The sequence below is a fragment of the Acromyrmex echinatior genome, chromosome 16 (genome assembly GCF_024713525.1).
Source record: "Acromyrmex echinatior isolate Ae372 chromosome 16, ASM2471352v2, whole genome shotgun sequence".
In the NCBI taxonomy this organism is placed as follows: Eukaryota; Metazoa; Arthropoda; class Insecta; order Hymenoptera; family Formicidae; genus Acromyrmex; species Acromyrmex echinatior.
Window position 1 is genome coordinate 1,055,575 of NC_141867.1, and position 144,179 is coordinate 1,199,753.

Below are 144,179 nucleotides of genomic sequence, written 5' to 3' on the forward strand. Positions count from 1 at the left end.
GAGAGGCATTAACAGAGATAGAAAAACAATATGAAAACGATAATATTATAAGCAACAAGAAGTGCTTTTATGAAATACAATATTATTTATACCATCCTGATGACGTATATATATATATGCATATATATATATATAAATATATATCTATATCTATATACACATTATATCTATATATGATAAGTGATAATGTAAGAAAAAGGAATGTGTATTATATAACAACAAGGTATAGATAAGTATATTAATTATATTACAAATACACATATAAGTATACATATAAATATACACATATATATTAAAAATTATGACCTATTATGACTATGATAATATTATTAATATTGTAATAATTCGTAGTATTATATTGTGACTAATAAGCATTAAGTAATAAAGGTTGTCCTGTATGTGAACATGAGTATATTATCAAACATGTATTGACTTAGAAACATTGATACTTTTTGCTAAATTTCCTTTCCAGTTTCACTTCCTTATTATTTTTATATTTTAAAATTTTTGTTTAGTTTACATTACATATTCCTTTTATTTTTATTAGCTGTTACAAAGGATCTATTATAAAACAAATATGAGAGAGAGAGAGAGAGAGAGAGAGAGAGAGAGAGAAGCTGTAAAGGTAAGTGAGATGTTAAAAGTTTGATATAATTAACAATTTATATTAAAAATTAATTTTTACTTGACTAGTCACAGCTTGTATAATTCGATTTAGCATTACTGATAATTAAACAATATAAATTATTTATTTATAAATGATTGTTGATTGCTATAAAAGCAGATTTGTCATGATGTTAATTATCATTTTAGCATTGGTCTCGCATTAGCAACATTTCTAATAAGATTTTAAGACGTAAAGTTTAAGTTTTAAACATTAAGCTGATTAAGTCGTAAGAACCTTGCAAAAAATTGTTTTGCGTGATTATAAATATGTATAAACATACATATAAATATTCATACATGTATAAATATTCATAAATATATACATATACCTGATTATATAAGAAAGATGTCTTTACATTCTCTTTTTTTTTTGTAAAATTATTTTTTAGTGTAATAAAAGTAATAATAATAACGAAAAAACATCAAAAGTAATTAAAAGCATAATTTTCACGTTGTGTTAAAAAAAAAATTAAATTTTTTTGGAGAAATGTTAAAATATAATTATATATATATATATATATACACATAAAATTATATTGGGTGGATCCATTCGTTCGGTTTTTGAAGGTAAAATGAAACAAGTTTTTTTCATACAAAGAATGAATTTCAATGATACCAGCTTGATCAAAAAGTTTCCGGAAAAGACCACCAGGTGATGCTCTGGTCAGCTGATTTGAGTTCTTTTTTTTGGCTAGGTTGCCACATCTATCATATGTATGAACAATTTTTTTTCACCAAACTTGATTTTTTAAACATATATAATGCAAAAATTATCTTTCTAATTTTTTACGTTTATTATTATTTTTTTTTATTACACCAAAAAATAATTTTACAAAAAAAAAAGAAGGATGTATAAACATGTATAGATATATTTTATATATATTTAAGTACATACGTTTATTTTAAATTAATACATGTTTATGTATATTTATAAATATTTAGACGTATATATTTATGAAAATTTTTTTACCAGGACTATAATAGACTAAGTATGTACAACAATATGTTATAATTAGAATCTATGCAGATTTTTGTAGGCGGTGAGATTTTTGCGACATAATTCATAATTAATAACTTATAATTAAAACTACAATTATTAAGCCCGCAGCAAACGGTGTTATTTTTCTTCCTGAACTATATTTGGAAACACCCAAGTATTCTCTCGTATCTTTTTCTCTTGTTTAACACAAGGTTAATAACAAAGATAAAAAATAGTATATAGGGAGTACTAGAGTAACATTTTCGAACGTAGCACTGGATTGTTTATAATCTGAAAAATGAAAATTACTATACTTGCATCTCATTCATATCACACAGAATTTTCAATATTTTACAAGATCGCATGACGTTGCGATTTAGCATGAAAAATTTAATTATAATACATTATGATTAAATTATAAAATCATTATCACAAGTTTTCACAAAACATACAATTATCTTCAATAACGTTCCAATTTTTGCATTTTCTTTCCACTGTATACACTTTTATAGTTATAGATTGAAACGGTAAAATTGAAATCATGTGTGATTTGTAACATTCTATTTGTATGTAAAACAGAATTATTTTATAAACTACAATAAAATAACATATAATTGCTATTGTTAACATCTAAAACTTTTAGACCTGATTTTATTGGAACTATGTTAAACAAAATTAATTTAAATTCGATTCATGCACACTTTAAGAAGTAATTTATCTTTAATAATTATTTTTTTCTCAAAACTTTGACTATTTTTTCAACATATACATCATTATATAGATCAGATTTCACGTCATGTATATTCGATAGAATTAAATAATTTCAACAGATAACGTTTTTAAATTTGATGTATACATTCAATGTACATCTGAAAGGGTTAATTATTCTTTTTTTTTTATTCCAAAAAAATTAAAATAATTTAAAAATTAACACATATAAAAAATAAGAGCATAAAAAACCACAGCACAAGTTATAGTTTGTGATATTTAATTATTATTACATTAATTAAAACATTAAACGTTTCGGCCACAATCTGGCCATCTTCAGTAATTCAATAATATTCTTAAAACGCAGAGTTACATCTAGTTGACATTAAATTCAACAGTCGAGAGTTGTAATTAAATAAACATGTTCTTTTATATGTGAAGATGCTTCATACAGTAATGTTACACCGTCAATTGTCATATCAAGAAAAGTGTAGAACAAGAATTTCCAGATTCTAAATAAAATTGTATATATTAAAATCTTCTAGTCGGAATATAAAGAAATAGAATCATTACCTGTTTTACAGCAAAAAAACCAAATGATGAATCTCGAGTATTTCTTTTACACAGTTAGAATTTTGTCGTGACACTATGTGTTGTTATTTGTCCTATCATATATTTTACCACTATTTATATATCTGAGTCAAAATTTTTAGAAAGTTCTAGAATTGTTTATTAATAGAAAGAGACATCCTTCTTTAGAAGAGGAAAATAAACCTCAGGCAAACCTTCCGTGTCACTTTGCTTATTGATACCACTTGTTTGTCTTTTTATATGTATCATTTCCGAAATTCTTCTTTTCGCTAAAGATTGTTCTATATCTAAAATTCTTATGTTATCCCAATCTAATTCATGCATCTCATTCATACGGTGACGTGAAACCACAGAAATTTCGGAAGAAGGTTTTCTTATATCGGCCTTATGTTCTTTAATCCGAGTTTTTAATTTCCTTTTGGTTTGGCCAACATAAGACGATTCACAGTTTAAGCAATTAATTTTATAAACTATTCCGCATTGGTTATCCTTAGGCAAAGAATCCTTTCCTGTCTTAATAAATGTATTCAATTTATTCATAGGTTTATAAGCTATATTAAAACCGTACACATGTGAAAGTTTTTTAAATTTTTCCGAAACTTTGCCCAAATATGGTATCGTGAAAAATTTTTTTGAAGTAACATTAGAGTCACATTCATTATTAATTTCTTTACGATTTTGATCTAAATTAGTTCTGTTTTCCAACGTTTTAATTCTATTATTTATTGTAGAAAATATAAACTTTAAAGGATAACCATTACTTAGAAACGTGTGAATTAATTCAGAGATGTTTTTTTCATGAAATTTAGGATGGGATAAGAATAGAATTCTATCAATTTGCCCAATAATAACAAACTTAAATATAATTTTATTTTTAAATACTTAAGGGTAGAATTACAAGACGCCTATAAACATCTTGGGCAAACAAAATCGGAATTATTTAGCATTTGTAGAAAAATAGAAAAAATTCTACCGAATAATATAGCTTATTCTTTCTTTCGAAGACAGGAATTTAACTTTGACATTATGTGGCAAAAGGAACAAGATAGAATCGGTAAAAAAATCTCTAATCTGCGGGCCAAACACATTCGCCAAGAAATTGTGAATATAAATTGTATTAACTATAATATTACGAAAATTGTGAACTCTGAGATGAATTGTGATACTTCCTTTAAAATTGAATACAGTTTCAACTAAAATCACGAATCTTGACACAATTCATTCATCATACAATATTAATATCACTCCTGAAAGATTTAATGGCAATTTTGATATAAGTAATATTAATGAACAATGGCTGATAAATCTGAGTAATACTAAAGTTTCAGATAAAGCCTTAGTCTTACTACAATTAGGTCAACAGTTTAATTTGCCTAACAACATGGTTAGTAAGGATGGTATTACACGTGAGATCATCAAACACGTGGAATATAATCTTTTTAGGGCGGATGATGAAACGCGTAAAAATGTCAGGAATGAAACTGGCCAAATTCTTAAAGCGATTAAGAATTGTAATAGCAAATCTTCTGAAAATACAATTTTATACGAAGGTGTAAGAGAGGTTAAGCGATTCATCTCAGAGAATCCTGATATTTTAATTACTTTAATTTTAGATATAGAACAATCTTTAGCGAAAAGAAGAATTTCGGAAATGATACATATAAAAAGACAAACAAGTGGTATCAATAAGCAAAGTGACACGGAAGGTTTGCCTGAGGTTTATTTTCCTCTTCTAAAGAAGGATGTCTCTTTCTGTTAATAAACAATTCTAGAACTTTCTAAAAATTTTGACTCAGATATATAAATAGTGGTAAAATATATGATAGGACAAATAACAACACATAGTGTCACGACAAAATTCTAACTGTGTAAAAGAAATACTCGAGATTCATCATTTGGTTTTTTTGCTGTAAAACAGGTAATGATTCTATTTCTTTATATTCCGACTAGAAGATTTTAATATATACAATTTTATTTAGAATCTGGAAATTCTTGCTCTACACTTTTCTTGATATGACAATTGACGGTGTAACATTACTGTATGAAGCATCTTCACATATAAAAGAACATGTTTATTTAATTACAACTCTCGACTGTTGAATTTAATGTCAACTAGATGTAACTCTGCGTTTTAAGAATATTATTGAATTACTGAAGATGGCCAGATTGTGGCCGAAACGGTTTCAGCTGAATCTATATCGAAAAAACTCTCCATAATATGGTCCAATAAAATTAAAGTATTCGATGCGAATCTGTGTTGAAATACAGTAATGATAAAAATTTAATAAAGTAATAAAATAAGTGACATTTAATGTTATAATTACATTATTCGATAATTATACGACTATTATTTTAACAGCTGTTATGGGTTTTAATATATGATCAATATAAGAATCTTCCTGGCAAAGAAAGTCCTACAAAATTCTACAAAAAAAAAAATGTTATACTACAGAAAACTTAACTGGCAAAGTCTATGAAACTCTACATGAATTCGAGAAATGCTACAAAAATTTATATAAAAATGCTTGGAAAATAAAACCTTAACATTCACCTTAGCATTCACCGTATCTGGATAAATGGTATTGCAAAAACTCCCTATTATTGATTCTATTACAGTTCTATTACAATTAATTTTATATTCTTTAATACGTTTATTAATTTGTATATCTGGAGTATACTTACATGTGATTTCTTTGTAAGTGATTTTTTTAAATGAATTGTAACACTATATCTAATTATTACTTTACAATGTTTGTTTCTCTATCGGTTTTTGCGTAAAGTCATCCCAAATTCAATTTAACTTCTTTCTTCTCTTCTTCTATTAATTCATTTGGGATGCCGCTATCAAATGTTCATGAAAATTCGCTAGGCGTCTATTGGTTTATGATAAATTTTCTGTTATAATAATTGCATGTTGCTAAATTAATTTTTGTCAATTTCGTATAATATTCACATATCCAGTGACGAGCTGGGATTAGATTGTCTTCTGCTTTTCGCTTTGCCATTATAATCTGTACAGAATATTAGTGATCAGAGTATTAGTAATTAGAGATGGTATAAAAGCGATGTAAAAAATTGTTTGTATTGTTTATTAAAGGTCAATACGTATGTATGATTCTCTTACGGAATATGTACATAAATATTGATGTTTGTATAGTTTGAATCTATTTATGAGATTTAACGAACTCATTTATACAATTTTAATCAAATATTATTACCAAAAATTTGAATAAAAATCCCCTTCTTGTTTCTCTTCATATAGCACAATTTTAGTCTGGCATATGACTGTTTTTATTAATAACGTAATATGCTTTGTAATCTATTATAAACATGTGTTTGTATTAGGTGTTGGAATTAATTCGTAGCGTTTTACAAGTGATGGGAAGTACTTTCATTAATGTATTTTTTAATGCTCATGTGAAATAAATAACATTCTTTCATTAAAAAACGCTACGAATTAATTCCAACACCTAATATAATACTACATCTGTATATATATTTCTTCTTACTAATTTTAATATCTTTTTTATGAACTTTCTCTCTAATTATTTAATACATAATTATTTAATAATCTTATGTAGCTAGAGTAATGAGTTGCCACATCATGAATAAATATTTTTGAATAGTTATTGATATAATAGATATGATATCTGAGAATATTTGTGTTAAAACGCTGGCTTATCAAAATTATGTAAACATGTAATATTAATGATATCACATTAAAATAATTTTTGAATTTGTTTCATCAGAAAGGTTAATATTTATAATGTCTATATAATTAATCACTATATCTTTCAGCTGAATTACATAAATTAGCAATCATTACTTTTTTAAATTTGGCTTGCTTTGACGCATGACATCTTTTTCTTTGTCGATTTTTAATTTAGTTTATCCTGCTATCAAATAATCTTGGAGATAACGTCATTTAGCAAAAACAAAAAATGACTTCGGAAAGACAAGATCGCTATATTAAACATAAGGCATTAAATATCAAGTTCGTTCGCACTGTTACGTTACTGTTGGAGTAAGTTGCACAATCGTTCGTAAGCAAGGTTACACAATATTACGTCATTTTCATAACGTTCCAAGAAATACGACACGAGGTGTCTCGTGCTTCGGAACAATTCGTTCCTCTGTGATGACCGATGTCGCGCGAGCACAAGTTGGTGAGCCGTATATAACGAAGGGCCTTTACTATTGCGATCAGTGAAGTAATACACTTCAAGTGTGTGATGATGGAGAATAAAACGTTCACCGTTGTCCGATCTCCTGAAGGTGTGTGAAATTTTCGAATAATATCTCCATAGCATTAAAGTCTTTTGCAGTTTTACCGTTGAGAAAAATAATAAAATTACTTTTTTAATTAGTATAACTTATTCTTCCACTTTGCTTTAATTTCAAATAAATAATTTCCGCTATCGTACATATTATCCATTTCTTTTTGAAATTGATTTGCTTTTGATTAAAACACAATACAAAATTAGAGCTCTGAAATAAAAAATTTATTTTATAATTTTATTCTTTACTATTTAATTTTATTTAATAATAATTAAATTATTATCTTTTAATTATATTTTATATCGGCGATGGAATAAATATAGTTAAAATAAGATGAAAGTGATAACAATGATTTATAATAATTCATGATAAAAATTTGTTATAAAATTATGAAAATTATTTCAATCCTTATATAATAATTAAAAATTATTCCATTAAATTTAATAAATTTAATAAAATAGTTATATTAATATTATTGAATTTATAAATTGTAATCGTTTTAGTAAACTAATAACATATTAATCTTCTTAATTAATGTTAAAAAATATTTATAACATTATAAATTGTAACTTATAACTTTTCCTCAGTCTCACGAATAGATTATTTTTGCATTGAATATTAATTATTAACAATAAAATTTAACTTTTTCACTAAAAAGCTAAAAGCATTGATGAAAAGTTTACTCCAACGACGTTTGCAAAAATCTTTATAGCTCAGCGATATTTGAATATATTTCAAGTGATTACTGTTACTATGCTACCTTAACAGGAGCATTTTATTGATTAATAATATAATAGATAATAAAATAGATACATCAGATCAAGTATACTTAGGGATTTATAAAGCTTCAAAATATCAAAAAGAATTATTGTGTATAATCTTAAATCTAATATCATGGTCTTGTCAAAATGATCTTATCTCTTTCATATAAATATAATCGAAATTAGTATTTTTGTTCAATGTTTATTTTTTCCTGCGTTGAAACAAATTAATTTATATATATATATATATATATATATATATATATATATATATATGTATATATATATTACAGAATATATTTTAGTATATCATAAATTAGTTTAATACAACATAAATCAGTAATAGAAATTTGATGTGAAAAAAGTTAAGATCATACGGAGAATTTTAGTGCTAAATATAAATCTATAAAAAATTTATAATAAGATTTTCAATGAAATTGATTTCCTTGCATAAATTATGCCACAATTTTTATTGAATTATGACGGGCTTGTTTTAAATTATTTATGATTTATTATGATAAACTAATTAATCATCATATTATATACATTATTTAGAAAGTGTAATTTATAGCTTACCTCGTGATCTTTGAGATCTGATAATTATTAGGTTTAAAATTGTTCCACATCTGTAGCGAAAATCAATATTTGCATTTCTGCTTCTCGCAAACATTGCATCGAGAATCCTTGAGTGTGTGATCAATTATATTAAATATTTTGATAAAAGCTGAATTAAATTACCATTGAAAAAAATATTATTTATATGGAATTAATTAATAATATTATTTATATGAAAAATTGTAATATATAGTGAAATTTAATAATATAATTATAAAAGCATTAAAATTGAATAATACAAATCTTACATAATCTTTCTAGGATCAATTTTGATCCGTCTCACTATTAATAGACATGTTATAATCAATTTATAGTTCATTTTGTTTATTTTACAAGGAAATGGTCAATTTAATTTGTGACTATGAAGCAATATCTGCGAGATTAATTAAATTATTGAACAAACATTTATATACGTGTTAGTTTAGTGAAAATCATTTTAACATTTTATTTTATCTCTACTAAATATATAGTAATCTTTGAACATAGAAATCTTAGAAATATTTGTAATATTATCTGCAAGTTTCTAGCTTGAGCATTTTTTCACGGTTAATATTATTTTGACATACTTAATTTTCAGACACGTCAAAACAGTATCAAGCTTATCTGAGAAAGTATGAAAACGATGACAAGTTGGTGATTCTACAGGCCGTGGACAGGCCAGGGTCAAATCCTGGCGATAATTATATGTCGATGTTGATCAGAACGAAACTTGTTGGTACTCGCGGAGACGGAAGTCGTTAGTTGTTTTTATTTTTAATTTTATGTTATTACCAAGAAGAAACAAAAATTATTGGTAGACTCAATAATGTTTCATCTAATAGAATGATATAATTTTCCGTTATATAACATTTAACAATAGTGTCTTGATAAAGAAGAAAAGAGATAAAACAATGTTGTTTATTTGTTTGCCATTAATTAGAGTAACGTGTAATATTTGGAGAGAAAAGAGCATCTTTTATTTTTTTCTTTTTTTATTAAAAAGTTATTTTACAGACAAATTTTAATGATTTAGTTTGTATTTAAAAAATACTATAGATAAAAATGAATTTTATTAATTCATTTTAATCGTATTATTATAAACTAAATTTTTGACAGTGGCTTAATGTACTTATTAATAATTATTAGAATTATTAGAATTTTACAAAATTAATAATTTTTTGAAATTCTATAATATATTGTTTGAGTTGAAAATATCGTATTTATTTATTATAGTATATAAAATAAACTTTTGTAATAAACAGATATAATTAATTGTAAGTAGTGCAGCGAATAATCTGTAACTATTGAAAGAACTTTATTAAAATTGATCGTATTACTGTCAACTGATTTAATTCATACTTTGCATTAGTGGCCCTAAGATCTTTGAGTACTTACTTAATGCAAAAAATAGAAAATTTGAAAAAGTTAAAAATAGATTTTTCTACAAAATTTTGTAGACAGACGGACAAACAGACAGATGGACGACCAACACTGTGAAATCGTAAAATAATTTGCTACGTTGCATCACTTAACAAATAAAAAAAGTACAGCATGCATACATAGATACGTTTCTTCTCTTTCCATGTTTGTGTGTAGCATATGCCAAGACTTTTATGACGAAGATGATTATTAGAGAGAAGAAAATCTTCACATTACTGGATATTTCCGATTTATTTTGTACTGAGGCAGATGCGTATACAAAAATATTGCCCATGCTTGGATCTTTTGGTCCTTCATGTATATATGCTGATCAGAATATTATAATAATGGAAGATTTGGCAGAAAAAGGATATGGCACCTGCGAAAGGCGCAACTTTCTGGACTTAGATCATTCTGTCTTCGCTTTAAAGGTACGTTAAATTAGATTCCGGAATATGTACAACTTATCTCAGATAGATAAAATGTAATAGATTAGAAATAATTAGACATAATTATACAAGATGTTCTAAATTTTTTGACATACTGCTTGTGGGAAACTAAACTGAATGGACTAAATTGATCGTGAGTCGAAAAGTCTACAATTTTACACATTTTATAATTTTTGCAATAGTCAACGAGATATTAATTTTTAAAGATTGCCGAATAAGCCGGTAAAATCAACGTATAAACAATTTTAAGATATTTTTTAGAGTTCTTTATGAAATATATCTTAAAGATATTTTTGTTTAAAGATTCTTAAAGATATCTAATTTAAAATTGTTCTGCTCATTAGGTAGAACTCATTAGGTAAAAAAATGTGAAAATTGCAAAATGGTAGAAGACTTTTCAACTCAGTTTAATCTATTTAGTTTTAGTCTACTTTACTTGCCTATAAATGATGTATCAAAAAGTTTAAGACATGCTGTATAACATCAAATTATTTGATTTTTTTCCTTTAGAATGTAATTAAATTTCTAAAGAAAAAATATCAAGTACTTAGATAATCAATATTTAGATAATTTATTATCAGGAGATAATGAGAAATTTTTCCTCAAGAGAAAATGAAATAAATAAAAATATTGCTTTAACTGACTGTTTAGAGAGTAAATTTTAAAGGTTATAAAGTTTTGTTGTAAATGATGTGCGACAAGTAAAAGTGTTGCTAGACATATTGATACAGTAATAATAATAATAATAGCAGCAGCATATGATAATCAGACCTTAGCTTCATTTATCTTATCGCGATAGTTGTTAATAATCAATATTAATATTATCTGTAAATCCAGCCAGAAATAAATTTCAAATCGATTGATGTCACAGATTAACATGATTAATGACACGACATATTGATACAGTAGTAATAATAATTATAGTAGCAGCAGCATATGATAATCAGACTTTAGCTTCATTTATCTTATCGCGATAGTTGTTAATAATTATTAATGAATATTATCTGTAAATCCAGCCAGAAATTTTAAATATCGATTGATGTCACAGATTAACATGATTAATGATACGATATTTATATATAATATATATATATATATATATATATATATATATATTTGTGCATAAAAATAATATCAACAAGAATTTCAAAAGCTGTCCTTTATATCCACGCAATTACAAATAACACTGATACTGATACATCTCGAATTTTATTAAACTAAATTGAATCTTTTTAAGAAAAATTTTATCAGATAACACTTTCTTTTCTCATATCTTATAAGTTCTTATAAGTTCATATCTTATAAGTTTTATTGTATGTTGAGAAGATAAGTCTTATCAGAGATAAATCTTAAAGTTTAGAAATTAATAGTGAAGTGATATTTTATTAATATTATCTGTATTTTTATTGTTTGTTAAGATTGTTGTTAAAAGATATTTAATTTTTAATTTTTCAATCAAAATTTTTAATTTTTTAAATAAAAAATTGTCTTTATTTTTTGAAAAATTTGTCAATATGTAATATGTAATTCTTTTGGCTTATATCAGTTTTTAGAAATATTTATCCAAATACATGTTTCTTGCTCGTCTAAATTTCACCCAAATATTTCATCTAAATTGATAGCACATATTTTTTATATTCTCGCAGAGACTTGCCAAGCTACACGCGTCGGGTCTGTCTATAAAAATCAATAATCCGCAGCAGTTTGACAAGTTCAGTGAGCATCTGAAAGAATTAATATACAAGGACAATTCCGATACATCGGTAATGAGGTCGTGTACCGAAATGTGTGTGAGATCGATAATACAATATTTAGATATGATAAAGCCACAAACGCAAGAATTACAGACTATTAGAGATTATTTTGCCTGCCTCAATAAAACTTATGACGTGTTGCGTCAACTGTTTATGTCATCGAAACAAAAATACGATACGATCTGCCACGGTGATCCGTGGATCAATAATTTGCTTTTCCTGCATGACAATGACGGCAAAATAATCGATCTAAAAATGGTAGATTATCAGATACTCAGGTACACCTCGTTATCCACGGACGTCCTTTACTTCATATATAGCAGCGTGCAATCGTCACTAATTGAGAAGAGTTTCGAGAGTCTCATCAAGATCTATCATAATGAGTTCATCAATGAACTCTGTCGATTGCATGTAGATGAGAAGATTCTAGCGGAGCTCGGAATCGAGTGGCTGGAGACGGAGTTGCGAACTTACGCGCTTTACGGAGTACTCGTTGGATGCTTTTTGACAAATCCGATTTTGGCGGAGGAAAAGGACGTTCAGCAATTTGAAACGATTGATTTCGGCCCGATGAATCCTATGTATCAAGGCGATATCAATTCAGAGATGAGTCAGAAGAAGATCGATCGTATCAAACGTATCACGTTTCATTATCACAGAAGATTTAATTTGGGTATTATTAATGATATCGAACCAATTTCTGTTACAGGATAGTATTAAGAGTGCTTGGAATGCATAAAAATATTTATTATTACCACTTAATGAATAACTTTGTAAAACTTGTGTTTAAGAGATATAAAAAAAGCAATTAATTTAAGCCCATTTCATATAAATAATGTAGTATGTATATTGTATATCATACAATATATTTATATTGCATCCAACAAAAATTATTGAAAATATCTAGCGTGGTATACGAGCGAGATACAATACAATCATATATATACATACAATCGTGCGGAATTAGAATTAAAGTTTCGATTGTTTGCATGGTATTATGAAAATTGTGAAAGTGATTAGATTTTAGTCTAAAAATAAATTTAGATTGATAAGGCCTGCATTAATAAAAATAAATAGTAAACTTTATTTATTTTCAGTGTAACATTTAGATTTAATTCATTGTTATATTGAAATTGTTGTTAAATTATTATTTTTATTACTATTTCTTATTAATTACTTTCATCAATTATGCAGTTAAAATTTTTAAACTTTTCTTTATTTTTCTCACTCGATCTAGTAGTGTCAGTGTATTTTTTTATATAAAAAAATTTTCTATTTAAATATGGATTGGAATAGGAAAATTTTACATGCAATAGGAATACAAAGATATATAATTAGGTTACATCATATAAAAATTAAAGGTTGTATTAATTAGATTATTTAATTTGATGTGGGATTGGCGCCAATTATTAACGTCAAATTTTTTACACGAATAATGCATACTATTTAGATTAAAAAAATGAAATTACTTTGACATTATAGTTGTTGATATCAAATCTTTTATACAAATGATTAAGTAAATTTTCTGTCCCTACCTAACATACCGTTTGTGGGCAGATAGAGCGGATTGAACTGAGTCAAAAAGTCTTTTACCATTATAGTAATTTTTTTAAATTAATGAGTAGACTGTTAAAAATTGATGATAAAGTAATTTTAAGATATTTTTAAGAAACATCTTTAAGATATTTCATAAAGAACTCTGAAAGCTATTTAGATTTAGTTGTAAAGATAATCTTATACATTGATTTTATTCGCTTATCTTTAGAAATTAATATTTCGTTATTATTGCGAAAATTGCAAAATGATAGAAGACTTTTCGATTCAGTTTAGTCCGATCTATCTGTTCAACGAGCGGTGTGTCAAAAAGTTTTAGGATACTTTGCATATTATACAATAAATGAAGATTATTTTTAAAATCATAGAATTTTAATGCGTAGGACATGAAGATAAGTGGTATAATTTACATTGACTCTAAGTTGCGTAAATCGTTTCCTAACAAAGCCGTTGAGTAACGATGTTCTAAACGGTGATTTGTGCAAACGGCGTTTTTCTCACAACACAATTTCGTCGAACTCGTGCCGAAATCTATCCGCGACGCCCGTCTGTTTCATCGCTGCGGTATTATTCCATTATTTCAAAGCGATATTCTACTGTGATTATTGTTACCGACGAGACCGCATTACGGACATTTCAGAGTGAAGTAATCCCTGATGTTTATTAGCCTCATTATTTTATATTACGCGAATGAAGCGTAAGTTAATAATACTCATTTCAATATTACTAACTCAAGCTACTTGAAAGGTCATAAAAATATCATCGTGGCCAAGCGATATCTGGCATCTTTATCAAAATGATTTTTATTTACACGTAAATTGCATTAGTATTATATATAGAAATATTTATATCAACTAATAATGATATCAGCTTTAATCACGCGCATCCTGCATGATTAATAAATATATCCATAAGTTTAATCAATTTTTTAATTTTAGAATCAATTGAAAAGAGAAGAACGGAGGGAGGTATAGAAATATATATATATATATATATATAATTTCAATCAAATTTCGTGTGCAACTACATGTTGCACATAACAGAAAGGTGAAAGATCAATGGAGAAAGCCGCAGTAATATCGAAGGTTAAATCATTCAACATCGCGCTGTATCTACGATTTCGTGTAATAGTGGAATTAATCACGGAACGATGCAGAGTTATGTCGTTTGACTAGGACGGATGCGTACGATAAGTTAAAGTGTCAGTTTCGCAGCTTGTGCAGCGAGCCAATGTCCCAGGGCGTGGGAGCGCGTGTCGCTTAATTACCACACACCTCTCATCTTATCCCACCGTACGTCGGCAGTGTGTTGCATTGTTCCGCGCACAAGCACGCGGAAACACGCGTGTAACACTGAGAGGCATATTAAAATGCCGGAAGGACGCGTTCTCTCGCGCCTCTCGACGTTACGTGGCTCCTGCCTTGCCTATTGTTCGACGACGCCGCGTCGGTGTCCTGGGCCGCCGCAGTAGAAAGACATTGATAAGAATCCACGATCTCGCTGGCGGATTAAAGCTCCGGCGACGTAACGTTACGTCGTCCCACACCGAGAGGAGTAAGGAACATTTTTAGAAAGTAACGAACATCGACGTTGGACGATCATTATCTTCGTTCTCAATTCTCGCCTGCAAGTTTATTTCTCGCCACGTTTGCCGATCCCGTATTCATTATCGCGTGGGGCGATAATAATTATATATGACTCGTGTTGCACGGCCGTAGAAATTATGAATCGCAATATATTGCCGATCGATTTGCTCGCCGCGTTTGGTAGTGCGAATTTCATGATTTATGTGTTTTCATTTCACCCTATCGGATCGTGTTGGTGTAAGCCAACACAAGCTTTAGCTATCTGTCAAGCGCATCGGATACCACCTCCGAAAGCCTTGCGAAATACACCGCTATGGTTGAATTATTCTTTTCAATTATTGGAAAACGTAATTGATAACTTCATTAACAACTTTTTCGGTCACTGGGATTGTATAAAGCTTAATAAACTTTGTTATAATAAACTAATAATCAATAGTCGACATCACTTAATTAATTGTTATTTATCAATACGTCCAATCTTTCGTAAGAATTATCTTCGAAGAAACGTAATGGCTTACGTATAGAAAAAAATAATAATGTTAATAATTAACTTGCGGTCTATTCGCGATTTCCTTGCTTTAGTTGGAAAAATTTTTATGTTAAGTTATATCTAATTTGTAATTAAGTAAAAATTCGGACTGTTTCACAAAGAATTCCAGAGAATTCCTGCTGAGTTTTCAAAAGAATTTAGATGATTAACGTTTGAAGCAATATAAAAATAAATATGAGAAATTTTGGAAAAAATTAACATTAAATTGGAAGCATAAAATATAAGTACACAAATTGTAAAAGAGAACGAACAAATTAAGCATAATACACTGATTTATTATTTATTAATTTAATTTTATATTAATTATGTTTTTGTAAATTACAAGATTTATTATATTTTGGTTTCTGCTGCACGTAATATTAAATTTCAATTGCAGATTTTAGTTGACCAATAGTATATTTGTTAAACATTAATTTGAATGCATCTCATGATACAAGATTGATGTTGTGGTGTGTTGAACAGCTTCGGGATGAACAGCTTTACGATCTGTTTAATTGATAAGCAAAATTCATATGAATCTAATTGAATTATTTCTCACTACAATATTTTATCACATCATATAAATTCGGGGCTTGATTTTCGAATTACGAGTATTTTGATTTTTAATGTTAATGAAAAGTCAAATTTTGTAACAAAATATCATTATTTTGACTTTTATGCAGCCAAATAAAGTTATTTTTATTTTTTTAAGACTTTTGTGTGTTCCTTGGAATTCTTGCACTGAACAATAGTGCTTTTAATATTCAAAAATAAATAATTTTTGATATTAAATTTGTCAATATTAAATTACTCAACAAAACAAGAAAACAAGAAAAATATTAAAATATTAAAATAATGTCATATTGACAGAATCATGAAAAAAAAATTAACATAAATTCGGTCAATAATTGATTAAAATGACATATATTATTTTGACTTTTTTGTTCTCCTTAGATCGATTTCTGTAAATCGTTTATATTTTCACTATATTATAATTACATATTTGTCTATAATTGTGACTCGTACATTTAGCTTACGACATAACATAAGATAATAATCGTCATTCGAGAGACAAGCGTATATTATTTATTGTTCAAAATTTGAGAAATGCATGAAGTGAAGTTGCAAGCAACAGGTGTAGCTGGGTGCAGTACCGTCGCGTCACTCTTAGCGCGTGAAGTTGGCTGCATGTGCACGCGCGCTTGCCGCTTGTATGTACGCTCCCCTCCAACCCTCCGCCATCTTAGATGGGTTGACGTTTTATTCGCGTCGTCGTGAGTTTCGAATGTCCGGTAGTTTCGTGTGATCTTATTTTTTTCACGCTGTCATTACGTGATTAAGTGCGCGATCACGATGAACATCGGTATATATCGTACAAAGTGCGATCGTTGCATTTGTGATTAATGCGCTTAATTGTAACTAACATGTTTTCGCAAACGGATTTGTCAGTGCCATTGGAGAAGCGATTTGTATGAAACGAGGTAGGAAGAAGGAGGACAGGAATGAAGAAGATATTGAAAGGAGATGGAATAATTGTGAGGTGAGCATTTTATAATCCATTTCGTTATTCATTATTAATAGAAGTAATCATCGTTCACGAAGTATAATTTCAGATTTATAATATATACATACCTATACAGGGTGGCCTTAAATTACGGCATCACCCATCCTGAGCAGGTAGAGTGGACTAAATTCAAATACTATCAGCTTTACAGAAAAATAGTAAAAGATAAAAATTATTTATTTTCTTCTCATAAAGTTCTGAGAATTTTTTTAAAATTTTTTCAAAATTTTTTAATATCGTATTTTCTCATGTTGCTAAAAATAACAAATTGTAATACTAAAAAGTTGATAAAAAATTTTGAAAAATTTCTTAGAGTTCTATGAGAAAAAATAAATGATTTTTATCTCTTGCAGTTTTTTTGTAAAGTTGATAGTATTTGAGTAAAAAATTATGAAGACCAATATTTTTTAGCGATTTTTAGTAATTAATATCTCGTTAATCATTGAAAAATTGCAAAATAGTAGAAGATTTTTCGACTCTGTTTAGTTCGTTCTATCTGCTCAGGATGGGTGATGTCATAATTTAAGGATACTCTGTATAAAGCATACATATATAAAGGCGTATAATGCATTGTGTAACATTAAAATATTTTAGATTATATTTTAAGATTTTTTAAATATTTTACAGTATAGTTAATATTATCGGTAATTATTCAGTTTAATTCCCACATTACTAAATATATATAAAATATTTCACAAAATTTCTAAAAAATTTTATAATTATTATTTTATAATTAATTTAAATTATGTCTATTAAAATAATTATATAGGATTCTTATATAGGAAGATCTTTTTAAAATTAATCTTCTATTAAATATTTATTTAAATTAGAAAATGGTGTAGAAAATCTTGCGCACAATATTTTTCAACATATTTATTTTAGGTATTATTTTTGGATTTTTTGTACGTGTTACAGATCAATATTGGATAGGATTTCACAATTCCTGCAACTATCGTACCAAATGGTAATTAATTATTTTTTATTTTATTTTTAAAAAAATGTATTTATGAAAAATAATTTTATATATATTGTGTGTGTGTGTGTGTGTGTGTGTGTGTGTGTATATAAGATTTTTCCTAATATTCATTACAATATAAATATTCAAATTTTTAATAAACGCTGTAAAATTTTATTTGTATTTTTTATTTATACTTAAATGAACATTGACATTTGAATTTATTATTTAGTTTTATGTGTGGTTATACACATATTATCATATCTAAAAGATTAAACATTTATTTACATTAATTATATTTACCTTATATTAAAATTTATATAAGAATATTATTATATTATAATTATTAATATTATATTACAGATTGTAATATCTTGGAACTATTATTTTATAATAGATAAGTTAAGGAATAAAATAAGATTTTATATATATATTATCATTATTATATATATATTTAATCCTATATTTTCTATAATTTTTTCTCATTAATTATTTTGAACTTATTGGATTAAGATATATATTTATAATATATAAATACAAAATTTAATAATTTAAATATATTAGGTGTTGGAATTAATTCGTAGCGTTTTTTAATGAAAGAATGTTATTTATTTCACATGAGCATTAAAAAATACATTAATGAAAGTACTTCCCATCACTTGTAAAACGCTACGAATTAATTCCAACACCTAATAATTTTTAATTTACGAGACAATGATTGATTTTAAGATAAAATCAATTTTATTTTTGATGATATCGCATTAATTATTCAACTGAATTAAGCGAGCTTACATTTATTGACACATTAAAATCTTATCTTTCAAACAAAAACATTAGCTTGCTAAAATTTTTTGCATGAAAATATTGGCGATTATATCGATCAGTAATCTCGATAAAAATTAAGAATAAGGATAAATATCCCGGAATTCATTTTATTTTTGCAATTAATTAATGATATCTTGCAAATTAGTTATCTGAGATAAGCACTTTGCACTTATAGAAATCAAGAAGCTCTTGAGCTTTGAAGCAAGCTCAAGATCATTTCGCTGCAATTTTTTACACAAAGATACAGCTATATCGATCACGATCACGATCTAAGCCGTGCAGTTGACCAGTTTGCACTAGGGCGTTTGCCTTCGACAGTGACGTATCTTGTTTCAAAGCATTTGTAGTACACGTGTTTTCGTACTTATTTTTTTTAGCAACGTAACTGTTAAGTTATATGTAAAAAAAAATGCACGGGTTCTTTCAAGTATATTGTGTGCAAATCGAATTTTTCAAAACGCTATAATTTAACGAAAAATTAATGTATAGCATTAAATTGATATTGTATCAAATTTAATTATTGTTTTTGTATAAAATAACGATGTATTTAGTAGGAGTAACGGCGACTTAAATTAGGTTAAATTTAACACTATAAGTTTAATAATGTAGAATCTGTCGTATTTGCTTCTTTCCAAGAAAATAAGTTTTATAATTTGAAAAAAGCAGTTCCTTGTTAACTATATTCTTATAATACGAAAACAAGATCAGATTAAATAAAAAATTTATTTACGTAATACAATATTAAAAAAATATTAATAAAAGCAACAAAATTTGTGCAAAATACAAAAAAATTTTTTTTTAATAAGATTTTAAAATGCTTTAAATGTAAATAAAAAAAACTTTTTTGCGATTTTCTCTAAAACGAAGCAAAAGCGAACATATCTCTGACTTTTCTTTTAGTTTATCGATTCTCTATACGCTCTTGAAATTTGGTCGTTTAAGTTCTGTACATCCTATGTATACTGTATATATATATATAAAATTATATATAGTATATGACTATTCTATTCTATATATATGTATAAATACAAATATATGTATTATATAACATTATATTATAAAATATTTGTTATCTGTTTTAACTAAATCGTTTATTCAAATGTTTCAGAAAATAACTCAGAATGTATCATATCAAAGAAGCCCTACAAAGCCGACAACCTGGACAAGAAGAAGAAGGAAGTCTAGGAAAAGCATCAGGCACCGGTGGAGCAACTTTGTGGTGAATATTGTTTCTTATTTGTACAAAATTATTTTTTTCCTATTAATACGAATTGTTTTATTCCATCGAAAAATAATAATTAGAGAAAAAAAATTTATAAAAGTTTAAAAATTTTATTCTCGTGAAAATTCTTTTCCAAAAAATTTTATAATTATTTTTATAATTTTTAGATATATATTGCAAAATTCAATACACATAATATCACTTTTATGAATATTTTTTTTTAAAGAAGCTGCGCAATTTGCAAATTATTGTGTTTTGATGCATTAAACTCGCAAAATAATCAGTTTTAAAACATTGGTTATTAAGAGCGCTACTTTAATATGTTAAATTTGTGTGTTACAGAATCACCGTAGTCAACATTCCAGATAACTCCACTGTTGCGCATCGATCGGTGAGTGAAAAATTTTTTGAGATAACAAATCTCTGTGACAATGTTCTATGAACGTATTTCTATAAACGTATCTCAAATTTTTTATCTTAAAATAATTTTTTATCTTGATATAAATATTGCTTGACATAACTTTAAAAGCCTATCGCGTTATTATAACATCGATATATTATATTGGATTTTTATGATTTTTGCGTCGAGAAATTTGTTTATATTATAAATTTTATTTAGTAATTGTTGTGTTTTTTTAATGAAAACAAGATTAATATATACATGTGATACAATAAGTAAACTCTTTTTTCTAAAAATTTTTTTAAAATTCTGAACCAAAATAATATGGGTTATGAAAAATGTTTATCAATATTTTCGTACGAAAAGAATCTCTGCAAATAATATTTTTGATCAGCCTTATGCAATTTTTGATGAATTAATGTCTCCTTTAGATAACCTCTGTTATCATGCGTTTTTTGCGTTTATTTATAATCGATATTCGTGTACGAATTTAGCATATAATAATGTTAGCCGGCCATAATGAGCCAGTATTAAAAAAGGAGTTTTTCTCTTTCCGATTGATCGAAATATGATCACATTAAGCGACAATAAGATTTTAAGACTTAAAGAAGTAAAACTTAAGCTTTAAACTCTTAGCCGTAAGAAATTGACCAATCGAATGTGAGGAGAATACTCGACTATGATAGATCCATTTCTTAGTGCTTAAAGTTTTACGCCTTAAAATTTTATTGTAGATGCCGCTTTAAACATAGCCAAAAGCAATAAAAGGTTGATCCATCTGATCTGAAAAATATGGATATGGAAACTATATGCAAATTAAATGACCAATATTAATTACTGAGCATCTATTGTATTAAAATATTGTAATATATATTTTGTGTATATCAATTTTATATTATATTGTATAATTATTCTAGCGATAGATACTTTTAGGCAATAATTATTTTCCTATAATGCTCAGATTTAAATATCTCACATTGTTCTTTGAGCTTTTTACCTATTTGAACGTAATTTTCGAGCTATTTTCGAATGGAGAGTGCAGAATGATGTATTGTCAGCTTGATTTATGTAAAGCCTTTGATTCATGCGTCCGGAAAGCCTTGACGTATATCGATTGCTCATTAATGATATTTCGCGTAAATTTATGCGTTTTCGGGATTTATGCGTTCAAGATGCATTTAGTATAATATTAAATTTTGATTATATTATATATTTTCGTAGTTCGTCATACTTTAATTGATCACCGATTTGATTTTATTAATTATACCGTACCGTACGGTATTAACTTAAAATCTTTAGCTTATATTTTCGTACGAGATTGGCAACTCCGAAGTATTCGAGCTATCCGGATTATATCTTCAATCTTGAGGGGGGGGGGGGAGGGAGATTCTTTTGGGCTTAGAAAGTAAGTAAAAGAAGAGAGAGCGTTATATTATGTATTATACTTCTTTCGCGTTATTCTCTCGCTACAATATGTAATCAAATGCACGTCTTATAATTAAGAAATAATCGTGCAATTAACGTCGCAAGTGTCGTTTAAAGTGCCGCGCGATTATTGTCTTCTTGTGATTAGTGCGCTCACGATTATAATTAACCGCGTTTTCGCGAGTGAATATTGTGTAAATAACACGAAAGAATAAGAAAGGAAGAGTAGGAGGCCTGGGAGAGTCATCAAGCGACAACGAAATATCCATGAAGTAATCTATTATTTAAAATATATATTATATATATATTTATATATTAAAATATATAATATATACAGAGTGTCCTAAAATTCGAGGGTAATATTATTGCAGTGTGAAACTTCGTGGAACATCAAGTAACAATAGCGCAATTCTTTTTTTCCATGAAGTAGTTTTTTGTATATAAACATTTAAAGTTTGCCTAATCATAATCATCGAAAAGATCGTCTTTCCGTGTAATAGTGTGCGTACAGTGGTAATGTTTTGTTCAGTATTTAATGCCATTGCACGCACGTCACATGTACAGGATCTCTGTTTTTGAAAAGAAATATGTATACGAAATTCTAGGAAAATACTGTAGTAACGTAGATTTTCGTATATATATTTTTTTCAAGAATAGAGGCCCTAATAACTTTTTAACCAATGTTTACGATTATAGTTAAACTTTAAACATTTGTTAAAACTATTTACACTTAAACTACTTACACTTGAAAAAAATGACTTACATTTTTATTACTTAATTTTTCACGAAGTTTCACGTTGGAATATATTATCCTCGAATTTTGGAATATTCTAACTATATGCGCATTAATTTTCTACCAAAAAATCTATTCATGCGTACACATAAATCTCCATGAGCCTAAATCTACCTGTAACTTTATTAGTAGTATATCAGTATAATTTTTCACTAAAATATTTAATATAGAACAAAAAAACTTGCATGTTTTTAAATATATTAAATGCGCAGAATGTGTGAAGTTATAAAGAGGATATTCCCAAAAAATTGTAATTTCCTTTGTTTTGAAACTAAACATTTTTAAATTAATTCGCATTTGTGGATTATCTGAAAGTAAATTATCATGGACAAAAACACTTGCGACACTTCCTTTCAATCAATTTTGGTGCGTGTCAAAATGACGAGGATGATCTCACGATTTTTCGGCAGCTTCTCATTGTCAATCAAATTGAAATTTGTTGAAAGAAAATGTTGCAATCTTTTTGTCCACGGCAGTACATTTGTGTCAGTTGGTTCAGTTCGTGCACAATGAATTAAAAAACTAAACACTGAATTTATTGTTGGTCGGCAATCATGTACATTGGCCATCTCATAAGGTTCGTTATTTCCGTCTCCGTTTGCTCGATCAAGATCCCTAATTCCCTTTCAACGAATCGCCGTAAGATCGATGTGACGGTGATGAACTTTCGTTAGTGATCGGTTGCACTGGCTCTTGTCGGTAATATCACGAAAGGGCGTCCTCTTTTCCGTGACTTGAGGAACGTTAGTAAGTAATATGCTTTTTTTTCTTCTTTCAACAGATGTTATCCAATCCCGCGCTGTCCTTCGAGAATCCTCTCGGGCATAATGGATGTCCTTCCATCCATCGGTGACATTTCGCCTCTGAGGATTTGAGATTGGCTAACAAGTCGTAATAAGTTTCACGCGGAGATCATTATTCTCTTATTAGACCCCGTCTGATTGTTCCTTGTATTAGGAAAGCGGACGCAAATGCATATAATAATATCGCCTTATGCCATCATCTTATCATCTTAACTCGTACCGTAAAGTTGTTAGAAAATCAATTGATTTTTATTGAAAATCAATTACAAGATAAATAAACTTTATTAATACAAATAATTCTCAAGTGATAATACGAGCAATTTACTCCGTCGAAATATCAATTTTAATATACGTCAAAGACGAATAAGACATGTTCATTGTTTACAATGTTTAATAAAATAATCTGAAAACCTTTGTGATGCCTGTGTCATTGCATTTATTAATAGAAAATTAAATTTCGGAAAAACAAAATAAAAAATTTCTTTATAGAGAAAGTTTTAAATCCTTTTATTCTTTAAAAAGATAACACTTTTAAAAGATAATACAGAATTGTAATAACGAAACTGTTTTATACAATTGCAAGAAACGCTCTCTCTTAAAGTAATTAATAAAACAATATAATTTTATTTTAAAAGGGAAAGAAATTTATACAATAAAATCATCATGCTGAAAGAACCGTCCATGTATAGTAATTATTACTTTTTATTTTCATCGCTTTTGTGCTTACCAAAGGTTTTCCTGTTACTCGAAAAGCTTTTGATCTTTTAATTTTCAGTTTTTTCTTTATGCTTATGCTTCCTAAAACGTGTGTGAATAGCATACCGGCCGGTAGTGTATTGTAAATGAAAAATTGAATATTCAACCATAACGTTTTATCGATGTACTGTCAAAGTGTTTGCGACGATAGGTTTTCCGTGTATTTTTTTGGAGCTATTTCTCATGTTGATAGGAATATTTAAAAGATTTTTAGAGGTATCCGAGCGTTTCTCAGTGACTGTTTTGCCAATATGTATAACGTGTTCGATAAAATATGTTTCGTTAAAATCGCATGTAGCTAAGCTATTATACGATACTTAATCTCCACTTAAGGCTGTGTACTGGTCACTATAGTTGTTACAATTTACGACATCGTAAGTGAGAAATCGTAAATAATTTCCGTTTGTAATGTGCGAAATAAATAACTGTGTTATTGTCGCTTTCTACCGATTAACTCGTAAAACGAGCTGCAAATTTCTTTCATCTCTTTCTTATATTGATAAATGACTGTATAATTTATTTTAAATTTCCCTTGTGGCGTTGAAATTTTCGACGGTTGGCTAAATTTTTTAATTATTCTATCATAAAACAAAGAAACACAAACGGTGCAAGGAAGACGTTTTATAACTATATGTTCTACCACAAGAAGAAATTATATACGGTTTCTCGCTACTGGCATCATAGATTCAATATGATTAGTCTGGAGCCTTCACTCTGACAGCAGAATAATAGCTTCAGTTGAGTTGATAATTCCACGTTTCACTATAGTATGCTATTGGACCTGTGAAATTACAGTTTGCTGATTTGTTTCCCACATCTGACATCGTTACGGAGTACTATACATTCTCATACACTCGTGAAAATACTTTTTACGCATCTTAGTGGAATGAAATGCTGCTGTTGTGTGTAGTATTTAAGAAACTAATCAACAAGTTTGAGTCCCAACGATCCCGAGATTCTCGTTGCTCGTTGATTGCTTCCTCAGGTAACTGAAATGCTCTTACAACCATTTTTACAACGCCTAAATCGATCCTACTGAATTGCACCTTTCTTTATGATCTTTTAAAAAATTGCCAATTATATCAAATATCTCATGGTCTATTTTTCACGATAAATAGATTAAAAATATTAAAAACAATTTTTTTTCATATATTTATATACTATATACACACAGAGTAGATATATTAAACGTTACTAAATTACTTTTATTTATCTATTGGAAAGGAAATTTTTAGATCATTTTTCTGTTTAATATGAAAATAAGGTATTTCATCAACTTTTTTTCTACAAATTAATATTGATTTCGAATTTTTCTGGACATATAATTTTTTAATTTTTTTTTTAAATTTTGTTTACATTGATAACGTTTTGTCTTAAATGAATGTGAAAGAGATTTAAACATGATTTCTTCAGTAGTCGACACTTAGTCATATGACATTAGTGTTTCTTTCTGCGATTAATTAAACAAATTAACAAACTGCTTATTAAAATACCAGGTGGTGAACTAGGCGTAACGAAACACGAAGAAGCGGGAGGACAACGACCGAACAATTAGTTTGCATCATGACAGGGAAGAAAGTAAGTCCTTAGACTTGCTGACGCGACGTCAACAAACTGTCGACTGTAATTTATAGCGCGTGATGAATAATTCTTGATTCTATAGTCGCAAAGTTGAGACACGCCGCTAACTTTCCAAAATGGAATTGAATGTTCAGGCAAGTAACGTAACATAACGCAACGCAACGCGTGAGGAATCTATTGCGAATAATCAAGCCGTTTATAAATTTTATAAAATTATTATATTTCATAAAATTAACAGCGTATTTAATAAACTCCAATACTGATAGTACCAATTAATATTATTAACAAAATTACATCTTTTGTATAATACTGCTGATAGCAAACGCTTCATTATTGATTTTATATTAAATTTTTAAGTTTATATGACAACTTTATTAAATACTGATAAATTTAAATAATATCAAAGATAGAAAGACGATATATTTAATAATGACATCCTTTTAATTATCTGTAGGAATATTTAACAAAATGCTCTGTTCCATACATGTTTAAATAATATTAGGATATAAAATAGTGATATGAAGTATAATCATATAATGACACATTTATAATAAATTTTATAATGATATAAAATATAATATAATAAAATAATATTAATATGGAACTCTACGCTGCGAGTTTTATATGCATCAGTCAAAAAGAAATTTTAATTCTTAAATTTTCTTATTTAGTTATCAAATACAGCAGTTACGTCGGTTTAAGGGATTTATTTTACATCGCGTTTCGTAATTTTTGTTAAAAAACAATATGTTCATTAATTCGGTTTTTAATTCAAATGTTTTATGGTTTTCCTGGTTTCCCTGGGGTGCAAAAATGCACATTTAAAAATATCCTTTCTCAACGTCTACTTCAACGCCTCTTAAGTACCACCTAGCTTCGTCGTTACGTCGCAGCGTAACCACGTCCGCATACGTTATTCAAGAAAAGTGCTTGTCGTGAGCTGCGCTGGTACCACCACTGTAATTTGACTTTTTCGCGAAGGGTGTATTTTTCCCCTTTTTTCAACACGTGCTGCTATTATTACTGGCATGAAGAAGTGCATCGGGAGACAATGGTGTACAGCAGTGTCGTTTCATTTGCGTGTACAATATAGTACGGAAAAAGAGGACAATACAGGATTAAAGCAAACACTGGCTTTCATATCCTTGTCACTGTCACGTTCGTAGATTATAATCACGTTAAATAGTTCGTGTTAAAAATAGGAAAAAAAAACGTAGCTTTAATACCATTAAATGTAGAATTGAACTGTTAAATTACTTATAGCTAATAGTAATTTCGAATGAATTCACTTCACGTGCGAAGCTTTATGTTGTTCAACTAACGTATTTCTTTTTTCAATTTCGTAAATTAACACAATTCCCGGCGTAACGCACAGCACAGAAAAATACATGACATAAAATAGAAAATTTGTTGCAAAGGAAGCAAGACTCCTGTAATTATTTATTATTAGATAAATCCTCTTTATAAAAAGTAAGATAAATGTCTGTACACTTACACAAAATTTATTATTATTAATCTTAAATGCTTTTTTGTTATACTATTATAATTTAACTGTATTTAACCCTCAAGTACATGTCTCGTTTTAGAGTTTTAATTTATATATCTGGGTTCATACAAGTCACCTACAGTGTTTCTGACTAGCTCTGTAATTATCACAAATCTCAATGAAAAATATTTTTTTTAATTAAATATCAGAATATATAGAATTAAAATGTTAAAATATAAAAAGGTTTTGATACTAATTGAAAAAGTTGTGCCAAAAAAATGTTAAAAAACAATTAAAAAGGTGCAAAAATTAGATTTTTTTTTCAAAAAAATGTCTTTATGATAAAAAAAAATGTAGATAAAAATAAGTAGTGTTTTAAAAAGAGGAAAACGTGAATTTTAAGAAAAAAAAAACGTTATATGATTCATTCAAAAAAAGTACAATTATTTGCAATTGAAGTGGGGCATTTTTCTGGTTTGCATTTTTTTTTTAAATGCAATAAAATATTTTTTATCAAATATATACTGATATCGACATTATTTATGATTTTATAACTACTAGAAAATAAAACGATCGTTTCGCCAAGACGCCTCTCTCATAAAAATGTTTTTTTTTTGATGATATATTTCTAACTATATGTTTTAATTATAAGAAAACAGCACATATACTTGAATATAGCACTAACAGACTTACTTACTAAAAACGAATTTTCACTTTTGATAAAAATCCATCGAATTTACATTTGACAGGTCCAAGTCGCCCAAATCAAACTTTTATTGCATCGTAGTCAGCGTCAAGCCAACAATAAAACAATTGAGGAGCAGACTTTCAAAATGCGTTTTGTTTAAAATTTATAATTTTCAGAAAACGAGAAAGAAAGCCGCAAGAAAATTACATGCCTTAAGAAAATAATATAATAATTTGCCAATCAGAAATAATAATTTGCCAATCACACACACATACAGAAATAATAATTTGCTAATCACAGATATGATGTGAAATGTTAAATAAAATTGCTAAATAATTATTAAAAATGATAAACAAATGCATTTTGTTTGTCTCTAGTAAAAGGACATAATGCACTTCGAATGTCTAGACTTTTTTCAGCATACAAATTGATGGCGGAAAAATGGTTTCAGACCATCATAGAGTAGCTTAAAATATGAGTAGTTTAACACTGAAATTATGCCATATTTAATTTAAAAAAATGAAATTTTCGACAAAATGCATTTTGAAAGTTTGCTTCTTAATTGCATCACAGCTATTGACAAAGGTTTCAAATTTTTGTACTCTCTCCCTCCCTCCCCCATTTTTTCAATTCTATAATATTAATCGTACAAAAATAACGCTCGACTGAAATTTTCATCCGAATTCAAGTAACCCTCTCATGTAGTTGAGGGTTAAGATTACAATTAAAATATAATATTATATTTAAAAAGTATTTGATTATGATTAATAATAATATATTGTAAATAAATAAAATGTTTTATAAATGTCCGGACATGAAACATTTAACTTATCTCATCTCATCTTTCACTTTTCTTATCTCTATAATCTATATTATTTTAAATTAATTTGATCTTGCATTACTAATATACGGAAAGTCTCAATAACGTTTGACAGTTGGCATTCTAGCTTAAGTAATAATGTAACGCTTGGAAGATAGCATTCTTATTTCTTTCCTACTGACTGCATCGGTGTCAAACACCCTCACGGGTTAATCGTCCGTACGAGGACGTTTATAGATGCTTACAGGACCCGATCGTGTCTCGCAAATCGAAAGGCGAATCGCCTTGCGCATTCGTTCGCCTTGGCTCGGCTAATATCACAGATGAAAGTGAGTTTACTGGCGCGACACGTTCATCAGTAAAAGGATGAGCCCGCAAGTTGCCTCTCTCTTCGCTGCGAGAAGAGACTTCCTCTCCGCCTTCCTCGCGCGCAGTCAAGAAGACGAATAGAGAGGCGTGGGAGATCGTGTCATTCACTAGGTAGTTCTTACTACGCTATCGGTACGTCGCATCACGAGAAACGATCGAAAGTTGCACTCCGTGCGGCTGTGGTTTCTTTTATGGTTTCTGGCCACGGTATGGCACATGTCGTGACCCTCACGGCAATTCGTAAAACGTTCCGCAGAATCTAGCCGTATGATACATTGCATCGCCTCGAGGTTTTGTCGAGCTTCCGCTATTATTCTTTGGTGTATCTGAAAACGATCTTTTCTCGGCGAAAAAAAGATCCGACTTGCTGCTTTTTTCTTTTACACTCTTAAGAGTTTTAATCTCGGGAGCGAAATGATGAAGTAACATTTAAATTAGGACTGTACATAGGAAAAATAACGAAATACGAGGGAAAAATAAGGAAAAATAAAGAAAAAAGTAGAAACGCGTTTATCAAATTTAATTTTAATCCACTTTTTAGTTGAGTACGATTCTCGCTCAACGCATTTCTGGTAAAGCTATCCACGCCTTGACATTGAAACCAATACTAGTCTTTTTATATCGGCCTACATTATTTACTGGGTCGAGAGAAAGTGCCTGAGATCGTATAGCAACTGTTTCGTAAGATTTGCATCAATCTTTAGGAGCTGCGTATGTGATATCTGATGAATTTGGAGGTGATGAAATTTTATGCGACTTTTTCTCAGAATTTTATTTTCATTATGTATTATAATGTCAGACGATGATATAAGAGGAAAAGGATTCCTCTAGCAGATTAAAGAAATTGAATATATCTGTGACTAATAATAAGACAAGGAGAAAGCAAAGACTAATTTTGTAAGATTAGTCTTTAGATTACGAAGATGAAGATTGAAAAGAATAAAATTCCTTTTGTTTTTTGCCTCTCCTCGCTTCAAACATTTCATTCTCTATGATTTTGTTCGATATTGCAAATCAAATACTTGATGTATTTGTCATTTCACATTTTGCATTTCTTATTTTGAGAAATTTTATAGAAAACATTATTAATTATAAATCTTCTTATTTTTCTAGTTTTATAAATTAGCTCAATTTATTACACAATTTATGTTCTCTAGTATTTTTACTTACAAAACTGCGTAATCATCATTTCTATTACTGTAATCAATAAGATGATTGGAAGTTAGCAAGCTGAGTTTGAGCCTTCTTGTATATGTAATAATGAAGATACGTAATAAACAGCGCAATCCTGGAGAAGACTCAGATAAGAATCAGAGAGTCGTGACATCGAAAGTTCATAGCAATAGAACGCGCGCGTCCTGAATTGAATGGCTAGATGTTGCCGCAGAAACGTACTATCGTAAGGACAGATATAACTAAGAACAACTATTACGACAGTTTTATCGGTAAATAAACATTTACTCTGCACGTTTAAATATTTGGCATTATCTTCATTGCGCGCACGACCGCTAAATTTCCAAAAGCCGGAGGGTAGTTTCAAATAAGATGAGTATGTAGTTTCAAATGAACGCGATTTGTGAAATTATAGAATTCCATGATGCAGTGCGTGCATGACCGCGCTTATCATTATTACTTTGATAAATTAATGTTTATCTACGATCAAGATAGCGATTTAGATAGCCGATTTAACTTTAAGACTTCAATATTGCTGGAGGAAGATTTTGATAATCATTTTAAAAGGATCGTTTTTAAAGGAATTAATGTTCCTTGAAAAATTCCATAAATTTAGAGTAACAAGAACAAATGTTATGTATTTTGACAATTACAATTACGATTTTTTTCATGCAATAAGTATTACATTAAAAATAATGTATAAAAAATAATATATTAAAAATAATTTTTGTTGTCTAGAGAGAATATATTAAGAATAGAATAGAAGAATATTGTTAATTCGGGTCACAATTTCTTCGATGATCTGAGATTAACTTCTAATTTGTTACTAAAAAAAAAGTGCAATAACTTGATGACACTAATTACACTTGATACAGACATCCATATAATCAATACCCATTCATTAAATTCCATTTATTTTCATACCTTGCAATTTTAATATTGCTTAAATAATTATACAGTTACTTAAACTATCTTTGCAGCTTATATAATTAACGTAGATTAAGCGATTAGTTTCATTCGCATCAATGTAAAATCAGTTATCTTAGCTTATTTAAAAATTAAAATTATTTACATAATAAAATCTGTATTTTTTTGAGCGATCACTTACAGCTTTCTCTACTAGTTCAGTCCCAAAGATTACCTGACTTTTTTCGCCACACTATCACGCAACTTTTAATTCTCCTAATCTTGAGTCATCTATTTAGGCCTATTTTGCTTGTGTTGGTTCACATTACTGTCTAAACGATTGAAAGGCACAAAGAAAATCTAAGAAATATGATGTAATAAGATTGTTTCATAAAAAAGAATTTGAAATCTGAAACGTGTTTTATAGAAGAACTTATCATTTTAACGTGATATGTAATTATATTTAATACTTTCGGATATTGGACACTTACCAAAGAATTATAGTTATACGTTACTCAAAGCGTCAAAAAACTTAGACATTCTGTGAAATTTTTCAGGTACGTTCCATTTGCGATAATCTAATTATATAGCTTAGGATCGCACATAAAGGCAGCACAGACTTTTGCACAATATAATGCATAAGAGAACCAACCAATCAAAGTTCTTTATTTTCATTCACGGAATTCTTTTATGCGTTATTATATGTTATACAAAAATCTGTATTATGGCCTTAAACATGATTTCAATCCCACGTGCATATAGGATGTTGAATACACGGATAGCTGCACGGAAAGAACGACTTTGCTGAAGTATCCAAAAATTTAATTACATAGATACAGATTTGAAAAGAATTTTATTGCATTATCAAAATAGTGATGTAGAAAGCCTATGTCTCCAGCACATAATAAGCAAGAAATTTTGACATTCTAGCAGTTTAAGCGTCTTTCATTTTGTTGATATGTAACAAAATTATTTTTGGATCTACATCCATAACTAGATTTTCTAATTCTTTAGCAAAATCATTCTTTCCATGTAACCAGTCGTGTAATCCTACGTGGGAGATGCTCGGGGGATCGTTCCAGTCGTTTCAGGATCGCGGCAATTCACTGTGTTGATCAACCGGCCCTGAATATCGGCGCCGCGCCGCGCCGGGTCGGTGGGGATGGAAATCCTGGCATGAGATCCGTGCGCCCCACGGACGACTCGTCAGTATCGTGCCGCGACTCCCTCGCGACGAGAGAGAGCTCGCTCCAAGTTCCTTCGGCCTCGGCTGTACGCTGTTGACTCTTCCCTTTTCTTCCTCTTCCTTTTCTCTTTTTTTCCTTCTCTATCTTTCTCTGTCTTATCCCTTTTCCTCCTGCCGATCGTTCACGCGAACGAGATCGCATCCGCGTTCGCGCGCGTGCGACGCTTCGCTCCGGTATCGGCCGGAGTTTTCCGGAGCCGGCCGCGTGTGTGCTACGACTTTGGAAATTTAGAGGATCAGCAAACGAGAACCCCAGGATAGTATTTTCGCCATCGCCGTCGGCGATTGTTGTCAGATGGGATTTAACAGGTACGAGGTGGTCGTGCACGTTATTTTACAGAGATTAACTCGCATAAATCTGAATGGATATACTGTTGCTTCTATCACTGGTAGTTTGGTACTTTTCTATTTTAAAAAGCTTCAATAAGTATTTAGTTTCATCTGCCGTCTATTTTATTTTTTCATCTTTTTGCATTTTGGACTGCGCCTTTTCGAAATATGAAAGTCAAACTAATAGGAATAAATGAGCAAAAAATAAGGGCGAGTAGAATAATTAATTGTATGTGCCATGTATGTCTTTCTTTATTCTAGATTTAGTAATTTTTTAATAAAAATATAATTTTTAATAATCAGTATATAGATGTTACATTTATATATGGAGCACAAAAACAAGGATATTCAGATAATTCTGATAAAATCTGATAAAATATCATTTTGTTTAATGGATTTAAAATGCAAAACAATGCTGCAAAACAGTTCTTGAATTTCAGAGTTAAAATTTGGTCCAGGACAGTTTTATACAGAACGCTTGGTAATTTTGTTTAAAGTTTAAGATTTGATTTAGTTTATATATTCTAGATTACGAAGTTATTATCGCAAAATTCTATATTATGTGTATATTTTTAAATCAAATTACAATTCCTCGCTTAAACATCCTATCGAATTGCCTGCCAGTTTGCTCGTCGATGTTATTTAAAAAGTGCTTCTCTCTTTAAAGTGATACATCACTTACCTATATTGGAGAGAGGATTCTTCGCGTCTGAAACAGCTGATTACAAAGTATACGTTTGCACGTAAAGACCGCACTCGCGCAAAAATTCTACAGTAAATTGAACCGAAATTTATAAGTGCATTAGGTATGAGAATTTTCCAACGCGTCTAACTGAAGGGTCATCGTCGGGCTGGGCATTTTCGTAGCCGGAGATGTAACACGAGCTGACGCGGATCGATGGAGCATTACTTTACAAGAAGGAGATATTTAATGTAATCCTCTTAACTAAAGCAAATCGCATTTTTAGCATTTTGCTGTCAGATTTATTCCCAGTAAAATCTGCGTAAAGTATTTACGGTTTATTTAACTATTGGCTTATTTAATTATTAATTAAGTGGTAAGATAATAATTGGGCACTGTATTATTTCTATGCCATAAAAATATATAATAGACTGTATGTATATATTATTTTCATTTACAAATAAAATGATGGATCGTGCATATAAAACTGAAAATATGAATGCAAACAGAAAATACGTAAATGGATATAATAAAAAAATCTTTATTATATGTATAGTTACATTTTGGCAATTGGCTACTATGCCGTATGAATCAGATTTTTAATGAAAATTTTAAATAATTTCATCGAATATTTCTCAACATTTTACCGTTGAATTTCGTTTACATTTTACCGGACGCTTCTATCGTTCCCAAGGGTTATAGGCGCTTCAAGGGGTTGCCATTGAATCGAACAAACTTTGGCGCGTTTCCACGCGTCGCGTTGCCCCGCGCTCGTACAATCATTTTTATTATTCTCATCGACACCAGGAAAGGCGCAGTTTTTCAAACGTTATACATTTGAATAGCGACCATTGGAGTCCGACATCATGAAAACATTTGTTATAAAATAATTTCTCGTTTATTTTTGGCAGATTATTTCCTGAAGTCTTCAATATTGTTAAACGTAATAAAAAGGACATTCAAATGAATTGAATTTTACATTTTTACATGTTTTAATTCAGCGCAGTTTTTGACATAATTAGAATAAACAATTCAAAATTCAACTTCTTATATAGATTTTTAAAAAATGCCCTAAAGAATGTCGAAGGAACATTCCTGTGTCTTCTGAATGTCCTAAGAACATTCCAGGATGTTTTCGGATAAAATATATTGTATGGGTCGATAGTGAGTCATTAAAAAACAATACAGAATACATACACACACACACACACACACACACACACATACTCTCTCTTTTATATACAGGATATTATGTTATATAAGTTCCATAATGTATCGAGGGATTAACTCAGGAACAACTCTAATATGTCTGGCATTTGTATTATTTGTAACATTCAACATCTGCTGTTGCACAATATACAGGAGAGTATCGAACACCCCTAGTCTTCCTCCCGGTTATTATGCGAAACTGGATATGGAATATTTGTGGTATCGCAAACTAAGATTGAAGATCCGCGAAGCATTCGCAATGTGAAATGTCACGATATCAATGATATTAGGTTCCTGGAGCATCATTATTATCCGTTTTGCATCCGTTTTGCGTCGTCGACAGTCGACTCAGTGGAATTATTTACTGAAAGGTAGCTGTGCGATATATATTTTGCTACTCCATTATCGCGCAAGCAGACTGACAGATCCTTCCGAGTCTTTAGCTTTTGCTTCGTCATCAAACATCGTGCTTAAATTAGATACCGATGTTTCTATATAGTTGACATAACAATCCTTGCGCTTGTTATTTATTAATGTGCTCACGAATATTCGATTTACGTTAATGTAAAATTCATAAATCTGCTTCTCATAATCCTTTCTATTAATTATTTCGATTAAAATTGATGTAATTATAATTAAAATCAATGTAATATAATATAAAAAACTGTTGCTATATAATTATGTTATATATTATTAATTGTTATTCTGTGTTTAAATGATAAAGATTAATTCTTCTATACTTCAACAGATAGAAATAGTGTTCGATAGAATAACTTGAAAGATATAATAGTTGTGCGATGTCAAGCAAATTTTATTCCCTTAGGAGGTTCTCTTATATGCGAATGGGGCAGACCCAATTTGTGCTATCGTGTCGACAGATCCTTCTAAAAGTCCTTAACTTTAGCCTCTCTCGGCAAGAGAAGAAACGAGCTACATTCAGTATTGCTGAGATCAAATTCAAAAACATACTTATCTGTGAAATGTCTTTATTTTCATTTTTCCGACATTTATTATATCACACTGTTTGCTGTGCTGAATACATTTTCGTATTTTATAATTGTGTTATTCAAGAAGTTATTAATTGCGTTTTACAAGTAAATACTGAAGCAGTTAATGGAATAATGAATTATATTGTTGTTTGCTTTCCTCGGTTTATGTTTAATAAGTTTACATTTAATAAATGCAATAAAATTCTATTACGTTCGTTAGTTAACATACGTAATCTAATTAGAGTTAAGTCTTTAGTCATGAGAACCAACTTCTTGCTCGACTCGATGTCGAACACGATGATAGTAAAGCGGGACGTCCTTAAGTCGATCTCGTCGAGGTCGCCATAATTAATTAATCTTGTCTCTAGCTAATTAATTAATCTGCGCTCTACAGTGAATGAGGCACGCAGAATGTGATGTTGGACAAAGCGGTGGATCGTTAAGCAATATGTCATAACGAAATGTGTGTATGACCCATTTTTGCACGCGAACTTCCAGGCACGCAAAGTGGAAATCTCGTCCCGTCGTTCCTCTCTCTCTCTCTCTCTCTCTCCTCCCCTTCATTCTCCCTCTTTCTCTTCTCGTTTTGTCTCTGTCTGACAAAAACGTGGCGCAAAAGAGTCTCACGCTGTGTGGCCAACATCAGTGTAATTATACTCGGGTGTAACACGTTGTGCAGCACACTCGAGCTTGTAGGCGCGCGAGCTTCTTTCGCGAGAGAGAAAATGTACGTCGAAACATTCTTTCTGTTAATAAAGCAATAAAATTTCTTCATCCTGTTAATTCTTACGCGAGTTATTCGGTCGTTTCTATTTCTGTCTGAGCGAAAGAAGAGCTATTGAATTCCGCTTCGTTCGTACAATTCGCTTGAAGTTTATTCGATGGAGAATTTTATTAAATAGCCGAACTCTCTGTGCACAGAAATGAATTATTTCAAGCTTATCACGTTATGTCTAAGCTAGGTTTGTTAAATATTTAATGGATTTCATGAAATGTAAGACAATTATATCCATCATTTCCGTTAAATCTACTTTTGATTAATTCTTCCTTTCTATTAAAACAAGTATCAAGATAGATAATGACGTACACAGAATATACTCGTGTACCTTAAGATGCAATTTATCTCATTTCGTTAGATAATGTGTAAAACGTCCTACTTTCGAAATTGTGTAGTTTTACTTATCGTTCTGACAGATCTCGCACCTGCTTAATACTATTAGAGAGACTTATTATTTACATAGTTGCAGAATTAGAAGATTAAGAGAATAATTTATTCTATTATTCTAACAAGAACTAGACTTATGCATATTTTGTAGTAAATTAAAAACTTAATTTGCATCTACACATTCACACACGCAAAAGTGTCTAAATATATTTATAGATATTATTTATCTGTATCATCGTTGCCTTCATTGTCTTTATGATTGTGATTTGGTCAAGTCGAATTTCCAATTATTATCCCTGATTGATCTTGGCGGGAGCTTCACGTGCTATCGACACGGCGCCAGATTAGATCCGGATTACAGTGATTAGTTCCAGATTCAATTGTACCGTCTAGTTCCGAAATGCGTGTGTGTGATATCTACAAATACCACAAGCTCTAAAAGGAAGTCATAAAGTAAAGCTATTCAATGTCAAATCGATCATTTAATTAGAATATTGAGGAGAAGCAATTATTCAGAGTTACGATTAATACGATCAATGAGTGAAAATAAATCTGTCGAATGTTCAACGTCAATGAGAAAATCCGTGCGTTGTACGATATAAATGATACGCGATACGTATATGTGAGGTGAATTGGTAATTTATTATTTTATTGGATTTTATTTCGACATGAAATTGTATGGCACGAAATTCGAGTTTTGGAAGTGATAAATCTGACAATAAACGCAATCTGCATATTATGACAGCAGAAAGTTTTTCAATGACAACAAAATATCGTATGACAAAACAGGGATTTTTTCGCAATTTAATAATTTCCCTTTGCGTTGGATGTATCGGTTTTTACTCCCACGAGCGTCCTTTCAATTTCGGAAATAACGATATCAACGTGTACTGCGACATTATGACCGCGATATGACGGCGCAATCACAAACGCGATAATCACAAGCGCGCGTTTGATGTAATTTAATATGTAATAGATGGATACTAATTCGGGGTACGACGTAATGACGAGCTCTCGGGTCATATCGAGGTTCAATGCATTTCGGAGGACGTGCTTTTACGCAGCGCGTATAATTCGCCTCACCGAGGTGACGTTAATCGCGCGCAATGTAAATGCTCTTGTTCAGCATTACATGCTGCATTAAACCTGTTTTGCGACAGAATGTAACGAGATATGTACGTAGACGCGGGGAAGATTTATTTAATAGCTCTTTTTTGCTAGACTGATGATTATGGCATTTGTAATTAAACAGAATGTTACAGTTGGTGTATAACAAAAAAGAATCATGTCTCTTGTACAACTACAGGAGTACATGTGCATAATGTAACGACTTATTTCTTGTCTCGTTCAAATTCTATATCGTCACAATGAACAGAAATATATAGCCAAACGTACGAGAATCCTGACGAATTATATTTTATGTTAATTTATATGTTGAACTGAATTAAATTACGCAAACAAATATTTACACACATTTTCTCAGATTTATTCGATCGATGGTAATATCGCGATGATTTGATTTTATGTTATCTTGACGATTGCACATAAGGTTGTGTTCGTCCTTAAACTGAACCGAGAAATGACTTCGAGATGGGATCAGTAGGGCTACATCAAAGTTTCGATATTGCCGTAATTCCCAATTTGCTGAAAGTACCACACGCGGAACCATGGGCCGTTCACTAATACGATAAACGATCTGCCGGACGCTTGGTTTCTGGCTATACTACTAGCAGCGTCTGACCGGTTTCCACATCAAAGCAGTCCCTGCTGCCACTCTCGCGGATAAGTCGCATGGCCAACGCGGATCCTATTATCGATAAAATGTAATCGCTTTGACGTGAACATTGAATATAATGCTGTACGACAAGGTCCTTTCCTTTTATTTCTAACGATCGCAGTATTTAAGGATACGTATTAAAAATATTGAAACGTTATTTGTTATGTTTCTGATAATGAATTAGACGTCTAAGTCATCGAAGTAGATTCATTAATTATTTTTTCTATTTTTACCTCAGAATGGCTTCTTAACTTTGTCAAATAAATGCTTAACGATAAAACTTTTAATTAAAATATTGTTAAATATGTACCTTTTGCATGATTCAAAATCAAACTTTTTTTATTTATTTACAGCTCTACAGTTTACAAAACATTTTTAGTTTTTAATTGCATAATCTTCTAACTTTAAAGACTAATCGATATAATATATACTTAATACAATATGTAAGAAAGAAATTTACTGAAACTTTTGTGCACACACACACACACACGTACATATAAAGTACGGAACAATTCATAAATCTTACTTGTATTAAGTATACCACTTTTGCGAAAGCGATTGCCACCTTAAGGACCTTTCCTACATTACAAGGAGATTAACGTCTCCCTATTAGGCAGGACGTGAATGAACTGCAGTACTAAATTTATGCTTCAGCTGGTACACTATGTATTCTTGTTTAAAAGTTTATAGTATAGAAATGGTGTGTGGGACTTAGCACATATTAATGAGAAATTATTATTGTAAATCTCAAAAATTGTGTGTGAATATAAATGCATCTTAACAATAAAAATACAGGATGAGGCATATAACTTGCACATCTCGAAAAACTTGGTAAACTCTAAGTTGTATGAAAAATTGTTATATACAAAAGTTGCTTGATTTCAAGGGGGTCATTATATAATGCATAAATTTTTTTATAAGTGGAGGCGTTAAAAAAGATTTCAGGATCAGCTTCATTTTTTCAAATGATGATTGATCTTGAAATTTTTAATTTACAATACTTATAATTTACAAATTTCCGAAGTGTACAAATTGTATGCCTCATCCTGTATTTTTATTATATATACATTTGTAGATGCAAGATTTATTATTCTCTAAAATTTGAAAAATATACGCGGCTCGATATGTGACGCGTTCCGAGATATCAATTAAAAAGGAAAAATGACGCCGTTATCACAAACATACGAATCGACTCCGATTTCAATCAAGATACTTGATATTTCGTGTAACTCAAAGGTTTTCCCGAGTATCGAATTTGTGAAATGCCCATTGCTATTCGAAATATGTAAGATGATCGAAAATGATTATCCGCCAATGCAATTTAATAAGTATTTCGCTATTGGATTCTGCAAAGTTTCGAATGGTGTTTTTAACTTTGCGTAAATACATATGTATAGTATCTGTAGTAGAAAATTTTACTAAAAGGAATAACATCGTATTTTATCGAATAAATATCGAAGAACACATCGTTAACGAATGTATCTCATTTTTAAAACAAATTAAATTGAACTTTTTATATTTAAAACAGATATTAACATTGTTTCTTTACTGAGTGCAAATAAATTTTAATCAAAATTCTTTTTGGAATTTAATTACTGTAATATTTCGCTTATAATTACTGAAATACGTTTTAAATTTGAAAAATACCGTGTAATCTTTAATTAAAATTGTAGTCGCAATATTGGGACAGTTTGCATATTTTTCAGCTCATAAAATAAAAAAATAAAAAAATCTGTATTTATTAAAAAGTATTGAAAAATTATTGGAAAAATATTATTGGAAACGTAAACAAAAGTTCACCATTATTACTTTTTCGAGGTCTTTGAATCTCACGTATTCGATGTCGGTGCAATGACGAAAGTCGAAATCGATCGACAGGTACCGGTGGGAGTATATCGGTGAATGTTCAAAGTTATTGATCTAATGGCAGCAGAGTGCTGCATAGATCCCGTGCACGCTCCGCCGCGATTTGATGTCGCGCGTGCGACCATATCGATATCGATATTATGCCCCGCGGCATGTTGCACAGCACTTACTTTGTACTTTGCTGACAAACAAACTTTATGTGCCATTTTTTATTTCGAATTTGGAAAGTTTCAACGATAAATACCCTCGCAAAAATGCACCGCAATTCCAAGTTGCGGAATTTCGAGGTTTGCTACGGCTATGGTAAACAGAATGCTCTGTGGATTACAAAGAGACCATATATGGATTACAAGAAAGTATATATTTCATCTCTCTGCGTGGCTTATTTATTAAACCGGAAATTTGTGGTGCTTGAAAACAGATTTACTGTATTAATTCTATTAAACATTTCTGTTTTCCGCTTACGTAAATTAAATCGATTACAATAGTATTGATATATCTCTTGTTATATTTTCGTAAAATTCATTATTTTAGAACTTAGCTGAGTACCATTAACGGCGCTTTAATTAATTTCAATTGGCCTATAGTAGGTTTTTGACAGAATTTTAATGTTTAAGAGTAATTTGACGTCGAAATTTTCGATCGAGGCTTTGTGGGCGAAAAACGATTTTGTATAAAGCGAATTATTAAAATATTTATATAATATAGTGGAGTTATGGAGTGCACTTTGAGTATAGATTGACGTGCGTCAATTTGCAGAACGTAAAATGAGATTTTATTCGACAAAATTAATAAATATCCAATGTTTGCGTGGAATCTCTGATTGAATCGTCTGTTTGAAGATCATTTACTTACTGTAGACAAACCGATTTTTTCATGCATACACTGAGAAAAAATACTGTTGATTCAATTAAAGTCTATATTACGGGCTGTCACTAACATAAGTAATTAATTCATGTATATTTTTATTGACATAAAGGGATAAAGGCCTTGATTATTGAAATAATAATTTATGCCTTTATGTCAATAAAAATATATTGTACATGAATTAGTCACTTACGTTAGTGACAGCCCGTAATATAGATTTTAATTGAATCAACAGGATTTTTTTCTCAGTGTACGTTTCTTTCCTCATACTTACTGTATTTCTCCGCTCTTTCTCAGCTAATCCTGCTGAAATAATTATCGAATTAGCATTACAAAGGAGGAAGAAGGTACATACGTATACGTTCTAAGACAAGATGCCTAGCTTCGTTATCTAGTTGCCTTTGTTCCGACATCGGACTTCCCTCCTGAGCGACTATCAGAAACGTGAAACTCATTCTCGTTGTGCCCAGAGAGTCCTCTAAACCGTTGTCACGTTAATTAAACGCACGATGTCGTATAATTCGCGTAAGACATCATTCGACCTGAACCATCTCAAAATGTCCTAGAAACATCGAAGAACACGAACAATTTCAAACTTAGGAACAAATATCGTACTATAGAATTAATTAACTTTGTAGGAATTAGGGAGATTCTGAGGAATCACACAAGATTTAAGGATTCGTTACAGAGATTTCAAAGAGAACAAAAACGTAAAACTAAATTTTAACCTTTATTAACAATAAATGAAAGAGCTAAGTGCAAAGAGGTAACTTAAGAGATAACTAATAGGACGTGAATAAATTAAGACTCGAATTAGATTTCGTCCAGGATATTAGAATGCAAATTAGTTGCGGAATATTTTCTCTCCGTTATACGGGATGTCCCTGATCCATGGTGCGTCCTTTTCCATATACGTCAACAGCCCTTTAACGAATTCAAAATTGATTCTCCAAGAGAACGCTCCTATTTCTCTCGCAAGTACGAATTTTAATCTACGATACGAAATTACGCGAAAATGCAGTAAAATGGAAGTTTAAAATTAAATGATAATTAGCTCATGAAGCTTTTGGCAATTGTAATTTCAGAAAAACCTTTCAGAAAATTCTATTCCAAGGTAGAGAACCTTTTTTCCTCGAACTGCTCTTATTTGCGCAGTTTTATAATGTTTAATTTATTGTTAAACTTTAAAAGAGGTATGAAAAAAAGCTCCCTCCCTGGAGTCATACAGCGAGAATAGCTGAGCATGCTAAAAGGAAATCGTTGTTGGTTCGATCTCGAGATTTCCCTGAGCTCTCCATCGTATTACTATTATGGATTTTTATGTTTAAATATCGTGAAGAGGAGATGAAAAATTTCAGTCTTATTAGCCTAGCTGTTCAATATTATGTCGATAATATGATAATCCATTCAATATTTATAGTTTATTCGATATCCAATATGATATACGCGTGCATGCAAAGTTGGCATATACATTAGCTATATCGTCTAGAAGTGCCTTAAGATTTAATAAAGTGTCGAAAATTTGGGATGCCTCACCAGGGTCCAGCTAAAATCATAAATATCTGTATAATTTGGATAAAATGTTAAGACTATGTGTATATCTTAATGAAGTAGTATTCATAGTTTGTTTTTATTTTAGGACTGTCTTAAGTAATGACTTAAGATACTAATACGGCTTTTTGATTGGTCATGACATTTTATGATTGTTTTTAAGAAAGCATTAAATATAAAATCTCTGATTATGAATATTATATCGGCCTAGCTGTAGTGACTTAATATAACTTCAAAAATGTTTAAGCAAACGGCATTAAAAATCACAATATTAGTGATAATCGTCACGTCAGACAGTAAACTGATGTCGATTTTATCGTGAGAAATACGTTATCGATAGACAGCACGTCATGAGTTAACACGGAGAGAATTGCAATCAGTGGTTTCTAAAAGGAATAAATCTCCGTTACGGAACAAGAGATTCCGCGAAGTTATGTATATGCAAACAGAACAAAATCCTCGGGCGATATCTTTACCGCGGTATGCTGGAACTCACGGCAGATGATTAGAGTGCATTGGAGAATTTTTGAGGTGAGCGCGTGGGAAAGAAAGTTTTTTTATTTCATCGAGAAAGCGGGAAGGCCGTATCATTGTATGCGATTATGCCATGTATTTACCGTACGTTGACGTTTCGCGTTACCGTTTCCTCTTTGTTTGCGTTGGATCAACGGAAGAGACGTGCGCTTCGTTAAATGTACGAGAGTGCAAAGCTAAACGCCACGCGATTTATCCAAGAAGCAATATTAAGTAGATATCTAAGAAGATTATATATTTTACAATCGTGCTCATTTTTCCCGTATGAGATTTGGTCATTTAATCGCGCGATTCAATCAGCTGTCGGGTAAATTTAATTAGACATTGAGGGAATCGATTGAACATTATTGCACGCCATGATTGCAGAACGATGCAACTCTTTTTGCAGACGGTCGACCAATTAGTCATTAATTTCGTTATCTCATGTGGAAAGCGACCGACGTTGCAAAACGTGCGGCGGCAAATTAGGTCACAAGACTAAACTTTGGCCCTCCTATCCTCGCCGCATGCTAAATGCGGCTGTCTCCCATCTCGTACTGTCATTAAGCGTTTGTCTCTCGTGGGCTAGACAAATAACACTTGAAATCAGGGAGCATGTAGCGCTAAATGCAACGCTAGATAGAGCTGGGAATATACAGTGTCAATGAATCTTTGGTTTACTGCTCTTGAAATGTAAAATTTAGCAAATGTCACGATTTTGTCCCGTGTCAATTTGTTGACATGACATATGCGCACAGATTAAACTCGAAATTGGACAGTTACGCTGATTGCTAAACGGAGTATAAAACAGAAGCGAGAATAAAATTATCTGTACCGAATCAGAGTTGAAGCCTCCTAATCCTTTAAAGTTATTTCGATGACTTGCAGTTTTTCACTAATCTATCATTTAAATTTAATACACTGATGAAAACGCAAGAAATACATATATCTTTAAAAAGATGTTAAAATCTTTAACTTGTATCTTTAGAATTTTACTTCAAAATGCTGAAACGCGAGAAAAAAGTGGTGTAAGAAGTCTGAAATATTTTTATTACTGAATTAAAAATGTGTGACTGTTACGTGTAATCCTGACAATTGTTCTCGTCACATTTTTATATGATACCTCTAGTACATTGAAAAAAATATTACTAAACCTTAATACATATTTTTTTGAATAGTACTAAGTAAACGTTTGCTTACAGTAAATAAATATTTACTCAATAAAAAAATGATAGTTAAATTAAATTAATGATTTTTATTAAATAAATATATGTTTACATTAACTAAATATTTGCTTGGAACTATTCAAACAAATATTTACTAAAATTTAGTATTTTTTTAAATGTATATATTTTTATTTCTTCAACGTGTTAAATTACTGTTCGCCTTGTGCTTATTTTTGGTACCGTAATTGTAATTATAAGATTATCCAAAAGACTTATCTCTCGTTGGCGTGATCCAGCGATCGCGTCTTTCATTGAGGAAGGAAAGAACTGGGATCTCACCGACCACCGAATAATAGCTTCTGACATTATCTGTCTTTCTGATCCACTGATGCGAATTTTTCTTCGAAGGCGAAACTTTCATAATTTCTTGGTAAGACTTGGTATTTCGAAAAATTTTGTGGCGCGGCCTTCCACCTTCCTTGCTGCGATTGCGTCATTTCCCTTAATTCAAAACATGAGATGATTACACGAGTCCTCCGCAGCTTACGACACAGTGACTCAATATGAGAAAATGTAATACCCCCTGAGAGCGAAAATTGGCAGTTCGAAAAACAACGACCTTAGATTTTACATGAATGGTACTCGTCAAAAACCGTAACATGACAACGCGCAGTCGAAAAATTTACAAAAACATGGTACAGATGAAATATTCCCGTTTATATTCACGGATGCAATAGCTATATTTTTTTGTCGATGTAACTTGTTAGAAAAAAAAAATCCAATGAAAAGTAAAACACTTTTAGTTTATCACCCATTTAAATGTTGATAAATTTAGATTGCGTATAGACGCGCTCAATAACGGAGCCGGATAAACGGCACTCACGAAACGGGTTGAAGTGACTCTGAATATTTTATTTCTGCATTTGCAGTTGGCAAAGTGACCCACAAAAACGAACGCAACGCTGGAAGAGACGGAAAATGAGAGAGATTTTCTCATAACTATGATATTTTTTCACGCGAGAAAATTGCAGTTGTATATATTTTATAATTTTGAGAGTTGATTACGGAAATAGTCCTTTGATTAAATCGCAGTATTGAAATTTATATTACCAGACAATGATACATCGCGCAAAACTGCGAAAAAAATACGAACGAATACGAACATTTATCTTTGCGTCGCAATTTTGTATTTTTTAAAAACATGAATAATGCAACGCGTCGTTCTTTAAATATGTAATTTAAAGTTTCTGCATTACAAAAATTTTTGAAAAAAATCGTGGACACGGAAAAGTTTTATCTTTGAAAAGAGCGGATGAAAAATTGAATATTTTGACGCGATCATAAAACCGATTGCCCATAATTATCGTGCTCAACGGCTGTTCCGAATGAACATAACTATCCTATCCTCCTGTTGAGGAGGACGTAGAAACGTGGCGAGGTGGGACGAAGTGCAGTCGTCGGAGCAGGGAGAGTGCTGGGATTTGCATAATATGGGAATCGCTCCTGAGGCCAAGCTATTGTTCCGAACGCGTCTATGCGCGTGGTGTAGTATGTGAGAAGATTCGACGAGCGGAAGAACATCCGAATACGTAACTCGGCGATAATAATTACGTTCCTGTTCCACGTAGCGCGCGGTGTGCTGCTTGGGCAACGCTCTCTTCCTTTCTCCTACATCGAATTGGCTGTACGGGGGAATTCGCCTGGTACTCTACTTGTTTGAAGACCTCATTTCGCCACCGATTGATCCGGTGATCTGAGAAAGAGTGCCGGAGAGAAAAGATGGGAGAGTTGAGGGAGGGGCAGAATCACTTCTCGCGATGAAGAACGGAAAAGCAGTTCGTTGACAAGAATCCTGGCCATCCGGAGATAAGAGGTTAATGAAACATTCCGGAATGCTTCGTTAACTCTTCGATTATCCTTCGTAAATGTCAATTGCATCGCGCGCGCCGTTTTAAAACTTGATATCAAATATGAAATCTATGATAATTAATACTCTGACTTACTGTATTCTAATAATATCTTCAATCAATAAATTAAAAGAATCGATTATTGCAAACTGAAATTTGATTCAAAGTTATTATTTATTGCTTTGTAATTTTTAATATTAATTCTTGTTCTTGTATATTTAAATCTTTATATAAATTTCTCGTTTCCATTTTGGAATTGGAATACTCAAAATCACATAACGACGACTATTGACGTAGATGTTTACATAATGTATCTTTTCAGGCATGCAAATAGTTTCCATTTGCTAGTATTTTACATTTAAATGCATACAGGCGTTAGAAACAAGCATCTTTGATGGCAATCTGTATATACATGCATACCTAGTCGCAAGTGTTTAGATATGCGAATCAAGATGCAACATGGTCGGTATATTGATTCTAACAAGGTGCTCGACACAGTTTACATCGGTATTATTTCAACGTTCTGCGTTTCGCCGATTGTTGTATGGTGTTTGATCATCTCATGTCATCTATCACTAACTCTTAGAGTTCTTCAGCGCGATGCAATTTGGTAGTTTATACACCGCGCGTGGCAACGTTACTTCAATACAATTGATTTACGAAAGACTCTTACATGTGTTTTGTTCTTGCATGTCTGTTTAGAGAACATTATTTTGCTAACATCATTCTGAAGCAACGTTATTCTTAAAAATGTTAATTAAAATTCTATCTTCATTGTCTTGTTGCTCGAGTAAATAAAATTGCCCCGCAATAACATACATGATATAAAAGCAACTCTAGGAATTTATTTTTGATAACCCGCAGCTATTTATATAAATTGTTGTTAATATTTTAGATAGATAATATTTATTTTGATGAGTAGATCAAAATATCTCAGCGGATGTATATTAAACGAATGTCAAAAACTTACTTCCAACAATTAGATTCTGAAAAAAATCAACTGTAAACATTTCTACGTTGTTTTTACTGTGTATTAATTCTTTTCGTGTTCTCCAATATAAAATAAAAAATAGTATAATTTAGAGAAAAATATATTTTAAATTTTACATCCTATTATGATTCTATAGAAAACACGTATACATTATTAAACAGTAATGCGAGACGAAACACTTGAACTTTGATCTTTGCTATCTCATTCAGCTATAGAATTAGCTCTAATTAATATTAATTCAGCTGCTCGCATGACATGTCAGATTCTGCCCACACATGCACCGGCATATAGATGCATGGTAAGCTCACGACATCTGGGCTAATAACATAGGGTAATAGAATGGTTGCCAGCGATATACGTCTCCGTCAGTAATGCTATCTACCAATTACAATGCATTAGCGAAACGGCATCAGGTTGAGATAGAGATGAAGAGAGAGAGAGAGAGAGAGAGAGAGAGAGAGAGCCGATGGAAATGATATGATGGAGATTAAAATACTGTTACGATTACAGTGTTAAGCGGCTCGCGTAAGCGATCCAGAAGGCAGAAGATCCATGGACTCCAATTACGATGACCGGTAGCGCTGTAACATAACGGCAACGATTACGAAAGCGAGTCGGTGATTACGGAACTGGAGGTGCAAGGATCTTTGGATCCTATCGTGACTCGTGGTTGTTGTTGTTGGTTCAGGTGATTTCGGCTCGGTCGATCGCTGACCTTTCGCCATGTCATAATCACACGAGTCGCGGCTTTTTACGTCTAATCGACACGAGAGCTGATTTCGTGACGGATACGGGTATCGATCCGTAAAATCGGCGTCCTCTCCACGAGATCCGCGACACGCGAATTATACGGTATGCTTGTAAAATTCGGCGCTACGCCGCGCGATAGTGCCTTATTGCCTTGAACGGAGATCGCTTAAGGCTCGCGCGTGCGATTATCTTCTTTCGAACGACGAAATGCCATGCCGATCCCAGTGAAGAAAACGCGGCAGTACGGCTTCTTCTTCGGTTGTTTTGTGCCGGTCCTCCGTGAGGAGGCATAAAGGAAGTAATCACCCGCGCTGATTGCGAAAAACTGCCGACCTGACGCGAGCCTCGTCCTTTTCACGGTTGCTTGCACGCTGCCATCCTCGTCTTTGATTGCTTCTTTTTTTTGCTATGCATCATGCAGGAAGGTAATCGATCACTTACATTGTATCGATTAATTTCTGTGGGATCGAGTCTTTCCCTCCATAAAAAGAGGCTGTATTTATTAGAAACGAAGACTGATGTATCTTTGCCTCACATTTCTCTTAGACTCTTACATTTTAAATAATCTATTACAATTTACAATCTTTAAAATTATTATAAAGATAAAATTATATTTGTTTATGAGATAAATTAAAATTATTTTGCATGAATTCCAATTTCAAAAAAAAATTTAAGAAGTTATGTTGGACGAATACAGTATATATTAAAACAAAATATTTTTCTTGAACAAAAAGCAATCTTTTAGTACTTTTAGTTTTTTAAATCTAATATTAAACAGTTTTAGAATTATTTGTGAATAAATGGTCGAATATGAATAAATTAAATTATTTTTATATAATAATTTTTATCACTTTAATTTGTTTGCATATCTATTTTTCTCTTTATATATTTATATAAAGAGAATATTAATTTGACAATAAAAGTAAAGTGAGCAATAATACATCAAGTTCAATCGTCGCAGTAATCGCGAGCTCTGCAATTATTTTTAATAAAGGAGCAATATTATCATTCTTTGCTTTAATTAAATTACGAAATTCATTGATATTGCTCTCATTAGTATTGTTAACCATCATGCAATCGAAACTTCTTATTAAGTTATTATTTCTATTACTTATTTCCTTCTGTTTAGTTTTTTTATAAACTTTGATTTACCTTTTCCTGTATAAATATCAGCTTCCGCAAGTAAATACGAAAAGGTAAACATGAAAATATACAACTTATTCATTTATTTATAATTATCATGATTTTCTCTTGCTATTTATTTTGTAAGATTCTTTTTAATTAATTTTTTTTTTTTAGTTATAAAATATAATTATGTATTTCAATGAAGATTTCGTGAATTATCACGAGAAAAGTGGTGTAAAAACAAAAGTGCAGGAGGCTGACCTACCGGTATTCTTTCTCAATCGTTATTCAGCGCGGAAGACCAGATCTTGACGATAAGCGAGCGAGTGCATCGCGTTGGAGAAACGCATGGACGAACTGAAGTGTAACCTCGTAAACACGGGAGAAATGTGCCGCGACAAAGAAAAGGAAGACGTTTGAAAGTAACGCCATGCGGAAACCTGGCGACGTAACAATTATCTCATCCGCGTCATTACTTTCTAAGTTTCTAATTAACTGCAGTGGCTACACGCAGTATCACTTATTAGAGAGGTGTTAAATACGAGAACGGATCGCTGCTTCAAAACCGTGAAATGTAATTTCTTATCCAAGATTATAGTTTTCGCATCTTAGATTGCAAGAATTTAAAAAAATTTGCGTATTTATTATATCAAAAATTTTTCCTCGATTTTTGCTCAACGCTATTTATTTTCACAATGAATACGTAGTATTTTCTATGCGGAAAAATTCTTGATGTTTTTATATTTTTAATAGATACTAATTTAGAAAATTTTTTATCAAAAGCCAAAACCGTATTGTAGGTATATTTATTGTGAACTGCCAATTAATGTTTCGCAAACTTTAGATATTAGAGGCAAAGTAATATTTGAGCACGAAATTGGTGCGTGAAATCGGTTTAACCAATTGTTAGACCGAAACAATCGGTTTAGAAATCAGTGGCATTATTTATCGAAAAAATCCATATTAAAATCATTGCGTTCCGTTTGCGTATTGACTACATTGAAACATCAGTATTGTATTTCATGTATTAGCTGAATTGAAATCACTTGTTTCGATATTACAAATCAACGTTCTATTTTTAAAACAAATTAAGATATTCAAGAAAAAATATATTTCCTTAATTTTTTATGATGTTGAAGTTGAAGCAGTAACGATAAATGCAAGTTTTCTCAATTTCATGAAGTTTAAAACTTTTTTAGAGATTTTTTTTCTTGGATAAGATAAGTTGTACATGACTCTAATTACATAAATTTTATTTGTACGTCTGTTTTCTTTTCTATACATCTCAATTAGCATTAATTTAAACTGAATTTATTACATAATCGTTTTATTACATTAATGTTATTTTTAACTAAATAATTGAAATAATTAATTTTATACTTAATCGGATGAAAATTTTGTTGATTAAATGTTAGGATTAACCAAAGGAAAAGGATAGGATTTTATTTATTCATCTAAGCTTCATTCATCTATTATAATTAAAAAATCTTTTCATTTTTCATTAAATATATTCTGAAGAAAATTCACGTCGAAACGTGACTTCGACGTTGAAACAAGTGCTATTGTTTTTTCAATATTTTCAAGGAGATTCCCAAGAGAAAGTATATGATTTCTGAGACATTTGTATTCACATGCAACTACAGCATCTACGTATTGTGTGCGCAACATTAAGCGCTCCATTAATGAGCAACGGAGCTGCAGCTCGTAAGCTGAGACAGAGCAGCGAGCGTCGCACTTTCCCGTCTATTCGTGAATGTTCATTTGAATGTTCTCCGATAACCGGAGATCGAATCGTTCGCCAAAGTTACGAATCTCGTTTTCTCTCTCTCTCTCTCTCTCTCTCTCTCTCTCTCTCTCTCTCTTTCTCTCTCGCGGGGAAGTGAACGCAATCTTTGCAGCTCCTCCGCGTTCGAACGGAGATAAAAACCGGTGTAACTTTCGACGTGTTTAATTTTCGATATCTGAGAAATGTGCTCTACGCCAATTGTGCGACGGTTCCATTATTACGATTAGACGCGGAGATAATTCCCTGTGGCTATAGTCTGAAACTTTGAATTCGCAGAGATTACTCCTCCGGTTCCAAACGTCGTCGACAATAAGTAACGCAATTAGAGCGCTTATAGGAGCGTTGGAAACACGACGACGATTTGCCAGGAGCGATTGTGAGCCGCAGGCGAATTAAAATAATAATCGGCCGCCTGCGGAGTCACGGATAATCCGAAATTCCAGGACCGCCTCTGTAATGATGGCCCGCTCATAGTCGTGACTGCGACAAATGGATCTCTCCGCCTTGGCGAAAATCCTCGCCGTCGTCTGCCCGGTTAATCAAGACATCACAACGCGAGATTACCGGAGATTACGTGCGGTCGTCGATAGTCTTTAATATTTCGAATTAAGTGGTTACTCAACGGCGCAGGGGTGTCTCTCCGATTTCACTCGATGCTTCGTCGATTTTGCATGGGTTCTGAAAAAACGCGAATAGTGCGTTTATACACTGAGAAAAGAAAGTTTTTGATTAAAAAAAATATTAGTCGATTCAATTATTATAAATGCGGCAGTTATGAGTTGTCATGCAAATATTTGTTAATTTACATAAATAACATGGTTTAAATTATAAGATTTTGTTGATATGATTCACTATATTTAATCTAAATATTTAAATACTTGAAGTAAATAATATCGCTACAAACTAAACGCATTCCATCAAGTTAATAACTTTTTTTCTCAGCGATGTCTACGCGATGTATCATAGCAACACAAGTAATTTTACATAAATATCAAATATTAAAAATTTGAATTCCAGATACAAAATATATATATATAATTGTATTTTGTATTAAAATTATACAAGAATAATATTATACAATAGAGAATAATTTACATGAAGATATCAATTCTCTTTCTTAGTAACTGTGTTGACCTATTTTCTGAAGCGATAAAGCAAATACATTATAAATCAATATCCGAGTGGATTCCTCGTTTTCAATGATCTAACCTTTTCGAGCTGCATAAAGTAAGATAATATTTATAATGTGTCACTTGAAACAGTTTGGTACGAGTAACTAAACGCACGCATTGTTATTGAAGTATATTAATTTGTATTTCATCCGGAGTACGCGTGTTTGATTATTCCATCGCGTATTTAGTTTATATCAAAATGTTTTTTTTTCTTTTATAAATGTCACAGCATGTAATTTCAAAGTTTGTTTCATCTGTCCGTATCTATATTCGAGGGTGTGAGAAGCAAAAGCATGACAACGCGTAATGCTCCGCATATATTGCTGGGATAATCTAGCGTGTATTATCTCGACATTCTTTATTTTCGCTTGCTTTTCATTAATAATTAGTTAATTAATTTTCATCAATAATTTAGCGATCCAAAATGATGGAATCGACCGCATGACCCGATCATTATCTCTTTCCGCTAATTGCGTTATTATTTAATTATTGAATATTTTAATTAATATACGTTATACGTGTTACATTGTCCCAGAGAGAAATATGATTAGACGGAAATATTTCCTTTTTTTATTATATTATATTTTATCCCCTGTTACGTCATAACTTTGTTTCATTCACGACAGAACGCTAACTGATGCACAGACGTGTCAGTCATTTCTTTTTATTATACAATTGGTACAAATGAACCGCCCACTTGCTTTCTACGAAAGCGACTTTTATTTTGCTGTTATTTTATCGATTCGTTAGTGAATGAACGCACGGATGTCAAACGCAGCCATTCGCGTGAATCCGTATATACGTTTCGTAGTCCTGCAAAATGGTTACGATCCCTATGTTGATATTTCAGTTATTCGGGCAAATACTGGGCCGTGAGCACGACTTGTGCTGGAAAATACGAAGCGTTCTCGCTTACGGCAAGGATCGTTCTCAAGGATGATCTCCGCGCTCGCGCGCACGAGCTAGCTCGTCTCCGTTTAAACATGAAAAGGTGAAAGTTGAGCGAAGCATCGTACTAGAGGCTTTTCATATTTAAAGGTCAACAACTAGTGGTCGACAATAACTGCGATGTTTCTTCCGCTTACGTGGTAATTTTATGCCAATTTCATCGGTACGTGACGGTATCGAGGCGCGGATATTGGAGGAGCCTTATAATTTTTTAATAAAGCGGCGACGAATTCGCCACGGTACTGAATAATGTAACGATCCGAACAAAACAGCAACGTTAGAAATAGTCTAACGAATTTTTAATCCGAGATATAATCGTGAAAAGTCATCGTTGAAGTTTTCGTTGCATTAATATTCGAAAGTTTAAAATCTTTTCAAATCAATAATTCAAACTTGTATTATTAATTATAGCTTTGAAGTATCGATCATATCGGCAGTTAATTTAAATGGAAAATTCATATTGCAGATATTCATTTATTATTTCAGCAAATTATTCTTCATTATTTTAATTAATTATTACTCAATTTATTTTTTGTTATTTTAATACTTTATTATCTAGAAATTCAATAATCATACAAGATTAATTAACTTACTTTAATCCCTTAAAATTAAATACTCAATTTTAATAATTTTCATCCGACGTTATTTTAATTTTTAATTTAATTCTTATTTTATCATTTTATCTACAATTTTAGTAACGTCACGAAATTAATTATTGATGAACAAGAATACGCGAACTAAGGAAAATCTCAGAAAGCGATGTGAAGACAATGCGAAGACAACATGATGAACGATGTTGAGTCGCTCGTGCGTAAATGCCGACGGCTTTAAAGTTGGCTTCAGCGACTGCGTCGGCGATTGTGCATTTCTCACTTTCTTTCTCGCAAGCAATCCATTAATCGCCCCATATCCATTCGTTGAAAGGGAAGTCTTAAAAGCGTCGCGCGTGCGAAAGAAATATATATATATATATATATATATGTATATATAGCATTAGAGCGTCTGCTTTTCCTGCTATCTAGTACTAACTTCTTTCGCTGGAGAACGGATTTTATAATGGCGCATCCCGCTACGTTCGACTTCGCGTATCTCGCACGATGCTCTCGCGGATTCGTTAATATCGTCAAACGAAAGTAAAAACTTTCATTCCCGCTGCTACTGGCTGATGTCGTGCTTCCTAGGAAGAAGATCTCCGGCGGCGTTACGTATTCGTATATGTGCAGCTCGTGTACCAACCAGATCTCGCGACTTTACTTGATGCTTGGATAACGTACGTTCGATGTACTTTCGATATGTTGCCAGTACGATATGTTATTCCAAACTCTGTTTAGAATACATTCTCTGACATTTATAGGTGTCTTAAATTATTAGGAAATATTGTTTGCTACAGTTAAGGTGATAGACTGATGCGACCTCGTGTATTTTTGTATGGAGTAATTTGAAGGTGTAATATCCTCGATATTACTATTCTACAACCTAAAGAACATTCCAAGTCAAGAGAAAATCAAAATGACTTTATTTTATGACGTTATGAAAGTCAAAATGAAGATTTTTTGTTAGAAAATTTGGTTATTTATTTATCTTAACAATAAAAATAAAGTTACTTTGATTTTTTGTTGACTTTTGTGTTTCTTGTAAGAAACTTCCAAAGTGTAGAAACTTTGTATAATAATTTTTGTAAAAACGAAGATATCGGAGAACGATGAAAAATACGTGTTTCAATATTCAAAAGTTACTTTTTGGCATAGCTGTTTATTATTTATCATCCCCAGATACGCGAGGATAAGAGAAATGGATAATGACAAATGAAATTTCCACTTTTGTAGTCGTGAAGTTATTCATATAGTTTAACTTAAAATTATCAGCCTTTTGATTGCCATAAAAAAACTTTTCAAATAAGCCTTCGCTTTACTTCCATGCTATTTAGAATTTTCATCACCTCTTCCGCTCTCGCGCAGCTGAGAGTTGTGATCGATCAGCATCCATGCTAAAAAGCTGTTTTGAAATATCGGAATACATTATGTTTCTCCGTTTTCCGATATCTTCGTTTTTACAAAAATTAGTATTGGATATTCCACGTTTTTGGGAAATCCTGAATATCTCTTACAGTACATTTTATCCAAGGAACGTCTTTATAAGATATCCCTTGGAGGTTTGTGCTGTATGGGATTGTATTTGGATGATGTTTTCTTTAAATAAATAAGATATCGATAGCATTAACATAGCGTATTATGCTGTATATTTTCTGCTTTTGATATTTTATACATTGCTTTCTTCTCAGGATCTAAAAGCGTTCTATTATGGTAACAAGATTTCTGAATTACCTTCGAGAACATGATGTATTAATATATACTTACATTTTCATATGTATATCAATTGATACGATGATAGTGAACGTAAATCCCATTATAAGTAAATTGTGAATGTGCGCATCTTTGACATAAAAATTATCATTCTAAAAACCTATACGATCTTGTTTCCATAAAGGTTTATGAGGTCACTTCCTTATAATCTCTTAGACTTTCATGGTAAGTTGAAGTAGAGGCTGACTAGTTGTTGCCTTACATCGCTTCAATTTTCTTTTGTTCCCTAATGTAGCTCATTGAGTCTCCCTTGCGGTTTCCTACCCGGGGAATTTGATTGATTTGCTACGATTTCCACAGAATTCCAACCGGAGCCTGTTGATGCTCGGAAATACCTCCCCGAATAAGTATAAATGTTCAAGCACCAAAAGAGAGAAGATTAGTTTTTAGCGGTGAAAGTGCGTTATTACGATGATCGTTGTGATTGTGTCGTATTTTGCTTAAATTGCATTGGAAATGAGATACCTATCCGACGATTTCCATGATAATTACGAAGTCTCACGGTAACGAAAATCATAGGCAAAACTATTGTGGCAATTGTGGTGGCAAAAAGAAAGCAAAATTATGGAGAATAATTTCACATTTTCTATAATTCCGCGTTAATCGGAAGCTATTCCTTGAGCATTAATAGACTATAAATTGACTTCGGTTCGCGCAACTTTGCAAAATAAATAAAAAAGATTCTGCTTCTTGAGTATTATCCGCACATCAAAATTTTATGATATTATTAAGATATTATTAACGCATATTTATATTACTTTTTAACATTAGCTTTACGGGATTCCGTTAATTTGACAAGTTTTGAATTTCACGATCAAAATTATAGAAATTACCATTACTACTATTTCCTAGCAGCAATTTTTTCTGACTTTTATGAATGAAATGATATGAATATATATTTAAATTAATTTTCCCTCCTCAGTTTTTTAATTTTGAAATTCTGTATGCATAGCATTTACTTATTTCTTTACATATCCGTCAAATTAACGAGTGACGGCTCCCGTAAATTTAGAGTTAATAAAAAATTGTTGTTAAGATTAGTAAGTTTGTGCTAACATTATTAACATTACATTTTATCGTATATAGCTAGTTAATTAATATTTGGAATGCTTTAAAATTTATTTTTTAATAAACCAAATAAAAATTGATAATTAATATTAATAGATTATTGATAAAAATAGAAATTAGAAATAGAAAGAACAATAAAATTATTGTTCTTTCATACGTTAAGAGTAATAATTAAAAAATGGACTATCAAAACAAATGAAAAATTAATAAAAAGTATTTTTAATGCTTATGTATTATTTTAAATAGATTGGCTAATTTTATTGATTAAATCTCTTATATATTTTTTTTCTTTAAATTTTTTTCAATCTAACAGCTTAATTAACTAATTACTATCTATTTTTTATTTTTCTAAATATATTAATAAATGGAATATAAAGTTTTTTATTTTAGACTCAAAATAATTATTTTTTTTATTCTTTACATTAACTTTTTATATGTTACACAACGGTTGCTAACGCGAAATTACTGATTAAACATAATCATTTCTGATAACACAATTTCACACTATATGAGAAGGTAGTTATCGAAAGCCGAAATAGCTCAGTTGGGAGAGCGTTAGACTGAAGATCTAAATGTCCCTGGTTCGATCCCGGGTTTCGGCATCCTTTTTTCTTTTGTTAGATAAACCCATAAGGAATACAAAGAGAACCTGCTTTATCATCATTTCTTACGCGGTAGTTCGAAACGAGCCGAAATAGCTCAGTTGGGAGAGCGTTAGACTGAAGATCTAAATGTCCCTGGTTCGATCCCGGGTTTCGGCAAGTATATTTTTTTTTTAGATATAATTTACGTACAAAAGATGCACTCACAGACACTTTATTTTTATTGTGAAAAAAAATTGTCAGTAAAAAATATTTTATTTTATTCTATTTTTTAACATATATTTTTTTTTACTTATACTGAAAGCAACGAATGTTTCAATTAAATTACATTTTTTTTTAAACTCTGTAATTATGTTGTCTAAATATGGCGTTGGATTATCGAAGATGTCCGTGAAAGATTAGAAATCATATTATCAAGAAATAATTATAAATTTTTTTCCTACTTTTAATTAATTTATTTAACCTTTTAATAAAATATATCCTTAATATGCACTTAAATAACGGTTATTATTAAATTATTGCGTAAACGGATCAAAATCCTCTTGATTGTACATGTAGTTGTCGACCTAGCCGCAGGCTGCGATTGTATCATTCGCGTGAGTAAGAACGCGATTATATCGATAATAATAATTCTCGATGTAAAAGTTAGCGAGTGTAATTCATGATTCAACGACCTGTTCATTGAGTATAAACCGAGTTCGCGTATGTTTCGAGTAACTACATTACACGCACAAATTGCAATTATACACGTTCGTCGCACGCTTGTTCGTCGCGAGGCAAGATATTTGACACGGCTGACACATTATACATCGCAATCCATTGTACGTCAGAAGTATTAGCGTTAAACCTTTGGCGTTTAACGGATTATTTATTACAGAGTATTTCAAAATCGACGTCGCGCCTTTTTCAATCACGAATCTTTTGCTGACAACTTTTTCCTAATGAGAACGTTGAAATTATAGGTACTTCTTGATAGTCCTTCCTCTTTCGACATACGCAAATCACAAATAAATTGCAGTCTATTAAATATAAAATTTGAGATAATCTCTGAGATAATCTTAACGTTAAAGTAAATGTCTATTGCAAAATGTCGATGGGTGTGTCTATCAATCATTTTCGCGTTGAACCAGAACTCATATTATTTAATGCTATTGCATATTTATCGCGATTAATTATGTTTGCCCTAATTAATTCTAATTCGGCTCTCCGATTTGTCATCTATAAACCAACTTCCTACGCGCACGCGTTTTTCTTTTGAAATTTCAACGATGTGATTGCCTTCTCTTATCTACGTTTATTACCTCACCGACCGATATTGCCTGCGGAATTCCGAAATGTGCTGTGCTTCTGAAACAATTATCTCTTAATTAGATTTCTGCTCCGACAGCATGTATGTTTCATGGTGCTCTCCTACGCATCGATGCGCTATCTTCGTTTCCGTTCTGCTTAACATTTCTGTGCTCCATGGGGAAATACAGTAACCAATTCTTCTACATTAATAATTTATACATTTATGAGATTTTATTTCTTTTTATTGTACTTTTATTGTGCTTTTCAAAAATTTTTTTAAATAGCAACAGTTATATCATTTAACAGGCAATAGTCATATCTCACTCAATAACAGTTTGATGACTTCAGAGAGAAGGGTGAAAGTTGCGTTTGCGTTAAGAATGAGTATGTGAGATGAGATGAGATCCTTGAATAATCCAATCTTAGATAGTTTATAATTATATCATATATTAAATGTAAATTTATCAAGATTTAATTTTTGTTAGAATTTCGAGTGTTGATTTGGGGCGCCCAAAATGATTATGACAAATATGGTATCGCCTTCGACCATTATAGGCCTTCAATTCCTATTTCCTATTGGTTGTGTTCTTACATGTACAGTCTAAGATCCTTATTGTTTAATTTTTGTGTTGCTGAAGAAGGTCCTAACGTCCTGTACACAGTAGAAGAATAATAATCAATTTATTAGTTGCTATTATCTCATTTTGATTAGTTGTCCTTTTATTTGATTTGTTATTGTTCACTTAATAAATTATGCTCTGTTTACAGAGTCGTGATTGACGATCTATCAAACATGTTACGCCTCGTGAGCCTTCTATTTCTATGTAAGTATAATTCAAATTTTATTTTTATTTAACATCATAGAATAATTTTAAAAAAGTCAATTTAAATAAGTCACTTTTTAAAAAATTACTTTTTTTAAAAATGATTCTGAGGATAGAAATAATAGAAGTAATTATACAATAAAATAATAATAATAAAATAATGTAAAATAGAATTTTATTTATATATATATATATATATATATATAAAATATAATAATAATAAAATAAAGAAATTTCTACATCCATCGTGTATTACTAGAGTTTTAATAGGTTCAATTGAAAAATTATTATAGATTACACAAGAAAACATGATAAAAACATAATAGAATTCTCGTAGTCTATTGTAATTTTTAATGTATTTACAAATATCTGGATTATTTATTTAACAGAAAGGCGACGTGCGTATTGACATTAGTGAAAGCAGTAATGAAAAAAATTTGATCGATAAAAAAAGTATATTTCATAGTCATGTCCCTCGTGATTCGCGGACTTCGTTCTTCAACGAATCAATTCACCGGCGATGAATCGGCGGAATAAAAATTCCTCCTTTTGAGCTTGGACGCGTTGACGTCGTTCTCTTTTTGTCGTTCTTTGTCTTCCACGGTCTGGCATTTAAAGGATCGATGGGAATACGGGAATACAATCGGCGAAACGGCATTTACTGGCGCACCATTCTGATGGTCACCAGCCATCAGCAGTGGACAAACGATTAATCTTCACTGCGCCACCGCTGCGTGGGATTATTCAATATTTTTATTTATTATTTTCCCTTATCGCCGGTGTTCATCCGTGCTGCTAGCCGATAATTACGGACCAATCGCGTATCTATATCTCTGGCAGCGTGGGAGAGCCGTGGCATCCTGTCGTGCGCGGATAAAGTCAAGGATTCGCTTCCGCGGCGAAGGTGAATCCGACGTAGAATCGCTTGGTCCAGGATTTATGGCCGTTTACTCCACGCTTCTCTTCTGCATCGAGGAGCACGGCACAATCTGCGGTACAAGAAGATCGATGTTGTTGACTCACCGGTCATTCACGCAGCATTTGTCACGCGCTTGTCGTTGCCTCTCATCGCGGAAATATGGAAATTTTATTTTCCTTCACACGGAATTTGCGTAAAGAGGCTTTAGAGAAACAGCATGTTCAAGCCACTACTATTTACGTGTTCAGGGAAAATCATAAATAGTAATTGACTTATATATTTATTAATAAGTAATGTATCGATTTCTCGATTAGATTTTTATATAGTCTTGTTAGGAATACAATACATTTAATTATATTAATTATATTAATAATATATTTCTTAATAAAAAGCATTTGCATATTGATTGTTTATCAATTTTTCAAGGATTTGATATAAATCTGATTTTAATATAAATCTTAACTTAATTTATATGATACAGGCAGGAAATTTAATTTTATTGTTGATAATTAATAATTCTCTCAAATAATACTTAGTGATGCAAATATTCGTAAATAAACAGATTTTATGTAAAGAAGAAATAATTTATACTATTTATAATGATGGAGGACTGAATTCAGAAAAGTACAGGAAAATGTATAAATATGTTAATTAATGATTTTTGATGCTGATTAGAACTTTTTGAAAAATGTATCACGTTATTGTGTCGCAAATTCGTATTTATGTAGTAATAATTTATAGCATAATGAAGAGATATATTAGATTAACTGGAGGAGCTGAATAACGTTTGAGAAACCTCTCAACGTAGCGAAGTAGAAAAGTTCACGACTACTTCTTTGGAAACGCGCGATTCGATATCCGGGACTTAGTGCAAGTATGCGCGGAAAATTTTTCATCGCCATGAAAGTTCGTCGCTTACCTTCGCGAAACTTTGCACGTTTTCCACGATCTCGTAAAGAATTTCGTGGAGCAAGTTACGACTTTGTCCGTATCACTTTTTATCTATCTTTGTTACTCTGTCGCATCTATCTTTCTCTTTCTGCATTTTCCAATAATGTTCCGTATGACTTTGTATTCATCACTATTGAGTTTCTTCTTTGAGATTTCAGAATATTTGAAACCTATTGCCAGGATTGATCATAGTCAGATTATTAATTCTTTTTCCAAAAAAATTATTTTTTATTCACAATTAATATAGTTATTTCTTTGAGGCATTCACAAATAGTTTATTTCCAATATTATAGTTTGGAGCGATTCCTATGTAAAATTCATAGAATCGCCTTTAGTTACCTTCTATTATATTAAATCACCGTGCAAACTTCTAATATTGCTACGTCGAACAACGAAACGATGATGGTCCATTGACTTATGACTCGAGTTTTTACGCTTATGTAATGTGTCATAGGTATCACGCGCTTTCTCTCTCAACTATAAATTCTTTGATAAATTTTCTTGCAGCTCTTTGCGATCGAAAGTTATAACTCTTTGATGTGATTCCTGACAATTTTCAGAAGCATGTATTTATAATCAAAATTAATTTAAAATTTCTTAAAAGGTAATTTATATAATAAGAACTAATTCAATGATGGAAAACATGACTAAAATTGAATATTCTGTTCGGAGTTTCTTTCAGACCAAATAGTTTACTAAACTCAACTATTTTACATTTTTAATATAATAGCAACAAATATTTTTTAAACTTTCAAGTGTTATCTGAAACATTTAAGTTATAAAATATTCAATATTATTTATTATTATGTATAAAAAGAGTTATATTAATAGTTACATAAACTTTTTATTTTTCTTTTAATTATCAAAATTATGTTTTATATTTTTAAAAGTAATAATGTATATTTAAGTTTATATTTTTAATATGTTATTATGTATGTTTCCGTGTATAATGTCCTTGATATCCAACACGTATTCAATTATAATATAATAATTGTAAAATTATAATATAATGTGATAACTTTATTGTTGTTTTTCTTTTGATTGTCAAATTATGTTTTATATTTTTAATTTTATGTATATTCCGTGCAGAGAGAGAGAGAGAGAGAGAGAGAGAGAAAGAATTGAACTACTTATGAGCTAAAAGAAATTTGACGAGGTCAGTGTAATGTGTTTTCGATATTGATTTAGTTGCTTGTTTTACCGCGAATAGTATGCTGAATCGCAGCGGGAAAAAAAATTTCGACATGTACAATTCTACCATAAAACTCATGGGATTATACGGGCGCATCGACCGTGCGATTCTGCTAGCACGCTTGTCGTTGATAAAGCTTCTTTATTCAACAGCGAAAACAGCCTGAACGGTTACCGCCGCTGGCATATTTTCACAACATCGCGTTGTAACGAAAGCAGCTATACAAATATCCCAAATGGTTGCCCCATAGGACGACTATAGAACATCCGGATTAGGCGACCGCGCTTTGCTGACCTAATTTCCTGTAGAGCAAGACGCGTGATTATTTAATCCCAACTCTAATCCCCGTTTCCGACTTTCAGGTATCGCTGCTACGTACACACCTGGACAATGCGAGACAGAGGTGAGCGGTTTCAAGATTAAGAATAGCCTACTTCTAGTCTTAAGATGTACTATCTCACCGTTAAAGATTGAAATTGAAATTAATCTTCAATTAAATCTAGAATTAATTTTGTAACTAATTTTGATTCTCTCTACGTAACTTTCAATGCCACTGTTTAATTTTATAAAAATGTCATTTAATTTATCACTCAATGATAATTTCGGTACAATATCTCCGCGCGATTCTCTAAGTTTAATATTAAGTTCCTGACTTTCCCATAAAGTTGCCATGGATGATGAAGTTTTTATATCCATGAATTATCCTTCTCTCGGTGCTTTCGTGAATTCTCCAGGCGGCAAGCTGAGTCGGATAATTTAGAAACATCCTAGAATATTTATTACGGATTTTCTTAATTCTATAGAAGTATAAGTGAACGAACAATGCTATCGTAAATATTCAAGTGGCGCTAATCTGAGGACCGAGCGGCTCCAATCAGGCGACATTTTGAACGCCGAAGTTAATTAGCGGCTAAGTAATTAAAGTCCCCGCGGCCCTTATTTCAAGCAATGTAATTTAACTTTCGTAGAATTCCGCACGGACGTTGTACGCGCGACGGTTTATTGCGACGATTTACGGTTTGCTAGCAATCGATTCGAAAGAGGTAAAGCGCGCTTCGGGGCGCGACGCGAAATTTTCAACCGCGAGCGTGGAAACATGCGTTACGGACGCTCTTTTCTCATCCCTGCAGATGTAACGTGGATTTTAATTTACGGGAGCGCGAGATCTAATTACAGAGTTACCGAGTTACGCGCTCGCGCGTGAACGGATTCCCGTGAAAAATCGCTCGAGAAACGCTCTGAAATTACGATACACTCTCGCATTAGAGAGCGTCGCTTTAAAGTTGCCGTTAACATTGCTAATAAATGTCGACAATGGTCAATACTGTGATGCACCGTTTACTGGTTAACCGTGATTTACGCGACGCGTAAGTGTAGGTAACGACGACAAGCGCTCTTCTGCCCGCACTCTCTGCAGCGAAATTTAATCAAACTTTCGTTTCCCGGTGGGATGCGAGTTGCAGTATCGAATTTCATGTGCGGGATAACGCAGCGGCGAACGTTTGTTCGTATTTTGTGCGTCGTATCGTCTCGCGCACGCAAAATCAATAGCGTTTAATGCACTCGTCGCGCTCGTTCGAGCGTTCAAATGCATAAATTGATTTCCCTAATTATCAACACTTCACGTATGACGCATATAAAGAAAGAAATAAAATTTTATTTAATTGTGGCTGTTTTTTATTAGGATAATATCATCTAGATGTAACAGCTTACGGCTAAATCCTCAAATTCGCTTAATTTATTTTTTGCAAATTGCGGTTACGTCATTTGGAAAAAATATCGCAAATATTGAATTGAAGTGATAACTGGCCTCTCGGCTTTGTACATTTTCAATTAACTTTAAATTTAAAATAGTGTCTCTTTTCAACGATTTCACATTAACATTATCACGTGCAATCTTATCATGATGATTGGATTACGAGCGTCTAAAGATGCAAGTATACTGGAAGAAAAGAGCAAGCTGTAAGACGAGTTGAAAGTAGTGTATCTTCCAAGAGACCTGCGGAAACTCGTCACTGCGAGCGCTTTTCTGGAAGTAGTTCTACATTCTGAGAGCGTATTACGTTGCAGGCATCGCGAGATGTCGAGCATGCGAGACTGCCAGAGTTCCTCACGGAATTGGACCTGTCGAGTCTTGAGGCATCCGAAGAAGACGTCGAAGCACTGAAGAAAATCGTGAAAAGGCTGGCGCCCGAAAAGAACGGCGAGTACCAAGTTTACCAAGGTTCTCTCACAGAACTGTCCTACTAACCTCGAGACTACATCGCTAATCTCTTTTTCTTTTCTGACCTGACTAAAGCGACTCACTTTTTCTTCCATTGCCAGTCTTCTTCGGTAACGAGGACCTTCTCAAGGAGTGGCTCAAAGGAGCGGGTATTATTACTAAAACGTTTTTCTCCGTGTGCATGTCGTCTCTTTGATGTAACAACCGTTCTTATTCGTGTACTCTTTTATTATTGTTTGTAAAATAAACTGTTTAACATGGCGTTTAAATCCTTTGATAAAAACTGATTATCTAAAATTATCCTTTAAGGAATTGCGAAGTTCTTAAAAACTCTTATTTATGATTTCATTCCATGCTTATTAATTGCTTATTAATCCTAATGTTTTGAAATGAAATTGTTGATGGCCAAGAAAGCATAAATACGTATAAAAAAGTTTATGAATAAATATTTTTTGCTCGTATTTTTTGTCCCGGAATAAAAATAATATTTGCTTATTCCAACGTTGCACTCTCCAGCGCTTCACGTATTATCTTTTCCCATATATATATTTACATTGTGCACGTGTATATTTGTCTTTCGCATGTAGACATAACGTACAGTCATACGAATTCACTTCTACAAGTTGTGCATCTATGCACATATTTACCAGGAGCTTCTTCGGTAAATTTGGAACACTCCATACATAGTGATATCGTATTCGAGCAGAAGCGAAAATGAGAGCATCCGATGTCTGTAGATGTCTTTTCTCCAGCTGTCTTAGCGGTCAGATATTATGTAAGACTGTGTAAGCGAAAGTCATTGAGTGCGTGCGACTATCTCGAAGCGATCAGACTGCGTTTCTGCTTTCCCACGAGGTGCAATTTTTCGTTTTACGATGATTGTGCGCCGGCGCTTTGTGACTTTCCACTGAAGTGACAGACTTTCTACGGCACTTCTATTCTAGCCGACCTGTTATTCCCCTAAACGTGATGTAATTGCATTGTTACGTTTGGTAATTAAATTTTTGAAACGCGACGCGTTAATGCATACTGGCAGATAATCTATCGCTCGTTTATCATCTTGCGCACGAAGCGATATGATGGGGGATCTAAACGATCTTTGTCACTAATCTCGATAGTTATCGGTTCGCGGAATTCTTTATACGAAACGTTAATGGCACAGTTCGCATGACATTAATGGCATGATTCGCGAAAGCTCCAAGCGATTATGTTGGGATATTTATATTTTAGAAGCACGGTTGTGAAAAACGCGGGATGAACATCGATAATGCCGCGTTGATATAACAAGAATTATAAAATTTAATAACAGTCCACTTTGTACTTAGGCGTGACGGGACAGCCCGGAGTGGATTATCCAGCCCTCACGTCGATTCCAACCACTTCATTCAGCTGTCGCGGTCTGAGAGGGGGATATTACGCGGATTTAGAGACAAATTGCCAAGTAGGTGACATCGATATTACGTACGACACGACGGCTCGATTCGAGCAAAAGTTGGACCAAACACGGATTGATGCTCAATCCGGCGATTGTTAAATAGTTACGGATTATAGAAATTCGAACATTTTTAGAATGTCTATAAAAAATATGAATATACATGCCGAATAAAAAAGTTTAGAAAATAAGAGAAAATGAAGAACGAAATGAATGATCTTTTTGAAAATATTTTTTCATTTTACCTTGAATTTTTATATAATTTATGTGCACAAAATTACCTTTGAAAAAATAATCATATTCATAATAACGGTATTTGTATCGTTATACCAGTAATATTTCTGCAGAGACTTTCCGTTAATGAAGCATTTGTCATCGAAGTTGAATATATTTTCAGGTATTCCACATCTGCGACAATGGACGTAAGATCTCGTTTCTGTGTCCCAACGGCACGATCTTCCAACAATCGCAACTTATATGCGACTGGTGGTTCAAAGTGGACTGCAGCAAGTCCACAGAGTTGTACGAGCAGAGTGTCGAGCAACTGGCCGAGGAAGAGAAGAAACGTGCGGAAGCGAGAAAGATGAAATCCGAGTTTCATCGCGAAGCGGAGGAACAAAATAATGCGGATTATTACGATAACGTCGACTACGATGGCAGACAAAATGGTAGAATGAATCCGTACGGATCCACCGACAAGCAGAATCAGATTTCGGAGACAAGACAGAATGAACCAAAGTCTAATCAACACTTCGGACCGAACAACGTTTTCGAGAATACCCGTAGTTCTGGTCGATTCCAAGAGAACAATGCGAACGCATTACGAACTAACGAGAAAACGAGTCAGATGCCCGATAATTACGACCAGCCGTCGAAACAGCGACAATATCATGATAGCGGATCGAATTATCAGGCGGTCAATAGACAGAGAAATCAATTGGATACTCAGAATAGCAAATTCAATTACGAGCACAACAATAAGTTCCAGGATAGTCGGCAGAATTATCAGTCAAATCAGAATACGCCGCGCAGCAACGACAAGCCAGCGTTCAATCCGAAATCGCGAACTTCGACGCGAAACAATCTGTTCGGTTCCAACCAATCACAAAAAGCTACACCGACGTACATGGAGACGACAACCTTCAGAACTACAACTGCGGCGCCTCCGAAGGAATACCAGCAGTTTGCGGAAAGCGCCGCATTTGTGTCCAACCGGGGACATCGCTTCAACTCGGGCAAATCCGAGAACACTCGACAGTATTATTACCATTCATACGATTACCGAGATCATACCACTACTGCTAGCTACAGCGATCACGAGACGACCACCTTAACGCCACAGAGGAACAGAGAGAGTGAGACGGTATCCTTCACACCCAAGACGGGTGCTCCGCCATACCCCGGTCCCACATACACTCCTATCTATAAGCCTAGGACAACGACGTTGCCACCTTATGAAACAACATTACAGTACACGCCGACCACCGAAACGTCGCACTATAGCACTCCTTACTATAGGCAAGATGATGTTCCAGAAACTACTTACACTAATGCTGACACCACGACGGTGACATCGTTTCCCTCCGCAGAGGAATTCCCAACTATGTCTAGCTCGCGAACTTCTCCTGCTGTAGGAAGAATACCACCAGCCTCCGGGAATTATCAAAATCAACAGTATATTGATAACAGGGTAACTGAACAGAGAGACACTGATACTTCTTTCGCGACTACGCGTCCATACGTGAATACAGAAAGCTATCGGCACAACTCTGCTAACGTCACTTCAATCGTCAGTCAAGATGCATTTCCCACGACCAATGTGCCATGTTACGATGAGTGTCATGGGCAAACCTACCGCGCCAATTATCAAAACGAGAATAGTATCACGAATATCGAAAACAAAGGTACGACGGGAGATCCTTGGCGTGCGACTTTGCAAAGCTTCCATCAGAATTCAATCAGCTCGACCGAGAAGCCGTGGAGAAGCACCAATGGTTATCAGCAGAGCGGATCTACTAGTAAGACTTTAAGTCCTTATGACACCAGTTTTACCTACAAACAAGGGAAAGTGTTGTCCACTTTAGGCCCATACGTACCTTTCACTAAAAACTACGTTTACTCTACGATGACTACTACACCGACGCCGAAACCACCGACCACTATGCCGACATACAGTTCCACTCTGACAAATTATCGCATCACGGCCAGCAATCTGATACCCAAGGTGAAATCGTCGCCTCCGGCAACGAGCAAGCCCAAAGACAGAGCGACTTATTTACCTGAGGTTGGCAGCAAACCACCACCGACTTTAGAAGATAGACCTTACGCTGAACGGGAACACGCGCTCAGCATGTTGCACTCTCTTCAAGGTTTAGAAAATAATGGGGAAAATCTAAGTGAAATCGCGAAGGATGGAAATAGTCGAAATGGACCCTCTGCTCCCGGTCCATCCACTTTGCATTCGTTAGCTCTATACTTTGCCACAGCTGGCGACAATCTCGACTCCAATGAGACTATCGAATCTACCGCAAGTGCCGAGGAAGCCGAGAGTAGAGAAGGCAATTACTCGCATAATGTGTCTGTCGAATTACCGACCAGCATTCTCACACAACACACCATCTCGTCGTACGTTGAGTTGTTCAATCTAAATAATGCGCTCGAAGGAAACGCCACAATGACTGAATTTACGTCGGAAGCCGAGGATCTTGATGGCGAGATAAATGACGATCTAGAGATCGAACAGAGCGAGGGTCCAGTGAACGGCGCGAAGAGATCGAATAACACGAAGCTGCGCGAACTGGCTCAGGTCTTTACTCATGCTCTATCGGCATATCTACAGGATCCGGAAACCTTTAAGAAGGTGCTCACAGAGATCAGGCCCACGCAACCCCCGACGACGACCACCGATGATGATCAGTTTGAAATGACGACAATGTATTCAACTACTGCGGAAGAGTATGCATCAGTGACTAAGGAGAAGGATGAAGTCCTGGATTTTTCGGACGATACCGACGTTACCAGAAGGCGTAAACCAACCACCATATTCCCCACTACCTTACAACCACCTATCACCACCGATAGATCGTATTCGACTTACTACACGACGCCGTATGATGAATATACAACTTTAGAGAGCCAGACGCGAAGGCCAATTTACTATCCAAGTTCGACGTTGTTACCGCCCAGTGCTTCATCACACGATTCGAGAGATTATGTCGAATCATCAACACAGGGTGGTAATACGTTTGCCTTCGAAGTGAATCGCGTTTTTACTACTACTATGAATGATATTCAAAATTACGATAGCGATACGAGGGATACGACAGATTTGTCATCGGTCTACGACAATTATTTCCCATTGGACGAGTACGAAAATAGAAATAAGATCGGTGGCTTTCAAAATAACACGGCAAGGACCTTCCAACCTTATGGTAAAAATGTCAAACCGATTGGCGCTACACCTATAAGCAATTACGTGGCGTCGTCGACGATGGCATCTTTTGTGAATTCTGGGAAAGGAACGACTTCATCTAGCAGGGGTAGAGGCTCGGCCGGTGATAAACCCATTCAAAATCTCACACCGCCTCCTTATCATCACCATTTCGGTAATGTGAAGAGTTTCACCGCGTCAAATAGCATTCTGCCGAATCAGGTGGTGCGCTCAACGACGCCTCTATCGAGAAGCAAACCCTCCTATCAGACCGTCAGCACCACCGTTCAACCATTCAGGATACGTTACTACGAATCAACGACAGCGCCGTCCGAATCTCTTGCCACAGCTCGCAGTTCGTACGCGAAGTTCAGAAACAATTACAAGTTGGAAAGTAATCACAGAGAAGGTACTCGCAAGCCTTTAGCGACAACGACGGCAACGACAATTCGGAACAACATGGAGACACTAGATCCCATTACTGCGACCATCAACGACGCTACTCCATATACTGCTACTGTTATTCGCGCTACTAATAATCCGACGGATGCCTCGACCACGAGACATTCCAACCTACTGAATGATGATCATTGGACTTCTTCGCCTATGGTCACTCAGCTCTGGGAAACAACGGTGTTCGTAGATCCTCAACATATTAATCACGGTCTACAATCGAACGTTGGCACTACTCAGTTGCCTGACACAACTGATAATGCTATTAGTGAAGAATCAGAATCCACTGCGAGTACTGCAAGATCGTCGAAATTGTCCTCTGTAGATCCCGACGTAACAACGGAATCACGAACAACCAGCACACCGAGTCCTTGGCAATGGGCGACGAGCGACAACGATCCACCCGTAACGTTTACTCTGTTACCGACAACCTTTACCGCAGAAAACACGGCGACGCCAACTCCAATTATCACGACGCGATCGAGCATAACGACCACGATTACTTCCTCGGTGACATCAACCAATGCCGTCTCCCGGGACAATTTGGCATCCACTTTGCTGCCACTTGCGCACGGCAATGCGTTGAATGCCACCGAAAGCGAAGTGATCAAGGCGCACGAGATGTTCGGTAACTTGAACGAGACGAGCTCGAACACACTGATGCGAGTGATGAAACAGGCTGATAACAATGCAACGGTAAGACAATTAGTTTTATTGCTGATAAGCCATTGCAATGGTCCCAGAAATAAGACGATGGAACAGGAAAAGGAACAATTGTTGGATGCACTTCTGAGAATGCCCGTTAATGAATTCAGTTCGGAAGAATCGCGAGAAATCATCGCTGGCATCAACAGACTTAATTTTTCGATTCGTACGTATTACACTATTTAATAATTATAATATCTATTTATAGAATGTTTTATGAAAATATTTTATCTTCGAATATCGCATTAAAAGAATGCTTTATTTGAATAAATAGCTAATAAATAAGAATAACGAATATATTTATTATCGTCGACAATTAATTTTAATTGTGTAACAATTGTAAACAAATATTGTGTAATAATTGTAAACAAATATTATACACAAATATAATATTTATAACATACATATCTATATTGAATGTAGGCTAATATATTTAGCGAATGTGTGCAAGCGAATGTTGGCATATATCATTTAGCTATATCGTTTGGAGGAGCTTTAATAAAATTAATCTTATTATTAATCGCTTTAACGCAGAAAAGACATAAAAATACAATCTTCTAAAAAGATAAAAAAAGGCAAAGTTTCTTGTTTGTGATACGATTTAAAAAATAGTGTGTGAATTAAAAAAGCAAGATCAACAGCAAATTTTTTAAGCTATTGGTCTTGCTTTCTTAATTCACATATTATTTTTTTAAATGCTTTGCTTAAAATACATGATTTTATTACAAAAGACATTATTTATTTTTCCAGTAAAATTCTGTTTCTTTAATATGATATTTCTTATTTTTAATATTGCTTATTTTAAAAATACAACATTGCCCATTTTACACAAAAAATGGTATATGTTTCTTTAGCTAATAGTTTATTAGAGACACAAAACAGATTAATTTTTTATTTATTGCTTTACAGCTAAACCACGATCGGTTGTTTTATTGAATTCCACGACGATAAGGACTCCTCGAGCATCGTCTACGAGACCCACGCCATCTTCACCATCTGTCACAACATTCCGCAGTAGGACGGGACGAAAATTCCGTACGACCACTGAGAGTGCCAAAGCTTTTGCTAGAAGATCAGATGACGCTGTCTTGGAGACGAATAATTCTTTGTCGGAGGCTACCGCTTCTGACAGCCGAGCTCTCGAACTTCTCAGGTCGCTTTACACGGTAGCCGCTAAATGGGGCTGAGAAGCCGCACAATCGACGACCGATCGGAACTACGCGCGCGTCGGAAGACTCGCGAGATGAAGATCTCGCTGGAGTATCAGAAGACGTCCACCTGTCAATACATCGGAGTAGATCGTTGCTGTCATCCATCATTGTGTCACTCCGTCTAGCCTAAATTCGAGGATTCAAGCTCCGAACGGTGAATCGGTTTTGATCTTGGCCCATGAATCGATGTCCATGAATAAACAGAATAAACCTGCTCTGCGTTTCTTCAGGAGAGATACGGAACTTCTTATCAAATATTCTCATTAGAAGTCAACAACATTAAATTATTATTAATTCTAGAATTCCTATTGAATTTGGCTGCTATATTAATACATTTGCATGCAATAATCGGAAAATTAGATTTCGAGTCGAAGATTGGCTTCTTCGAACTTAGATCGATAACGCTGCTGCAAAGTTTGATTTAACTTAGGGCCGAGATTGACACCTGCGCTTGCGGATATTAAACAGATTGTGTAACGATCGATTTCGGACATGTAAATCTGAGCTGCGGCTGCTTGATATCCGCGACCGAGCATAACTCGTATCGGTTAATATGCGGAGTCCCGATCGATCATCGATCGATAAGATCGCAATATAATAATTAACCGGCTGTAGTCCGACGTTAAGATTATGTATTGCTCGCCGTCCTTTTTATTAAGAATAAAACATCGATCGCCTCGTAACATCGGCAACTATTACTTGAAGAAAAAAAAAACGCCTGCCATACTTCGTCCCTCCTGTTCATTGACTTGCGTGAACGCTACACTCAACTTAACTCTCTCCTATCTATAATCAAAGAAGTTCGCACATATTAACAAGGTAATTTTATATGCGTTTCACTTGTGTTTATCATGCAATGATATAATAACAAAGTTTCTCTAAATGCTTCTTCTTTATGTAATTTTATGAATTATTAACTGACTATAATCGTGTTACATAGCATAATCTTGTGCTATGCTAGATGCTGTCCATATGTAGTATCTGTGTTTAGAAAAATTCATTTTATTATTGGAAAATAATTTGATAAACAATTTTTAATGTTTTGATTTTGAAATCTTCTGAATGTAGTTAGAATATAGATACGACTACGTATTTGAAATGAGAAGCGAATTTTAATTATTGATATATAGAATATGAGGGATCTTCTTTATTACATTAATTTTTTGTATTCCTATAATAGTATATGTACTTGTGTAAAACAATGATTGTCTTGCATGCCGATGTAAAAAGGGGGTAAACATTTTGATACGTTCGCGCTCATCTTGTGTTGCCAGGTACATCGTTAAATTGCAACTCGTTTTCGTTAAATTGCATGCGAAATTGACAGAATGTGATGGCACATGGTGAATTGCACCGTGTATACTTATGGTTATCCATTCTGGTTGGACTCTACGTGACACAATTTTAATCCTTTCTTTACGTATCTTCCCCCAACGAGATCACTATTATCCTTTTTTGAAATAATTTCCGAGCGATATTAATTTTTACCGGCAGCATTTAATTAATACTCGGCGGAAACGTACGTATTTCCGTTCCAGCCGAAAACTATTCAGTATTAAAAAAAGACTCCCTAGAAGGGATCCGCTCAGCTTTCCGGCGGATCATGCGAAATTATTTATTTGTTTTCGCTATGTTGCGATTCCTACGTACCTACGGCTAACAGTAAGTTACTTATATCTTGAAATTACGGTGTTGGTAACATTCTCTTTCATTTGGGCAGTTTCGAGGTCGGCGATGCGCTTCCGTTGCGATCCCGAAACGTCCAAATGGGGTTTCTAGGTCATTATTTAAGTACGCGAGTTAGCGTGTAGTTGTGTATCTACTTTATGTAATATATCTTTGTACAGTATGTGAATAAATATATACAGGGTTTTGTTTAGCTACGTTCTTCCTGTTACGTATACGTTCCTTATAATACTTTGATGGATGCTTCAATTTTTTAATAATACTTTTCATGCTAAAATACTATTCGGACGCATATTTAGTATTTTATTACCAGTGTTGTTTAAAAAAAGACACATATGTTGCATTTGTTGCATTTATGTATTCTAAATTATTAAATATTAAATAACTTACGTTTGTATCTTAGTTTAATGATACTTGGAAAAAATGTAGATATATATTATAAGATTTAATTTTGAGATTACAATATGATTGAATATTTTAATGTTACATAGATAATGTATCATAGATTATTTGTACAAAATAATATCATATTATTAAATTAATAACAGGTATAATTAGTAAATTTATAATATTTTCTATTTTTAAGAATTTCAATAATTTTACTGGATAATTCGTCATGTATATGAATATTTACTTTTGCTGAAAAAGGAATGTTTCATCGTTATTATCATCGAAAGTAGGACGCGAACTATTAATTTTTAAAGAAATCATTTACGCTTGATATATATATAGATTGCTACAAATTTTTGCGACAACATGTCAATAACTTACGCAGAGTAATGAGCATCATTAATGTTTTGGAGGGGGGGGGTCCCTCCGAAAAACGAACATGGGTAAATGGCTACGGTCGTCAATGATTGCACAAACACCTAGAAAATAGAAGGGTTTCCCTTTTTGTCTCCCTTGTTCCGAATATACTTCAATATCCGGCGATCCGTACGCATACACATAGATTATTTCTACAAAATAATATCATATTATTAAATTAATAACAGGTATAATTAGTAAATTTACAATATTTTCTATTTTTAGCATTTTTACGTTTTCGTGAATGTACATATTCTGGAATCCCCCTCCCCCCCCCTCCTCGCAGTTCGCGAGTATACGAATGCCACGATTTAAAAATAAAATTAATGCGCATTTTGTAATCGACAGATACAGTAATACATACAGGACTTAACGGTGTCATAAAAGAATAGCGACGAGATTTCGCATCATAAAACGCCCGAGAGAATACGCATACAATTTCAATTGACCTAATGAAGAAACATGAGAGAAGATCGCTCTCATCAGGTCGGAGCCATTGCACAAATGGTTGATTAATATTTCTAAGGACGCTTATCGTAGCCAGATCGTAAGCGTCATAATCAGAATGCTGGATCTTCTATTTACATGGAACATTACAAAACTATTCTACAAGGACGACACTTTTTCGCGTCGTGTTTGATCGCTCGATCGTCCCATTTGCTATTGCCAGAAGCGCAAAACTTTTAGGAAAAAATATAATGGAAGTGTAGATAACTGAATAAAAATATTTCTGGAAATATTTTCTTCGCATGACTGAACGTTAAACTTTATTTTTCCTGGTTTATTTTCGCAGCGTAGCTACGAAGTTTTTTTAGTAATCTACAAATGATATATCGACAGCAAATATTTTTTTCCAAAATATTTGCAATTTTAGTTTTTAAATTAAAATGCAAACGTAAATCAATATGAAGGAACTATATCTAAGTTGGCCAACTTTTCAGGCATGGAATCTTTCGGATTCAGATACCCCGTGGCGCAACACTTTTACCTTCGCTACAATGCGAATGGACATCCGCCTTCAGCAAGACCGAGATCGATTCGCCGCCTCGACGCAACATATTCAAATTAATGTCCGGAGATCGGTATCCGAATAAAGAGTTACAAGAGGCAGGAAGAAGATCGTTACTCCTTCATCTTGCTTTTTCCGCAAATGTAAATGAACCTATCTGATAATTATACTTAAACAGACATCATATTCACTCACGTAAGTGTTTAACACGATGTAAAGCTGTACAGCTTTGGATATCGTAGATACTATTTACTTTATTATTTATCTCACATTTATTGTGTTTTGTTTTACTTTTCCAAAAATCTTTTTTTTTTTCATTTTTTTTAAAGATAATACATTATGATATGTTACATTACCAAGAGATTTATTTACTTAACTACAGCTTGTCTCAAGATTATCTTTAAAAATCTTAGTTAGGGCTAGACAGTTGCAAATGCACTTAAAATAATGCTGCAAGGGACGTGCGTTTAGATATTATCGCGCAAGATCCAAGTATTAAGTAATATTACTCATTATCAGTATAGTAATTTAACATACTGGACGATAATATCGCAAATCTCAACGTCTAACTGCAGTAAATCGTAAGTTGATTCTCTGTGACACTGCGAGAAAAAACTCCATATAAAATGAATAAAACTGGATCGATATATAATCTCTGAGTTTGTCATGCGACAGATTTGGAAATCCATCTGGGTAGAGAAGGCCAAGATTATTTATTTCTCTTGGAATAATATTGACTCGTGTCTACATTATACGCTGACTTAGTCCTTTTCTGAACAAAGTTAAAACTTGCGTAAACATTTCGCTGAGTGACAAATATGCAATATGCTTTTGTTAAACTTAAATATTGTTTAATTTTTTTTTTCATAGAAATTACTATTAATTTTTAGAAATATCATTTTATTATTTGATATTTTTTTTTTTGAGACCTAAATTTTTCGATGGAATTCTTTTGTATTCTTGTTTAGCATTGTTATGCGTTAATTGGTATCAAAACCAGAAAGCTATTGAAAGAGAAAATATTTAAAAAATCCTACATTGTTTATAAAAATGTAAATCATACGTTTTGGATATCGGACAAAGATGATATAAAAAAGTTTATCCATTCCTCAAAGCTGTTCTTTAAGCCTCTTTGCTGACAAAGATTTAAATAAATCTCGGCAGTTTTTTTTTTTCGACATTTGAACGAGTTATAGATGATTTCCATTGTACAGCTCGGGACATCTAGAATCGAGGCCGGTCCGATTCCGAACGTGGATCCCCTGTCTGTACAATTATCTTCGCGCTCTACTGGTGAGGCGGTAAAAGGTCGCGGTTGATGCAATCGGCCACGATATACTCTGCAGAGTACGTAGTTAGATTACGGCGTGTTGGCCAATTGCCAGAGCTCAATTAAGGCTTTTTAGTTTTACGAGCGCTTATCGCCCCCTCATAACGTCAAGTAGCGTGTGGATTATTGTTTAAATATGGACCGTTGACTCGATCGCGCGCGCACGTGCATTAAATGCTCTATCAATGTACTCATGTAAACGCACATATTTACATGACTAAACGTATGAGAAACGTCGACAATTACGATGATTTACCGTACGTTCCACAGAGAATAAGGAAAAGATACTAACAAGGTTTACCTCAGGGAAACATCAGACATCGATTTTTTTCAAATTATTTACAGTTGTTTCTTATGTCATACAATGAAGAAATCTGTCATTAATTTTAGCTTAAACTGAGTTTTGCAAAAAATTATAAAAACATTTTTTTTTATTTGTGTACAAGTACCTGATTTTATACATATTTAAAACAATATTTCTTAAGAATAAATCTACACTTTTTTTGAAGCTCGATATATGGAACGCTAAAATAATAGTTAAGTCAATAATAGTTAAGAAATAGTTCTATTTACAAAAAACTTTAAACACCTTTAAATTTGTGTAAAACCGGATATTTACATAAAATAAAATTTTTTTAATTGAAAGATTCAATTTGAGCAAATTAGTGATTATTAAATTTTTTCATATTTTGACATAAGAAATAATTGTAAAACTTGAGAAAATCGGCAATTAATATTCCCTAATGTTTACTTTGTGAGCAGTAAGAAATCTTCCTATGGAGAAAATGAACGCAAAATATTTGAACTGTTTTATTTTTTTAATTTAAATCATTTCGTTTGTTTTTCAAAGATCTCTCAAATTGGATCATTATGCCGCAAACAATACCTACATGCATATATTGCCTTAAAGATACTAAAGCTCAACTAATTTTTCATTTAACATTCTCGTGCTCAACGCATTTATCGCATATTAAGTGAACCAAAAGGTTAGGGCTTGCTAACCGGCTATTATAGTTAAGGATAAAATAATTTTTAGATAGAAAGATTATGATTTACATTCCTAGCGAAGGAATTATCGGTTTTAACCGGTATTTTACTACGTATTTATTTTTAAAGTTGAAGAATTGCTATGACAAGTAACATTAATCACATTAACATTTATATCGAGAACATCAATGCATATTTATTTTCTTCTCAGAAAAATATTTAACCGAGGAAACTATCTGGTATATTATTGCCATTACTTGCCATTACATTATTATTTAGATGATATACGGTAATATACTTTATAATACAGGATTACCAAATTACGGATTAATTCAATTCTGTGTATTTACGTAATTGAACCAAGAAACGGAATATTAATAATGATAATCCGACAGCTAAATCATACGTCTAAATGATATACTTTGCAATAGACCACGTGCCATTTCTCCGGCGAATGAATTACCGACCAAACGCTTTCACCGCGCCAGTACTTGTTGCATACCGATTCGGATCGCTGCTTCTTTTTAGCACTGATGACACGGTGTGTTACCGAATCTCGAGCAATCTCATTGCAGAGAAAAAAAAAAGAGATGCTAGAGGTCACGCGCGGATGAGGTAACAGCGCAAGGCAGCAATTAACCCCCATGATCATAGAATTGCTCTTTCTCGACCACTTTCGTTCAATACGGATACCAGACGATTCGTTTACTTTGCGTATCGAGAGGCGAAATAAGCCTGGTCCGCGCGTTAGCGCATTCCTTTTTGATTATACCTCGTGAATCTGAACGAGGTATATTTCACATACACACGAAGGTTCACGCCGCAGAGTTTAGTGCCGAATACGCCTATCTTATTCTCGGTCCATGGTAATCCAAGGCTGGGCATTCACGTCTTCTAACACATGAGAAACGTTTCGAGTGCTCGGTTTGCTCAATATATAAGCTAAATAGAGAAAGTTAGAGTAATAATAACATCGCTATATAACGAGTGAAGTTTTATTTATAATTGCAAAAATACAAAATAATTAGAAACGCATGGATTCTTACGGGCACGATCTTTTGTTTATAAAATCAATAATTGACTGCAACTAATTGTACCAATGATGTTTTCAATTTAATAGAAGATAAACATCTAAAGTAAGTTTGACAGAAAGATAAATGCCATCGAGAGCGTTTTTCTCGCCTTAATAACCACATTAAAAATCCCGCTATCTGTACGCATCGGGAAATAAATTAAGTCGCAGCTGGCTCCATTTCAGTAATGAAATTAGAGGCTTCCGACAGATCTGCGCGCACGGCAGAATAAACATCATCTGACATCCCTTTCTCTTGAACGTGATTAAAAAAAGAGGAACCTTCCATTCGCATCCTCCGACATTATCCTGGTCGCGTCATAATTTATGTGAACAACGGCGCTCGGCGATCCTGGCGTTGCCCCCATCGATCATCCTGATGTCTGCTGAAGACGTTAGGAGAGGAGGTGGCATCTCGAGGCTGCAGCGTCGAGGTTGCATCCGGCTCGACAAACGAGCCGCATCGCGCGCACACCTCCTCTGGAGGCTTATTACAGCTGGTGAACCATCGCGCGCGCGACTTTCTCCCCAATTCCTCTGCATTCCATCGTAGATCGCGCTCGTTAGCTACGGTCTCGTCGTCCCGCGCGGATACACCTCTGCTGAATCCTCCGTTTTACCACCGAGGCGAAGTAAAGTACCTTGGGTTCCGCGACCGCACATCGGGCGCGTACCACTTTAATGGAAAGTATGTCAACCGCTCGCGCTCGCGAGAGGAGAGGATGAGTCCGTGATCAGATTATCCGATAATAATATTCGTCTTGTTGATGGCAGCGTCCAGGCGAGAGCAATCATGCGTGTCACGTCTAGGCACGAGCCGTCATCAAGCGTGTCGGAGGATGACGGCGAGAATGCTCGATCGAAGATTCTCTGATTAGCGTGTAATTATTTATCCTCGCGCGGTAGCTCGAAGATGTAGATAACAGCTTCGTGATGAATTTGTAACACTTACTAAATACGTATTTTTTATTTAACAAATTGAATTTACGCGAAAAATGCAAATAGAATACCAACGTTTCATTCTTTTTCTATTTTAGACTTCAAAGAAATTCGAGATACTAAAGTATTTAATTTATAATATTGTATATGATAAGGCTTGTTTTTTATTAATAAATATTTAAAATTTAATTTTAGTTGGAACGGTAGATTGAAGTATTTTTTAAGAAATCTTCAGAGGCAAAAAGATTTTAGACTTTAATAAAAATTTGAGATTTGAATGTTAAAGTATTTAATCTATATTACATGATAAGTCTTGTATTTAATTTTAATTATATATATATATATATATATATATCTAAAATTTATTTTAAATTATTTAAAATTTTATTTTGATTGAAACTACAGATTGCAAATATTCCTTAGGAAATCTAGTGAGACAATGCACTTTCTAACTCTTGCTCTTTAAGGTACATCTAAGAATCAGATTTACGGAATGATAACTGTAATACCACATTCAACGAACCCATAGCACACGCAATCATGATTTAAGATCATCGATTAACTTTATGGTGACGTTATACACAACGCGACGTTCACAATTTACGTTGCTACTGTATCATTTGTTCCGGAATACGTTTGTGGAGGCGGTACGTCTATTAATCAAGCTTAGCGATTATTCATTACTGTATCTAGAAGAAGTGACGTGAACTTCTAGAGATGCATTCTTGTCATAGCACATATCAAGAAATCGTAACTGACCGTACCGTGATACATAAAGTCGCGTATGATTATATATAGTAATGAGAAATAATCGGCTAACGTCTGAAGTAAAGTTATATCATCGTTGTGTGCAATCATGACTTGGAATTTCTCTCATTAAATCACATTTCTGTATTATGGATTCCGAATGTCGTATTTGCAGCGCTATGGTAATCGATAATTCTCGTTGTCGTAACTCGGGGAAAAGTGAAATCATATATGTTTGCACTGTACGAAGAGAAGCGATATTACACAGGTGCATTATTACTGTATCTGCGAGCATGCCGTTATACGATTGATCACTGCTGAATCTTCGTGTTGTTGTAGGTATATATTCATTCGTAAGACAAGTTTACTATTAAGAACGATTCGTGCGACACAGGAATTTATTTATATGCCACCAGGATCGAGGTCTTTTACGTCTTTTACGTTCCTTTTGTTTCCTAATGATTAGTGATACGATTCGTGGTTATACAATCAGGAGACTTACGCAATATTTTATGTCTGTTGGAAATGAAAAGTTTTCGTTCCTGAAGAAATTGATCGAGATTGCTTTGCAATTTTTTTTTTGTTCCATCTTTGTTCTATTTACAAATGCTTACAATGTATGACGTCTAGTAATCGATATCCAATTATCCGTGAGAATTGAGTTTATAATTGATAAGATTTGTAGAAGGGATATAAGTATACTTATATCCCTTCTTATATCTTAAATTATGTTTTATATCTTATATAATATTTATTTTAAATATCTAATATATTTTGTTTAAGAACATCTCGCAATATTAAAAATGGATTTTAATAATAAAAATAATTACAAAATAACTTTAAAATTTGCAGTCATAAAATAAGGAATTATTCAAAAAAGATTGTAAAGATATACAAATCAATTATTGATTTTTAAAAATTTATTTGCTCGCAAAAAATCTATATTGTCCTTTTAGAGAAGATAAAATTCCAAATTTATTAAATTTAATAAATTTAAATAAATATCTAAAATTAATAAATTTTTTGAAGCCAAAATATAAGCCTATATATTGGCACCTCTTTTATTCAGAACGATGGTTTTGGATGTGCACGATCGGTTTTTAAAAATTAAACACTCCTCAATCACAAATATTCAAAGATATTAATGAAAGTAGTTTTTCTAGCCACAACAAAACCCGCAGGACTAATCGATACAAACGCTCCCTCTTATTCTTAATAATAGTGATTTATCGACAAGTAATTTGCGACGATAGTTCTCCCTCGATTAATACTTTAGAACCTTGCATTTCATTGGTTGTAATTATACAGTAATTTATAAACACATCAGTAGATTTAGAAAATGCAGAAACAACGAAAAGGTTCTTATTCATACATTCATTTATTTATCTTCAACAAGTCACGTAATGTTTAACGAGACATTCTTAAAATACGTATTCCACAACTGATCAACTTATCTCCTCATTTTATAATAACGAAGCAAATCCGATTTCACGCTATCTCATTTTAATCATACTCTATTGGAAAGCGTAATTTTTAATCGAATAATACTGAACATACATCATTGCTGAGTTCGCTCTGATTGCGTTTCTCTAAGCAATCTAGTGATAACCGTTAATTCGCAGCTCTAATGTTTCAAACACCGAAAGCTCATTGCGCGATATGATGCAATCTGTTCATTTACTGTCTCGATGAGTACACGCTGAGCGCAAATTTGATGAAAACGAACCACGGATCGATAGTCGCATTTAACTATCAGCGGTACGATTTGTTCGCGCGCCGCTGAATTTTTCGCGTTTGATCGCGTATGAATGGTCTGTGTAATAGATCAGATAATAAGCAATTGTGCAAGCACGGTACGATAGTCATTAAAAGACCATTAGCCCGCACTCCTCATACGTGCCGATGAGATATCTTCCATGTTCGAGTATCATTGATGATCGATGTCGCCAGCATTTACATGTAGGGTACATTAAGAAAGTTCTGAGATTTTTTTTTTTTAATTTACTGCACAGCTCTTGACGCATCGCGGCTCCTTTAAAATTATTTTTAACGAGAACGTAGTCTTAAAGTTAATAGCTAGCGGCTAGTATGAAAAGTAATGGTTTTATTTCAAACATTCATCCTTTCCAAGTTGGATGAAATTTACTGCATTTCTCGAGATTCTTTACTTGGCAGGAAATAGGTCGTTAGTTTTTCTTTGAAGAATTGTTGTTTACCAGAGATAAAAAATTTCTTAAGAGAATAGATATCTTTTTTAAATTTAACGAAAATATTTTTAGACAAAATATAAGAATAAGATTATATTTTAATAGAAAGTAATATAAAAATTATTTTAATTTTTTAAATTATTGGCGAAAAGGCAAAATTAAAAGAATAAATATTTTCTTATTTTAAGTCTATAGAATTAAATTTTTGTTAGACTTGATCAGAATCCAATGATTTCAAGCAAATGTAAATTTGCTAAGAGGCTTTGATTTCAATGTTACTTAACTGTATAATTAAACATTCTATCGAGTATTTGCTGAGAAAAAAATCGACTACGCATTCGTCGACGTGTCTAATAAATTACTATTATTAAGAGTAAGAACGAGCGTTTGCATCGATTAGTCTTGCGCATTTCGTCACGACTGAGGAAGCATCTATCATTAACCTTTAAATATCCGTCTTAAGATTGCAAACTTCGAACAGTGGCCCAAGCGTGAATAAGTCTTTTAATAAAAGAATCAGTAGATGAGAAAAAAAAGGAGACTTTTAAAAAAGTATTAAGAGTATGATTAAGGACAGTTTACATATCCGTTTCTTCGTGTTGGTTCTACTTGAAGATTGGGAGACTGGCGCATTTAAAATCGCTGAATCTGTAATCTACGTTAAAATGTCCCGTTTTCTAGGTTGCATAAAACCAAGATCAATAATGGCCTGTCTTGATAAGAAGGACTACACGAGCGTTTCACAGAGAAACGGAAAGCGAACACTGCACAAGTGTGTGCTTTCGTTTCTTCCTTTGTTAAGTTCTGAGTTACGCGGACGTTGTCGCCGTCTGCGCCGCCGATATTGATTCTTGCAACATCATATTCACATTCCCTCATACGTTAGATGTTAACAGCCAAACAATATCCTTTCAGTCTCGCTGATTTTGCGACTATCTCGCGGGAGTCATCGACTCTCGCAAATTTTCTCGGTGTCCGTATGTTAAGTATCTGTCGGTGCTTTTTTTCCCTCTCTCGCCGCCAGCATGAACGATGACTTCTACAGCTCGAGAGTCTCACGTAAGACGTTAGTCACGCTCGCAAAGCTGATACATCGATCGAACGGTTCGTCCTAGTTTCGCAAAGATCGGATCATGTGACGGTGTTTCTATGTATGCACATCCGCCAGGGTTCTGCTTGCGCTTTCTTCTGTCATCGCTCTCATCTAATGTAATGGAGAAAGCGCTCTGTCGTAATATCACCGACTAATCGCATGGATGCCTCCTTTTAGGTTCCTGGTTTGGTAGGTGGCAGGCGCCCAGATTGCCCGGCATTTATTATCGCGAGCACAGCTCGTTACCGTGGAACCGCAAAGATTACGCCGAATGCTCCGCAATCAGTAAAGCCGCGTTGGAACAACAATGCTACAGTCGAGGAAGAGTCTCGGTTGGATGATATACAGGGTCATAGTTCGATCATGGCAATAAGTAATTTACATGAACAAGCAAGCTTAAGTCAAGTTTCAGCCAGATTCATCGCGAAATCCGTAGTTCGAGTTAGGTCATCGAAATGGAACGCTTTTTAAGAGAAGGCGAAAGTTATTTTTTTCCAGATGTTCCATTGAGTAAAAATACATTTTAAAAAATATTTGTTATTGTAATTTACAACATATTTATGTAATGTATCTTTAAATTTTCTTATGAGTAATTAGAATAAATAAGACGATATTTTATTAATCAAATAGATATATCGCGATTTATACTAAGAAAAATTTCTGGTTGAAAATGAATCGGAAGATTCTGATCACATCAGAATTCTCAACTAGAATTACAGTAGATTCAACTATAAAATTCTGATTTGTTCATTTTCAATCAAAATTTCAATTAACCAGATTTTTTCTAATGCTGGAAGATATTCTTTCTCTCGTCTAATTAACTATTGCTTATACTTTAACGAGCTCATAAATGTTAGTTTCTTATTTCTGCATTAAATTTCTTCGAGGTCGTGATCTCTTGGGAAACGCTATTAAAGTGTGAATCAAACTGATTCGGACCGCGCACGACGAGTGGCTGACCGACGCCGAAAGGCATAAGTTTGCTCAATCCGTTATTATTCATTCGACAAACGGAATCGTCTTCCGACTTCTCTTCACGAATCGACCAGTTCTTCATGCGGATCAAATCCATTGGCCGTTCAATCGTGATAAACGTCGTGTCACACGGTGCATAGTGCATCGTATTATTCGCGGAAGTCAAATTACGTGCCTCGACAATGCGTCTATTGCGAACAGCATGCCGGGATAGACCCTGACAATGACAGTTACTGACCCGGCGAACCGGTTGCGCGTCGTGCCTTGCATTGCGCGACGTTTCGAGTTGTACGCACCGATTGAAACCCGTTTGCCTTTCCGATTATGCTTCATTATAATGTTACCACCCGTCATTGTAAATGCATCCTGGCTAACGATACCTGCAAGATTGCTCTATTGTGATCGTACATGTCAATTTCAGTACTTATCCTTGGATTAATGCTGCAACTATTGTATTTGCACACCCTGTTAAATCTATACTGCCAAATTTAATCTAATTTAACTCAATATATTATATTATTATATTATACTAAAACAATAGATAAATTTGACATTATATAGTGTCAAATTTATACATTGTTTTAGTTAAATACTCAATATATTGAGTAGGAGCAGTGGCGACTTAAATTAGATGAAATTTGACTGTAGATTTAACAGTGTAGAAATGAAATTCTGTTAATAGCAAACGGTTGCTTTTTCTATAAAAATTAAGTATAATAATAACTATGTTTTTATAATCCTCAAAATTTCGTAAACAATCTGTAAAGCTATCATTATGCACGATGACTAGACAGCTTGTATGATATTTTGCAACGGTGGTATATTTTGCAGCGCTCATTTTTATTTATTGCATAAATCGTAAAGCTCGAAGGGAGGGAGTATCGATTCTTGTAGCGACGCCATAAGGCGAACGTTGTTCGGTCTGCGATTCGTAAAATTTACAAAGGCAAACATGTTGCCTTAACCGAGGATCCCGCAACACGCGCGGTCATTTGCAATTTACAATCTACAGAAATTGCACAAATCGCCTTGCGATATTGGCTACACCATCTGCTGCCCGCCGTTTTTCGTCCTATTTTCCGTGACAGCGAGTTTCATCGTCCGTATCGTATCATGGGGAGATGCAATAATGTAGTCGGTAGTTGAAGAGCTGACAAATTTCGTCATCGTTGCACCTTCGTCGTGCCCATCGAATGATACCCCTGCTAAGATATATGCGCGCGTCTCGAGCTAACAAATTGCAAAAAAAAAAAAAAAAAAACATTACGTTTCGAGTGTGTACATGGCCATCAGATATGCAACAGGTATCGATTGTCAAGAGTTGAAATTGTCATTAATGAGCATTTTACACGGAGCATACATTTTTCATCTTGAATTTAAAGACATTTGCGGCAATCTTGCGTTATAAATCTTTTTAATAAAAAAATAAGAAATTGACTTCCGTTTTATAATTTATATACGTTTATCTCTAAGCAAAGAGAATTCCATTTCAAATCATTATTTTCTACGAGATTCTGCTTTTCTCTGTGAAAATGTTTCATTTACCTTGTTCAGTTTCAGTTAATTAACTTATTTTATATTACAGAACGTTTTTACAAAGTAACAGATTATACTAACGTTGTAAAAACATCACGTAAATTGCGTGTAAAATTTCACTGTACCCTACATGATATAATCATCTTTGAATAGGATTTTCTTCGCTTGACTGATTCGTTAGTTATCCCCATTATGCATAGGTAAAGCTCAATTACGCACGCCAATTAACTACACATACGGTAATGCTGGCCGGGAGAGAAATAAAGGTAGAGACAGAAGTGTGTATGTCTATTTCTACTTTCCCGCAACAAATAGTCGACGTTGCGTGTCTATGGTGGAATCGGTACCAGCTGCAAAAGGTCAGGTTGCAAGTCAGATCTGTTAACAGGTAATCCGTCACTATCATCACTCCGATGGTCTACTTTTCGAGCAAGATGGTCCGCGTGCCATTCAAGGTTGCCTTGCGTAACGGCTCGGTAATTTCTAAGCTGCGCGCGGCGCCTTCCCATTAATTTCTACATTTTTCACACGATCATCGCCTTGCTGTTGCACCAAATATGTAAGTGCAAGCGAGACCGTTTTCGCGAATACATGTATTCCACAGGACCTTCGTGCCCCGCGCTGACGAAACGGAATTCGCGTAGACTCATCCATTATGTATTCATGAAAATGACTCATAATATATTACGTTATACATTTTCAATTTGCATCGCGCTTTTATTTTGTGCAGCCCTTTGATTATTTCTTAATACCCCAGAAAGAAAGAGATTCATCTTCGGCTTACACCGTCACGTTCCGTTATTCAAACCTCCTGATACTTTAACCTAATACCTGGAAAAATAGCGAATATTTTACGAAAAAAGAGTAGACGTGCAATAAGATATTTATTATACTATTAATAATTTGTAAAATTCTTGCCAGTAATAAAATATATAATAAATATTAAAAATTACATTTTTAATCATAATTAAAATTGAATCTCGGATAATCTTCCGTAAAATTTTCGTTCCAAATTCTTTTAAAACATTTTTTTAGAGTGGCGATAAAACAGCTCGTGTAATTTGTTGTTTTAATTGAGATAAAAATCTGTACGCATTTGTAATGCAGCTGTGACGCGAGAGACTTTTCGTATCTAGTTTTCGTTATCAAGTCATTTGCACAAAACAATACTATATACAATATGCAATGCGTTTACGATATTTAGCAACGCACACAAATTACGTTCCTAATTTGCATGCGTTGTTAATTAGCCATTGACCTTTGTTATCTTGCCCGAAGCTAGCCGTTTTCCAGACCAAAGTTTAATTGGCTTTGCGTATAACTCCTTTCATTACAAACTACAACAGCGGGCGTCTGATTATTCGCGCGATACTACTAACCGGCTGGAATTGCCTGTGTTACTCTGTTACTGCAGGTATATACCGATTCTAACGCATATCTCGCGATTTACGCGCGTCTATCTCTATCGGGGTATATTCTGATACCCCACGCGCTATGATTAAGTATCGTTTTTCCTCGTTTTTCTCTCTTTTAATGGAATGACGTCGCGTCGTTAGAACAATCTGACGAGAGTGATGTGAATAAACAGGATGAGGTATTTCGTACGACCCAGTTAGCTATGTCAGACAATTTAAGACGCGTGAACGAACCGCAGCAGGCCTCTCACAACTCGTTTATCTAATGTAACGTCACTGCCATGGGAATCCGCAAAATCATTTGCCCGTCGAATGATTTGCCTCGACTTGACTCGACTTAACTTGACTCATCTCACTGTCTCGCAGAAGACAACGCAGAAGAGACGGCGCGTTGCGAAATACACGCAACTATAAATCGCGAAACGATGATCGCACGTAGCCCGCGTACGTACGAATTTATGTAACCCCCGGCACGAACAATTTGAAATGACTAATTATAGTAATGAGAGGAAAGGGAAAGGCAATATGTAGTAACGCACGTGTGTGTTACCGTCTCGCGTGGATTTCAGTAACCCGCGGGACCTATAGTGAATAGAGACAACATAATTCTTGCAAAGGTGTTTCCTTTATTTCGCGCATAAAATATACATAATGGCATCCCACGTAGGAGTCTCTAACCATTGTTATAAAAAAATATATATATATATTTAATTATGTCATGCGTTGCATAATTATATATAACAATGATACACTTTTCGGGAAGAAATCGGACTCTCACTGCTTCGTTATTTTTGGACCGCGTGATAATTAATTAGGTACTATTTTATCGGAATGATAATTACGCTTCTTCCACTTTAAAGATATATAATTCTTAAAATCATAAAATTCTTGAAGACATTTTTGTAAGAAGTATATTTGTCGCAGTTTTACGTATTATAATTTACTTACAAAATATTTGTTATTACAATTCTATAAACATAAACTTGTAGTTTCAATTATACTAAAAAAATATGTCGCATAAATGTCGTTAAAAATTGCATCTTTACAATCATATTGTGTTTGATAAATATAATAATTAACTCTGTGTTAAAAGTGTTATTATATGACACTTCATAAGGCAAGGTTGTCTTAAAATATAAAATCTTGTACCTCGTTACGTTAATTTTCACGTAGTTTTGATTATATTTAATTAATAAATTCTTATTTCTAATCGTACAAACATCTAAGTACCGATGACATCCGCATGACGTCCGATTCATCTTTTTTGATAGATCATAAGTGGTATGGTTCATATTTTCATTAAATCTGAATAAATAAATATGTCGCGTTTTAATACTTACTTACAAGCTACATGTATTCCATCAACGTCTTCGATTGATTTTGATACAAACTAATCGATAAGATCAGATTGTAATAATAATAATAATTTTAGTAATTGTATTGCCAATTAATATCAATAATAACAATATTACTAATAGTAGCATTAATAATTATTTTTGCTGTATAGGAATTAGAAATATGAAATTGGATTAGAATTTAATGTTTATTTAATAACAAAAATAATGAAAGATATTTCATATTTCTAATTTAATTAATTAGTCAGATGTAATTGGACAATGATGAATACATCCAGCATACAGGTTTTAATATTATTCACTCATGATTTCATTACAAGATTTCCGTTAAATACTCCTCTTTGATGCGATTTCACATCAAAAATATTTATTGCTCAAATTAACTTATGATTTATTAAGTACGTTAATGTAATAATGATGGCAAATAGATCTGAAAAACTGAATTATATTGCAACCAAACATTTTTCATTTCATCAATTTTTTATACTACTTTTTATACGCTGCATTAATAACTATGTAGCAAAAAGACTAAAAGACAAAAACTTTTAATACCAGAATTTTTAGAATTTGGTAAAATAATATTTTTTTATATTTTACTAATAAAATATAAAAAAATGCATATGTGTTTTATATTATAACATATGAATATAAAATTGAAATATGGTTTAAATTAATTTTATATACTTTAATATAATTGTTAATATGAAAAAATATATATGTTTATTGTATAAATATATTTTACTACTAAAGCTAATCAGAATACATACAATAATATAAATAGCATCAATTATCTACGTGGAAATCCCAGAAAGGATGAGTAAACAGTTAAGCAGGATAATCAAATTCCTTATATGTAAAAGTATAAATGCAATACGAATAATCGATCACTTAGTTATTACAGATACGCAAGTATAGAGGCTCGTATTTACACGTCATCCGGCATTAACGATGAAAGTTGTCATTAGGTGCCGTAAGTTTAGCTTCATGTTTATCCAATCCGCGGTGGCAAGTACTCACGATCAGGCTTCGCTGGTCCTTGCGGTGGGAACGGCGAACCCGTCTCAGGTTTTCCAGGGATACCTCCTGACCCGGGAGGCCCACTTGGGAATGCTGGACCACTTGGTCTACCACTGGGATATCCATTTGGACCACTAGGTCCTTGCGAACGACCTGGTGCACCTGGGAAGCTTGGACCTTGTGTACCAGTGGGTCCTTGAGGTTGTCCTGGATATCCTGGAGATGGTCCACCTGGTGCTGGATATCCTGGAGATGGTCCACCTGGTGCTGGATATCCCGGACCACTAGGTCCTTGAGGCCTCGTCGATGGTCCAGTAGGTCCGGAAGGTCCTTGAGGTCTTCCAGGATATCCTGGTCCACCTGGCCCTTGAGGTCCTTGAGGACCCGATGGTCCTGATGGCGGACCTAAATATCCAGGACCTGGTCGTCCTGATGGACCTTGCGGTCCCGGACCGGATGGAGCTCCCGGTCCTCCTGGATAACCTGGACCACCAGGCCTTGATGGACCTTGAGGTCCCGATGGACCTTGAGGTCCCGATGGACCTTGAGGTCGTTCTGCTGGATAACCTGGACCGCCAGGACGTTGTGGACCTCCTGGATAACTTGGGCCACTAGGAGCGCCTGGACCGCCTGGAAAACTTGGACCACCAGGAGCGCTTGGACCTCCTGGATAACTGGGACCACTAGGAGCGCCTGGACCTCCTGGATAACTGGGGCCACTAGGAGCGCCTGGACCTCCTGGATAACTAGGACCACCAGGAGCGCTTGGACCTCCTGGATAACTGGGACCACTAGGAGCGCCTGGACCTCCTGGATAACTGGGGCCACTAGGAGCGCCTGGACCTCCTGGATAACTAGGACCACTAGGAGCGCCTGGACCTCCTGGATAACTGGGACCACTAGGAGCGCCTGGACCTCCTGGATAACTCGGACCACTAGGAGTTCCTGGACCTCCTGGATAGCTTGGACCACCAGGGCCACTAGGAACACCTGGACCTCCTGGATAAGTACTAGGTCTAGAAGGTCCTGCAGGTCCTTGACCTTGTGTTCCCATTATGGTGTAGTCATAAATATTTTCATTTAAATAGTAAAGGCTTGGCGCGGAGTTACAGTCGAATTGATTCCACCATACACAAACGAAAAATTGTTGATGAAAAATTGTTCCGTTTGGACAAAGGAAATCGTAGGTCTTATTGTTGGCACATATGTGAAAAACTTGGCACTGAGCTTCCACGTCGGCATAGTAACCAGGGAATTGTTGGGCATCGCAACGGAAACTGGTCTCCGGAATTTCACTGTATATAGGATAATCGCGACCAGGTTCGCCCGGAATAGCTGAATAATCACCTTCGTCGTATGTTCCCTCATCTTCATGTGTATATTCGCCAGGTCCGCCGGGACCTACTGGATGACCAGTTTCCGGGAATCCTGGTGCTTGCGGGCCTGGTCCACCTGGGAATCCTCCTGGTCCTTGCGGGCCTGGCCCACCTGGGAATCCTCCTGGTCCTTGCGGACCTGGTGCTTGCGGGCCTGGCCCACCTGGGAATCCTCCTGGTCCTTGCGGGCCTGGTGCTTGCGGGCCTGGTCCACCTGGGAATCCTGGTCCTTGCGGGCCTGGTGCTTGCGGACCTGGTCCACCTGGTCTACCTGGGAATCCTCCTGGTCCTTGCGGGCCTGGTGCTTGCGGGCCTGGTCCACCTGGGAATCCTGGTCCTTGTAGGCCTGGTCCTTGCGGGCCTGGTCCACCTGGGAATCCTCCTGGTCCTTGCGGACCTGGGCCACCTGGATAACCTCCTGGCCTTTGCGCTCCTGGTCTACCACTAGGATAGCCGCCGGGTCCACCTTGTGGACCAGGACTTTGAAGACCATTTTTTCCTCCTGGATACCCTCCCTGAACGCCTGGACCGCTAGGTGGTCTTTGAGTACCTCCAGGATAGCCAGCTCCTGGCCCTCCACTAGGATATCCACTTTCCGGGCCACTAGGCTTTTGTGCTTGACCGGGATAACCTCCAGGAGCCTGACCGCTAGGGTATCCTCCACTTGGTCCTTGTCCACCCGGCCGACCAGTGGGGTATCCAGGACCTGGTTTTCCCTGGCCAGGTCCACCACTCGGATATCCGGAAGGTCTTTGCCCACTTGGAAATCCACCTGGTCCTTGCCCACCAGGTCTGCCACTAGGATATCCACCACTTGGTCCTGTTGGAAACCCCTCTGGTCCACTTGGTCCACTCGGTATACCGGGACCCGTTCCTGGTCTTCCTGTTGGTTCACCGCTCGGAAATGGAATCGATGGTCGTCCACTAGGATATCCCTCCGAAGGTCCTGGACCTGATGGAAAACTAGGTTGTCTCCCTGGTTGAGTACCGCCTGGGCGTTCTGAAAATCCCGGTGGTCCCGATGGATAACCACCTGGTCTTCCAGGTTGTCCACCAGGAACTCCTTGTTCCCCAGGAACTCCAGGTGTACCTGGACCACCAGAAGGATATCCTCCGGGAGCAGTTGGAAATCCTCCTGGTTTGCCAGTTCCTCCTCCTGAAGTACCTGGTATAAGTTGATTTGTCGGTCTAGGGTAATTATATCCCTCGTCATCAGCCTGTAACATTAATTATGACGTATAGAGAATATCGACTAACTTATAAATTAAGAATCGATAAATAACCTAATTTTTTTGTGAAGAAACAAGGAAAAAATATAAAATAAATAAATAAATTTTTCTTAGAAAATTAACTTCTAATAATTTTTTTATAAATTAATTTTAAGAAATTAAATTTATTATCGCGAGTTATTTAATATATTGTCAAAAGTAAATAATGTTTTAATTATAATATAAATAATACAAATAATACATATTTACTCATATATAATCCGATTTAAATACGTTTATTATATTTAATATCATTTCAATATTAGTTGAAATTACGATACCCTTGAACGGTTAATTATATCAAATTTATAGATTCCGGTATCATTAGAATCGAGCTTATAGAAAAGTCTGAAGGAGAGCGTCTTCTCGTTCCTCGATCATTGTGATAGTTGTGAAGTTACAACAGTCACGACTGATTAATATGAGAGTGCTTACAAAGTTGCGCAACTAAAAATACTGTTTCATAAGGTGGGAAAGAAAACGTAAAGAGATGTGTTGATCGCGAAAAATTAAAATGATTACATCGCATTGATTTATATCGACTTTAACATACCGCTTTTATGATGGAAATTAAAGAAAGGAGATTAAAAAGACAGTATTTATAAATAAAGTAAATTAATCGTAAAAAATTGCGAATTATATTGAGATATATTATCTGAATACTTTATTTTAACGTAATCTATAGTTAAGAATTACTTACCAAAGCTGTACGAGTGACAGCCAGCAAGACTGAAACAAATCAAACAAGATGTTATTTTTTTCGAGTACCTTGACAAATTGTAATTTTTTTTATCGGGCATAATTACAACAAGCGCGTTACAAATTCATCAAAGGAAGAATTTTGATTATGACATCAATTATCTCGAATGCTAACAGCTGTGTGCCGTCGACGCCGCCTCCAGTAACAGCCGCAATTCGTCGCGATGGCGAGAGGTTGCGTGCGAATCTCACAGAAGAGAAATGTGTCTTGAAAAATCTCTGACATAACTTCCCGTCTAATTAATTAAGGAGCATTGTCGAGCGCGCTCAGAGCGTAGGCACGGAGAAGTTACGGGTTCTTCGCACGCTTGCCCGTACGTAAATAGCATCAAAAAAATGAAGAGGGATAAACGCAGAAGAAAAGATCGCGCGTGGAGAAGAGAAAGAAGGAGAAGCGAACAGTACGAACAAACTGCACGAGTGCGTGTGGTGTGTTACACGAGAATTGTGAAGACGTTGCACGTTTTCGCAATGACACCGGTTCGCGGATCACGCAAGCTACTTGTTAAGCAGATACAGAACTCTGGTTCTTGGGCATGCAAGAAGATCCAAATGGTAATCTCTTGTAAACTTTATGAAGTGACGTTCTCAAATAATACCTGTCTATTTCGATTACATATAAGAAACGCGTGCGATCGGAAAGAAAATCTTTCAGCACTGCTTTTTTTAAGTTTCCACATCATCTTATTTGCAAATTATAAAGTATACTTTATTGAAAAATATGTTTAATTTCTCTATATAATAGCAAGTATATCGTTATTGAAAACAAAAGCGAATCCAAAAACTTCTCCCCCTTCAAGATGGAAGCCATTGGCAGATTTGTATGCTATTGGGTTGCCGAGTTTCTCCAATATATATACCATGTTTTGCCAATAACCAAAAAAACAAAAAAAAAAGAAAAATTCCACAATTTCCATATTTTTCCGTTCTCATTTTTTAACGTACGCATCGCAAGCGAAAATTTTTTTCGTTTGTAACAACAAACAAAAAATAAAAGCTGCAGCATAGACTTTTTGCATAACGCTGCATAACGCGATGTTTACAATATGGTAGTAGTCTTAAAGTTTTAAACTATAAAATCTAGGAGTTTCTTAAATTAAAAAAAATATTTGTGGAATATCAAAATCGTGATTAAGTATTTCTGAAATATTAAAAGTATATATAATATTTTGCTATAAATATTTTTAAGAAAGAAAATATTTAAGACAAAAGCCGTGGTCCTCATGGCCCCTGATTGAAAACGGATTCAGAGATTATTATACGCAAGTAACAAAATAAATTATGAAAATTTTGATTAAATTTTTCTCTTGCGATAAATATCGTTTTTAACGTATAACTGTAATTATCAAACGATTCAAACGTCAATGATGCCTCAGGCGTTGACGTTGATAAATTAAGCTCTAATGGTGACTTTACTTCGACGTAGACTAATAGGTGTAACTTAGCAAATACGATTGATCTCTATGGCTTGAATAAGATCATTGTCACAGTGTCATGGATATTTTAAAAAATTACTTCTTGTCAGATTAAATATGAATTTTGTTTCCAAATCAATAATTAACCGAAATTCAATTTTGAATTAGCTTTGTATTTTTGATTTATATACTTATAAAATTGAATCAATTTTTTGCATTCATAGAAGTAATTGTAATAAAAGCTAGTTTAAAATTAGCCAATGTCAGGCTTACCCAAGACAATAATTCATAAATCTTATATTAAATTGCTAATAAAATTTTATTTTAAAATTAATTATGTATAGAAATATAAATGGCATATATTTAATAGCAACGCTTTTTTTTCTAATGATTTTCAGTTTTAATGGGCTATATTACTGAACGGGACTAAAAGCACAAAAAAACTGTTTGAATAGTTACGATCATCCTGAGCGACGTGTGGGAATTTCTTTCCATATTTTAATAAAATTAATAATTTTGCAGGAGATCTTTTTCTTTCATCCTCCATACGTTATTTATTTCCATACCACGCATTTGGCTAAAAGGCTATTTCAAGCAATAGTATCGCATACCATTATTCGTACACCTTCCTGTTGTCGGTTGATAGCTTCGGTTTTGGTTACCTCGAAACAATGGGGCGGAGATCAAGATGGCCGAGCCTCGCGTGATCTACGAAGATAATCCGAGCACGATACTCGATGCATCGTTTGAGAGGATCTTTAACCGTTACGTGGTACACTAGTGTTGCACGATCGTCAGAGTATTGACGTAACTTGCCCGAAGGGAAGTCGTAACGGAAACGGCTTAACCCATCTTAGACTATATTTCCTCGGACTACGAATTTTTCTTATCTTTAGTATATCTCCTAGTATCTTTGCCCCAAAAAGTTACGTTTATGTCAGTGTAACGTAATTATATTATAGCAGCACGTTAAAAAAATCTCTTTTAATTACCTTCAATTAGTCTCTCTTTACTATATAGTTACTATAATTCAAATATAAAGAAACTGTGATAATTCATACTTCATAGTTTGACTTTGAAATTAGAAAAGTTTAGCTTGTTTCCGAATTATTCTTTTCTTTGACTTTCCAAACGCTCGCTTTTTTCATAGATTTACGATCTTGAATGGTGCCTGTTCTTAAGATTCGTAAGAAGCAAAGCGAGAGAAGTTGCGCTAACACGGTACGCTGCATACACTTGACCTTTATTTTAAGCGGATGATTGTAAGCGTAAATGGTGACCCCGTAATACGTAAAAGTGCGTTGGAACAATACCAGCCCACGGCGCGCTGGCTTATCTCTAATTCATTTTAATTAGAGGATGTTACGAAAAAATATCGTAGACCTTGCGTGAAGGTTCCATCGAAATTTAAAACTCGTTTGGACTGTAATATCGTAATTGAATCATAAAAAATGTATGTATTACGACATTTAATTCTATTAGACATTACTTGATCAAAAAAATTTTCAAGAAATAAAATTTCTTTATAACAGTTTATAACTCGTACTTAAAAGTTAATACACATTTTAACGTATTTGTCTTCATTTGCTACAAATTATAATTATGATAATTACGACTTGTGCTCATAATATGATTTTATAGTTCGAAATTACACTTGGAGACAGAAAGTTCAATAAAAATTAAAAATAAAATAAGAACATTTAAAAAAAGGCAAATATTATTTTTAAATATAAGAATACTTAAAAATGAACATATTTATTAGAAAATTTTTATTTTATCATGTTTGCGACTGATGATCGCGCGCTTATGAAGTTTTTCTGTCTTTTTATATCTTTCTGATGTGATTTGCAATCGTCACAGAGACATTGTCAAAGAATGCCATACTGATTGCGTGGTGCATAATAACGCGTATGAGAACTTATACGGTACGATAATTCGATGGACGGAAGGTGTAAGTTAGTATAGAATTGCTTAACAATTGCTTGGAAACTTTTCATCTCCTTCGATTATTGAGACGAAGGTTATACTTGACGTTGGGACACGTCACAAATTGCGAACTTTCTTTTCTCTGTCCACGACACTGCAATCTCTGCTAATCTTTCTGTTTTCTCCAGAGGAAAACCGACGGATATTGCCGCGACGTTTCTTGCGTCGCTTTTTGTTAGCTCTTCCCATGTGCTTGATGATGTGCTAACGTAACAACCCGGTTACTACATTAGATGATTATATGAAGTGAAGCCATGCGATGAACCCAATATCTTGAACCAATATCACTTTTATCTTACCGATCCAGAGCAAGCGTAACCGCATATTTGCTGGCGCAAGCACCCTCAAGGAGTGGGCGAGTCTGAAAAGATAGTGCAATCGATTGATCTGTTTCGTACATTTATATATATATATATATATGTAATTAGTTTATAGAAAGATATTTAAAATGATGGATATTAAAACTTTGAAACTTGCAGTGATTTGCAATAACTTCAAAAATTATATTCCGTTTGTTTATATAAATTTTATTTGATGAGATATGCTATGCTGTTTGCTAAAAATGCAATTTGTTTGCTAAAATATGTATAACTTTTCTGCCAAAAGGTTTCGAATCATCAAGTATTTTTTAAATAATAAAATTTTATTTGATATATATTTCGTTGTTTGTTGCTAAAAATGTAAGCTATTTCTCTCGTTAAAATATGGATGATATTTCTGCTAAAAGTGCTTTTAAAATTTTTTTTAAATGAAATTCATCATTACATTTCAGTACATTTATTAGGTGTTGGAATTAATTCGTAGCGTTTTACAAGTGATGGGAAGTACTTTCATTAATGTATTTTTTAATGCTCATGTGAAATAAATAACATTCTTTCATTAAAAAACGCTACGAATTAATTCCAACACCTAATATATTACTTATATATCACATTGATTCATTCTAACATTAAATTAAAACAACTAAGCGAATGATACAGTCCCAAAGAACTGAAATTAATTAATATATCTTTCTATGTATAATATAATATAGAAATTTTATTAAAATCTTAAATACGTATAGAAATTTAGTTTATTGTTATAATATTAAAAAGAAAAAATTTTAATGTTTTATATGTTCCTCGCGTTATAAATTTACACAAAACATTGATAAGCATATACGCCTACTCTGCTATAACTTACATCACTCCCTTGTGTACACGAAGGGTTAAGGTATTAAACATATTAACAAGAAAATGGAACTCCAAGATACGCTCGAATGGAAATCACTGACCGTGTTGCTTTAATGCACTGCGTTCGTTCCTCATTCTAAGCCCGAGCATTGCGCACGGAAGTTTGGGACCTTCGTCGAATCATTCGTGCGTGTTATCGGTGCCACATTGGGATACGCGCTCACAGATGTATTACAGAGGAAAAATGTAATAACGAACTCGATTCTCGGGGCGATTTACACTGGTTAGAACGAAAAAAGGGTCCAATTCATGCGATAGACGCGAGTACTCGCAGAGTTGAGCAGCGGGCAAAAGCGCGATTGTGGGTATCATTAGGGGGATGAAGTGATGTCGAAGACTCACCCAACCGATCCGTATGTACAAAACACACCGCAGTGCTGAGGTAAGTCAAGACAGTGACTGATGGTGGAAGTAACTTCATCGGCATATATATCCTTGATAGCACCCCAAGTGCTGATACGCCCCCACCAGGGATGAGCCCCGGCGCTCATCCTTCGACCGCCTCCAGATCGAGCCCCCTTTTTTCCTCTGTTCTTCGGGATGCAAGGTGGGGAAGCTCGCGAAACCGCGAATAGCGATGAGATGGATCCTTTCGTGTGGGGTGTCTGTGCTTCTAAAAATCGTAAGAGAAATGATTGGATATTGCTTCCACTCTGATTTCTTATTTGTTAAATCTTAAGAAATACATATAACGTATGTTGCTATAATATAGTTTATTTAGATAATTACGTTAATAATAATTATTTCAAGAGAATAATACAAATTTAAGAGATATATAATATTTCATATTAATAAACAATTATAAATATTTTTTGTATATATATTTCAATTTATAATATTAAATATTGAACATAATAGGTATTTTATATAATCTCCTATATATGGGAGATCCACAAATAAAGCAGGAACCATCTTTAAAAGTAAGAGTCAGATGAAGAGGAGAGGCAACTGGACCTTTTCGATTCCGGATAATTATCTAAAGTAAATATCGACAGGTTGGGCCCAAAATAGCGGATCTAGCGCGGGCCCATTACTATCCATAAGCGGTGCGCTATCCGTGGAACGACCTCACGACGTAAGTGACCCGCTGCGGGACCGAAGGAGGCCTTCTCCAGAGGGGGGTCCTGATGGGGGATCTCGCGGAGATGAGCAGCTTGTGGGAGGCCGGGGTTAGTGAAAGTGAAATACTGCAAGTAGAGTAACGTCTACCGAAGTGCTGTGTATTTCGCGTTGCTCTAATCGACGGCGGAGATCGTCTTAGAGAAGAAAGATCGCGAGGATGTCTCTGCATCTCGATCTACTTGTATTTAGATAAAATAGATGTACGCTGTTGCCACAATTATCCCTTGTACAAGCAGAATTTATATCACCTTTTCTTAGCAAATATAAATGAACAGAATAAACAAGAGAAATTATTAAAAAGAAACATTTCTTCTTTTTATTTCTAAAAAATATTTCTACATAAATTTGTGACAAAATTACAAAAAATTATTATTTATATCTAATTAATTAATTAATGCAAGGTCATGGATAAAATCTATTTTATTTTAGAAATTATAGACATATGAAAATATATGCAAATATGTTTTTTAAATATTCTAAATTTAGATATTTATTATTAAATATTTCATAAATATAAGATGTATGTATAAAAAGTTTTATAAATTTTAATAATTTATTATTTATATACAGGGTGTCCTAAAATTCGCGTATTCGGAGTACAGAACATGATATTTTATGCTAAAATAAACTTTTTCCTTTAGCAAAATTGCGTCCGATAAATAATTTTATTTTTGCGCTTATTTGCTAACTTCAACCTGCTCTCCTGCAAAAACTACTTATTGGATACAATTTTGTTAAAGGAAAAAGTTGCTTTTTGTGCTAAAACGAACAAATTTTTCTGTAGTAAAATTACATTCAATAAATAATTTTTGCGTTTACTCGTATAACTTCAACCTGCTCTCCTGCGAAAACTACTTGTCAGACGCAATTTTACAAAAGGAAAAAGTTGTTTGTTTTAGCATAAAGTCCCATGCTCCGAATATGCGAATTTTGGATCACTCTGTATATACATGTGTGTATATATATATATATATATATATATATATATATATATATACATGTATGTACATAATTTGTTATTATAATATAAAATATATAGATTTGTAATTCTTAAATAATTTTATCGTTTTCCATAAGTAATTGTAGAGCAATTGCGTTTGTAAAGCTACGATTGTTTCTAGCTTTAAACCTTTACCTAATTGTGAGATCAAAGAGAAGTGATTCCTAATAAATAATGCATGATATCGGGAAGCTGTAGAGAATAATACCCTTCGTTGCATACACATAGAATGCTTTTGAAACAAAAAGCCCCTTGCTTTGTTTTCCAATAGAGATGTCGAGGTTATCTGGAATGATTAGATGGGTAGTAGAGTAGATCGTATTGATTTTATCGTACTTTGATAAAGGATAAGCGAATTTAACGACAAGAGCACTCCGTTTAAAGTGCTCTGTGCATGATGTTTCCGTCATATGATATAGAAAGAAAATCTAAATAAAACAATTTTTTATGTTTTAGAAACTGATATTAACATTATTAATATTGTTAATGCAAAAAGTTATTGATATTTTTTATAAATTTTTTGAATGAAAATTTTTCTTTTTATTTGATATTTTATCTAATGAATTGCCTTGCGGTAGTTTTAAACATATTTTCTGGCTTGACGAGTTTGATTGATATTATTTCATTGACGAATCTTTACCTCTTTGGCGAATCTCTACCTCTTTGACGAATCTCTATGATTTACTTACAGTAAATTTTGTATGAAAACCACTACAATGACGTTGCGCTTTGTCGTTGTCAAAGGACAAGCTATCCCATTCGTTCTTTGCTCGCCTCGTTTCGGATTCATAATCGGTCTGCGTCATCGCATAATCATTGGACGTACGTAGTGACACTACGTGTCTTCGCACGTTCTCCTCTATGGTGCTTTCACCGCAAAATGCGAGTTACTGCATCGCGTGGGTGGTAAAGGCAGTTGACGCTCAGCTTACGCCGAATGGGACAAAAGCGGGCGTCAATATCGACTTCTCGCTTCGCACACACATCGTGATACTGCGAAATTCCTCGATTTCTGTTTAATTCCCTCACATGGTGCCGTCCACATGCACACGTCCACAAAATCCGCAGCAATTAGAATCTGCCGCGATGAGTCCCGGGGCGAGGATGCATAGTATCTACATAGCTATTTGCTAAGTTATCGTATGGACGAACGGATGAGATTTCAGTTTGCAAAACCTTGAGGATGCTAGATATGGACTCCTAAAGCGAGTATTTCCCAGCTCTCTCTCTCTCTCTCTCTCTCGTTTCTTCCACCTCGTCTTTTATCTATATTCCAGGCCAGTTTAGTTCCATTGAACATTGCACTTATAACTCTAGAGATTCTTAATATATTTAAAAATTCATAAATTAAATTATATTCATATCTACCAATTCAATAATAATCCTGTATCCATAATAATCCTTTATGGCATTATGAGATTTTAAATAATGAAAATCTACCTAAAATCTACAAAAGAGGCAATTATATAAGTATAATTTTGAAAAATTTTAGAAGAAATAAACTTTAAACTTTAAAAAAAACTGTAGAGAGAAGTATCTTCATTTTCATAAGACGGTTGATGAGTAAAGCTTGCGATATCCATCAATGATCCTAGTTCAACATAGAAAGGCTCTTATACGCGACTATATAATCGTATTAGCATTTCTGCTGAAATCCATCAGCGATTTAATACGATTGCGATAATCGTTTATGCATTGCAAAATCATCCATTCCTCTAGAACTAATCGTTAATGAAGTCTAACGATTGGCTGTATTAGAATTCATCTATTTTATGAATATTTTAAGAAATTTTTATAGAATCTACGGCAATTAGAATAAACATAGAAATAACGTATGGTAGAAAAAACTGATTACGATTATAATAGCAGTATCCAATGCATTCGTCACTCGCTGCTATGACGAATAAGTTCTCACATTGAGATGAATGTATGAATATATGAAAATTAATCATAATATTTTTTATAATTATTTCCATGAATAACACGTATATAATATGTTTACAATTTGCAATATTTCAAAGAATATATCTATAGAACTAAAAAGAGAAAGAGACTCTTTCTTCTTAAAAATTTCTTTTAAATATAAGAAGAAATCCTTGATAGCGACGTTATTTAACACTAGAAGTACCGAGCAGTCGTTATCGATCATTTTTATTTTTCAGAATAATACTATAATATTAATCTAAGTGTAAAAAGTTTCTTGTGTAAGAGATAGGATTTTGAGATTTTTTTTGATTTTTTAATAATTATGTTTTTTACTGATAAAAATTTAGATTTTATTTTTTTTTTATTTCTTTTTATTTTAATAATTTATTCACTTCGCTCTTTTAGTGAGTAAGAAACATTGGTACTTCTAGTATTGAACAATTATTTTCAGTGTATCGTTTATGAACGAAATGAATAGTTTAAAATATATATATGATATGGTTTCCCAATTTATCGTTTAATCTATTTTGAAATGATATTGTAAATGCAGCAAATTTATATATACGATTAGTACAATTTCCATATAACGTTGTTCCAAGACGGCACAATGCTTCCGCGATAATTATATCAAATTTGTTCTCACGAACGCAAGACTTCAATCGCGCTTCTCGCACCGCACTTGGTTCCCTCGTAAAACATGCTCGGATCCACTTATTGTACTATATATATAACATCGACAATTGTCTCACGATCCAGCGGTATCCCTTAAGTGAGAAGAAACGGTTAAGTCATTTTGTCCTAACAATAAATAATTTTTATTGATAAAAAAATTGGGGTAATGATCTGCATTACATAATATTGAAGTAATGTATTGCAACAAATCGATCACATTAATGCTCGAAACAATTATGATTACGACATAATCGTGAGAAAAGATTGCAATGTAGCAAGTTATAATATTTGAATATATCTATGTTGCGAATACATTAAACTTCATGAAAATCAGGGCAAACAAAGCGAGAAAGTATTGAATTATCAGTAATCTTCATAGTCTCTCTTCACAACAATTGCATTACATCAGTGACAAATCATTCAAAAAGAAAGACGAGTTGTCCTTGTCATCTCTCTCTCTCTTGTGCGCTTTATTCTTTTCGTAATATTTCTTTATTATTACGACGATACTTGCCGGATTATTATGTGAAGCAATAATTAGCTGTTGATTGAATTTCGTAATAATTACAAGGAAGAGGATTGAGATAATTGAAGTATGTGATAATTTAAGAAGAATTTATAAGAAGAATTTCTGCCATACGTGTAAGATGAATTCTTAAAAAGTATTTTAAAAAATGATTTTTTTCGAAGTCTTAAAAAATATAAGAAATGAAGATTTTTCTTTAAATTTTTCCTAAATAGATCTGGCGTGTTAAAGATACCTGCTTGTTTTACTCACATTGTACATTTACATTTTACAACATTATTATTTTGAACAATTACTTTCTCTTTACCATCTTTTTCTTCTATAAATAAATATGTCATTAAGAAAAATGTAAAAATTTGTTTAATGTGTGCTTTGCTACATTGCTTGATTAACCATTACGACAAAAGCCATAAATAAAATACATTTCTATAGTAATAATCAAGAATATTTTAATGAAGCCCCTAGCTATTGTTAGCTTATTTTATGTTTCACAACTTTAGAAGCTGATATTGCTCCACACAGTTTGCGCAAATAAGAACCCTCTTTAGCGGCTATACGTTAAAAAAGTTGGCTGCCATTATAAGTTCTCTTATACGCATAAATATTCTTTTTGTATTTCACTGTTCTCTAATGAGAGATTTTTCAAACTACTTTCTGATCAGGTAACGAGGACTTAGTGCGCAATTTCCCGTACGTAGAAAACGAGAAATTTAATCAAGGTCGTTAAGATCCATCTTTTTGATTGATGTTCTTCATGGGTTGCATATTGATGCGAGAATCGATTTGTGGGTATATCAGTGCGAGTACTTTGGTGCAATCGGTGTGTCATAACTGACGCACGTCCGTTCCTACATCTACATCTGTTCATAAGCTATGAATAGGAGCATTCAGATCGCGATCCGTGAGAATATTAAGGTAGTGAGATGCGCGCCCAAGAGATCCTCGCTAATCATGACTGACCTTCGTGCGAACGATCGTGACGATGGAATCGGTGCTCGACTGTGCTCGACGCGATGCAGTGGACAGATATATATATATACATAGATTCAGAAGATCTAAACACCTTCTTCTTGTAGATCTCTCAGCGTTTGCCCCTTTTTCTCAGAATCCGGGAAATATCAAAGACAACGTAGAGAAGCATCTAGCCGTGTCTGCGTTTGCGCCATCGCTTATTCATCGCACGTTTATCGATGACGAGAGCCCTTCCTTCAACCATAAATCGTGATATTATAAGCCGAAGTTATCTTGAATGTGGCTCGACTGCAAAAAGTATAAGGGGATTAGATAGGTTGCTCGTGTTAGAGAAATCCATTTAGGAACAAGGAGAAATATAAGACGGGGATCCTCTTTAGCATTCATTAATTTTTTTAGCTCGTTAGTTTTTACGAAATTGAAGAACTGCTTACTGTCACTAGTTTTAACTTTATTTTTGCGTTTCTTATTTGTTATTTATGTATGTATTTTATACTTAATAATTGATAGATTAAAAGAGTGACAATTCTTTTTCTCATAATAAATTATGAAAATAATTGTGACTGAGTGAAGGAGCATGAAAAAAATTATAAATTGTCTAAATCTGTTTATTTTAGATAATTTATAATTTTTTCGTGCTTCTCCAATCAGTCACAATTATTTTTGAATACATCAAATACGATAGAGAACGCCAAGATTGGTCAAATTTTTTGGATGTTACAAATAATACATTATAAATTCTTTTATTAAATCAATATTTTTGAATATATTTCATACAGCATAAATCTCGATGTTCTAGAAGAAGACGTTTCTACGTCTTAAAAATATTGTCTCTTGGATAAAGTACGTTGTGTAATAATTATGTTTCGTGCATAACGATTTATTATATGAAACAAGCATAAAGATATACATAACTTAGTGAGACACGATTCTAATTGTAAGTCTGTTAACTGGGGCAACAGAATGCTGAGGAAACTAGAATCCTTTATATGTTGAAGCTTTGTGTAGTTTCATCATTTAAATTATTTTCTCTTATCTTTTTTCTTAGATTTTATAATAATTTCTTTAAGGATTAAAACGTAATTTCCAAGATAATTATATTTTTTGTTAAACTTAAAAAATGATATTTCGATCAATTATATCCCGTATATAAATAAACGATACAAATTTTTCAAAAATAGCAAAAAATTAAAATCACATGTTTACTTATTTTAGTAAGACAATTTATTAATAATATTTATTTAAAATGTTAATAATATTTATTATGTATAATAATTATGTATTAAATTTAATAATATTTATTTATTAATTATGAATGATATGGAAACACTGTTATTAATTACAAATCACACAAACAGGTGAAACGTTGGTTAATGTTGCGAAATCACTTGCTTGCCAAATTTAGTACTGATTTTGTAATTTGATTTCGGCAAATGGGAATTACCGTAACAAAGATTCAGTAAGGATTTAAACTTAGGACGCGCAGATGTCATGGGTGCTTTATAAGGAAACTGTTTAGAGAAATCCAAATCTTGATTACGATGAATTAAAGTGCTGTCTTTGTTCCATTCTCATCGTTCGTTCTGACAATTCTTATTCCAGGATCAACATTAAATTCACGCTGATAACTCCAGGACTGCTTCTTTTCAGCAGCTATTCTGATGCGTCTTTGTAAAAGAATGAATAACGATTAGTGAATTTATAAAATTATGAATAAAGTTTAGTGATTAATATAATATATGTCTATGAATAAATCTAATAATACAAAGTTATAAAAATAGATACAAAGATTAAATATAAATCAAACACAATAAAAATGCCAATGCAAGTTAACATTGAATCTACGTATATAAAATTTATTATCTGAAGATATAAATTAAGAAAATGTAAATGTTTCAACCTTTAGTTTTGAATCCTCTTTAATACAATCATTAAACAGTAATTACATACGTCGAGTTAACTATAAAATTACTTTAGTAAAAAATCCGGTAAACTGTTGTCATATGGAGTGAAGTGCATAGTCAAATGGTAGAGATAATTAGGTGTTCAAAAATAAAATAATAGGTCATTAGAATATAAAACTATAGTCGCAGATTTGAGTTATCAAAGTTAATGTGATCAAATGTAGTGTCAAAATTAACCGACATATGGTGATGTATACATATAATGATATAAAGTTTAAAAAAATAGATATACAGATTAAACATATAAAAATTCCATGAATATTTAAAGCAAATTTTATACTAAGCACGGTGAAAGTAAAATTAATATATATACGTGGGTGTAAAATTTACATCAACACGGTATTACTGTATTGATGTTACATCCATCGGATCTTTAGATGCCACTTAATCGCAACGGTGAAAACTGAAAGCAAAGGAGTCCGAGTTTCATTGCTTTCCTGTGCGAATGAAAGTAGTGTGCCTATTTTATAATTAACGGGACGCATGACTTATTTATTGCTCCATTTTATTATGAGATGACTCAGCGGGAATGTTAAAATATTGCTGTAACATTTTTTTGTGCTTAAATCATGGGAGATAAGGAGATACTGATTATGTAATCATATTCGAATATGAACGCACAGTACATAGTATGTATTTTGAACAATTCGTTACGTAATACGTGCTCACCTATCAGCTTCCTTCATTGCTTTTGCAATCGTCTCGTTAATGGAGTAGAAACTTTGCGCGCGGGAGCAATCCACAATGTACCATCACGTGCAGACCAGTCTCTCTCCTGATTAAATAACGTACCATTCGGACAAAGAAACGAATCCTTATGGCTGCCGCGTTGGCAGATGTGATATGCTTGACAGTCGGTCTCAGGGTCGGCGTAATAATCTGATTGTTTCCATTCGTACATGAAGCGTGTTCACGGAACTCGGATAATCTCTTCCAGCTTCACCGGGAATTCCATCGTTATTCGACCACTGATAACGTAGATCTTCATAACTGTATCCACGTAAAATAACTGCTTGTATGGACGAACATATGAATATCCCTTGTGTGCTTATAAACAGAGTAACATGACAATTGTAAGCATGATACAATTCTGAACGAAATAAAATTTCCAAGTTTCAAAGTTTAAGTTTAATTTTTTTTTTATTTGATGCTTTTCAGTATCCTCCATACAATGAGATGAGGGATTACTAAACTTGAATCTTTAAAATTAGATATTTTATTTTATTTTATTTAGAATTCTACCGTGTTCGAAAATATACCATCTTGACCTAACTTAATTAACTTTTATAGAGTGAATTTTAGGAATAGATTCTTCAATTCACTTTTTAATCTAATATTTTTTTTAATATTAAAGCATATTTTTTTAACTGTAAGCTAAGATCTAATTAATATATTTTTTTTATATTAAGGTACTGATATTTTTAAACTATGAACTAAAATTTAATTAATGTTTCTTTAAAAAATATTACACTGACATATTTTAACTATAAATCAAGATATTTAATTAATGAATTTTCTTCTTTTCTAATTTTAAATTAGAATCGAAGTCAAAAAGAGGAGTAATCTTGTTGCATAATTTGAAGCGTAAATTTTATTTTATTTTATTGAAATTTAATGTTAATGACGAAACTGTGTACTTTCTATTAAGAATTTTAATATCTTTGCGCTATGAAAAGATTTAATACGTACTATACTACTTGCGAAGGTAATCATTATGACGAGTCCTAATTTAAATATCATGATCAAGTCTAATTTAATAGTTTCAACCAACAAGTCACTTCGGATTGTATTAAATCATGGAATATAAACTCGATCTTTATATAGTTCTCGAAATCAATTCAAGTATACGTTCCAAATTATTATTCTCTATGCAAATTAAGTTTTATTTAAAATAGCGTATCCGGCCTTCGATCGAAGATATAATAGCGAAGGTAATTAGTATTTCGGCAATTAAAAATTGTAAACAAAAAAGAACTTATTTTTTTCCCAAGGCATGCTGTGGCTAACGATATAACTTCCGATTAATAATCATCCAGAGTGTTGTGAATAAGAGAAACCAAAATAATAATCATCCAGAGGGAATAAAAGGTAGTTTTGTCAAATAAATAATTTGCGTGATGATTAATCTCTGCATTTTTTATTCGATCTGCATTAGAATGACGTCTTAATAACTTCACCGTCAGTTCTCTATAATCCTTCTCATTCTATTTTTATCCATAAATTCATTTTATAGTTATGTTTTTTTTTTTAAGGAAATTCCATTTATCGAACACATTTCCTATTTTCAAATTACAACAAAATCTAAACCGCGCGCGCTTATTCAGCGTTGATCGACGCATGTGTCTGATGACTCAGCAATATGGCGGAAGTCCACACAGCTGTGAACGTGAACAGCTGACTTGTAGTAGTATACTGTTATACACGATTCTGCGTAGTTTAATCGTTACATGGTTTTCTTTAGTTTTTGTGTAATTTTGAGATTTTACTTGTCAAAACGATGATTGGCGAATATCGATTGCTTTAATACATTCAGAAAGATGTCTAAGATGCAGCACACAATAGGGAGAAGTGTTCAACACGTATAACACGTGCAGTGTGTTCATTGAATACTTCTATAAACATTGAATTCCTTGCATTTCACTATAAATATTCTTTATAACATTGGAATCTACCTTACGACACTCGATTTTCTTCTGTTCATTACGCTTGTTTAACTATTATTTGTAGATATTGTAATTATACATATATTGATATAGATTTTATGAAAATGGAATCCTTTAAATTAAATAAAGGTTTTTTTGACTTGTGTGTAAATGTATCGGAAGGAGAGATAGATAATTTGAATGATATTTTATTGAGATTATATGAAAGTAAGTTAAATGTGAAAGTAAAAAATAAGAAGAATTGTTTAGAAATTAATTTTCGTTATATTTCTTATGAATTTATTTGACTTTAGTGGGTTATAGAACAGTGGCATTAAATCAAACTGTAAATGAAAGTGCCATGGATAGTGATAAAAAAAAGAAGGATGAAACTAAGCAAGTAACAAGTGTGGTACCCGATCCAATTGATGTTTCAAAACTGAATGAAAAATGGAAAGGAAAACTGAGTATACTTAATAGGCTAACATTTATTTGTTCAAGTTCTATAAAAGCGCACACATTGGTATAGCTTTACATTATAAAATTTGTATTGTGAAACCATTTATTTTGAAAGATAAAATAATTTAAATTTTGACATAATTTAAGTAAAGTATTGATATATTAACTTAAGTAAGTAGATGACCACAGTTACCTCAAAAATTTTATTCTGATGTAGGAAAATAAAAAATATTACTCAATATTTTTAAAATTAATTAATCTTATAATTCTCAGAGTAATTCTCAGAGTATAAATAATTTAAATTTATACATACTATTAAAAAATATAACTGTAAGAATAAAATTTATTTGGAATGTTTTGAGCACCTCACCTGCTTAAAGATTAAGACACATTTCTACTACAATATATCTATCAAAAACAAACATTTATATGAAGCTATGTTACATGATTTTCAAAATAAAAGGTTTATCTATTGAAATAATAAAATATGCTGTATTAAATGTAATTTTTTTATTATAGGCACAATGTCCAAATTTAAGAAAATATGATATATATGCTCTTGTCCCAACCAAGCAAGATATATTGGAGGTTAGTTATATATTTATTTATTTTTTATTTATATTGAACTTATCTCTTTTTTATTTTTTATTTTTAGTTTGCTTGTCAAACCATAAAAGTAGATCTCATTACGATAAAGCCAGAAATTTCTGGCATAAAAATAAATCGAAAAGTATATCGACAAGCAATAGCAAGAGATCTGTATTTTGAAATACAGTACGTAGATCTTTTGAGACCAGAAACACGTGTAGCAGCTCTTCATCGTGCTTATCAATTACAAATGAGCCGCGTAAGCATGGTCTGTATATAGTTATTATAATATGCTATTGACTACATATATGTAGATATTAAATTCTCATTTAAATCTATTTTACTTCATTGCGCATTGCTGTAGTAATAATGCAGTTTTAAATACGCTTATTTTATCAATATGTTAAATCAATCTATTTTTATGTACAGAATATAATCATATCCAGTGGTGCAAACAATAGGAATTTGATCAGGAGTCCTTACGATATCATAAATCTGTATCCTTTTTCTAATGTATAATGTACTGAATTTTATATAAAAATTTATTAATGAAATTATGCATAAAAGCGTTGTATAGACTATATTATCCATAATTAAATTCAATTTTTATTATGGCGCATAGTGGATCTGTGTTGGGTTTGAAACGAGATAAAATAAAATCAGTTATATTAAACGAATGTCAACTTTTTCTTTTAAAAGCAAGTAAGTCATCATAATTTATTAAATCCACATTTTACACAAGACTGAATCAGAAAGATTTATTATTTTATGTATTTCAGAAAAGCGGATATTTGGCAAGTCAGTGTTTACGATGGAGATTGCAAAAAAATCGGATGTAAATGAGGATGAAGAAACAGAAAAGAAACGAAGAAAAAAGTCTCTAAATTAGAAAAATTTAACTTTTATATTCTATTTAATAAAAATATATTCTATTAAATGTTTTTAACAGGCTAATAACATGTTTTTTTAAAATAAATTATATTTATATAAATATATATATTATCTAATTTCTATTTCATAATTCTTGTAAGTACAACAGTATCATTTATGCACATCGCGATTGTTTTTGCTGAGTATTCGATCGTTTTTTAGAATTGCACGAAATTTACCTGGAAGAGCCATCTATTAGTCTGTTTTGTACTTTTCTTATAAGACATTGTATGCATGCTTATCCTACTATTTGATAATGATAAAACGTTACAATATTAACAATATTAAACTATTAACAATATTAAATTATAACATTTGTTCTGGATTCTCATATTACGATTTATCTTTTTTAAATAACAAAAATTGTTTTGATAACTCATAATAATCTATCTTCCAATATGCTACTCTTACCGAGAATCGATATTACTGTAAAATAATAGGATTAAATTATAGAGTCAGTATTATTTCATATATTAACTATTTGTTTATTTAAAACATTATAGAATAAAAATAATGATATTTTTATAAATTAGTAAAATTCTTTTTAATAAGAAGTTAAATGAGCTTCAATCAACAGCTGATACAGCGGCTATGTTCATCTCGATTAGATAAACGACTATCACTATGAGTTCAAAAAAATATATATAAGGATTTTTTAATTATCATTATCTTAACTTTATTACATTTAATGTGATGCATTTTGGTGGCAATATATATTATCACAACAGCGTTATGGTCTTATTCAAGTAAATAATTATTTTTTCACAAAGTTAAATATAATACAATATCAACGCGAAGTTAATATAATGAAGTGATATAATTTGACGTGTGAATGCGAAGAACGTAACCAATTGCTTCTAAGTTTGAATAATTCGTGATAAATATCTCAGACAATTGCATTGCGATACCGATAACATGAAAGTTATTTTCTACCGTTACATTCTACCGTTTAATAGAAGCTGCTAACATCGACTCAGAGACGGTGGAGGATTCAATTTTGATTTAAGGACCAAACAGATCATGCGCCCGACGGCCGCGCGTTCAAATCGATCGTCCGTACATCATCTCAAGTCATCCTCGATCCCAAGCCCATCGACAACGTCGTCCATTTATCATCATCAACAGCAGCAGCAGCAGCAGCAGCAGCAACAGCAAATTCTGTATGCTCCCGTCAGTAGCCCAATGGTGACTCTTCAATCGTGTGGAACAGCACTTCATCCTTCGTGCGTTTATCCGAACGTTCAGTCTCACGTTATTTCACCGAATTCCACCCATTTACAACTTCAAGGTCTGAAAGATAGACTATAGTTCATATTCTAATCTCGTATATAAATCAGTTCCTTCTTTCTTTCTTCATTCTTCTCGATTATATTTCATAAAATAGTCTTTCAGTAATAAAACGGCATTGAAAGTAATACAAAAATCGCAAACTTTAATGATGTTATGTAAAACGAAAATGATAATTAAAATATTCTGCGCGAATGCAGGTAAAAACAATCGATGGCACACCAAGAACAAGCCGTCCCGCGGTCAACAATATTGTCAACAGCAGCAGCAGCAACAGCAACAGCAACAGCAACAGCAACAGCAACTTTCATACAATCCAAAACCTGTAGTACTTTTCGATCAACCACCTACCAGCGTTGCATCGATTCCTCCATCGACCACATCCTTTTTAGTAACATCATCCACGTTCACCCATGCTGGACCATTGCACAACGAGCATTACAGTAACAATTCTGGAGTGACACATCTATTACCGCAGCCCTTCAATTTTAAGCCGCCCGATATGCAGACTCTCTGTCTCATCCAAGATCGACAGAACATTCAGCAACAGCAACAGCAGCAGCAACAGCAGCAGCAGCAGCAGCAGCAGCAGCAGCAGCAGCAGCAGCAGCAGCAACAGCATTCGATGCAGAATTCCTACTATAATATTTCGGCTACAAATACTTGCAGTCTGCAAACCGTCAACGCCAACTCGTCTTTCCCGCTTGCCAGCCTTAATCCTTATACCAACCTAGCTAGCTTCAACAACAATCAATTTCCAACAGTGCAGTCCTCTCCACTCTTCTCGAATCCACCTGTTGGTTTAATGCTTGCACCACCGCGAGGAGACAAGCCTTCGTCTACATTAGATTTCACACCGTTCAAGCATAACGCAGACAAGACATCGAATGCCTGCGAGTCTCAAGTCATTCCAACCGGTCAGAGCGAGAATGGCTGGCCTTCCCAGACCGAAACGTTTTCCAAAAACGACGCGCAAACTGTCACAGGAAATAACAGAAGCCTCGAGTCTGCCGAGTGTGCTTTGCAGAAATCTTTCTCTGTCGTCGCGAAGACGGACGAGGAACATTACTCTGATGAGTCTTCGAATAGCTTTGACTTCACCATCGAAGCCGAGAAAATGGTCTCTGCTCTGTGTAACACCACGTCTTCGAACGATTTAGGCAAGGAGGAATCGAAGTCTGGCAACAAGATTGATTCTATGTTGTTCAACGGTGCAGGCGACAATATGTCTAACAAGACGAACTGGTTTATAGATTTCTGCTCCGAGTACGAAAACAGAACGTCGATAGGCGTTCAAACGGACGATTCGAGCGTCGACAGATCGCAATATCCAGAGTTGATTCGAAAAACAGCTTACTGGGGATGCACTCAGGCTGAAAGTGTTCTCGATTCTGAAGATTTACAAACGGATTCTAAACGGAGCTGGTTAACTTGTCTGTCATCTGCCACCAGGACGGCGATCACGAAATCTTCAACTTGCATTCCGGTCTTTGCGGGGGATCGAGTTTTTGCCGACGATCTCATAAACGCTCTTCTACGCATTAGCAATGGATGGCTGAGCCTTGATAACTATTTGAATAAACAGCATTTTCCTAATTTGCTGGACAGATTAGATCCTGAGTTGATCGCGCGCTTTCAAACATGGGAAGAGAGCACGTGCGAATTACTGAAGCAAATAGTACGGACTTTTCAAAAGTTTGGAGAAAATAAAGAAATGATGGACCAGAAACGCAACATGACATCGTCATTTCCAGGCGACGTGTCACTTTATACGACCTACAATCTTTTCGTCCCACTGTTTTCGAGCTGTTTTTCTCAACAAAATCTTGGAAAATCTTCGCTGGAAAAACCATGCAGCGCGACATCGACATCGTTACCAACGAACAGTCTGCGTAATTTTCAATACAATTCCAACTGTCAGCAGGAACAACAATCGACGAATCCTAAAGAAAGCAAATTGCGGAGCAAATGGACGATTACTGAGAATTTATCATCCATGATTAACACCACAAAGTCCATGCCGAACGTCTCTGTATGTCATTCCGACATCGGCAGTCTGGGAAGTCATAAACTTCGCACGAAAGACGCATTATCCAAGAAATTTAATTTCACTCAGAAATCACTGAACGCCGAATTCTGCCAGCTGAGAAACAAAGTAATGGAAAGCAGCGCGGACGCAACGAAAGATAGGAGACACGATTACACGCCGGAAGATAAGACATTAATCGATAACACCGAATCCATCCGATCTCAACAGTCAGCAACGAACACTCCTATGAACTACAGCGGACTGTATGCGCGGAATTGTTTATCCTTCACGTTTCCTTTATCCAGTCATTCAGACTCTTCATATTCTACTGCCAATTCAGGTGTTCCAACGTATAGAGTCAATTATCCCACTTTCGGGCCTTATCCTAGTACCGATATCAATTCGAGAAGCAGCAGTAACACCGAACAGGTTTACGGAGTTAAAAACGCAAATATCAATCCGGTTTATGTCAAATCGCAAACTGAACAACTAGAACTCCCGGCTGTACCTAGAAATAAAGTGATCCTGCTGAGTCAGATCGAACCAAGGACATTCGATAAGGAATCCGAGGAAATGGCAGCCAACTTGTCGGCCTGGTTCGCCAGCATGCGAAACGCACAGCCTCCAGCGGCTACGTCAACCTTTGAGGAGCCAAGGACGAACGAGAACTTGGCGCCGCGATTATTCATTCAGGAGATGCCCAAGTACTCGATGATTGTAGCCAAGCAACCGCAGTTTGACGCAAATCGGCAGTTCCAGGCGTTGCAAAATCTGCCGAACATCCAGAGCACACCTTGGGCCGCTGGCAACTTCATCGGCAATCGTTTCCACGTGCAACAAGCGCCCGAAGAGTATGATAGCTCTGAAGACGTGCGAGTGTATATGAAACCGGGTAGCTACAATGTTCCTAAGAAGAGACATCAAAGAAGATCTAATCGTCGATCAAGCAATAGTGCGTCTCGCAATGTACATCCGAGCAATCATCACAACGTGTGCGGTAATAATGGAAAAAGTGTATCGATACCAGCATCATCGACGCCTTTATCTCACGCGAACGCGACAACCTTGTCCACCAACATCGGCAATACCACGCTGATAAAGACTTCGTTCCCGCCAGCTTCGCAGTTACCCGTGCCTCTGTTCAATCTTGAGAGTTCACCTAGAATCTTGAAACGTACGGAATCTCTGTCGCAGGACACTCGTCAGGACGTCACCTGGAAAGCAGCGTGCGCCTCGGCTGAGATACTTCTTGAAGCCCTTAACATAAAGGATTGTGGTAATACGTCTAAAAACGTCGATTGCAACGATAGTAACAGCGATAAAGAAGATAAGAACGAAGATCCTGTTGAAGCATTAACAATCGTATCGCAGCAGAGTGATCCGAAATCGTTAAAGCATGATAACGTTGACTGTGCGTCTTCCTATGAAGCCTCAGAGGATGATTCGGAATCCACGTACAGATTGTCGCCTAGCATGAGTGTAGTTTCAGTGTCTCAGTCGCGCGAGGATGAGAATGGTAAAGAACTTTATAAAATAAATTTTTTAGATAATTCTGATGAAATTTTTTCTCAGAATTTTTCATAAACTTTTTAAATTATTTAAATTTCTAAATTTTTGAATAACTTTATGACTTTTTAGAAAATTTCTCAGTTTTTTACGAACATTTTTTTTTGTAAATTGGAATTTTTCAGAAGTCTACACATTTTATCTAGAATTCTTCATACTTCAGTGAAATATTCTAAGATTTTTAAGATTTTTTATTTCTGTAATTTCTGATAAAATCTTATAAAATCTGAAAAAAAATTAAGTTTACTTTTTGAAAAATTAGAAAGATCTAAGAAACCTTTGAATATTTTAGAATAATTCACATATATGAAAAATTTCAAGAAAAAAGTGTAGACTTCTCTAAAAAAAAAATTCCACTTCATATTAAAATTCTGAGAAAAGTTTTCGCCAGAGAAAGAACTAATTAACTTATATTACTTTATTAGAGTAAAAAAGTAAAGCATTATATTGAAATAATAAACTTTCTCGCGAGGATTTCATGTGTATTTCGTTACTCGGATTATCGAAACTACTTAAAAATGTCTCGCGATCTTTTTGCAGGTGGTACCTAGTAATAAGCAAAACAATCCTTTTCTAAAAAGCATGTTCAACAGCTCTCGGTATCAAGACCAACGTGAAAACGGATTCCTGGCTGATCAGGACTCTCAATAACGTGAGTATCGTCGGTAAGCAGAAGCGACATAGGGACGACGTAGATCGACGAAGTTTAGAGTCTTCGAATAGCTCGGAAATTGATGTAAAACCGGATCAGCTCGCATCGTCATTAACTACGGATGCAGATATAAAGACTCATGCGACAATCGATAGCGAATATCCAGCGATCTTCTCTCGTGAGCATGTCTCTAGTTCTTTCGCGAAGAACGACGAAACGTCGACAAAAGAATTGGAAAGTCACGTCGGAAGAGCCACGTATTCTGAAACGGTACGAAGATCCATGAAAACAAGCAACCTACACCTTGAAAAGAAAGAGCCGCTGAAGTCGTGCGCGACTAATTCATCGGTAACCACCGTAATACCAATTCCTGGCCGCAAGTGTCAGAGGAACGACCCCGTACAATCCTATCAACTTCTACACAAATCACGAAAATCGGCCGACAAGAAAACGATGAAAAATGCGGACAGCAATGATCTGCAATTGGAGGAGGGATCGTGCATGAAAGTCGGCACTGTTAGGGTAAACAATATGTCAACTACCATGAAAACAAATCATGGGAAGAAAAAGGATTTAGAACATTTGGAAGGCAAGTGCGCCAGCAAATCGAGCGATCGTGGCTGGACGGTGTGGTGCAGTTCCAGGAGAAAACAGAGTCTCAGTCCTCTGATATTTAATAAGTTAGAGACGATTCATCGAACTATCTGGCAGATGGACGAGGCGAAAATTATCAAATATACACTCTCATACGATAATAAGGACAGCCAGTCTTCTTCCGCATTAATAGTTAGTTTCAAAGAAAAAAAGCAATATATGTATAATATTTGATGAAATGATAATTTTTTTTTTATTTTCAGATGGAAGATTACTGCAAGATTGTTAAGAGTCCGATGTTTCTTGAGCTTATCGAGTACAAGCTGAAAAATCGGATTTATCATAAAGTCGAACACGCTGTACAAGATTTTCGTCGCATTATTAACAACGCGAAATTAGATCATCAGGTAAAAAATAGACAATTTTTTTGTATTCAATTTATTTCTTTAATTATCATATAAAAATTATATGATGCAATAAATCGATGTTTGAAATTGCATCATTTAATTTTCACAAAACTAGATTGAATTTAATATTTAAATTTTTGAAAAGAAATTTAGTTTTAAAAAGATGAATTTTTCTCGATTTAATTCGCATAGATTTTAGAGTATCAGAAAACAAATGTTTTTTGCAGCACGATGATGAACAAATAAAGAAGATTGAGGTGCTCTCAAAGAAATTGGAGGACTTACTCGAAGAACATTTTGGCAATTTGGACTTTGACAATATTACCGGCAGTCCGGGAGAAGATTCAGCTATGCAGCTGCGATTTAAGACATCTGGACAGAAATTGATTGCCGGACGCTACGATAGCACGAAGAAAAGTATATCGATCATTGCGGAGGATTCTTCGTTCTACTGACTGTTGCTTTTCGTCGAAAATGAAAAAACTCAAAATTAAATTATTGCAGCAAAACTATTAGCGAAAGTAACGTTCTTTACAGAACATTGTGCGTAAGAACTTTTTCTAGTCACGAGCCATTTTGTACGGTTAATGATGTCGTAGGTGTTTTCTTTTTTCCATTCTCAAAAATCGGAATCGCTGTCCGATGGCTATAAACTACTCGTTTAATTTTTCTCTCTCCGAATGATTTTATTAACTATGGAAAATGCGCGTGTGTTCTGCCTGCTGATAACAATCTCAATTTCATAGCGATATCTTAGTAAAAGAAGAAAAACTGTATTAAATGCGAGCAATCATCGGACAGTATCGAATTTATTTTTATATGAAAAAGAAAGTAGTGTGCGATAGCAAAGTATCAGCGATATAATGTAATTTCCACGTTCATTGTTACGGCTATTACTTATAAAACAATTCGATCTTTTAACTTCGATGCTCACGTTCAGCAACGAAGTTAAATTAGTTATATCGTTAGATCAGAGTGATATGAATCGTAAAATATATTTCGCTGACCAATCTGAATTAATATTATTGTCTAAATTTTTTTCTAAGTCTTTTGTTTGCAATCTAGTGTGTAAGTAAAATTAATGAAAGTATCATATAAATATTAAGCAAAATATTGAAAGTATTATACAGATTTTACTTCACGAAGTTCAGCAGTTCGTTTTCGAGACACGAGATTCAAGTAATGAAGCTAAAGAGACACAGATTGATCGAGCTTGAAACTTAAGGATTTTAGAGTCTATTTTCTTTTATTATTTTAAAAATATCAATTTTTTACTTGTGTCATTTTTTTTCTTAACAATATGTCCAGGCAATTAAGAGAGTTTGGTCACAAAGTTTTATATTTATTAAATTATTATATAGTGACCTATGAACTCTGTAGTATATTTAAAAAAACAAATTCTGGAGTTAATTACATTTTATTAAGGCTGCTTTCGTCATTCCTCATTCTTCTTGGCTTTATTATTTAATGAATAATAAAAATACATAGAACAAGATTTGTGTCCTAAAAGGAAAGCAGCCAAATATTAAAAAGATTCTGCATTAAAAGATTTTCATCAGTTAATGAAGATCGCTTTATTGATTACCTGGGTTAATTATTACTTTTGGTATTATTTTATTTAATAAGATTTTATTATAACAATCCAGAGTTTGTTTTTTTTTAATATAGTATATATATTATATACTAATGTTTTATTAAACACAAAACTTTACGGTCAAACTTTCTTTTATCATCAGAGTTGATAAAGCTAATGTTTTTTTTGAGATATGTGTTTCTTCTTAAATATGTTTTTAATACTGCAAATATGCTTTAATCAATATTATAAAAAAATATATTTAAAACATATTAAAAACATCAATTAAGCATGTTTAAAATATGTTTTTTATTAACCCTGTTTATCACTCTATAAATACGTATCTATCATAAATACGAAGTTACTACGCACGCACCACTGCTTAGAAGTTGACACTTCTTACGAGGTGAGTTAGTCGACACGGATTATGGTAATGTCAAACATCACGAACATCACGATCGCGCCAGCCAGTCAGCCGGAGATAGCGATAATCACGCAAACGGAGTTGCAGGCGTAGTGGCTAGTGAACGACGTTCCTTGGGTTCTTCAGCGGAGAACCGCGAGAGAGATGCAACCGCTGCAGATCACCGAGAAGCAGAGCGTGAAGCAGATTCACGAGTGAGCGCTGTGGGAGAAGGAAAGCGACCCGCTCTGGGACGAACAAAGCCCGGGGACGAGCACCATTCTTGGCCGCGCGAACGCGCCAAGCTGTCAAGATGGATTGGGAGTTATTGACGATGGCGAGTCTGCATCTGACCGCGACCGAGCACCGTTATTACGGCGACATATTCATCTATTGCTGCGAGAACGCGGACAGCGACAGCGTTTCCGTGATGAAAGTCGCCGAATTGTTGCGCTCGGCTAACCTGTCGCGGCACGTCACGATGAAGGTGAGCTCCGTGGCATGATGGAAGTGCGACATTGACGTAACGTCGTAACAGACTTCATCTCAGTATTCGAGAGCTTCTTGTACCGAGATGACATATGTGCAGATGGACAGACGAAACATTAGGATTATTCCGCTTGTGGAGGTTATGTCGTAGCAGCTGAACCTATTAATTCGTCGATGGAAAATATCATTACTTTTGCTTTCCATAATTATTTATAGCTGGCTGTAGCTTTGCGAGGATTATTCCTGTACAATACAGACCTTCAAGGAATGTCTTAAGGATGTCTAAATATGTTTCTACATCCACATCACATAGATATGTTCTTTAAACATCTTAAAGATTGTGTGTTCCTTGTAATGTAACTAATGTACGTTAGTTGTAATGGAAAGTAAGCTGCTATCATTGCTATTAGATATTTGTTAGAACGGAAGATAAAGAAAAAAGAAAAAAGAAAGGAGCATTCCATAAAAACTCAGTTGTGTGTATGGCTATATATTTGTTAACATCAAGTATATATATTTTTTCTGCTTGTAGATCTTGGACATCTGCATGGGAACCAAAGGTAACACGCATCTGGGCAAGAAGCAATTCTATGCAGCATTGAAACTTATTGCGGTCCATCAGGCTGGTCTGGAAGTCTCTAGAGATATGATAACTGCATCTTTGGATGTTATTACTTTGCCAAGATTTACGTGGCCAACCTCCGGTGATGAGGAAGGCAGAAGAAGTCCAGACATAACTAGAGGAGCAAAGAGTAGACATCACGCCCCTGAGAGCACTACCGAAAGTGAAAGCGAAGCAGAATCCCCACGTGAGACTGGTGGTAGCACAGATTCTCCTACACCGACAAACAGTGTGACTCAAGAGAGAAATGATGGTATGCTGGGTGGCGAGACAATTTTGGATTCTGTTTCCGGAGGTTGGCAAGGCTTATTAGTTTCTGAAGAGCAGAGACAACTGTTAGGTACTGAAGAGGAGAGCTCGGAGCGTCACAGCAGCGACGAAGGTGACGGGGAAGGTGATGGCTCTGGTTTTCCACCGGAAGAAGTATGGATTATCAGCGACGAGCAGCGTGATTATTACGCTGCGCAATTCGCGCAGCTGCAACCTGATCCGGAGGGTCTTCTAGCCGGGCCTGTAGCCAGAACGTTTTTCGAAAAATCACGGCTTCCTGTTTCGGAGTTACGACGTATTTGGCAGCTCGCGGATGTCACGAGGGACGGGGCGCTCAGTTTACAAGAATTCTACGTGGCTATGCATCTCGTCGTACTGAGGAGAAACCATGTGCCTCTGCCCGACGTTTTACCTCCGTCCTTGTCGATCCTGTTAGTCATGCAAACAGCAACAACTGCCGTGCCGCAAATCCCATCGGCGACAACTGCTCAAAAATCACCACCGAACTCCGCGAACGCTCGCGAAAAGAATAGAGAATGGACAAAGTTCGTGGACTCGCCAACTGGAGCGAGCAGCTCCTCAGTCACTAGTCCAGGATTGCAGCTGGTGAATTTCGATTTCCAAAAGTCGGCTGTTGAACGCGACCCGAAGATTTTGCATCCAGTACCGTTGCGCTTAACGCCTGAAGCAGCGATTCTCGCTTCGGGTGCTAACGGTAGCAGTAGCAGCTGCACAACCTTGGGAGATGACGATCTGCAACATTCTGCAGCGTCATTAGTGCAACGACCTCTCGCAAAGAAACCATCTGCAGCTCCCGAAGACGCTGTCATCGTGACTCCTAAAAAGGAACCACCACCTCCACCGCCACCCAGACCGTACAGAACACATGCGCGCAGTTCTAGTCTCGATCTTAATAAATTAGGTATATTATTAATATATATTATTCAAACTTCACGATATTACAATTATATGAAATCCAAGTCTTATGCTATGAATTTGCATATTTTGATAGGAAAAAATGGTCAAAGTTTTCTTGGAGCGCCGCCGCTTGTACCACCTAGAATCTCTCCAGGAATTGTAAGTTTCTTGTATACGACAAAATTTTCTTATATTTTTAAAGAGTTGAATACTTTATTCTACATATCTTGTAAAAAATATTATAACTTTCTTTAAATATTTTTTAAGTCAGGGATTATAATGATTCGTTTTTGTTGCAGACTTCGCCTCGTAAATTGGTCGGCCAAAAGAGTGAGGGTGAAGGACAAAGAACGTTAAGCGAAAGTCAAGCTTTTGTCGCCGATTTCTCTCATTTTTCTCCTAAGAGTGAACTGCCTGAAAATACGTTATCATCTATAGAAAACACGATACCACAATCTCAACAATTCACTGGAGTCTGTGGAGCATTTCATATTTATAGAAAACCGAGTCCAAGTAAGAAATTATTTATAAGTTTAAATATATGATTTTTTTTTAAGTATTAAAGATACTTCTAAAATAGATGCCTCAATCTATTTTTTCGATCGTATCTTTATTTTCCGTAATTATTATATGCTTAATAATTAAAATGTAATCCTAATAGAACGAGATGGTGGCGAAGAAGAGAATAAGAACGAAGAGGATGAAAAGAGGTTAACCTTACAAGAATTAAGAGAAAAGAATGCGGAACTACGCTTAGTCTGCGAAGAACTGACACGTGAATTGGCTAGCGCACTTCAAGAACGTATAAATCTGCGTGCAAAACTCTTGCTCTTGACTTGATGTGATTACTGTTCGCTGTCATTTATTTGCTCGAAGTTACGAGGTATTATATCTCTTCAAATCATTGTGAACATATGTATTTAATATGTTATGCTAGTCTAGAATTCCTTTTTTCCCAATGAAGTATTCATTCACATTCATAACGATCAATATAGACAGACAGAGATGCGGCAGGAGACGCGATTTACAAAAAGAAATATTGCATAGATATTTTATACTTGAGATTGAAAGAATGACTATGACATTATGAATCATGTATATACAAAACTGAGATTACGATCTCTAAATTGATATATAACAAACGAATTTGCTTTTATCAAGTTTACTAGCTATTATTCACATTTATATGTAAAAGTGTTAAACTATTCATTCTAGTTTAAAACCTGCGTTATCGAATTCCTCCCTGTGATTTATTGACTTATATACTATATTTTGCATTGGAACTTCCTTTTTTATCGCTATGAATTTATATATATTTCCAGTATATAAATGCATCTATCATATCGTTCTATCTGAGTAGATATTTAAAACTTCTGATTGTGATTTCTATGCGCAAAAACTTGTTAACTTTGTTAATTTTATAAGGATTGTATATTTCATATTCTTCTGTAAACTGATGAATCTCTTCTAAAGAGCTTTGTTCGCCATAAACGAAACTATAATATGTATTTTGAATCGTATTTGTAAAAACGAATAAGTTATATTTATTATTTGCAACAAAATCGAATTGTATTTCGAACTGAATTTTCGTACTATATAAAATTTTTACGAAAAAATTGACTGAGAAATGGAATAATCAGGATTGTTACGAAGTTATATTTTATTCCTGATAACCTATAAAATGCCTGTTAAACATTGAAGAAAGATATATACGAGAAAAAAGTGGAATCTGCAGGAACAGAATACTTCAAAAATAAATTTATATAGATATATGATGCTTATAATCAATTCATGTTGAATACATCGATTTTGATGTATTCAACAAGCAATTCTTTGAAATGATTATAGCAATTCCTATTATTATTGCTATAAGTTGCAACCCAAGGTCTGAGAAGAATATAGATCTATCAAAGTCACGTCCGCAAAAGTTATTCGATAAAAATCGAGTTAATATAATAATCGTCATTCATAATATCTAATAATAGCGATTACTCATTAGATATAGAATTGCTTTATAGAAAAAAATTACTATTATTTAAATAAAATTTTCTAACTTCCTGCTTTTTAAAATTTTGATCTTAAAAAAAACTAAATTCTCGATTAAAATTCAATCTCCGTGGCTCAGCTCTATATAAATCTCAGCACATTATTTATAAATCGTTATTTTTATCCGATTAAATATATATTCATTCCTGATTAACGTTAAGACCATCACATTTTCCAAATTTTTACTTTGTTTTCTTATAAATAGCGGATAAATCAATTTGCCAAGCGACTGTCGTTACTATAAATAACTCTTTGTGCCATATAACGAAATTTTGAAATACATATATTGTAATCAGTAATCGTCTTGTCAAATATTACGAGACTTAGAAATAAAGCTTGGAAAATCAACGAGTCATGCAACAAAGATTTTTTTGTAACTATATAATAGATACTGCGTAAAAATTATAGAAAAATTAATACTTATATCAGAATACTTATATCAGAATTGTCTCTGATTTATTGTCTGCAGTCCTGTATAAAAGAAATGTAACAATATTGTAATGTAGAATACATATACAGAAGTGTCTGTCAAGTATGAATAAAAAAACTACTTTAGTTTCATAACAATTTTTATTGATGTCATTGTGTGAATGGAAAAATATTATGCAAAAGAAAAAAATTAGAAATACTTGTAACACATCTCTTGAATATGAATGAATGAATGATGCAAGTTAAGTATTGCAACTGCAATTCTATACAAATACGCCGATTAATACAGTAAAACTTCCGTGGTGATGTACTGTGATGAAATTCGATGAATAAAATCGCGATAATAAATTTAATACAACAGAATCAAAATATCATCCTATTGTCATACACACTTCTGATTTTATATAATGTTTACTTTGTGACACTGCAGGCTCTACTGTATAATACTCGAGTTAGAATATTTATATTTGTTTTATTAGCAAATTGACTGTAATAATACGAGATAAATACGTAGTTTAGTTATGAACATTATATATATAGCCTGTCTTTTTTTTCATGTTTCAATCACCGACGAATAGATATTACTTTATCTAAAATTCTATTAATTGTGCGAGAATGTACGTTCTAACATCCTTTATATAATATTTTGGATAAATTCCTGCTAGAAGTTAATAATGACGCCGATTAATACAGTGTTTCTTACATCAGTTTTTTTTTACATGATATGCTCCACACAGTGACTTCGTACGGCGAGGCCGGAGCTAGGAGGACACAGATGAACAATCGACTTCTGAATACTATTTAGTTGTCCTTGGTTTGCATGAACTTGATCAAGTCGATGACTCGGCTAGAGTAACCGAACTCGTTATCATACCACGAGATCAGTTTCACGAAGTTATCGTTTAGAGGAATGCCAGCCTTGGCATCGAAGATGCTGGAGTGGTTGTCACCAATGAAATCGGACGAGACAACGTCGTCCTCAGTGTAGCCCAAAATACCCTTCAGAGGACCATCAGCAGCTTCCTTCACTTTGGCTTTGATAGCGTCGTAGGAAGCGGGCTTGCCGAGTCGGACCGTCAAGTCGACCACGGACACATTGTGCACGGGTACACGGAAGGCCATGCCAGTAAGCTTCCCGTTGAGAGCGGGAATGACCTTGCCAACTGCTTTGGCAGCTCCAGTTGCAGCGGGAATAATATTTTGTGCTGCACCACGGCCGTCACGCCACAGCTGTTACCAGAAAAGCATAATAAATGTGTTATATAACAATAATCTCAAATGATCTCTCTTGCTAAATAGCTGTGCATGATATACACCTTGCCAGAAGGTCCGTCAACGGTCTTCTGAGTGGCTGTAATCGCGTGTACAGTCGTCATGAGACCCTCGATGATCTCAAAGTTGTCGTGGACCACTTTGGCGAGAGGTGCTAAGCAGTTTGTAGTGCACGAAGCGTTGGAGACAACCTTGAAGCTTGGATCGTAAGCTTCCAAGTTTACACCGACGACGAACATCGGCGCATCAGCTGATGGGGCGGAGATGATGACTTTCTTGGCACCGCCTTCCAAATGAGCCTGCAAATGCATTAAAAAAAAACATTAAATTCAGATGTACTAGAGAATTCTGGAAGTATGAATTTTGTTTTGTTTCACATACGGATGCTTTCTCGATGGTCGTGAACACGCCAGTCGATTCGACGATGTACTCAGCGCCAGCCTTCGCCCAGGGGATTGCCTTCGGTTCGCGCTCGCTGAAGACGGCGATCTTATTTCCGTTTACAACCAGACAGTTGCCTTCGGCTTTGACTTCTCCTTTGAACTTGCCGTGAGTGGAGTCATACTTGAACATGTAGACCATGTAATCGAGACCGATGAAGGGGTCATTGATGGCGACGACCTGATTGACATAGATCTCAGATTAGTAAAACAAATATGACTTAGCTAATTTTGTGGAATTGTCTTCCTTTCATACCTGACCACCGCGCTCCAGGGAAGCCCTCAGCACGAGACGGCCGATACGACCAAATCCGTTGATTCCGATTTTGCTCATGTTGTCTTGAGTGCAACTGCAAAATCGGCCAAGAACGTTACTAGACATTATGCAATAACCATGCGCTCTCTGCGTGAATCTTGCAATCAATGAAATTGGTGGAATCATGTGAAATACATGCGAAAGAATCAGTCTCATCATTAAGAATTATAATAAAAGAATTGGATGTTAGGTTAGAACTAAATAGATGTGTGACATATGATCCATTTGCTTCCCCGCTTTCCCCAATTTTCAGAATATCAATCACGTTTCAAGGATACTTATAAATATCGCATACATGAAAGTTGATATTGATCACGTAGACGTAACTGAAAACTATGCTACCAACGCTTTATCGTATCAGTCTATTAGTTTATTTTATTTTATTAATCAAACATCATACTGTAGAGAAATCGTATTATCAGTATTCTATATTTAAGATTGAATTTATTTTTCACCAATGGACAAATTAAACAAATCTTTCCCGTATATTATTTATTGCTAAAAATACAATGGAGTTATAAATGTAATGCAACGGAATTATCGGAGTTATAAATGTAATGAATTTATCACAGATGCTTATATAATGCGACGTAAATATAATTTAGTCTTGAATGTATCTTTGAGAATATAGCTGAGATGAGAACAGGCTTGGCATAAGCCTCGACGGTACGATATATGATTGGGCACCGGCGAATCTTATAGGTCAGACAAGGTTAAAGGGGTGTGTCTCGAGTTCCTCGACATCCCGGCGTCCCTGAAAATGATCCTAACCTTGCGTGCGTGAGATTGTCAGATCGGCGGCTCGATAAAGCTGACGTAAATCGTCGCGCATCGCGATGCAATATCATGCAATTTCATTCCTGACGTATATAATTTACATTAAAAAAAATCTATTTGGACTTTTAACAACTTTGACTAAGCCTCAATTAACTATTTAATCGATGTCTGCACTATTTAACAAAAATTGAGTTACTACTTTTTCTTCTTGGTACATGAAAGAAAGATTAGATTTATTAAGGAATAAATAAAAAAAGTTCTGTTATAAAAATTAATCACCAATTGAGTTAATCGAAATTTAGTCGAAATTATCCTTATTATTCAAATGCATAGAAATCGAAAATTACGATATTTATAATTTTGCGCAATCAATTTTTTATAACGAAAGCGTAGTCTATTTTTATAACTAATGTTGCAATATATATTTTAATCGTATTTGAGAAAAATTACGATAGTTCGATATTTATTTATATAATTAAAAACAAACCGGTTTTTCTGTCACATTTAAAATCTTCTTTTTTATAACAAAATTATGTTTATTATACAAAACAATAATTAAAACAATAATTCCTAATAAGCTTCTGAAATATAACTGATTAAAAATATATGTCTGAAGATAGAAGTATAGCTGGACCTAATAAATAATAAGAAACTATCAAATCATATATATGAAATAAATTTTATATAATATTTAACAGTTCAACAGTTAAAATGGAAAATTTTGAATCCAAATCGTACAAAATCAATGATATAATAATGCAGTACATTTAATGCACATAACAATAATTAATTTTATAGGATTAATGCTTATTAATTGTGGATTTTCATCAATATAAATCAACTTTAATGTCATTTATCTTATATACTCTTCATTTTTTCTAATTCTTTAAAGAAAGTTGAACCGATATTAAAGTTAATCCTACATTAGTGGAAGCAGATAGAAGAATGATATTAAAACAGTTCAATTTTATACTTATATCATAAATTGCATTGATTCCATTCAATCAATGACTGAATAATTTCTTGAAATTATGTTCAAGACTATTTTAAATATAAGTTCAAATGCCGTTTCGACAATACTCTGTTAAAGTATGCCTTCTAGTCATACGTGTGATATAGCTCTTATTACATCGTAATCAGACGTTAGTATAACCGTATAATTGTTGAGCGATAATATTGATCGCGTGAGAACCGTCTAACGATTGTCATCCGCATCATCAAATGAAGGGATTCTGTCGAATTTCAAAGAGCGAGTTCGAGCGTCATGGACGGCAAGAAAAAGATATCACACCATCCAGTCGTTACATCTCCTCGACTTTCCCACATCGCGTTTCTCAAAGGCTTCTTTGCAGAAATATAGCCGAAACATTCTGCAGCTGCCACGACAATAACTGCCTGGTCCAACCGACGTCACGAGAAATGGCCGGTGCGACTTATACCGTGGGATGGCAGACGCGATTTGTGATTACGTATCACATATAATATTCAAGTCAAAAAATGACGGGCGAATGAACGATTAGCAACGGATGATGATAATGGGTTCACTAGGAGTAGGGAGAGAAAGAAACAGATAAAACGAGAGTATACTTAAAGTAGAAAAGATACTCACTGCGTACCGAAAAACCAGTTCCACTCGCTCCGGCTACTAACGAAGTAGTGTCATTTGAAGGGCACGGATGCGATAATATAAAAAACGGTGCTTCGTGTCTACTCGTCGACGCTCGGAAGCCCACGTGACTTGATTATCGATTGTCGACATGTTGACGCGCCGCGAAGTTCAACTGGATACCATGTCGGTATTGTCGGTATCAATAGAAGTTTTTAATAATAATTTTTTAACTTTTTTGATTCTTTCAGATCTATTTGCTGCTGAATCTATTTATTATTAATGCAATAAATATCAACAATTAAGTGTTATGCCTATTTTTTAATGTGAATTAATTTTAATCTCAGTTCAACTTATTCTTCATCTTTTTCTAATTAATCTAGATTGTTAGATATTGATAAAAATGAGCAGAAACTGTTGTTATTTATCACGTTAATGATAAGTAGAGTCCCTTCAGTGGCAAATAGACTCGGAAAAAATCGAAAGAGTTAAATTACTTTGAAAAAAATCTTAGAATTAAAAAAAGATAGAGATAAATCGAAATTAAAATTAAACTACAATTGATAGAAATGAGCATTGAAACATATATATATATATATATAATATAAATTTTTCCAGAAGATTTATAAAAATTCGTACTGATTTCGGAATGGAATTCTAATAATGTCTTTAATGTTTATTTTACTATAATAATTAAAATTATTTTCATTTATAATTTATTTTTATAATTTTATATTTGTGTATTTATAATATGTCTATGTCTTATACACGTATATTATATATTAAATAAATGTATTATTTATTTCAAAATATAAATAATATATATTAAATATATATAAATTTAAATACATTTTATTTTAATATGTATTCAACATATGTGTACAAACTAATTTTATAAAATTCTTCTTACGCAACCTATAAAATAAACAGACTTGCTATTAACAAGTAAATATAACTTATATAAAAATCTATATTTAAATATTTAAATAAACAAATGTAGCAATTAAATTATAAATAATAAAATTTCGAAGTAAATTGTAAAGGATATTGTATATATGTATATTACGACAAGATATTGTCAAATTTGTTTATTGTTTAATTTTTCTTTCTAATATTATAGAAATATAGTTGCATAAATTATAAGATGTTTATTCGTGAGAATTGAAAATGGAATATAATTGCATCAATTGCGTGTATTATAATTTTAATTTTGATAAATTGTTCCTATTCCTAATCATCACCATGCTCAAGAACTTGTTCTTTTACAGGAATATTGCCGAAATCGGCATTATACATGTATTGAACCAAATCGGCTATACGATACGCGTAACCATATTCGTTGTCATACCTGAGGAAAGATAATTTAAGGAATTTTAATCGAAGAAATATCGCATTTTTTACTTGTAAATATATATTATATATCGGGAGTAGATTGCATATTTAAGATATCATAAATTATGTCGGAATTTATAAATTTAATTAATGATGTCGACGGAGTTATTACCAAGCAACGATCTTGATGAAAGTACTGGTCTGCGGAATGCCTGCCTTGGCATCGAATACGCAAGAATAAGTCGTATGGTTAAAGTCCGACGACACGCAATCGTCCTCCGTGTATCCCAGCACGTCTTTCAGTTGTCCCTCGGATGCTTCTTTCATCGCCTCTTTCACTTCTTCATATGTCACCGGTTTATTAACCCTGAATGTCGCAAATATCAAAAACTCTTCCAGTGACACATACAAAACTCGAATTTAATATCGAATATAGTTTAATTTCGATCAAACGTAAGTTGCGTCAATGAAATTTAATATATATATAGTTGCCTGCGAAACCGCGTGATTTCTTCCCTGGTAAAAAAAGATAGAGAAAAATCCTAACGATTTGAATATGGAATCTGGTTTGTGAATTCAGTAATTTGAATCAAATCTTATAGGAATTTTGTACAAAATCGATTCTTATAGAACCGATAAAATACTGATAAAATAGGATTCATCAGGATTCATATCCGACTAATCGTGATGCTCGTGAAGTCGACGTTAAAAGAAAATGATATAAACTTATATATAGAAAACGATATAAATTGATAGAAATCCTATTGTTCTCAATCGTTTTCCATCAACTTTTTTTACCAGGGTTACATTAGCAATTGGCTAATAGTATTAAATACGTCGTCGCTGGATTTTACGCCAGTCGGCCGGTAAACTCAATGCAATTCACATCCGCTAATTACCTGAATGTCATATCGCATAATGAAACGTTGGGAATTGGTACCCTGAACGCTATGGCTGAGATCTTGCCTTTCAGCTCGGGAATAATTTTGGCTAATGACTTAGCCGCGCCGGTTGCGGTCGGAATGATATTTTGGAGAGCGCCTCTACCGTCCCTCCACAATGCCGTAGGTCGATGCTGCGACATAATATAATTGTTCAAAGCATGAAACTTTTATAATGATTATTTACAGGCTCTTTAAAATGTGATGCTGCGTAAGCGTGAATAAATAATTAAAAAAGAATATGGACATGTTCTATCGTGTTAGGTACGTAGTTACAGAATAGTTTTGCTAAATCTAAAAATTTAACTAAATATATATATATATATATATATATATATATATATATATATATATACAGAATTGAAAATAACTTTGGATCAAAATAATTATATAAAATGTTCAAATGATTGCTGGTACTTTTTGTAGTTTTGTTTATCATGTTTGAGATTTTTAGATAATTATCTTGATATCCAATTTTTATTTTCAGATCTGTATTTAGATAAATTTTTAGATATTTTAGCAAAATCATTCTTTCTGTGTGAACAATCGAAAAAGCATATATTTATTGTTATATTTATTTTTCATCATGCACATTCGAATAAAAAAAAAGGAGAACTCATTTTTTAAATAGTAGTCATTAACAAACAAGACAAGTCGTTATTAACCTTTTCTATCGGACCATCCACGGTATTTTGACATGCTGTCATTGCATGTATGCTGGTTATCATCGCCTCGAGAACTTCAAAGTTGTTATGCATGATTTTGACAATTGGAGCTGCGCAGTTTGTAGTACAGGATGTAGCAGAAATGACATTGTCTCTCTTGGGACTGTAACAAGTGTGATTGACCCCGAAAACGAGCATCGGTGCATCGACCGACGGTGCAGTGATAATAACTTTTTTAGCGCCGCCATCGATGTGCAACTGCATAATTGTACCATTTTTATTTTTAATACAAATACATTAAATCGATATAATTGTATGATATCAGATGCTACTTGTACTAAAAGAATTAGAATAGTATAAAAAGATTTATTTAAGTCCAATATAATGTGTGTGTGTGTGTGTGTTTTTTTATGTGTGTTGTGATAAATATATTAATACGTAACTGTTTAAAAGAAAAGTCAATATTTTTTCTTTTATTTCTGAATTTCTGGCAAATCAGTAGTTTTCCAGTTTCCACATTTTACATGGATCCTGTTGCAATAAAAAATTTAAATCTTACACTTGCTTTCTCTAGAGTTGTGAATGCTCCGCTAGCTTCTATTACGTACGTCACTCCCTTATTCTTCCAAGGTATTTTCCACGGTTGCTTTTCTTGCGACGTGGCTATTCTTGTCTCTCATTGAATAACAATATTTCATGATATTTTATACAAAGAAATATAATATTTATATTAAATATTCTTAAAAGTTAAATTAAATAAAAAATAAAGAAATTAAAATTTAAATATGAAATATAAAAATTTCTTCGACAATTATAAGAATTACATGCTTTGTATTTTATCTCATAAAGATTATTAAGCTCTCTGTAATATTTATAAAATACAGATTACAAATTAAAATACAATTCAGTATACCTTTCTGATTTAATTTTTTGAGTATAGTGCAATTAAAATTGTATTTACCACCACTAATTATAATAAACTCATTATCGCACTCCAAAGGTAAAGGATATGACCCATGGGTAGAGTCATGTTTAAAAAGATATATCATATATTCAGTTGTGAGAAATGGATCGTTGATTAATTTTACCTGTGATAGATATTATTATATTATTATTTAATTTTTAATTAGTAATACATTAATTGTACTTGTACTTCACATAATGAAAAACTTGCTTCAATATTTTTTTCAAGGCAAGCACGAAGGCACATTCTTCCTATTCTTCCAAATCCATTAATTCCTACAATTGCCATAATTTTATACCTATTTTAGACTAATACATTATTAAAGAAAAAGAAAAAAGAGATTTAAGAATTTTTAATGACATTTTGTCAAATTGTAAATAGTGTGAAGCTTATCACAAAACTTAAATACAACGATTTTCACTTTTCTACTCCAGGGAAAAAGTCATGTAATCGATACCGAGCTAATAAAAGCTAGATACTATAATAAAAGTTAGGGGACCCGCACACATTTTCCATAAGAATAATCGTAAGATATCGTTAGATTTAATCAATTAGAGTTTTTGAAAGTGTTTTTGAAAATTCTCGTCTGATTGACTAATTCTTACGTTATGTCTTACGTATTTATTATTTTAAATATAACTACACTTCTGACTTATACTTCTTATTTAAGTCCGATTGTTCCACCTTTTGATAAATTTTAGCTGTTGGGTAAGTAACAAGATTATCCAATTACATGCGCGGATTGCCAGATTTACCTAATAGATAAAATTTATCAAAAAGAAACAATCGGCCCTTACCATGTTTTAAATAAGTTTTCTCGAATCTATTTTATATTTTTTATATTTTAAATAAGTAATAATTATTCGTATCAGTTTTTCATCCATTTCTATGATTGTATATTTTAAATAAGTTTCTGAAATTTATTTTATATATATATTTTTTAAAGTCATAACAGTTATTTTACCGAGCTATGATTGGTATTATACGTAAGTTTAAAGAATTTTTAAAACATAGAATAATTTGCAGCAACAGTAGTGTCATAAATTAATTTTTTAGCTGAAAAATTAAATAATGAAAGATTAACAAGATATTGAATATTTTTAACCAAAGCTGTATTGAGCGCAAATTATTTCGCAATATATTAAGAAAATTTACATATATCTTTATAAAAGATGTATAGAATACTATCAATCTTTGTTTAAGTATAAATCATGTAAAAATATAATGAAAATTGAGATATAATGTATTGGAACATCAAAAATACCTCAGACACGCAAATAATTACCAATTACGATTAAAGGATTAAACTAGTAATGTCACAAAGCAAACGCGGAATGTACAACAATACTCGTTTGTAAAATATGAATAATTGAATAAATCGTGAATATTTTTCATACGCAATAATTGGATAAAACGGCGTGCAGCAAACAGCGAAAGGAAGGGGAGGCACGCTCCCCCCTTTTCGTCACACGGCAAAGCGAGGGGGAGCGTACCATCTGGCGCGCAGCACGGTGGTTGACTACGTCATCACTTCGGCATTCGCTCGGCGACCTCGAAGGGAGATGGATGTGTTTTACGTCGTTCCGGATGTCGCATTAATCCACGACGGATGATATGATATCTACGAACGCTAATTGATAAATCAAATAGTAAGATCAAAAGTAACTCTTTTATCTTTTTTATTTCTTATATCTTTTTTTTATATCTTTTTATTAAAAATATATATATTTTAAATACGACCGAGCCCCATATATCAATATATATCAATAATTTGATTTTATATTATGTGAAATAAATTCCAATTAGTATCTCATCGCGGAATTATTTATATCGATGTTCTCAAAATTCAGCAATTTTAGTGGCGCGAGTGAATGTTTAATGTGATACCGTAATTATATTGTCGTACTGAAAAACTTTAGTATTTATCTTATAGTTTCAAATATTTCGTATGAATTGCTTAATGTGCTGACGGAGAGTAAAAAGTAAAAAGTTTTTTTTTACATAATTGTTCACTTAAGCGTTTTTATTGCTCTCTGATGATTTACAATTAAATAAAGATTAATAATAAGTTATATATTCTTTAAATAAAGATAAATGCAAACACCTTTTTTAAATTATAATATAATTTGGATTGAATATAATAATGAGTACAAATATAGCATTTCCGGGAAAAAAATGTTACACACATATATATATATATATATTCTAGATACTATATATAATATCTGGAAAATATTTAATATAGATATATATATATATCTATATATATATATAATTATATATAATTGTATATCAAATATGTCAACTGCAACAAAACCTACTCATCGAAGAATTTTAAAAATGTACCGACTAGATTAATAATTAACTGATTTTGTAATATTCGTTAATATTTCGACAGCTAGATGATCGGCGCGTGACCTTCGAGAATGTTTGGCGCGAAGGGGCGGGTGGCGCGTCACGTTTATGCGAAGTTACCGCGTAGTCATTTCATTACCGAGACTCGTACAAGCAGGTAATCGTGTCGCGTGTCACCCTTCTCCTTCTTTTTGAAACATAATCGCGACAAATGTTAGATAATATGAAATATACTTTATGAATACTCACAATATATGATTACTAGCACAATTAATAATTATTCATAAAAGAATCAAAGTGACAATTATATATTACGGAATAGATTTGTATGGTTCATTTATTTGGAATCAACATGCGATGAAAAAACAGAATTTATTACTATTTTGCGATAATTACGGACGACAATTATTTTTGTTAAATGTAACATTTTTATCTCGCTTGAATATAACTTGATTATTTTTTTAACAGTATCACACGAATTGCATTTTTCATGATATGATAAACAATTGAATGTAACTTTGAAATTGTTTGTCAGTAATAAAAAAAATATTCCTCTTGTATGTATTTTTAAGATCTTTTTTAGAAAATGTATAATTATTTTTATAAATGTCTAACTGAATGGTGAATTAAAAAATTCGATTCTCTTATAGAAATTATATATAATATTTAAAAAATTATATGATTATTATTCAATTATATGATTATTATATAATTATTCAAGATAACTTTGTGTTTAGTAAATATTTTTTTAATTTCTCAATTCAATTTTTTGCTTAAGTTTTTTTAAATATTGATTTTTTCTGCTCTGTTTTAATTGGGATTTCATATTCTTTTTGTTACAGAATCATCGTGGCGACATTGCAGATTAAAAATTCCATTGTTGCGCATCTGATTGGTAAGCGATAAATTAAAGTTTTTATTGAGGCAATAGATATATGATAATTTTATTAATTACTATATATCTAGATGCATTTTAACTAATTATCTATTAAATATTTTATTTTGCTAAATGTAGTGCATACATATATTTATAATAATATACAATATAATAAATTTGAAAAATGTATATAGTAATTGAGGGGATGGGCTGAATAAAGTCACAATTCTACTTAAGCCCTTTTTCCGGCAATTATCTTTTTTTGTATTATTGATCGTAATAGAAAAGTATTATAATATGTAACTTCTTAAAAACATTACATAAATTCATTCAATATGTATCCATTTATGTATAATAAAAAAACTAAATTATTTTAATTTTTATTAATATTAAGATTTTGTAATTAGATCTTTATTGCACCCATCTCCTCAATTATAAAAATAACTATTAAATTAGTTAGTTATAGCTAAGTTACAGTTAATAGTATACTAAGTTATAATTACACTTTTATATCTACACTGAGAAAAAAATATAGTCAATTTTAATAAATATTTAGTTCAATACTGCCAACTAAACATTTATTTACAGTAAAAACTATTTGTTTAGTAAAAAAAAAATTGTTTAAATCAAATTAACATTTCTTGTATTAAATAAATATATATGTTTATATTTAATAAATATTTAGTTGACAATATTCAACTAAATATTTATTAAAATTGACTATATTTTTTTCAGTATAGTTATACTAACTAATTCAGTATACTAATTTAATAGTTACTTTTATAATTTATCTTTTACGACATTCATTAAATCTATATTCAGTTCAATAGCTTGCTTTAATTTCTGATATAGCAAATCGTTGATCTAAAATTTAATGTTCCGCTAACTAATTATACAAGAGAATATAAAAATATATAAAAATGTTGTTTATCGAGACTCATTTTACAATATACTTCTCAGAATCACATTTAGTACCTGATGGGACAATTATATAAATCAATATTTATGGAGTTAATAGAGATCCCAATCTCTGACCAAATCCAGAATAGAATTTGATCCAGATAGAATCTATAAGTAATAATATTTATATAATATAATTTATAATTAATAATTATGTAAGCCTTATTAAAATTTTAAAATTGAATATCTAATATTAAGCGGGAATGCCTCATATAGCTTAGTATAAAATATTATGTAGTAATTATTTAAATTTGCTGAATAACATTATTTTTTGAAAATATTGGATGTTATATTATATGTAATTCTTTATATAAAATAGTAAATATTTAAATATTATACAAATTAACATTATTACTGGTAATACAAATCTTAGAATTTTTTATCTTTAGAAATGAGAATCTTGCATTTCATACAGATTTAACTCTTACAATCGATGCTCTAAATAGCAAGATCATGTTTTCTTGACGATAAAATATCAGAAACGTTATATTGACATCAATATGATGACAACTGCAGTAGAACTCGAATTATACAATATATTTTTCGATTCCCGCAGGTTATCTGATTTCGTGCTCTCTATAAACATTATAATAAAAGTCTGGCCAAAGCAGATCGGTCTTTTAACTGATCGCTTCTTCCATTCGGTATACAATTCCGATAGTTTCGTATATTTACGGAAAGTGAGAGAAAGTAAGAAAAAAGGGGAAAGGAGGAGATAAATAACTATATATCTGTTATTTTTATCCATTTCAAACTCATATTAAAGGATTTCTAATATCTATATATATTTTATGAAACAGCGCTATATTTGAAAAAATCAAGCATACCTAATGCTCCATCGGATCTCAATAACGAGCTTGAATAATCCGACAATTGAAAAATATGGTTTTGATAAATCCAAGTTCTATTTTCCTCGTCATTGGAAAAACGTCATTTTTATGACAAAATGAAACGTTTTTGATGACAATAAAATAACAAAATAACGTGATCTTACTGAAGTATCATTTAGGCTGCAGTCTACTTGCTTCTTCCAAATGTTCTGAACGTTGCGCTCTAAACGCTACGCTTAGATCCATTATTGTTTTAAATAAATATTATACAGGGTGTTTAATAAATGACGATAAATCTCTCGCATAGAGGTATAGGAATAAACTGAGTTGAAAAGTTTTCTACTATTTTACAATTTTTGCAATAATTAACAGAAGATATCAGTTACTATAAAAATCATTAAATTGGTTTTTAATAATTTTTTATTCGAGTACTACTATCAAGTTTATAGAAAAACAGCAAGAAACAAAAATTATTTATTTTTTTCTTATAGAGCTCTAAGAATTTTTTTAGAATTTTTCATCAACTTTTTAGTACTGCATTTTCTTGTGTTGGCAACTATTTTTATCAACATGAGAAAATGCGATACTAAAAAATTCTGAAAAAATTTTCAGAGCTGTATGAGAAGAAAATAAATAATTTTTGTTTTTGTTTGTTTGTCACTTGTTGTTTTTCTGTAAAGTTGATAATACTTCACTATTAAATCTATAGTGTCAAATTGAATCTAATGTGAGTCGCCACTGCTCCTACTAAGTATATCGTTACTTTTTACCAAAATGATAATTAAATTTGACACTATAGCATGTCAATTCGACACTATATATTGACACTGTATAGTGTCAAATATAACATATACTTATTTATAAAATAGACTGCACGCTTCTATTCTATTAATAAGAGAGGGCAATAATAAATACATATATAGATATTATAACATTTTATATAATAAATTACAATTTTATTTTGACACTTAAAAATATATTCAATATTTATTAACTGAATTTATAATTTATAATAAATTAATATACATATGTATAGGGTGTTTGAAAATTAATGATAAATCTTTCGCACAGAGGCAGAATGGACTAAACTAAGAAGAAAAATCTACTATTTTATAATTGTCGTAATAGTTAACGAGTTATTAACTTAATAGCCAAATTCGCCCAACCCACCGCCAAATGCAAACGTGCTACAGGATAGGATTGCGTGTAATGTCTAGCGATGGCGAAGGCGCGTCTCACCGCCCGGGGCGGGTACTATTTAAAGAGCCTCAAAGGGAGAGAGTGACAAATTGCATCACTTGAGTGATCGCATCCAATCAGAGGAGACCGGACATATGACGGAGTTTGCCATTCTCTCCCTTTGAGACTCTCTAGTACTATCCCGTCTAGTAATTAATATATATTAATTATACAATATATACAAAATATGTCCATACATATATACAATATATAAAATATCTTTTACTGGGTTATTTGTAATAACAAACTAATAATCACTTATAACACAATTAAATTAAGATATTTATAAACTATGTGAATGCGCAATAAATCTAAGAAATAAAGCAAAAACCCTACAACAAAACCTATTAATATATTATATATATTGTAATTTGGATAATTAATAATTTAATTAATTTTTTGTTTACCTGCATTTTTCATGATATGATAAAAAATTGAATGTAACATTCAAATTGTTGGTAATAAAAGAAATATTTATTTTTTTCTATTAATCTCTAGTTCATTCCATTGACTCTAATTACTCACTTTTTTACAGATATCGTAATAAGAGATTCAACTTTTTTATCCATTCTGAATTTATTTCACAATTGTGATGAATTGACGTGTGTTTGATTCATTTATAAAAGTCAACCGATAGTAATATAGATAATAGCTGTATATTACATCTTTCGGATGATATTTTCCCTCTCCCGGGTACACCTTGACGTGGTGGGAGGGCTCAGTACCCAAAGGATATTTACACGAAAAAAATGATTTTTCTCAAATATCTAAAAATTTTTGGATCTATTTGAATGATAGGTCCAAATAAATTTTTATCGAGATATTGAGTAAAATTGTTTTCTTCATGTAAAAATCCAACGGGGAAGCTAACGTACCCTCGTCCGCCGATTTAATGAAAATGAACGAACCGCAGCCGGTTCGTCGCGTCGCGCGTTTGCTTCGGGAGTGCCGTTAAAGTTATCGGACTAATGGACTTTTAATAAAACCCATTCGATTGAATTCTATTTCGGCGATGAAATCATATCTACGACGTTTCGATAGGAAAACGGAACTCTCTTTGGGACGTTGCTTAAGTGGTCACGGTCACTGCAACGCTCTCACGCCAAGTGCCCGGGCACGAGGTGATGTCGGCCGCGTAATGTCACGCACTTCGTGGTGCTGTGTTTGCGCGGTTTAGCAACTACTGTTGCTGTCGGCTAATTGAGGACGCGCTCTGTCTGTCGGCCAACAGTTCGGCCCTTAGCGGTAAGAAACGATCGATCGACTCGGATTCTTCTCTGGGCCTGTATTCGATAACTCTAGTTATGCAGTCGATATGAGCACATAACGATTGCATAACGAGTTATAGAATTCCGCCTTGGTGAGTCGTCCAAAAAGGAGTTGTATAACTCTGGTCAGGGCGCTCATTTCTCTGTCATTATCTACCAGCCTAAATCGCGTTTAATCTGATTTGGTCAGAGCCTAGCTCTAGTAGTTTTTTTAAAAAAAACTAGCTTCGTGCCGAGGGGTTGGATCCCATTCCTGAATTGTCTAGATTGTTAGACAATCGGTGATGGTACCAACTTTACCCTTATTAGAGGAGCTCGTCACGTCTACCAGTCTCTTGGAATCGCTCGAGGTACAGCACCATTTGTGTCCCACTAGAACTAGCAGTTAGGGCGTATTTCTGAGTCAATTTTAAACGTGATTTTGCGTAAAACAGAGGTGACGGACTCGATACGATCGATTTCGTCTTCTTTCGTATGGGTCTTAACCCTTGTTCGGCATTCATCGCGTGTTTCGTAAGTACTCGTCGACGTGTGGTGTTGATTCCACCGATCGAAATAGAAATCTTATCATGGGTTTTGTAAACGTGGAGTGCCGCAGTGTCGCGCGAAAGACATTTATAAATGATTAGTCCGCGCGCGTTTATAGTATATTATTCGCGAGTGTTTAACGCGAGTGTCTTGTGCGAGAGGATGTCAACCCGAATCTGAGAGGAGGAGGAGGTCTGGCAGAGACATCAGGCACCGGCGGAGCAACCTTGCGGTAAATATCATTTTTTGCTTATTACAATCTTTCTGTTTAATCTTAAGTCGTTTTATTTTAATTTAAAAATGATAATTTAAAAAAAGAATTATTTTAAAATTATTTTGAAATTTTGTAAATACGTATTTTTAAGAAAATGTATAATTATTTTTATAGATATAACTAAATGATGAATTAAAAAATTCGATGCTTATAAAAATTATATATTTAAAGATTTACATGATTATTTTCAAAAAAACTTTGTGTTTAGTAAATATTTTTAAAAATATTAGTTGAATTTTTTACTGTTCTAATTTGGATTTTATATATTTCTAATTTGGATTTTATTCTTTTTGTTACAGAATCATCGTTGATGATGTAACTCCGCCGTTGTGCATTGGGTTGGTGAGTAATGTATTCATTTTTTATTAACGGAGGTAACGGATGTATGATAATTTCATTAATATATTTACTATATATCCAGATGCATATTATCCATATGCATCAATTTAATAAAAATATATTGATAAATGTATGTACAGCATTCCATACATCCGTTGCCTTGAAATGGATAAGTTACAATAGATTAGGATAAATTTAATCCTGAATGTCTCTTCATTATAGAATTTATTATGCATTTAAATTTATAATTTCACGTTACAGCCAGTTTGAATTATTTTTAGTCATTTTTATAAGTCACCACTGCTCTTACGCAATATTTCGTTAATTTAATTAAAAAATAAAGTAAAATCGTTTAATTCCAGAAAATTATTAAAGATTAAAATTTTGTAAATTCATACGTTAATATGAATGCGTTGATACTAATTATAAATAATTCAAACTTAACTTTGATACTAAGCAATGCAATTTCAAAACGATGATATAAATAGACTGATCTTATATGGTCTTTTAAAAATGTTTCGCATTTTTCTTTTTACACTAAAAGATTACATCTTGATACATTTGAAAGTAAAAATAAAAGATAATAAAATATTCGTATTTTTTAAATATGTGAAATAGGAAATTAAAAAATATAAAAATATATGAAGAGCAGAATTCCAAAATGCATTTTATTCAAAATTTTTTTAGTTAGAAATGGCGTAGTATTTAGTGTTGAAAAATTCATATTATACAATAAGTTACTCTGAATATTTAGAAAGTGTAAAGAAATGAAGGTTTGAATCGAGTGATAATAAAATTTATAAAAAGTAAGTTACATACAAAGTATGAAAACAATGTAATTTAAAAATTTAATGTAATAAGTGACTTTCACTCAATAGTATCAAACGAATTTGCAAGATGCTCCTGTTTTCTCATTTTATACAATTCACATAAAAACAGGAGGATCAATTCTTTGCAACAATACTATGTCTCGCGAACTGTAAGATTATCCATTTATATTACCATGTAATATTTTTCATGAACCGCTGAAGAAGGACCTGTGAGTTCCGAAACGTACGACTTATTACATTAAGTTTTTAAGTTACATTGTTTTCATATTAACATTGTATTCGATTGAATTACTTTTTATAAACTTTATTACCGCTCAATTCAGAGCTTCATTTCTTTACACTTTGCATTGTGTGTGTGCAAAAAATGAGAGAAATTTAATTATTTGTTTAGAAAGTATTTTTTTCAACGTTAATTTATAGTATGTAGAAAAAACGTAGACATTTTGAAGTACATTATATTTTTTAACTAGAGACAAACAAAGAGCATTTGTTTAATTTTTTAATTTTTAGTAATTGTTTAGCAATTTTGTTTAATATTTCACATCCTACTGATCGGCATATTGTTATTTTCTGTAAATGTAATTTTCTTATGTGTGAAGTTTCTTTCTTTCTTTGCGTTTTCTGAAAATTACAAATTTTAGACAAAACGCATTTTGAAAGTTTGCTCCTCATATATATTAGGTGTTGGAATTAATTCGTAGCGTTTTACAAGTGATGGGAAGTACTTTCATTAATGTATTTTTTAATGCTCATGTGAAATAAATAACATTCTTTCATTAAAAAACGCTACGAATTAATTCCAACACCTAATAGAAAGTAATTAAAGTAAATGAAATTGTCTATTTATATCATAATATAGAAATGTTTATTGCAGTATATATAATAAAAATTTTTTCATGGATGAATATGTATAAATATATATATATATATTGTATATATACAAACGTAAATATTCATAAACATATATAATTTTATATGAAATGTGTCCATATCCAATCCTTCTTTTTTTTGTAAAATTACTTTTTAGTGTAACAGATATAATATATTATAGATATAATAGTAATGCAAAAACATTAAAAATAATTAAAAGGGTAATTATCACACTATTTATTTTAAAGAAAACAAAGTTTGAAAAAATATAAAAAATCACTTATGTATAATTATATATAAAATTATATATAATTGAATATGAGCAATTTTTTTATATTTTTCCAAATTTATTTTTTTCTAAAACGAACAATATGAAAATTATCCCTTTAATTATTTTTTATTATTTTTTCACATTGTTATTATATATTTCTATTACACTAAAAAGTAATTTTATAAAAGAAATAGGAACGTATGAATATGTATGGACATATTTTATATATGATTATACGTTTTTATGAATATTTATGTATGTTTATACATATTTATACATACACTGAGAATGAAATGCCTAAATTTAAATAAATATTTATTTGAATATTGCTAACTAAACGTTTACTTACAATAAATAAGTATTTACTTAATGAAAAGAAATGATTGTTGAATCAAATTAATGTTTTTTGTACCCAATAAATATATTTTTATGTTTAATAAATATATATATACTATATATTGGTACTATTCAAATGAATATTTATTGAAATTTAGCATATTTTTTCTCAATGTATTAATCAGGTTTCGGTCTTATTTCAAATAAATTTATTTAAAATTTATATTTTAAATAAAGAAAAAATTAAAATGTTA

The 144,179-nt window shown here is 33.0% G+C and overlaps 8 protein-coding genes and 2 non-coding genes across 13 annotated transcripts; 7 read left to right on the forward strand and 3 right to left on the reverse strand.

Annotated features, from left to right (window-relative positions):
- Positions 1-6,908: 6,908 nt before the first annotated feature.
- On the forward strand, positions 6,909-13,708 carry LOC105145097 (uncharacterized). The gene is made up of 4 exons (XM_011054456.2): positions 6,909-7,219; positions 9,176-9,334; positions 10,174-10,427; positions 12,092-13,708. Exons 1-4 carry the CDS (start codon positions 7,177-7,179, stop codon positions 12,911-12,913), a joined length of 1,278 nt encoding a protein of 425 aa, XP_011052758.1. The 5' UTR covers positions 6,909-7,176; the 3' UTR covers positions 12,914-13,708.
- Positions 13,709-16,929: 3,221 nt separating this feature from the next.
- thw (chitin-binding domain protein thawb) lies at positions 16,930-74,217 on the forward strand. 2 transcript variants are annotated; one of them, XM_087414495.1, is made up of 11 exons: positions 16,930-17,408; positions 18,348-18,396; positions 20,321-20,431; positions 20,777-20,825; positions 59,766-59,821; positions 63,246-63,286; positions 64,954-65,107; positions 65,209-65,256; positions 66,433-66,548; positions 66,937-71,293; positions 72,037-74,217. In XM_087414495.1, exons 5-11 carry the CDS (start codon positions 59,791-59,793, stop codon positions 72,312-72,314), a joined length of 5,025 nt encoding a protein of 1,674 aa, XP_087270621.1. In that variant the 5' UTR covers positions 16,930-17,408; positions 18,348-18,396; positions 20,321-20,431; positions 20,777-20,825; positions 59,766-59,790; the 3' UTR covers positions 72,315-74,217. The 2 variants fall into 2 exon arrangements, with proteins under 2 accessions (XP_087270621.1, XP_011052755.1); XM_011054453.2 differs by lacking the exons at positions 16,930-17,408; positions 18,348-18,396; positions 20,321-20,431; positions 20,777-20,825 and adding an exon at positions 32,825-33,189.
- On the forward strand, positions 57,635-57,707 carry TRNAF-GAA (transfer RNA phenylalanine (anticodon GAA)). Its single transcript has one exon. It is a non-coding gene; the product is annotated as a tRNA-Phe (tRNA).
- TRNAF-GAA (transfer RNA phenylalanine (anticodon GAA)) lies at positions 57,794-57,866 on the forward strand. Its single transcript has one exon. It is a non-coding gene; the product is annotated as a tRNA-Phe (tRNA).
- A 14,530-nt stretch (positions 74,218-88,747) lies between the features above and the next one.
- Positions 88,748-98,948, reverse strand: LOC105145130 (uncharacterized). Its single transcript, XM_011054513.2, has 4 exons — positions 98,892-98,948; positions 97,617-97,678; positions 93,858-93,886; positions 88,748-93,106 (listed from the first exon to the last, which is right to left on the reverse strand). The coding sequence occupies exons 2-4, from the start codon at positions 97,639-97,641 to the stop codon at positions 90,485-90,487; spliced, it is 2,676 nt and encodes an 891-aa protein (XP_011052815.2). The 5' UTR covers positions 97,642-97,678; positions 98,892-98,948; the 3' UTR covers positions 88,748-90,484.
- A 10,123-nt stretch (positions 98,949-109,071) lies between these two features.
- Positions 109,072-111,415, forward strand: Rpp30 (ribonuclease P protein subunit Rpp30). Of its 2 annotated transcripts, none has more exons than XM_011054452.2 (7): positions 109,072-109,601; positions 109,688-109,896; positions 110,352-110,420; positions 110,488-110,679; positions 110,850-110,917; positions 111,043-111,122; positions 111,200-111,415. In XM_011054452.2, the coding sequence occupies exons 1-7, from the start codon at positions 109,493-109,495 to the stop codon at positions 111,307-111,309; spliced, it is 837 nt and encodes a 278-aa protein (XP_011052754.1). In that variant the 5' UTR covers positions 109,072-109,492; the 3' UTR covers positions 111,310-111,415. The 2 variants fall into 2 exon arrangements, with proteins under 2 accessions (XP_011052754.1, XP_011052753.1); XM_011054451.2 differs by having other exon boundaries at positions 109,074-109,601; positions 110,488-110,688.
- Positions 111,416-111,551: 136 nt separating this feature from the next.
- Positions 111,552-118,901, forward strand: LOC105145094 (uncharacterized). Its single transcript, XM_011054450.2, has 5 exons — positions 111,552-112,638; positions 112,838-116,182; positions 116,814-117,670; positions 117,742-117,885; positions 118,113-118,901. Exons 1-5 carry the CDS (start codon positions 112,371-112,373, stop codon positions 118,338-118,340), a joined length of 4,842 nt encoding a protein of 1,613 aa, XP_011052752.2. The 5' UTR covers positions 111,552-112,370; the 3' UTR covers positions 118,341-118,901.
- Positions 118,902-119,903: 1,002 nt separating this feature from the next.
- On the forward strand, positions 119,904-125,460 carry Reps (RALBP1 associated Eps domain containing). Its single transcript, XM_011054449.2, has 5 exons — positions 119,904-120,348; positions 120,883-122,164; positions 122,255-122,319; positions 122,460-122,673; positions 122,822-125,460. The coding sequence occupies exons 1-5, from the start codon at positions 120,175-120,177 to the stop codon at positions 122,998-123,000; spliced, it is 1,914 nt and encodes a 637-aa protein (XP_011052751.1). The 5' UTR covers positions 119,904-120,174; the 3' UTR covers positions 123,001-125,460.
- On the reverse strand, positions 124,758-129,180 carry LOC105145092 (glyceraldehyde-3-phosphate dehydrogenase 2). Of its 2 annotated transcripts, none has more exons than XM_011054446.2 (5): positions 129,050-129,180; positions 126,604-126,697; positions 126,289-126,528; positions 125,952-126,206; positions 124,758-125,865 (listed from the first exon to the last, which is right to left on the reverse strand). In XM_011054446.2, the coding sequence occupies exons 2-5, from the start codon at positions 126,679-126,681 to the stop codon at positions 125,437-125,439; spliced, it is 1,002 nt and encodes a 333-aa protein (XP_011052748.1). In that variant the 5' UTR covers positions 126,682-126,697; positions 129,050-129,180; the 3' UTR covers positions 124,758-125,436. The 2 variants fall into 2 exon arrangements, with proteins under 2 accessions (XP_011052748.1, XP_011052750.1); XM_011054448.2 differs by having other exon boundaries at positions 129,057-129,116.
- A 1,048-nt stretch (positions 129,181-130,228) lies between these two features.
- LOC105145129 (glyceraldehyde-3-phosphate dehydrogenase) lies at positions 130,229-133,236 on the reverse strand. The gene is made up of 7 exons (XM_087414848.1): positions 133,159-133,236; positions 132,946-133,072; positions 132,544-132,659; positions 131,985-132,242; positions 131,278-131,453; positions 130,551-130,745; positions 130,229-130,394 (listed from the first exon to the last, which is right to left on the reverse strand). Exons 1-7 carry the CDS (start codon positions 133,234-133,236, stop codon positions 130,277-130,279), a joined length of 1,068 nt encoding a protein of 355 aa, XP_087270974.1. The 3' UTR covers positions 130,229-130,276.
- Positions 133,237-144,179: the final 10,943 nt, after the last annotated feature.

Excerpts from the sequence above, each read along its gene's own strand:
- LOC105145097 (XM_011054456.2), top strand. The coding sequence starts at position 7,177 with ATGATGGAGAATAAAACGTTCACCGTTGTCCGATCTCCTGAAG. Across the intron at positions 7,220-9,175 it reads CGTTGTCCGATCTCCTGAAG|ACACGTCAAAACAGTATCAA; the intron begins GTGTGTGAAATT and ends CTTAATTTTCAG. Across the intron at positions 10,428-12,091 it reads ATTCTGTCTTCGCTTTAAAG|AGACTTGCCAAGCTACACGC; the intron begins GTACGTTAAATT and ends ATATTCTCGCAG.
- thw (XM_011054453.2), top strand. Across the intron at positions 59,822-63,245 it reads CGTGAGCCTTCTATTTCTAT|GTATCGCTGCTACGTACACA; the intron begins GTAAGTATAATT and ends TCCGACTTTCAG. Across the intron at positions 63,287-64,953 it reads CTGGACAATGCGAGACAGAG|GCATCGCGAGATGTCGAGCA; the intron begins GTGAGCGGTTTC and ends ATTACGTTGCAG.
- LOC105145130 (XM_011054513.2), bottom strand. The coding sequence starts at position 97,641 with ATGCGGTTACGCTTGCTCTGGATCG. Across the intron at positions 93,887-97,616 it reads GTTACGCTTGCTCTGGATCG|TCTTGCTGGCTGTCACTCGT; the intron begins GTAAGATAAAAG and ends GATTTGTTTCAG. Across the intron at positions 93,107-93,857 it reads CTGTCACTCGTACAGCTTTG|GCTGATGACGAGGGATATAA; the intron begins GTAAGTAATTCT and ends TTAATGTTACAG.
- Rpp30 (XM_011054451.2), top strand. The coding sequence starts at position 109,493 with ATGAAAATGGAATCCTTTAAATTAAATAAAGGTTTTTTTGACTTGTGT. Across the intron at positions 109,602-109,687 it reads TTTATTGAGATTATATGAAA|TGGGTTATAGAACAGTGGCA; the intron begins GTAAGTTAAATG and ends ATTTGACTTTAG. Across the intron at positions 110,421-110,487 it reads CCAAGCAAGATATATTGGAG|TTTGCTTGTCAAACCATAAA; the intron begins GTTAGTTATATA and ends TTTTATTTTTAG.
- LOC105145094 (XM_011054450.2), top strand. The coding sequence starts at position 112,371 with ATGCGCCCGACGGCCGCGCGTTCAAATCGATCGTCCGTACATCATCTC. Across the intron at positions 112,639-112,837 it reads CACCCATTTACAACTTCAAG|GTAAAAACAATCGATGGCAC; the intron begins GTCTGAAAGATA and ends GCGCGAATGCAG. Across the intron at positions 117,671-117,741 it reads AGTCTTCTTCCGCATTAATA|ATGGAAGATTACTGCAAGAT; the intron begins GTTAGTTTCAAA and ends TTTTATTTTCAG.
- Reps (XM_011054449.2), top strand. The coding sequence starts at position 120,175 with ATGGATTGGGAGTTATTGACGATGGCGAGTCTGCATCTGACCGCGACC. Across the intron at positions 122,165-122,254 it reads TCTCGATCTTAATAAATTAG|GAAAAAATGGTCAAAGTTTT; the intron begins GTATATTATTAA and ends ATATTTTGATAG. Across the intron at positions 122,674-122,821 it reads TTATAGAAAACCGAGTCCAA|AACGAGATGGTGGCGAAGAA; the intron begins GTAAGAAATTAT and ends TAATCCTAATAG.
- LOC105145092 (XM_011054446.2), bottom strand. The coding sequence starts at position 126,681 with ATGAGCAAAATCGGAATCAACGGATTTGGTCGTATCGGCCGTCTCGTG. Across the intron at positions 126,529-126,603 it reads CCCTGGAGCGCGGTGGTCAG|GTCGTCGCCATCAATGACCC; the intron begins GTATGAAAGGAA and ends TATGTCAATCAG. Across the intron at positions 126,207-126,288 it reads CGACCATCGAGAAAGCATCC|GCTCATTTGGAAGGCGGTGC; the intron begins GTATGTGAAACA and ends ATGCATTTGCAG.
- LOC105145129 (XM_087414848.1), bottom strand. The coding sequence starts at position 133,236 with ATGGCAATTGTAGGAATTAATGGATTTGGAAGAATAGGAAGAATGTGC. Across the intron at positions 132,243-132,543 it reads CAACTCTAGAGAAAGCAAGT|TTGCACATCGATGGCGGCGC; the intron begins GTAAGATTTAAA and ends ACAATTATGCAG. Across the intron at positions 130,395-130,550 it reads TTCATCAAGATCGTTGCTTG|GTATGACAACGAATATGGTT; the intron begins GTAATAACTCCG and ends ATCTTTCCTCAG.